The 144,179-nt window shown below is 42.8% G+C and overlaps 1 protein-coding gene and 1 long non-coding RNA gene across 2 annotated transcripts; one reads left to right on the top strand and one right to left on the bottom strand.

Moving 5' to 3' along the window:
* Positions 1-43,078: 43,078 nt before the first annotated feature.
* On the bottom strand, positions 43,079-74,678 carry LOC141107216 (uncharacterized). The gene is made up of 3 exons (XR_012235823.1): positions 73,926-74,678; positions 47,420-47,491; positions 43,079-44,427 (listed from the first exon to the last, which is right to left on the bottom strand). It is a non-coding gene; the product is annotated as an uncharacterized lncRNA (long non-coding RNA).
* On the top strand, positions 69,809-140,361 carry BMP3 (bone morphogenetic protein 3). The gene is made up of 3 exons (XM_073597941.1): positions 69,809-70,469; positions 124,080-124,978; positions 139,846-140,361. Exons 1-3 carry the CDS (start codon positions 70,184-70,186, stop codon positions 140,035-140,037), a joined length of 1,377 nt encoding a protein of 458 aa, XP_073454042.1. The 5' UTR covers positions 69,809-70,183; the 3' UTR covers positions 140,038-140,361.
* The last annotated feature ends 3,818 nt before the right edge of the window (positions 140,362-144,179 follow it).

The following is a 144,179-nucleotide window of genomic DNA, read 5'->3' as shown; positions in this document are numbered from 1 at the left end:
CCTGTAGAAAATTGGTGGTGTTCTTCTGATCCTATTAGTACCACAGGCAGGCAGCTGCAGTATTTACAGTTAATGTAGTGCGTCCTCTGCACAGCGTGCATCTAAAGCTACTTGAAGAAAATTGGTGTCGTTCTTCTGATCCTATTAGTACCGCAGGCAGGCAGCTGAAATATTTGCAGTTCGTGTAGTGCGTTCTCTGCACAGTGTGCACCTAAAGCTACCTGAGGACAATTGCTGTTGTTCTGATCCTATTAATACCACAGGCAGGCAGCTGCAGTATTTACAGTTAGTGTAGTGCGTCCTCTGCACAGTGTGCACCTAAAGCTACCTGAAGACAATTGCTGTTGTTCTGATCCTATTAGTACCACAAGCAAGCATCTGTAGTATTTACAGTTAGTGTAGTGCGTCCTCTGCACAGTGTGCACCTAAAGCTACCTGAAGAAAATTGGTGGTGTTCTTCTGATCCTATTAGTACCACAGGCAGGCAGCTGCAGTATTTACAGTTAGTGTAGTGCGTCCTCTGCACAGTGTGCACCTAAAGCTACCTGAAGAAAATTGGTGGTGTTCTTTTGATCCTATTAGTACCACAGGCAGGCAGCTGCAGTATTTACAGTTAGTGTAGTGTGTCCTCTGCACAGTGTGCACCTAAAGCTACCAGAAGACAATTGCTATTGTTCTGATCCTATTAATACCACAAGCAGGCAGCTGCAGTATTTACAGTTAGTTTAGTGTGTCCTCTGCACAGCGTGCACCTAAAGCTACCTGAAGAAAATTGGTGGTGTTCTTCTGATACTTTTAGTACCACAGGCAGGCAGCTGCATTATTTACAGTTAGTGTACTGTGTTCTCTGCACAGTGTGCACCTAAAGCTACCTAAAGACAATTGCTGTTGTTCTGATCCTATTAGTACCACAGGCAAGAAGCTGGAGTATTTACAGTTAGTGTAGTGTGTCCTCTGCACAGTGTGCACCTAAAGCTACCTGAAGAAAATTGGTGGTGTTCTCCTGATCATATTAGTACCACAGGTAGGCAGCTGCAGTATTTACAATTAGTGCAGTGCGTCCTCTGCACAGTGTGCACCTAAAGCTACCTGAAGACAATTGTTGTTGTTCTGATCCTATTAATACCACAGGCAGGCAGCTGCAGTATTTACAGTTAGTGTAGTGCATCCTCTGCACAGCGTGCACCTAAAGCTACCTGAAGAAAATTGGTGGTGTTCTTCTGATCCTTTTAGTACCACAGGCAGGCAGCTGCATTATTTACAGTTAGTGTACTGTGTTCTCTGCACAGTGTGCACCTAAAGCTACCTGAAAACAATTGCTGTTGTTCTGATCCTATTAGTACCACAGGCAAGAAGCTGTAGTATTTACTGTTAGTGTAGTGCGTCCTCTGCACAGTGTGCACCTAAAGCTACCTGAAGAAAATTGGTGGTGTTCTTCTGATCCTATTAGTACCAAAGGCAGGCAGCTGCAGTATTTACAGTTAGTGTAGTGCGTCCTCTGCACAGTGTGCATCTAAAGCTACCTGAAGACAATTGCTGTTCTTCTGATCCTATTAATACCACAGGCAGGCAGCTGCGGTATTTACAGTTAGTGTAGTGCATCCTCTGCACAGTGTGCACCTAAAGCTACCTGAAGAAAATTGGTGGTGTTCTTCTGATTCTATTAGTACTGCAGGCAGGCAGCTGCAGTATTTACAGTTAGTGTAGTGCATCCTCTGCACAGTGTGCACCTAAAGCTACCTGAAGGCAATTGCTGTTGTTCTGATCTAATTAATGCCACAGGCAAGCAGCTGCAGTATTTACAGTTAGTGTAATGCTTCCTCTGCACAGTGTGCACCTAAAGCTGCCTGAAGACAATTGCTGTTGTTCTGATCCTATTAATACCACAGGCAGGCAGCTGCAGTTTTTACAGTTAGAGTAGTGCGTCCTCTGCACAGTGTGCACCTGAAGTTACCTGAAGAAAATTGGTGGTGTTCTTCTGATCCTATTAGTACCACATACAGGCAGCTGCAGTATTTACAGTTAATATACTGTGTTCTCTGCACAGTGTGCACCTAAAGCTACCTGAAGACAATTTCTGTTGTTCTGATCCTATTAGTACCACAGGCAAGCAGGTGTAGTATTTACAGTTAGTGTAGTGCTTCCTCTGCACAGTGTGCACCTAAAGCTACCTGAAGAAAATTGGTGGTGTTCTTCTGATCCTATTAGTACCACAGGCAGGCAGCTGCAGTATTTACAGTTAGTGTAGTGCGTTCTCTGCACAGTGTGCACCCAAAGCTACCTGAAGACAATTGCTGTTGTTCTGATCCTATTAATACCACAGGCAGGCAGCTGCAGTATTTACAGTTAGTGTAGTGCGTCCTCTGCACTATGTGCACCTGAAGCTATCTGAAGAAAATTGGTGGTGTTCTTCTGATCCTATTAGTACCACAGGCAGGCAGCTGCAGTATTTACAGTTAGTGTAGTGTGTCCTCTACACAGTGTGCACCTAAAGCTACTTGAAGAAAATTGGTGGTGTTCTTCTGATCCTATTAGTACCGCAGGCAGGCAGCTGCAGTATTTACAGTTAGTGTAGTGCGTCCTCTGCACAGTGTTCACCTAAAGCTATCTGAAAACAATTGCTGTTGTTCTGATCCTATTAATACCTCAGGCAGGCAGCTGCAGTATTTACGGTTAGTGTAGTGCGTCCTCTGCACAGTGTGCACCTAAAGCTACCTGAAGAAAATTGGTGGTGTTCTTCTGATCCTTTTAGTACCACAGGCAGGCAGCTGCATTATTTACAGTTACATTTACAGTGTACTGTGTTCTCTGCACAGTGTGCACCTAAAGCTACCTGAAGACAATTGCTGATGTTCTGATCCTATTAGTACCACAGGCAAGCAGCTGTAGTATTTACAGTTAGTGTAGTGCGTCCTCTGCACAGTGTGCACCTAAAGCTACCTGAAGAAAATTGGTGGTGTTCTTCTGATCTTATTAGTACCGCAGGCAGGCAGCTGCAGTATTTACAGTTAGTGTAGTGCATCCTCTACACAGTGTGCACCTAAAGCTACCTGAAGACAATTGCTGTTGTTCTGATCTTATTAATACCACAGGCAAGCAGCTGCAGTATTTACAGTTAGTGTAGTGCTTCCTCTGCACAGTGTGCACCTAAAGCTACCTGAAGACAATTGCTGTTGTTCTGATCCTATTAATACCACAGGCAGGCAGCTGCAGTATTTACAGTTAGTGTAGTGCGTCCTCTGCACAGTGTGCACCTAAAGCTACCTGAAGAAAATTGGTGGTGTTCTTCTGATCCTATTAGTACCACAGGCAGGCAGCTGCAGTATTTACAGTTAGTGTAGTGCGTTCTCTGCACAGTATGCACCTAAAGCTACCTGAAGAAAATTGGTGGTGTTCTTCTGATCCTATTAGTACCACAGGCAGGCAGCTACACTATTTACAGTTAGTGTAGTGCGTCCTCTGCACAGTGTGCACCTAAAGCTATCTGAAGAAAATTGGTGGTGTTCTTCTGATCCTATTAGTACCGCAGGCAGGCAGCTGCAGTATTTACAGTTAGTGTACTGCGTCCTCTGCACAGTGTGCACCTAAAGCTACCTGAAGACAATTGCTGTTGTTCTGATCCTATTAATACTACAGGCAAACATCTGCAGTATTTGCAGTTAGTTTAGTGCGTCCTCTGCACAGTGTGCACCTAAAGCTACCTTAAGACAATTGCTGTTTTTCTGATCCTATTAATACCACAGGCAGGCAGCTGCAGTATTTACAGTTAGTGTAGTGCGTCCTCTGCACAGTGTGCACCTTACGCTACCTGAAGAAAATTGGTGGTGTTCTTCTGATCCTTTTAGTACCGCAATCAGGCAGCTGCATTATTTACAGTCAGTGTACTGTGTTCTCTGCACAGTGTGCACCTAAAGCTACCTGAAGACAATTGCTATTGTTCTGATCCTATTAGTACCTTAGGCAAGCAGCTGTTGTATTTACAGTTAGTGTAGTGCATCCTCTGCACAGTGTGCACCTAAAGCTACCTGAAGAAAATTGGTGGTGTTCCTCTGATCCTATTAGTACCACAGGCAGGCAGCTGCATTATTTGCAGTTAGTGTAGTGTGTCCTCTGCACAGTGTGCACCTAAAGCTACCTGAAGAAAATTGGTGGTGTTCTTCTGATCCTATTAGTATCACAGGCAAGCAGCTGCAGTATTTACAGTTAGTGTGGTGCGTCCTCTGCACAGTGTGCACCTAAAGCTACCTGAAGACAATTGCTGTTGTTCTGGTCCTATTAATACCACAGGCAGGCAGCTGCAGTATTTACAGTTAGTGTAGTGCGTCCTGTGCACAGTGTGCACCTAAAGCTACCTGAAGAAAATTGGTGGTGTTCTTCTGATCCTATTAGTACCACAGGCAGGCAGCTGCAGTATTTACAGTTAGTGTAGTGCATCCTCTGCACAGTGTGCACCTAAAGCTACCTGAAGACAATTGCTGTTGTTCTGATCCTATTAATACCACAGGCAGACAGCTGCAGTATTTGTCATTAGTGTAGTGCGTCCTCTGCACAGTGTGCACCTAAAGCTACCTGAAGACAATTGCTGTTGTTCTGATGCTATTAATACCACAGGCAGGCAGCTACAGTATTTACAGTTAGTGTACTGTGTCCTCTGCACAGTGTGCACCTAAAGCTACCTGAAGAAAATTGGTGGTGTTCTTCTGATCCTATTAGTACCACAGGTAGGCAGCTGCAGTATTTACAGTTAGTGTACTATGTCCTCTGCACAGTGTGCACCTAAAGCTACCTGAAGACAATTGCTGTTGTTCTGATCCTATTAATACCACAGGTAGGCAGCTGCAGTATTTACAGTTAGTGTAGTGCGTCCTCTGCACAGTGTGCACCTAAAGCTACTTGAAGACAATTGCTGTTGTTCTGATCCTATAACAACCACAGGCAGGCAGCTGCAGTATTTACAGTTAGTGTACTGCTTCCTTTGCACAGTGTGCACCTACTGCTACTTGAATACAATTGCTTTTGTTCTGATCCTATTTAATACCACAGGCAAGCAGCTGCAGTTTTTACAGTTCGTGTATTGTGTCCTCTGCACAATGTGCACCTAAAGCTACCTGAGGACAATTGCTGATGTTCTCATACTAATAATACTACAGGCAGGTAGTTGATTCTACTAGCTGCAGTATCAGTATATATATACATCCCAGCTTTGTGCATCTACATCTCACTGCAGGCCATTAGTATGTCTGGAAGCCCAACAAGGAGAGGCAGACAGTCACAAGCCAATAAAAGAGGGCACTGTCTCTAGAGGCAACAGTGCTGGTCGTGGAGATGGTGCATCCTCATCAGCACGTGGCTGTGGGACACACTTGTCCTTTTTTTCGGCAGCTGGCCGCAACATGCTGAACACTTGGTAGAGTGGATCACCAAGCCGTCCTCATCCTCTCTCACTAGGGGCCAGCTTAAGGGCAGCACACCAACTGCATCACACCGCAAAGCTCCGCATGTGCAGGGCGCTGCTGCCTCTGCGCGTTATTCCAAAAGTTCTTTGGTGTGGGCCTTTTTTGAGTGCATCAGATCCCACCGCTGCTATTTGCAACATATGTCTCAAGCGTGTCTCACGTGGCCAAAACATCACCCGCTTGGGCACCACATACTTGACCAGACATATGTCGACCTGCCATGCAGTTTGTTGGCAAGCGTACCTAAAAGACCCACACCAAAGAACATAGCAGATCTCTCCTTGCTCCTCATCAGCTGGGATCTCCAACCCCACTATACCTTCAGTCCTCTCTGAAACCTGCACTGAGAGGAATGAAGGTCTAGAATTAGGTGTGTCACAGCCAAGTACTTGCAGGCAATCTGCTATCGGTACACCAACGTCAGATTGTACCAGGCAAATTTCCCTGCCCCAGCTGCTGCACCCCTGAAAGAAGTTCGCTCCCAGCCATCCACATGCCCAGCGGTTGAATGCTTGCTTGGCTAAATTTCTAGCACTTCAACTGCTGCCTTTTCAGTTGGTAGACTCTGCCCCCTTCTGTGAGTTTGTGGAATGTGCGGTTCCTCAGTGGCAGGTTCCCAAACACCACTTTTTCTCACGGAAGGCAATTCCGGCTCTCTACCGGCAGGTGGAAAGCAATGTCTTGGCCTCGCTGGACAGGGCGGTCAGCGGTAAGGTGCATATTACCGCTGACTCATGGTCCAGCAGGCATGGACAGGGACGTTACCTAACTTTCACTGTGCACTGGGTGATTCTTCTGGCAGCTGGGAAGGATGCAGGACAGGGTGCAGTAGTGTTGGAGGTTGTTCCGCCACCATGCCTCCAAAATTCTACTAGTGGTGATTCTGTCACACCTCTCTCCTCCACCCCCTCCTCTTCTTCCTCCATGGCCTCTTCCTGTGCTGATTTGTCCTCAGAACCAGTGGTGCTCCGTAGGCGTTCAAGGATCTACGCAAGCACGCAGGCAAAAAGATGCCATGCAGTGCTTGAGCTGGTGTGCTTGGGGGACAGGAGCCACACTGGGGCAGAGATTCTGTCAGCTCTGCAGGGGCAGGTTCAGAGGTGGTTGACACCACGCCAGCTTAAGCCAGGTATGGTGGTTTGCGTCAATGGCACCAACCTCCTCTCCACCCTCCGACAGGGATAACTGACCCATGTGCCCTGTTTGGCTCACGTCCTTAACTTGGTAGCGCAGCGGTTCTTGGGCAGGTACCCGGGCTTAAAGGATGTCCTGAGGCAGGCCAGGAAAGTCTGTGTGCATTAACGCAGGTCATATAATGCCAGTGCTCGGCTGGCTGACCTCCAAAAGGAATTTAACTTGCCCAAGAACCGCCTAATCTGTGACATGCCCACCAGGTGGAACTCAACGTTGGCCATGCTGCAGTGGCTGCACACGCAGCAGGCGGCCATCAATGAGTACCTATGCGACTATGGCACCAGGACAGGGTCAGGGAATCTTGTTTTTTTTCCCCACGCCAGTGGGCTATGATCAGGGATGCATGCACTGTCCTATCACCATTTGAGGAGCCCACGAGGACGTGACACTGTCCTTTTTGTCCACCTGTTGTAGCATTGCTGCGTGGAATAATGGACAGGGCACTTGAGGCAGAACAGAGGTAGAACAGAGGGAGGAAGAGGAGGACTTCCTTACCTCTCAAGGCCCCCTTTATACAGCCCCAGACAGTGTTCTTGCGTGCCCGCACAGGAAGAGGATGAGAAAGAGGAGGAGGATTGTGTCAGCATGGAGGTGGAGCCTGGCACTCAGCATCAGCAGCAGTCTTCAAGGGATCATTTACAAACCCATGGACTTGTACGTGGCTGGGAGGAGGTGGCTGCGGATCATGTCGTCCTTAGTGACCCATAGGAGTCTGGACCGAATGCCTCAGCAAACCTACGCAGCATGGCCTCCCTGATCCTGCAAAGCCTGTGGAAGGATCCTCGTATTCATGGTATCAAGGGGAGGAATGATTACTGGCTGGCAACCCTCCTTGATCCATGTTACAAGGGTAAGGTTGCGGACCTTATCTTGCCGTCACAGAGGGAGCAGAGGATGACACATCTTCGGGAGGCCTTGCAGAAAGGTTTGTGCAACGTGTTTCCAGAGCCTGGGAGGTTACAATTTCCTGGTCCTCCTAGACAAAGTGTTGCTGAGGCTTCGGTCAGTCACAGAAGGAGCAGTGGAGAAGGTGGCAGTCTGACCGATGCGTTCAGTTTTTTAGTCCACAGCCCCAAGGTCTGATTCGTTCCAGCAACCATCGCCAGCGTCTGATTCACATGGTGCAGGATTACCTAGGGGCAAGATCAGACTTGGACACCTTTCCCACCGAAAATCCTCTGGGTTACTGGGTCTTGAGGATGGATCACTGGCCAGAGCTTGCACAGTATGCAAATGAGCTACTATCCTGCATCCAGCGTTCTTTCAGAACGCATATTCAGTGCTGCTGGAGGCTTTGTAACCGATCACAGGTTGCGCCTGTCCACCGAATCGGTCGATCGGCTGACCTTCATAAAAATGAATCAGTCTTGGATCACCAGCTACCAAGCACCTGATGCTGATGTAACTGATTGATTTTTTTTTAAAGTGAGATCCCTTTAAGACTGCTATGCTGATGCTGAGTGACTATCCTGTTATGCTGAGTCACAATCCTCTTCCTCCTCAATTTTCATGCTGATAGCTTGTAAGAACATTTTTGGTTCTAGGCACCGCCACCAGTGGCCAAGCCCCAATTTTTCGGCCCCTGTTTAACAGGGGCGTGTAATTACAATTTTTGATGCAATACTTTGCAGCAGGGCTCATTCCTGCACTCCAACTATAGTATCTGTGAGGGTTGCAGTGTTGTGGCACCAGCACCAGTGCCGAAGGCCCAACTTTTCAGCCCCTGTTTAACAGGGGCATATAATTACAATTTTTGATGCAATACTTTGCAGCAGGGCTCATTCCTGCACTCCAACTACAGCATCTGTGAGGGGTTGCAGTGTTGTGGCACCAGTGCCTAAGGCCCAATTTTTTTGCCCCTGTTCAGCAGGGACATGTAATTACAATTCTGGATCTAATATTTCACAGCAGGCCCATTCTTGCGCCCACCAAGAGTAACTGTGAGGGCTTACAGTGTTGTGGCAACACCACCACCACCAAAGGCCCATTTTTTCTGCCCTTGTTCAACAGGTGCATGTAGTTACAATTCTTGATATAATATTTCACAGCAGGGCCCGTTCCAGTGCCCACCAAGAGTAACTGTGAAGAATTACAGTGTTTTGGCACCAGCACCACCACCAAAGGCCCAATTTTTCTACCACTGTTCAACAATGGCATGTAATTACAATTGTTGATCTAATATTTTACAGCACGGCCCATTCCAGCGCCCACCAAGAGTAACTGTGAGGACTTACAGTGATGTGGCACCTGCACCACCACCACCAAAGGCCCAATTTTTCTACCACTGTTCAACAATGGCATGTAATTACAATTCTTGATATAATATTTCACAGCACGGCCCGTTCCTGCGCCCACCAAGAGTAACTGCGAGGGCTTACAGTGTTGTGGCAACACCAACACCTAAGGCCCCAATTTCTGCAGAGTATATAGGGCAGGCCCCTACTTTCAAACATCCAACTTACAGACGACTCCTAGTTGCAAACGGAAGGAGACAACAGGAAGTGAGATGAAATCTACCCCTAGGAAGGGAAATTCTCTCCTGCTTTATCACCAATCCTTGTTTCACTAAAAACCCCAAATTTAAAAAAAACATTTGTCATTGGGACAGAACGTGAGGTGAAATCTTCTGAAGAGGTGCACAGACAGCAAAACAAATGTTACAGGGGTGATAACCCTTCTCTATGTTTTCCAAAAACCTTAAAAATAGATTTTTTGGCTGGAGCTACACTTTAAAAACGTACCAGTTCAAAATTACAAACAGATTCTACTTAACAACAAACCTACAGTCCCTGTCTTGTTTGCACCGCCTGTATACTGCTGTTCAGAGTATATAGGGCCTGGGGTCCCCACGCCTTTCTTTTTTTTACTTTGGGGGCGGGTTTCCCCTTAATATCCATACAAGACCCAAAGGGCCTGGTAATGTACTTGGGGGGGGTACCCATGCTGTTTGTCTCACTGATTTTCATCCATATTGGCGGGACCCGACATTACGTTAAAGCCGCAAGCAGTTTTAAATGACTTTTATTCCTTTAAAAATGTCATTTTGTGCAGGGACTGTTCTAAGCACGGGAAACACGCGCCACTTTACAGGCATACTATAGACACCCCTAGGTATGATATTTAAAGGAATATTTCACTTTTATTTTTTCACTTTGAGCATCATTAAAATAACTACTCCCGAAAAAACGGACGTTTTTAAAATTTGTTTTTGCATTGATACATGTCCTCTCGGGCAGAACCCGGGTCCCAAAACCCTTTTTAGGACAATAACTTCCATATTAGCCTTTAACCGCTTCAGCCCCGGAAGATTTTACCCCCTTCCTGACCAGAGCACTTTTTGCGATTCGGCACTGCGTTGCTTTAACTGACAATTGCGCGGTCGTGCGACGTGGCTCTCAAACAAAATTGACGTCCTTTTTTTCCCACAAATAGAGCTTTCTTTTGGTGGTATTTGATCACCTCTGCGATTTTAATTTTTTGCGCTATAAACAAAATAAGAGCGACAATTTAAAAAAAAACGCATTATTTTTTACATTTTGCTATAATAAATATCCCCCAAAAATATATAAAAAAACATTTTTTTTCCTCAGTTTAGGCCGATCGTATTCTTCTACATATTTTTGGTAAAAAAAAAAATCGCAATAAGCGTTTATTGATTGGTTTGCACAAAAGTTATAGGGTTTACAAAATAGGGGATAGTTTTATGGCATTTTTATTAATAATTTTTTTTTACTAGTAATGGCGGTGATCAGCGATTTTTATTGTGACTGCGACGTTATGGCAGACATGTCGGACATTTTTGACATATTTTTGGGAACATTGTCATTTATATAGCGATCAGTGCGATTAAAAATGCACTGATTACTGTGTAAATGACACTGGCAGTGAAGGGGTTAACCACTAGGGGGCGGGGAGGGGTTAAGTGTGTCCTAGGGGAGTGATTCTAACTTTAGGGGGGATGGGCTAGCAGTGTCACTACGCTGATCACTTCTCCCAATGACAGGGAGCTGTGATCAGTGACACTTGTCACTAGGCAGAACGGGGAGATGCTGTTTATATCAGCATCTCCCCGTTCGTCCTCTCCGTGACGCGATCGCAGGTATCCCCGCGGCGATCGAGTCCGCGGGACCCGCGACCCGACTCACAGAGATCCCGGCGGCGCGCACACAATGGCACGGCGGGGAATTCAAATGGACGTACCTGTAAGTCCAATTGCCCAGCCATGCCATTCTGCCGACGTACATCGGCGTGCGCCAGTCGGGAAGTGGTTAAAATTAGCACTTTTGATTTTGAACGTTCGAGTCCCATAGATTTTATTAGGGTTCTAAAGTTCGCGCAAACTTTTGGTCCATTCACAGGTTCTGGTGCGAACCGAACCGGGGGTGTTCGGCTCATCCCTAATGAGGAGGATGAGGACGGCTTTGTTATCCACTCCACCAACTCTTCTGCATGTTCTTGCTCAATAACACGGGCAGCAGCAGAAAAAAAGGACAAGCATGCCCCACGGCCATCCGCAGAGGATGCACCACGTCCACGACCAGCACTGTTGACTGTAGACACAGAGGCTGCTCTTTTAGTGGTCTGTGAGCGTCTGCCTCTCCTTGGTGGCCTTCTGGACATGATGTATATTTTGTTTTGCAACACCACACTGCATTGTCTTAGATACTATGTACACCACCAGAAGTGCAGTAGAACTCTACACACTGTATTAGATATTGTGTACACCGCCTGCACTGTATTAACAACTGTACTACGGCTGCACTGTATTGTGTGCACCACCAGAAGTGTAGTAGAAACTGTACATATTGTATTAGATACTGTGTACACCGCTTGCACTGTATTAGCAACTGTACTATGGCTGCACTGTATTGTGTACTGTGTACACCACCAGAAGTTTAGTAGAAACTGTACACACTGTATTAGATACTGTGTACACCGCCTGCACTGTATTAACAACTGTACTACGGCTGCACTGTATTGTGTGCACCACCAGAAGTGTAGTAGAAACTGTACATATTGTATTAGATACTGTGTACACCGCTTGCACTGTATTAGCAACTGTACTATGGCTGCACTGTATTGTGTACTGTGTACACCACCAGAAGTTTAGTAGAAACTGTACACACTGTATTAGATACTGTGTACACCGCCTGCACTGTATTAACAACTGTACTACGGCTGCACTGTATTGTGTGCACCACCAGAAGTGTAGTAGAAACTGTACATATTGTATTAGATACTGTGTACACCGCTTGCACTGTATTAGCAACTGTACTATGGCTGCACTGTATTGTGTACTGTGTACACCACCAGAAGTTTAGTAGAAACTGTACACACTGTATTAGATACTGGGTACATCACCTGCACTGTATTAGCAACTGTACTATGGCTGCACTGTATTGTGTACTGTGTAAACCACCAGAAGTGTAGTAGAAACTGTACACACTGTATTAGATACTGTATACACCGCCTGCACTGTATTAGCAACTGTACTACAGCTGCAATGTATTGTGTACTGTGTACACCACCAGAAGTGTAGTAGAAACTGTACACACTGTATTAGATACTGTGTACACCGCCTGCACTGTATTAGAAACTGTACAACGGCTGCACTGTATTTTATACTGTGTACACCACCAGAAGTGTAGTAGAAACTGTACACACTGTATTAGATACTGCGTACACCGCCTACACTGTATTAGCAACTGTACTATGGCTGCACTGCATTGTGTACTGTGTACACCACCAGAAGTTTAGTAGAAACTGTACACACTGTATTAGATACTGTGTACACCACCTGCACTGTATTAGCAACTGTACTACGGCTGCACTGTATTGTGTACTGTGTACACCATCAGAAGTGCAGTAGAAACTGTACACACTGTATTAGACACTGTGTACACCGTCTGCACTGTATTAGAAACTGTACAATGGCTGCACTGTATTTTATACTGTGTACACCACCAGAAGTGTAGTAGAAACTGTATCCACTGTATTAGATACTGTGTACACCACCTGCACTTTAATAGCAACTGTACTAGAGCTGCACTGTATTGTGTACTGTGTACACCACCAGAAGTGTAGGAGAAACTGTACACACTGTATTAGATACTGTGTGAACCACCTGCACTATATTAGCAACTGTACAACGGCTGCACTGTATTTTAAACTGTGTACACCACCAGAAGTGTAGTAGACACTGTACACACTTTATTACATAGTTACATAGTAGGTGAGGTTGAAAAAAGACACACGTCCATCAAGTTCAAACCATGTGTGTGATTGTAACGAGCCCCTTGCTCGCTCTGTTCCACTCTCCCGACACTTCTCTGCTGCTATAGAATCAGACTGCAGATCGCAAGATCTGATTACTCGGTCATCCAATGCTCCGGGATTAGAACTACAGCTATGTGCCGTTCTAACCCAGTTGTGATAGCTCAGAACAAACACCAGGCAGGCTGTATGTAAGTTCAACCAGGAATCTCCTTTATTCAAAAATACAGGCTCTTTTATACACTAACAGTGGAGGTGCATACCTCCGGCTCATATTACTCTAACAATACACCTGTAACCTAATTAACCTAATTAACATGGGCTAATTAACTAATCCCTTTAGACAGCCTAGATGACTCAGACATGACCTTTAGGCCAGACTGGCCATCTTGTAGCTTAGAACCCCCAATCAACATTATCACAATAGCAGAGTTAATTAAACACAAACAACAATGGGGATCTAATGACTCTTAGATCCCATACTAGAGACTTATTTACAATACACATTTTAGCAGACAACAGACAGGTAGCTGGAATTGATGACATTAGTATTTAACAGTAGGAGTCCCAACGGTATGAATCAGTCGCTATTCCAATATGGCAAATCCAGGGTCCCCAGAGTCTGTGTGTCCTGGGGGACCAGGACCCGAATCCACAGTAACACCACCTCAAGGGTCCCCAGGCATACAGCTCACAAAGAGCACCGTTCCCCCAAATGCCAGGGCCCACGATCGATCGGCAAGAGGCTAGCATACAGTCCCCTCCAAAAGTCTCTCTCCCGGCTAGGTCTGTCACAGTGATTATATGTCAGTATTACATGGTATATTACTGTATGTTGCAGTCGTTCAGGTGCTTATCTAATAGTTTCTTGAAACTATCGATGCTCCCCACTGAGACCACCGCCTGTGGAAGGGAATTCCACATGCTTGCCACTCTTACAGTAAAGAACCCTCTACATAGTTTAAGGTTAAACCTCTTTTTTTCTAATTTTAATGAGTGGCCACGAGTCTTGTTAAACTCCCTTCTGCGAAAAAGTTTTATCCCTATTGTGGGGTCACCAGTATGGTATTTGTATATTGAAATCATATCCCCTCTCAAGCGTCTCTTCTCCAGAGAGAATAAGTTCAGTGCTCACAACCTTTTCTCATAACTAATATCCTTCAGACCCTTTATTAGCTTTGTTGCCCTTCTTTGTACTCGCTCCATTTCCAGTACATCCTTCCTGAGGACTGGTGCCCAGAACTGGACAGCATACTCTAGGTGCAGCAAGACCAGAGTCTTGTAGAGCGGGAGAATTATCGTTTTATCTCTGGAGTTGATCCCCTTTTTAGTGCATGCCAATATTCTGTTTGCTTTGTTACGTGCAGCTTGGCATTGCATGCCATTGCTGATCCTATCATCTACTAGGACCCCCCAGGTCCTTTTCCATCCTAGACTCCCCCAGAGGTTCTCCCCCCAGTGTATAGATTGCATTCATATTTTTGCCACCCAAATGCATTATTTTACATTTTTCTACATCATTTGAGATATAGTTGCCCACCCCATTAGATACTGTGTACACCGCCTGAAGAGTATTAGAAACAGTACACCATGGAATGCATTGCAGGTATAGGCTACACTGGATGCAGAGTATATATATATATATATATATATATATATATATATATATATATATATATATATATATATTTATACAAGACTGTATATTGCACTGTAGATATAGGGTACACTGGATGCAGAGTGTATATATATATATATATGAATACACTGCCTGAAGTGTATTAGAAACAGTACACCATGGAATGTATTGTAGATATAGGCTACACTGGATGATGCAGAGTATATATATATATATATATATATATATATATATATATATATATATATATTAATACACTGCTTGCACTGACTGAATATAGAGTAAAGAGTTTATGCTAAATGCAGACTATATATATATATCTATATATAGATATATATATATAGACAGGGCTTTTTTTCTCAAACAATAGGTGCTGGAACTTAACCACGGCCCCACAAAACCCCTCCCCCTACACACACCCTCCAAATCACATCAAATAGTGGGTGTGTTCAGTCAAATTTCACGAAAACAGTAGGAGGGTCTTAAAGGGGCATTAAATACCAGGACTGCATTACATACAGAGTGCAGAGCTGTCACTTGTAAACACAGAAACCAGACTTCTGTGATTACAAGTGATTGTAGTGAGCAGGCACCAAAGGGTCTGAGCCAGAGGTGGTGGAACTGAGTTCCACCAAGTTCCCCCTAAAAAAAAAAGCCCTGTATATATATCTATATCTATATCTATAGATATAGATATAGATATATATACTAGTCTGACTGTATATATATCAAATACACTGCCACTAACTGAATAACCTGCCTGCTTAATCTAAATCAAGCTATCTCTCTGTCCACACCAACAACACTACACACGGCCGCCGTATAAGCATCCTTATATAGTGTGGGGTGTGGACTTAGTCCCCCTGAGCCATGATTGGCCAAAGGTACCCTGCCTTTGGCCAATTATGGCTCTCTTAGCAGAGGGCGCTGTGATTGGCCAAAGCATGCAGGTCAGGTGCATGCTTTGGCCAATCATTATACGGCAATGCATTGCGATCTCGCAGTGCATTGTGGGGCGTTCCGTGGCGCTCGAATTTGCCGTGAATGCCCCATAATGTTCGCTCTTCGGCAAATGGGCGAACACCCGATGTTCGAGTCAAACGTATGTTCGACCTGAACATCAAGCTCTTCCCTAGTGCTGATGTTTTACTTTCAGTACATGAAAGTAAATAAATACGGTGGACTGTCATTTCTGATCTTTTTTTAAAATGATCAGTTACCCAACTGCCACTAACCTGGAGCAAGCAGAAAGATGCTAAAGTTAGAATAATTTGCATATATATTTCATATATAATGTTTAGGAAATCAATTGCTAATACACTAATAATCTCTTGACAGATATGTTCAGAATTTAAAACCACTGAAATAATGACATATCTAGAGTATACTGCATTTTGAGCAAGTGACTGAAAAGCCTGATTGTTTAAGTTGAAGTCTAGACTACTCTTATCTATTAACAACACAGACTGCTTGTTAGAAGGGTGATAAAAGGCCTGACCAGCCCCCATTTAAATGGCTTAGCTTTGTGTTGAATTTATGATTGTCTTTGTTAGTCAGTCCCAAAAATTACTTTATGCATGATGCACAGATGTATCATGGTTGATAAGCATCTGCAAATTGGAGGAAACTATAGCAAAATAAGTATGTGAACAGAGACCTCACCCATAATAACTATGCAAGTCCTTATGGCACTCATAGTACATGGTTCACATCTGTGTTTTGCAGATAACCAGCACATCCACATCTTAAAGATAACAGAACAAAAATATGTAGAATGTGGGACTTTAGAGGTACACCCAAGGTATGAAAAACACTATTGAATAAAATTATGTAAATATTTATTGAAGGCAATTTAAAAAGACAAAGAAAAGTGAAAACAGTTTACATTCACAGTCAAAGGTGAACATCCATTACCAAATATTGACAAATGAAGGAAAAAACTGTAATAACATAGATCTAAACGTAGCCACGTCCACAAATTTCAACATGTTTCGCCAGAAAGACTTCATCAGGAAAATGGACGAGGATATTTGATTATTCAATAACAATACACATGATATGAACAACCTTAGATGTATAAAAAAGAAACAAAAAATAAATAATTAAATAGGAAATATTTGAAATGACACATAGCATTTGTATGTATACATATTAGTAGCTCTATAGCTTACACAACCATGACTCCATCATCCTTCAAGACAAAAGAAGGAGAGGAAAAAAAACAAAAAAAACACTCAACACCAATCCCAACCCAATCCCAACCCTGTCCCAACCTTGCACCCACCACCTCCAAAATCCCCAAACACCACCCCTACGTCAACTCCATACCTCAATATGAGTTCTGGGGATACCGCAGGTGTCAGGGAAGAGGGGAGGAGGGGAGGGGGAACCCTCAAAGTTCACTGCCTCTACAGTCCAAAGAAGTAGCCAGATCACCCGTAGGGAGGGATGTATATTATTGTAGTTAATAAGCCATCCAAGAAAGAAAAATGATAACGATATCTGCGATATATATCATAGATAATGAAAAACATATATTGAGGATAAGAGGGGCATAAGTGCACAGTACCATCCAGTCAATGGACCATACTCACTGTTATCCAGTAAAAACAATCAAATATTTATATTGGGAGCTCATGCGGACAAAAGGCACAATACCAAGTATAAAGATGCATCAATACGAAAATCCAAAAAGGACACAGCTAATTCATGGTTTCTGAAACGATATATGTATATATACGCATGCATCAATATCTTATATGAAAAATATATATATGTAGTGTGTCTCTGAGTCCTTAAGAGCGTTTGCTCACCTTAAAGATATCACACTGCTGTGTAAGGATCTATATCATATTCCTACTGGTGCAGCTGGGAAGGAACCCAAAGGCAAAAAACATCAAGAGATAGTCCGCTCCTGTGCTCCAAACAGAGCAGGGAGATGGCTAGTGATAATCTAAGAAAAGGAAAAAAGAAGAAAACAGGCACCCAAGGCAGTGCCTAATTCCAAGTTGGATACACCGCAAAATACTGAACCAGCTATCAATCGTTGTAGGTTTACCTAGTGCCGACGTCCTCCCCATGGTGCCAAAATGCAGCGCATAACGTCACGCCGCACCGGCGCCAAGCGGATGCAAAGGGGAGGTCCAAGATCCAAGGACTGAATGAACGGAAACCGGATACCAGAACCCGGAGGCAGATAGTGCTTCCGGTGGCCAAAAACAGCGCCATGACCCACATTGGGGACAGTGCTGGATCAAAAGGATGGAAAAACTTGGACGAATGGTAAATAGTGGCACATGGTCACAGTTGAACCGGAGCGCCATGGAACAAAAGGATACCTCAAGGAGGGCGTGCAGCGGGGTGGCACCAACCCAAGGGGGGAGTTAACCAACACCACTCCACACCCTTGGGCGTCTATACGGGGATCTAATGGCACTGGACCGGAGAAGTGGCAAATGAGGCAAACATATTGTTTATATCTGTATATAGATGATTATAAAGATGTATAAAATATCACAACTAACTCAGTGTACATTACTTTCCCTATTCTAAATCAAAGTTCTAAATAACAAAAGGCAACCTTAGGCAGAACAACCCACCAAAAACTGATCATGGTATAATATGCACCTAAAGGTCACATAATGTTCAAAGGTGATGAGTAGGGATGAGCTTCGTGTTCGAGTCGAACCCATGTTCGACTCGAACATCGTCTGTTCGCCCGTTCGCCGAATTGCGAACAATATGGGCCGTCCGCGCCAAATTCGTGTGGCGCGTCATGGCCCATAATTCACTGCGGCATCGCAGTGCATTGCTGGCTGATGATTGGCCAAGCATGCACTATGACCCGCATGCTTGGCCAATCACAGCGCCGTCTGAACAGAGAGCCGTAATTGGCCAAAGCCAAGGAGGCTTTGGCCAATTATGGCTCAGGGGATTTAGCACACGCCCCACACTATATAAGGCCGCCTGCACGGTGGCCCTGTGTAGTGTGTGTTCCGGCGTTCATAGATAGAGAGAGAGAGAGACAGACAGTGTCATTTGATTTGAGTTAGATAGATTAGGCAGAACAGTCAGTCAGTTAGCTGCACTTACAGTGTATTGTGTATATATATGCATCCCAGGTGTTGCATATATATATATATATATATATACTGTATTCAGTTTAGCTAGATCCGTTCCTGTTATCTTCTTACTGACAGGCAGGCTTGTCTTGTTACAGTATTTACAGCTACCTGAAAAAAATTGCTGGTGTTCTTTTGATCCTATTAGTACCACAGTCAGGCAGCTACACTATTTACAGTTAGTGCAGTGCGTCCTGCTCACAGTGTTCAGCTAAACCTACAAGTTAGTGGGGTGCATCCTGCTCACAGTGTTCAGCTAAACCTACAAGTTAGTGGGGTGCGTCCTGCTCACAGTGTTCAGCTAAACCTACAAGTTAGTGCGGTGCGTCCTGCTCACAGTGTTCAGCCAAACCTACACAAGTTAGTGCGGTGCGTCCTGCTCAAAGTGTTCAGCTAAAACTACAAGTTAGTGCGGTGCGTCCACCTCACAGTGTTCAGCTAAACCTAGAAGTTAGTGCGGTGCGTCCTGCTCACAGTGTTCAGCTAAAACTACAAGTTAGTGCTGTGCGTCCTCCTCACAGTGTTCAGCTAAACCTACAAGTTAGCGTAGTGAGACCTCTGCACAGTGTTCATCTAAAGCTACAAGTTAGTGCAGTGCGTCCTGCTCACAGTGTTCAGCTAGATCCGTTCCTGTTATCTTCTTACTGACAGGCAGGCTTGTCTTGTTACAGTATTTACAGCTACCTGAAGAAAATTGCTGGTGTTCTTTTGATCCTATTAGTACCACAGTCAGGCAGCTAGACTATTTACAGTTAGTGCAGTGCGTCCTGCTCACAGTGTTCAGATAAAACTACAAGTTAGTGTGGTGCGCCCACCTCACAGTGTTCAGCTAAACCTAGAAGTTAGTGCGGTGCGTCCTGCTCACAGTGTTCAGCTAAAACTACAAGTTAGTGCTGTGCGTCCTGCTCACAGTGTTCAGCTAAACCTACAAGTTAGTGTAGTGAGACCTCTGCACAGTGTTTATCTAAAGCTACAAGTTAGTGCAGTGCGTCCTGCTCACAGTGTTCAGCTAGATCCATTCCTGTTATCTTCTTACTGACAGGCAGGCTTGTCTTGTTACAGTATTTACAGCTACCTGAAGAAAATTGCTGGTGTTCTTTTGATCCTATTAGTACCACAGTCAGGCAGCTAGACTCTTTACAGTTAATGCAGTGCGTCCTGCTCACAGTGTTCAGCTAAAACTACAAGTTAGTGGGGTACGTCCACCTCACAGTGTTCAGCTAAACCTAGAAGTTAGTGCGGTGCGTCCTGCTCACAGTGTTCAGCTAAAACTACAAGTTAGTGCTGTGCGTCCTGCTCACAGTGTTCAGCTAAACCTACAAGTTAGTGTAGTGAGACCTCTGCACAGTGTTCATCTAAAGCTACAAGTTAGTGCAGTGCGTCCTGCTCACAGTGTTCAGCTAGATCCATTCCTGTTATCTTCTTACTGACAGGCAGGCTTGTCTTGTTACAGTATTTACAGCTACCTGAAGAAAATTGCTGGTGTTCTTTTGATCCTATTAGTACCACAGTCAGGCAGCTAGACTATTTACAGTTAGTGCAGTGCATCCTGCTCACAGTGTTCAGCTAAACCTACAAGTTAGTGTGGTGCGTCCACCTCACAGTGTTCAGCTAAACCTACAAGTTAGTGCGGTGCGTCCTGCTCACAGTGTACAGCTAAAACTACAAGTTAGTGCTGTGCGTCCTGCTCACAGTGTTCAGCTAAAACTACAAGTTAGTGTGGTGCATCCACCTCACAGTGTTCAGCTAAAACTACAAGTTAGTGCGGTGCGTCCACCTCACAGTGTTCAGCTAAACCTACAAGTTAGTGCAGTGCGTCCTGCTCACAGTATTCAGCTAAAACTACAAGTTAGTGTGGTGCGTCCTCCTCACACTGTCCAGCTAAACCTAAAAGTTATTATTTTGCGAGCTCTGCACAGTGTTTAGCTAAAGCTACCTGTAGAAGGTTGGTGGTGTTTTCCTGATCCTATCACTACCGCAGGCAGCTAAAAAAGCTACAAGTTAGTTTTTTGCGAGCTCTGCACAGTGTTCAGCTAAAGCTACCTGTAGAAGGTTGGTGGTGTTCTCATACTACAGGCAGGCAGTTGATTTTGCTAGCTGCAGTATCAGTACATATATATATATATATATATATATATATATATATATATATATATATATATCCCAGCTTAGTGCAGCTACAGGCCATTAGTATGTCTGGAAGGCATAGGAAGGAGAGGCAGACAGTCACAAGCCAATAAGAGAGGGCAAGCAGGCTCTGTGTCTAGTGCTGGTCGTGGAGACGGTGCATCCTCATCAGCACGTGGCCGTGGGACACGCTTGGCCTTTTTTCGGCAGCTGGCCGTGTTGAGCCGCAACATGCGGAAGATTTGGTCGAGTGGATGACCAAGCCGTCCTCATCCTCCTCATCCTCTCTCACCCATGCCCAGGGTACTTTGTCTGGCAAAGCAGCGGCCTCTTCCCTTGGCTCAATGTCATCAGTGACTCCTTCCCTAGCCCCACCATGTCCTCTTGAGGAGTCCCTCGAACTGTTTGACCACAGTGTTGGGTACATGCTCCAGGAGGATGCCCAGCGTTTGGAAGGCTCTGATGATGATACTGAGCTCGATGAAGGCAGTAACGTGAGCATGGACAGAGGGGGTGCCCAAGAAGGACAGCAATCTGGCAGTCATGCTCCCCCTGCTGCAGCATACTGCCAGGTTTGTTCCAGTGATGAGGAGGGAGGGGATGATGAGGTCACTGACTCAACGTAGGTGCCTGATAGGAGAGAGGAGGAGGAGGAGGCGGCACATCACCAACGAGGCAGGATGCCCTCCAGGGGCCAGCCTAAGGGCAGCACCTTGACTGCACAACACTCCAAAGCTCCACATGTGCAGGGCGCTGCAGTCCCTGCGCGTTATTCAAAAAGTTCTTTGGTGTGGGCCTTTTTTGAGACGAGTGCATCAGATCGCACCGCTGCTATTTGCAACATATGTCTCAAGCGTATCTCGCGTGGCCAAAACATCTCCCGCTTGGGTACCACATGCTTGACCAGACATATGTTGACCTGCCATGCAGTTCGTTGGCAAACGTATCTAAAAGACCCACACCAAAGAACAAAGAGGACCTCTCCTTGCTCCTCATCAGCTGAGATCTCCAACCCCACTATACCTTCAGTCCTCTGAGACCTGCACTGAGAGGAATGAAGGTGTAGAATTAGGTGTGTCACAGCCAAGTACTTGTGGGCAATCTGCTTTTGGTACACCGACGTCAGATTGTACCAGGCAAATTTCCCTGCCCCAGCTGCTGCACCGCCGAAAGAAGTTTGCTCCCAGCCATCCACATGCCCAGCGGTTGAATGCTAGCTTGGCAAAATTGCTAGCACTTCAACTGCTGCCTTTTCAGTTGGTAGACTCTGCCCCCTTCCGTGAGTTTGTGGAATGTGCGGTTCCTCAGTGGCAGGTACCCAAACGCCACTTTTTCTCACGGAAGGCGATTCCGGCTCTCTACCGGCATGTGGAAGGCAATGTCCATGCCTCGCTGGACAGGGCGGTCAGCGGTAAGGTGCATATTACCGCTGACTCATGGTCCAGCAGGCATGGACAGGGACGTTACCTAAGTTTCACGGCGCATTGGGTGACTCTGCTGGCAGCTGGGAAGGATGCAGGACAAGGTGCAGTAGTGTTGGAGGTTCAAAATGCTAATGATTGTGACACACCTCTCTCCTCCACCCCCTCCACTTCTTCTTCCTCCATGGCCTCTTCCTGTGCTTTGTCCTCGGAACCAGCGGTGCTCCGTAGCCGTTCAAGGGGCTACGCAAGTACGCAGGCCAAAAGATGCCATGCGGTGCTTGAGCTGGTGTGCTTGGGGGACAGGAGCCACACTGGGGCAGAGGTTCTGTCAGCTCTGCAGGGGCAGGTTCAGAGGTGGTTGATGCCACGCCAACTTAAGGCAGGAATGGTGGTTTGTGACAATGGCACCAACCTCCTCTCTGCCTGCCGACAGGGACAAATGACCCATGTGCCCTGTTTGGCTCACGTCCTTAACTTGGTGGTGCAGCGGTTCTTGGGCAGGTACCCGGGCTTACAGAATGTCCTGAGGCAGGCCAGGAAAGTCTGTGTGCATTTCCGCCGGTCATATAATGCCAGTGCTCGGCTGACGGACCTCCAAAAGGAGTTTAACCTGCCCAAGAACCGCCTAATCTGTGACATGCCCACCAGGTGGAACTCAACGTCGGCCATGCTGCAGTGGCTGCACACGCAGCAGAGGGCCATCAATGAGTACCTGTGCGACTATGGCACCAGGACAGGGTCAGGGGAGCTTGTTTTTTTTTCCCCACGCCAGTGGGCCATGATCAGGGATGCATGCACTGTCCTGTCACCTGCCTGGCACTCAGCATCAGCAACAGTCTTTAAGGGATCAGTCCCAAGAAACACATGGACTTGTACGTGGCTGGGAGGAGGTGGCTGCGGACCATGTCGTCCTTAGTGACCCAGAGGACTCTGGACCGAATGCCTCAGCAAACCTACGCTGCATGGCCTCCCTGATCCTGCAAAGCCTGCGTAAGGATCCTCATATTCGTGGTATCAAGGAGAAGGACCAATACTGGCTGGCAACCCTCCTTGATCCACGCTACAAGGGTAAGGTTGAGGACCTTATCTTGCCATCGCAGAGGGAGCAGAGGATGAAACATCTTCGGGAGGCCTTGCAGAAAGGTCTGTGCAACACGTTTCCAGAGACTGGGAGGTTACAAACTCCTGTTTCTGGACAACATGTTGCTGAGGCTTCGGTCAGTCAAAGAAGGAGCGGTGGAGAAGGTGGCCGTCTGACCGATGCGTTCAGACAATTTTTTGGTCCGCAGCCCCAAGGTATGATCGGTTCCAGCAACCATCGCCAGCGTCTGTTTTACATGGTGCAGGAATACCTAGGGGCAAGATCTGACTTGGACACCTTTCCCACCGAAAATCCTCTGGGTTACTGGGTCTTGAGGATGGATCACCGGCCAGAGCTTGCACAGTATGCAATTGAGCTACTGGCTTGTCCTGCATCTAGCGTTCTTTCGGAATGCACATTCAGTGCTGCTGGAGGCTTTGTAACCGATCACAGGGTGCTTCTGTCCACCGACTCGGTCGATCGACTGACCTTCATAAAAATGAATCAGTCTTGGATCACCACCAGCTACCAAGCACCTGATGCTGATGTAACCGAATAATTTTTTTTTTGAAATCTCAGATCCCTTCAAAGACTGCCTATGCTGATGCTGAGTGACTATCCCTGAGTAATTATCCTCTTCCTCCTCAATCATCACGCTGATAGCTTGTAAGAACATTTTTGGTTCTGGGCACCACCACCAGTGCCTAAGGCCCAATTTTTCAGCCCCTGTTTAACAGGAGCGTGTAATTACAATTTTTGATGCAATACTTTGCAGCAGGGCTCGTTTCTGCGTTACAACTAGAGTATCTGTGAGGGGTTGCAGTGTTGTGGCACCAGCACCAGTGCCTAAGGCCCAATTTTTCAGCCCCTGTTTAACAGGGGCATGTAAATAGAATTTTTGATGCAATACTTTGCAGCAGGGCTCGTTTCTGCGTTCCAACTAGAGTATCTGTAAGAGGTTGCAGTGTTGTGGCACCAGCACCAGTGCCTAAGGCCCAATTTTTCAGCCCCGGTTCAACAGGGGCATGTAATTACAATTCTTGATCTAATATTTCACAGCAGGGCCCATTTCTGTACCCACCAAGAGCGAGTGAGGACTTACAGTGTTGTGGCACCACCACCACCAAAGGCCCAATTTTTCTGCCCTTGTTCAACAGGGGCATGTAATTACAATTCTTGATCTAATATTTCACAGCAGGGCCCTGTGAGGGCTTACAGTGTTGTGGCCACAACAACACCTAAGGCCCAAATTTCTGCTGAGTATATAGGGCAGGCCCCTACTTTCAAACATCTAACTTACAAACGACTCCTACTTGCAAACGGAAGGAGACAACAGGAAGTGAGTTGAAATCTACCCCTAGGAAGGGAAATTCTCTCCTGTAAGAGTTAATATGGGAAAAACATTTCTCCTTTCCACTGATGCTTTCCAATCCTTGTTAAACAAAAAAACCCAAATTTTCAAAAAACATTTGTCATTGGGACAAAAAGTGAGGTGAAATCTTCTGAAGAGGAGGAAAGACAGCAAAACAAATTTCACAGGGGTGATAACCCTTCCCTGTGTTTTCCAAAAAGCTTAAAAAAGATTTTTTGGCTGGAGCTAAACACGTTAAAAATGTACCCGTTAAAAATTACAAACAGATTCTACTTAACAACAAACCTACAGTCCCTGTCTTGTTTGCACCGCCTGTATACTGGTGTTCAGAGTATATAGGGCCTGGTGGCCCCAAACCTTTCCTTATTTTAATTTGGGTGCGGGGTTCCCCTTAATATCCATACAAGACCCAAAGGGCCTGGTAATGGTCTGGGGGATACCCATGCCGTTTGTCTCACTGATTTTCATCCATATTGCCAGGACCCGACATTACATTAAACCCACAAGCAGTTTTAAATGAGATTTTTTCCTTTAAAAATGACATTTTGTGCAGGGACTGTTCTAAACACGGGAAACATGCGCCACTTTACAGGCATACTATAGACACACCCCAGGTACGATATTTAAAGGAATATTTCACTTTTTTTTTTTTTTTTTTACTTTAAGCATCATTAAAATCACTGCTCCCGAAAAAACGGCCGTTTTTAAAAGTTTTTTTTGCATCGATACAAGTCCCCTGGGGTAGGACCCGGGTCCCCAAACCCTTTTTAGGACAATACCATGCAAATTAGCCTTTAAAATGAGCACTTTTTATTTCAAACGTTCAAGTCCCATAGACGTCAATAGGGTTCTAGCGTTCGTGCAAATTTTCGGTCCGTTCGCAGGTTCTGGTGCGAACCAAACCGAGGGGTGTTCGGCTCATCCCTAGTGATGAGTAACTCAAAAATGAAAGGATATAATCATCTTTATAATCATCTATATACAGATATAAACAATATGTGGAACATTGCAAATTAAATATTGTGATGCATAGTCATGACCACATCTAAGTCCCTTTTTTTTTTTTCCCTCCTTTTGTTCCCTCATTTGCTACTTCCCCAGTCCAGTGCCATTAGATCCCCGTATGGACACCCAAGGGTGTGGAGTGGTGTTGGTTAACTCCCCCCTTGGGTTGGTGCCACCCCGCTGCACGCCCGCCTTGAGGTATCCTTTTGTTCCATGGCGCTCCAGTTCAACTGTGACCATGTGCCACTATTTACCACTATTTACCATCCGTCCAAGTTTTTCCATCCTTTTGGTCCAGCACTGTCCCCAATGTGGGTCATGGCGCTGTTTTTGGCCACCGGAAGCACTATCTGCCTCCGGGTTCTGGTATCCGGTTTCCGGTCATTCATTCCTTGGATCTTGGACCTCCCCTCTGCGTCCGCTTGGCGCCGGTGCGGCATGACGTCATGCGCTGCATTTTGGCGCCATGGGGAGGGATATTTAAACCCCATACACTCGATGCCTTCGTTGGCAGCTTGGGAGCTCATGTTGAACACGGACGTCGGCACTAGGTAAACCTACAATGATTGATAGCTGGTTCAGTATTTTGCGGTGTATCCAACTTGGAATTAAGCACTGCCTTGGGTGCCTGTTTTCTTCTTTTTTCCTTTTCTTAGATTATCACTAGCCATCTCCCTGCTCTGTTTGGAGCACAGGAGCGGACTATCTCTTGATGTTTTTTGCCTTTGGGTTCCTTCCCAGCTGCACCAGTAGGAATATGATATAGCTCCTTACACAGCAGTGTGATATCTTTAAGGTGAGCAAACGCTCTTAAGGACTCAGAGACACACTACATATATATATTTTTCATATAAGATATTGATGCATGCGTATATACACATATATCGTTTCAGAAACCATGAATTTTTGGATTTTCCTATTGATGCATCTTTATACTTGGTATTGTGCCTTTTGTCCGCATGAGCTCCCAATATAAATACAGTGGGGCAAAAAATATTTAGTCAGCCACCAATTGTGCAAGTTCTCCCACTTAAAAAGATGAGAGGCCTGTAATTGTATCATTGGTATACCTCAACTATGAGAGACAAAATGTGGAAACAAATCCAGACAATCACATTGTCTGATTTTTGAAAGAAATTATTTGCAAATTATGGTGAAAAATAAGTATTTGGTCACCTACAAACAAGCAAGATTTCTGGCTCTCACAGACCTGTATCTTCTTCTTTAAGAGGCTCCTCTGTCCTCCACTCATTACCTGTATTAATGGCACCTGTTTGAACTTGTTATCAGTATAAAAGACACCTGTCCACAACCTCAAACAGTCACACTCCAAACTCCACTATGGTGAAGACCAAAGAGCTGTTGAAGGACACCAGAAACAAAATTTGTAGACCTGCACCAGGCTGGGAAGACTGAATCTTCAATAGACAAGCAGCTTGGTGTCAAGAAATCAACTGTAGGAGCAATAATTAGAAAATGGAAGACATACAAGACCACTGATAATCTCCCTCGATCTGGGGCTCCACGCAAGATCTCCCCCCGTGGGGTCAAAATGATCACAAGAACGCTGAGCAAAAATCCCAGAACCACACGGGGGGACCTAGTGAATGACCTACAGAGAGCTGGGACCAACGTAACAAAGGCTACCATCAGTAACACACTACGCTACCAGGGACTCAGATCCTGCAGTGCCAGATGTGTCCCCCTGCTTAAGCCAGTACATGTCCGTGCAAGTTTGAGTTTTGCTAGAGAGCATTTGGATGATCCAGAAGAGGATTGGGAGAATGTCATATGGTCAGATGAAACCAAAGTAGAAATGTTTGGTAGAAACAAAACTCATCGTGTTTGGAGGAGGGGAATGCTGAGTTGCAACCAAAGAACACCATACCTACTGTGAAGCATGGGGGTGGCAACATCATGCTTTGGGGCTGTTTCTCTGCAAAGGGAACAGGACGACTGATCTGTGTACATGAAAGAATGAATGGGGCCATGTATCGTGAGATTTTATGTGCAAACCTCCTCCCATCAGCAAGGGCATTGAAGATGAAACGTGGCTGGGTCTTTCAGCATGACAATGATCCCAAACACACCGCCCGGGCAATGAAGGAGTGGCTTTGTAAGAAGCATTTCAAGGTTCTGGAGTGGCCTAGCCAGTCTCCAGATCTCAACCCCATAGAAAACCTTTGGAAGGAGTTCAAAGTCCGTGTTGCCCAGCAACAGCCCCAAAACATCACTGCTCTAGAGGAGATCTGAATGGAGGAATGGGCCAACATACCAGCAACAGTGTGTGACAACCTTGTGAAGACTTACTGAAAACGTTTGACCTCTGTCATTGCCAACAAAGGATATATAACAAAGTATTGAGATGAACTTTTGATATTGACCAAATATTTATTTTCCACCATAATTTTCAAATAAATTCTTTCAAAAATCAGACAATGTAATTGTCAGGATTTTTTTCCACATTTTGTCTCTCATAGTTGAGGTATACAGATAATGACAATTACAGGCCTCTCTCATCTTTTTAAGTGGGAGAACTTGCACAATTGGTGGCTGACTAAATACTTTTTTGCCCCACTGTATTTGATTGTTTTTACTGGATAACGGTGAGTATGGTCCAGTGATTGGATGGTGCTGTGCACTTATGTCCCTCTTATCCTCAATATATGTTTTTCATTATCTATGATATATATTGCAGATATCGTTATAATTTTTCTTTCTTGGATGGCCTATTAACTACAATAATATACATCCCTCCCTACGGGTGATCTGGCTACTTCTTTGGACTGTAGAGGCAGTGAACTTTGAGGGTTCCCCCTCCCCTCCTCCCCTCCTCCCCTCTTCCCTGACACCTGTGGTCTCCCCGGAACTCATATTGAGGTATGGAGTTGACGTAGGGGTGGAGTTTGGGGATTTTGGAGGTGGTGGGTGCAAGGTTGGGATAGGGTTGGGATTGGGTTGGGATTGGTGTTGGGTGTTTTTTTTTTTTTTTTCTCTCCTTCTTTTGTCTTGACGGATGATGGAGTCATGGTTGTGTAAGCTATAGAGCTACTAATATGTATAAATACAAATGCTATGTGTCATTTCAAATATTTCCTATTTAATTATTTATTTTTTGTTTCTTTTTTATACATCCAAGGTTGATCATATCATGTGTATTGTTATTGAATAATCAAATATCCTCGTCCATTTTCCTGATGAAGCCTTCCTGGCGAAACATGTTGAAATTTGTGGACGTGGCTACGTTTAGATCTATGTGATTACAGTTTTTTCCTTCATTTGTCAATATTTGGTAATGGATGTTCACCTTTGACTGTGAATGTAAACTGTTTTCACTTTTATTTGTCTTTTTAAATTGCCTTCAATAAATATTTACATAATTTTATTCAATAGAGTTTTTCATACATTGGGTGTACCTCTAAAGTCCCACATTCTACATATTTTTGTTCTATTATCTTTCAGGGATGTTGGTACAAAAAACTTTCTAGTGCTTTTTGAAAACTGATCTCTACCCGTTCCGCTTGTCATCTTAAAGATAACGTTTAGGAATAATTTTTTTTTCAAAGTTACATTTAGGGATGCATATCCCATGCCTGACTGATGTCTCTATAAGCTGCAAATTTCTGTAGCAGTCACCACTTCTGTAGTGATAGCAGCACTCTTTCGGATCTGGCACAGTTGCCGTTCAGAGAAAGCCTTGTATTTTTTCAGTGAATATGTGGCGTTCTTTGATTGGATGAGGTGGAGAGGCAGGATGGTGATGTCACAGCCTCCATCACATCCAATGAGAGAATGCCTTGTATTAATTGAAAAAATATAAGACGTTCTGTGATCGGTGGCAATGCCAAGGAAGCAATCCCCTGTGATTACTATGCAGAAGGGCAGCCACACAGCATTGGACATTAAAGACCACTGTTATCTAGACATGTGCAATGCTGTCAGAGAGTCCCCCTGGGCAGACGCGCTGCTGGTGTGCGTCGCGGTGCGTTGGGGCGCGTCGGCGCGCGCGTGTTCCCGTGCGTGCCCCCTGCGGGTGCCGGCGTGCGGGCGCATGCGTGTGTGCGGGGGCACGCGCCGGCGCATGTCGGCGTGCACGCGCGCCCGGCGTTTGGCGCCAATCTGCCTATTTAGGCTGTCTGCACAGGGGGCTCGGTGCTGTCCGATCTTCAGCTCCCTGTATCCCTGCACCTGCTTCCTGTTTTGAACCTGACCTCCTGACCACCGGCCTGTCTTTGATTCTCCTTGCTTGCTGCCTGCCACTGATCCTGGACTGTCCTAACTACGAATCTGCCTGCTCCTCTGTACCTCGTTGCCCGCCTGTTGCCGACCTCTGCCAGTGACCCGACCTGCTTGCTCCACTCCTGCTCTGCACCTGCTGCCTGTGCTTCAGTTGACTGGTGATCTCAATAACCACCTTTACCGGGATCTTCCTGCAGCTAACCCGCCAGGCTCTCATACCATTCTGTGCTCCCGTGCCTCCTGTCCATACTACCAGGGGCCGGGAACCAGATACGGCCTCCCCCTGCTACATCGGGCCAGGGGCGGATCCAGGGGGGGGGCAACGGGACAATTGCTCCCCCCGAGAAAATAATGAGCGGGTGAGCCGGCGGGTGACTGAGCGAGGCGAGCAGGCAGGTGTTGTCAGGAAGCCGCTCCCCTTCTGAATATGTGACTGAAGGAACGTTGTGTCGCGGCCATTTTGGCACTCCCGCACTCGTCCACAGTAAGCCTAGTGTTATAAGTCGGCAAGCGGACATCTTTATACACCCACCAGAGTCTTGCTTTTCACAGTTTTTTTTAACAGTAAATTCAGCTTATTTAGTGAATTATAAGTTAAACTTATATTTCACTAAATAAGCTGAGTTTACTGTTAAAAATAACTGTGAAAAGTAAGACTCCGGTGGGTGTATAAAGATGTCAGCTTGCCCGACTTCTAACTCTAGGCTTACTGCTGACAAGTGGGGGTGTACCAAGATGGCTGCAATGCAACATCACTTTGGTTGAATATTCTGATGAGTAGCGGCTTTCTGATATCATCTCTCACCCTGCATCGCCATCACCACAGCTCAGCTTCTGACAGAACACCACCATCGCTGTGCAGGCGGGGGCAGCAGAGAGATTACATTATCCCTCACTGCCCGCCCTGACTCTGGGACACAGCCACTGGCAAGTGACAATCCGCATCTTGTGGCAGGCGACATTGGCAAGTGACAATCCGCATCTTGTGGCAGGCGACATTGACAAGTGACAATCCGCACGCATCTTGTGGCAGGCAATATTGGCAAGTGACAAATCTCATCTGGTGTCAGGGGGTGTGGCAAGTGACAATCCGCATTTGGTGGCAGCCGACAGTGGCAAGTGACACGTTGCATCTGGTGGCAGGCGACGGTAGCAAGTGACACGCTCAGGGCTCCCACTGATTCTGCATTATGGTGAGTTGAACTATTTAATTTTATATTACAATGTAATAATAGAAATAATGCGCTTCAATCATCCTGACACCATATCAACCATGGCGCTGTGATGATTGAAGCGCCAACACCAGCCATTGCCCCGACAAATTGCCCGCAAATTTTTCTGGCAGTGCCCCTCCCGAGACTAAGCTCTGGATCCGCCCCTGCATCGGGCTCACCTGTCTGGTACGTGGAAGTCTGACAAATGCATTTCGTAACTAATCCAAATTTGGGCGAATTTTGCATCTTTCGGACATTCGGATGCATCCGAATGTCCGAATAAAAAAATAACGAATTTCAACTAATACAAAAGTAATTATAGCGAATATAATGAATGAATTTGACATGATTCGGTAATTGGTTAAAGATCTAATGAAGCAAAAGGTCAGCTCAAAGTAAATCTTAGAGTCCAGCTGATTAATTTTGTGCTGGAGGTTGGATTACTAGCAAAGTGAATTCCTGAGAACTGAGTGAGAAGGGTGTTACCCACTCTTGCCACTGCCACACTATTTGCCAAGTAAAACAACTCCTTTATTTCTTGATTTCCTGTGGCAGAGGCAGGCAAAATATCCGACCAGGGCGTTGCGGCGATGGGAGTTGTAGCACGCGGTAGGCTGGCTGCACTGCTCTCCTCAGAGTGACTGACTCAACCCCCCGGGAGCAGGGAGCTAGAGCATGCAGCCGCGGACTACAACTCCCATAAGCAACAGCAGCGGCCGTCTCACGTGACGTCACCTGACAGACTGACAGTCATGATTCAACAGGCAGAAACTCGGACAGCCGCGGTGCCGGCCGGCGGCCATTGTTTTGGTTATACAAACAGACAGTACAGTACTTAACTTGGGGGGCACACCTCAGGTCCCACCCTGGTGACGCCATTGAGCACTGGCACAATGCGGCAGCGAAACTTTGTGACATATGAATGATCAGGGCTCAAAATTTTAAGTCCTAAGCTACTAGCCAGGCCCCAAGGGTTATTCGCCACCAGTTGCCCCGCCCAACCCCTACCATGCCCCACCCATAATCCCACCCCTAATCCCACCCATAAACACGTGTCCCCAATGCAGCCTGTGTCCCCAATGCAGCCTGTGTCTCCATTGCAGCCTGTGTCCCCATTGCAGCTATGTTTCCCCAATGCAGCTATGTGTCACCAGTGCAACCTGTGTCCGCCAGTGTAGCCTGTGTCACCAATGCAACCTTTGCCCGCCAGTGCAGCTTGTGCCCTCCAGTGCAGCCTGTGTCCGCCAGTGCAGCCTGTGTCCCCATTGCAGCCTGTGTCCCCAATGCAGCTATGTGTCTCCAATGCAGCTATGTATCCCCAGTGCAGCCTGTGCCCGCCAGTGCAGCCTGTGTCTGCCTGTGCAGCCTGTGTCACCAATGCAACCTGTGCCCGCCAGTGCAGCCTGTGTCACCAGTGCAGCATGTGTCCGCCAGTGCAGCCTGTATCCGCCAGTGCAGCCTGTGTCCGCCAGTGCAGCCTGTGTCACCAGTGCAGCCTATGTCCGCCAGTACAGCCTGTGTCACCAATGCAATCTGTGCCCGCCAGTGCAGCCTGTGTCCGCCAATGCAACCTGTGTCACCAATGCAGCCTGTGCCCGCTAGTGCAGCCATGTGTCCCCAATGCAGCCATGTGTCCCCTTTGCAGCCATGTGCCTCCATTGCAGCCTGTGTCCTCAATGCAGCCTGTGTCACCAATGCAACCTGTGCCCGCCAGTGCAGCCTGTGTCCGCCAATGCAGCCTGTGTCACCAATGCAGCCTGTGCCCGCTAGTGCAGCCATGTGTCCCCATTGCAGCCATGTGTCCCCATTGCAGCCTGTGTCCCCATTACAGCTATGTGTCCCCAATGCAGCTATGTGTCCCCAGTGCAGCCTGTGTCCACCAGTGCAGCATGTGCCTGCCAATGCAACCTGTGCCCGCCAGTGCAGCCTGTGTCACCAATGCAGCCTGTGCCCGCCAGTGCAGCCTGTGTCCGCCAATGCAACCTGTGTCACCAATGCAGCCTGTGTCCGCCAGTGCAGGCTGTGTCCCCAATGCAACTCTGTGTCCCCATTGCAGCCATGTGTCCCCAATGCAGCTCTGTGTCCCCATTGCAGCCATGTTCCCCCAATGCAGCCCTGTGTCCCCAATGCAGCTCTGTGTCCCCAATGCAGCTCTGTGTCCCCAATGCAGCTCTGTGTCCCCATTGCAGCTTTGTGTCCCCAATGCAGCCATGTGTCCCCAATGCAGCCATGTGTCCCCAATGCAACTCTGTGTCCCCAATGCAGCCTACCTGTGTAGGGGAATGGAGAGGTGATCCGCCGCCTGGTTGATCAGAGCGCCGGGAACATAACAGCTTTCATTTCAATAGCTGTGTGTTCCCCGCTGCGCGCCATTGTATACAGCCCCTCCCCCTTATCCGGGCACTTTGATAGACAGATCACCCATCTAATCCTGGGACAGGTGATCTGTCTATCAAAGTGCCCAGACAAGGGGGAGGGGCTGTATATGACGGCGCGCGGCGGGGAACACACAGCTATTGAAATGAAAGCTGTTATGTTCCCCAGTGCCCTAATCAACCAGGCGGCAGCGGCTCTCCCTTCCCCTACGATTGCTCCGACAAACACAGGCTACTGGCGGTGCTCGCCCCCCCCCCCCCCCGCCCCCAGGCAGCCCACACTCTTTTTTGAGGGCTGTGAATGATGCTTGGCTGGGGCCGCTGGGCAGGTGGGGCCCCCAGGCAAGTGGGGCCCCCGGCAATTGCTCATGCGAAAAAACGACCCTGGATATAACACATTAATTTGACATGATTCGGTAATTCGTTAAAGATTTAATGAAACAAAAGGTCAACTCAAAGTAAATCTTACAGTCCAATCAGCTGATTAGTTCTGTGCTGGAGGTTGGATTACTGGCAAAGTGCATTCCCGAGAACTGAGTGAGAAGGGTGTTGTATTGTATTTGAGCAGAGGAGAAGCGATATTGTCATTGTGTGTGTTAATAGATTCAATAAACAAACGACTTTCCAAACTACAAATCATTATCACAAATCAATATACATACATAAATATCGAATTTCAACTAATAAGAAGAAATTATAGCGAATATAACAAATGAATTCGACATGATTCGAGGTTCAGTATAACCAATATTGAGACTCTACAGAAATAACGAATTATCCAAAAATGAATTAACGTAACATAATGAATATAACAGAACAAAATTATGTATTTTTACGAATTAAAATGAAATGAAACTAAACAAAATTTTCCATTGTGCACAAATCTACTGTTATCACTGTACTATTGGCAGCTACTACAGTGATTTACAGCTTACACAGTCATTAGTCAGGTATGAGATATACATGCGTACATTGGTCCAAACTAGAGAGATATGGTAGGGCTGTAACTGGCTGAATCCGCAGCTAGGAACCTAAGCCCTGAGCACCCCCAAGAGAACAGGAAGGACTAAGTGCAAAATGGAAGGGGAAGGGTGAGAGCTACAAGGAATGGAAAGAGTGTGGTTAGTGAGCTGGGCATTTGGTGGAACCCTGTAGGCACCAGGAAGCTTAGAAATGTAGGTCAGAGTAGAACAGCACCTGATAAAGCTGGACAGGACTTCGGAAAAGGAAGAAAGATCAGCAGAGACAAGTGCTTTAGCATCCTGAACCCGAAGAGCAGATGCCACCAGATCAATATGCAACCAAAAGATAAAAAGGACAAAAGACTGTCTTCATATGGGCACTAGACTTCTCTGAATCTGAAAAAGTGCACTAAGCTCTTGCAACTTTTCAGTGGCTGATAGAGTGAATGCTGGGCACTAAGAACGTGATAGATGTACTGGTGTTTTTCATTCAATCTGGGCTTATTCATTTTTCACATGAAGGTACAAAGAACAAAAACCATATAATACTGGAAAGAGGCACAATGCATGGTTTCTTTACATTGGTATGAAACAGCAAAATCTGAAAAAATGTTAACAGTGTGCATCAAGGGAGAGTTAAAGACGTCTGTTATCAGTTAAAATGTAGGGAGTATTCCTGTTAAACTTTATCCAGTGCAGAGCCAGAGTTAAATAATAAACATGAGGATTGGGGATTCGGAAACAAGTTACAACAGTAGGCTGAGGCTGGCCGTTGGGGTGATGAGATTGAGTACCTAAGAGCAAGAGAGGGTTATAACCCATGTCGGATTTTTTTTCACCATCTGGGTCCCATTGGGGAGATTTTCCTTTACTTCCTGTCCCATGGCAGGGGTATTCCTTGGGGACCCCCAGGTCATCAGAAATAGTGTCCTCATTGGAAGATTCCCCCTCTATCACTTTTATGAGGACAACCCAAAATTTGGGATTTTCTTTTAACTTCACTTTCAATGATAACGTAAACAGGACAAATAGAGAGAGTGAATCTCTTTAACGGGGGAACAGATAGCAATAAAAGCTGACAAGAATTCTAATTCCTCTTCACTCTGTCCAAAACTAAAAAAACGTTTTGCCTTTAGTCATACTTTCAGCTTAAAGCATCAATCAGGGGTTAGAAATGGGGAACCTGATGCTCTGTCTCAAAGGTCACACAACACTGAAGCTTTAATAGAATAATGGACTCAATTAACACCAGAAGGGATGTAAACCTTGTGTAAAGGAGTCAAGTATTAAGCCCATGGAATGACAGAGGCCAAGGCCATCAGGGTTACTGCCATAGGAGTCTCCAAGTCGCAATCTTGTTCAAGTAAGGGATGGAGGCCTGCCCCTCCTTAGCAAGAAAGACCTAAGGAAAGATCAATCAGAAGATCCCCTCTGTTGTCTGACTCTAAAAGCTCTAGGAAGTGGTTGGCCATAGCTTCTACTGACTGAACCCCTAAGGTACCCAAGTTGATTTATAGATAGTTGAATCTGCTGCAACTCTTCGATGGACTGATTTACAGGACTCCTGCTGATGATTCTGAGAAAAAGCGTCAGCTGTCTCTTCCTGAAAAGCACAGCAATAAAGTGCGATCAGCCCTACATAATGAACACAGTCATCCCAAATTACTTACACAAGAAAGCCAACAGTCGGCTGATGAAATGTAAACAAACTTCTGGCTGTTATAGCTGGAGAGAGTTTGTGTACATCTCAACACTGCTGACAACTTATGACATACTCATTGCAGGCAGTGAGAGGGTTAAAGGGACCACCACCGACACACTTTGTAGTCTGTATAGATTTACACACTGGCTAGTGATTAGTTAGGATCTGCTTGACTGTATCTAGGCCCAATGGATAGTTACATCCTTCCTGTTACATATCGGGGAAATTTGTTGCATTATTTGTTGTTTACTGCTATCTGCAGCATTGCTCTCCACTCACCCAGTGCACATCAAGCAAGGCCTTTCACTGGTGGTAAAGAGAACAAAAAACAGCCCTATTCCCCTTGCTTTATTATTGTTTGCTGTTATTGAACTGCTGCATTTGCTATTGTGAATTCTGTTTACCACCTCTTTACTTTCAGGGTGTATTTCTGTTTATCGTTATTAGCATATTGAGGTGTTGTCAGGTTTAGTAATGGGGCGGGTCATCACTGGAATTGGTAGCAGAGTCCATAATTTACCAACACCTCCTACAGGGATAGTGCTACATGGGCAATCATGACAACAGATGAGAAAAGTGAAAGAGGGGGAGAGAATCCAAAAGAGGAAGGGAAGGCATAGCTCCCAACTGTCCCTGATTTTGAGGGACTGTCCCTCATTTGAAACAAAGTTCCTCTGTCCCCCATTCCTCCTCATGTGTCCCTCGTGTTGGTCTGTTCTATATATTTGTATATAAAGAGCACTTTTTATCTTTTAAAAAGTGTTTCCCAGTGCTAAACCTTTCATCCAACTTCTAAATTGCTGCATTTGTACATTTCACAAGTCAAAATAAAGGAAAAGTAGTGGTTAAAATAAGCACTTGTGGATATAACTAATCATTTTTTTTGCATATTTCTCCTTTAAGGGGGCGTGACAGGGTGTGTGTCCTATGCATACATACTTTTGCTAATAGGTGTTCTCGTTACCATTTCAAACAGTTTAGAGGTATGGGAAGGACAGGGATAGACAGGGAGAAAGTGAGGGGGGAGGGAGATGGGGAAGAGAGATAATGTGAGAAAGAGCACAATAGGGCACAATCTAGCTCCCTCATCACCTCCTCCCATATCCGCCTCCAGGACTTCTCCCGAGCCTCGCCCATCCTCTGGAATTCCCTACCCCAATCTGTCAGACTGTCTCCAACTTTATCCACTTTTAGGCGATCCCTGAAAACTTTCCTCTTCAGAGAAGCCTATCCTGCCTCCATCTAACAACTGCACTATTTTCTCCATTAGCTCATCCCCCACAGCTATTACCCTTTTGTATCACTTGACCCTCCCTCCTAGATTGTAAGCTCTAACGAGCAGGGCCCTCTGATTCCTCCTGTATTGAATTGTATTGTACTTGTACTGTCTGCCCTAATGTTGTAAAGCGCTGCGTAAACTGTCGGCGCTATATAAATCCTGTATAATAATATAATAATAATAATAGGGAGCGGCAAATAGTCAAAGAGTAAGGGAGAGAGGGGGGGAGAGGGAGAGAGATAGCATGCAAAGAAAGGGGGAGAGGAAGTGTTATATTAGGTACTCTGGGCCTAGCACAGTGAGGGAACCATTTTTTTTTTTGGGTATGTACTAACATTTTGTATGACATTGAGAGCCTTAAAGCATAGACAAAACAGTTTGAAATTGGCATGTGAAGAACAGGTAGTAAAGATACCCAACCACTCTGCACATTTATACCATGCTAACACTCTCAGCGGCAGAGCATACCTGTTTTCTAAGTCCTGGGCAGGTCTGACCTAGGGCAACGAGTGTATGATAGCAAACCTTGCTTCTCCTGCCAGGCAGAGGTCAAATGTGGCAGCAGGAAAGGAGGCTACAAAGAGGTCTGGCTGAGGCCAAAACAGGACTTGGGAGGCTAAGCAACTGTAGCACAGCTCCCTACTCCTCACAATGAGGCTACATCCATGCACTCTTGGCTACCACTAGAAATATGTCCACATGCATTGTAAGTAACATGCTGACACAATAATAAACCACAGACATTATAAGTACCATACTCGCACAAGCAGAAATATTGGGAAAAATGAAGATCAATGCTGATAAATCTAGGGTTATCCTAATATTGAAGGAATTTGTGGTGGTATTTGACATATTACCTGATGTGACCGTGATGTAACATGTAGGGCATTAGCGGAGGCAGAAGTGGACCGCAAGTGACATATGTGATAGCGCATCCTGGTACCCTTATGTGATTTTACAGCAGTTTTTATAAAGCAGTTACTAGTAATTTACTATTATCTCCAACTACAATATTATGGGACTTTCATGGTGCCACAGCAAACAACTTTTCTTTAAAAACAAGAAGTTTTATTTCACATGTATTAAAATTACAGTTAAATAATATTTTACAGATAGTTTACAGATAGTTTACAATTTCATCTTCCATATACAGCAAGATTTTGTGGGGTTGATTGTCCCTTCCATACAGGCTACACTGTTGTTTCCTCTACATGTTTTGCAGACCACGACATGGCAAAATTTAATAAGCTGTATATAAACAATACATATATCAGATGAGCAAGTAATCACACAAAGCATTATATAATCCTTCCCAAACAAAGTGTCCTTACGACGCCATGCTTACCCACATCCTTATCTAGCAAAAAGCACTTATTCATGATGGCTGACACTACTGTTTAGAACTACCCTATTGTAAGGGAGATCAACTACTGAGAACTGTAGGCTGGGCGGATTTGGCATTCCTATTTTGCTCTTCTTTTTAATAGATATTACTAGTGTAGCATCCCCTAGCGTTGCTAGAGTAGGATATTTTGTGTTAGTGTAGGTACATTTTCAGGCTTGGCTGGCAGCCAAGCCAGTGTGTTTTTCTGGTCGGGTGAGTGACTCAGGTAGGCTGGATGACTCAACACCAGCTTCTCCGGTGAACTCCTCCCTGCTTGCTGGAAACTTGGAGAAGGTTCCTGAAGCAGATAGGAGGAGTCCAGGAGGAGCTAGCTGGAATGTTCTGAGGGCCCTGTCCAATCCCTAACAGAAGGGTTGGCAGGGGACAGCCCCCCTCAGGTCAGAGGACTGAGAGGAATGCCTGAAGGGACTGGGTGCAAGCAGTCCGGGATGGATGCAGAGTCAGTCTGGGAGAACTGTGGAGAAGTAGGCAGGAAGGCTAGTGAAAGGGGCAGCTGCAGCCAGGTGGGCTGGCAGTACCTGAAGAGGTGGTACTGGGAGCAGTAGCCACAGGAGAAGGACAGCTAGCACCAAAGACCTCTATTTTTTCTACACCAAAAGGAGCCTGCGGTCCTTATCTGCAAAGGTCATTCACAAGGAACTAACTGAGTTGTGTTAGATCCACTCATCAGTGCAAGCTGGTCCTGGGAGTTATAGTTCTACAAGCAAGTCTGTGCTGGAGGTAGAAAAATATAAGTGTGTATATACCGGATATATATAGGTTGTGTCCCTGAAGAGTTTCTGCTGATCAAATGGGCATCCCATACTAACTCTTCCCCATCCAAGATAGATGGTGCACATGTCGCGGGCCAGTCCAGAGACTGTTAATCAAGATGGAGTAGTGATGAGTATTACCAGGGAGGCGGACTTTTTAGGCTAAGAACCAGTGGAGAAGATATAGCAGTATAAAAAAATATACATTTATTGAAAAATACAATATCTAAAAAACAATGACAATTGTAACATATAGCATCTAAGATTATTGTGCAGTGAGCCCTTGTATGTCTACGCGTTTCACCGTTAGGCTTCCTCAGGACACGGCCAAGGTTCACGGATGAGACAGAGAAGGAAATATGTCTCTCTATCTTAAATTGGAATGCAAAATTATGCAAGTCACGGTAGCATGAGAAAGTTCAATCAGCAGTAAGAAAGTATATTAGATATAGCTAAATATCTCAGCAGGGGCATGTAAACAATATTCCTAATTAAGGGAGCAGCCATTAGAGGGAGGAGGGCCAACACCGGATTCACCACTTAGATCCTGGATTTAGTATCAGCAATGCTGAAGGCTCAATACAATCCCATCGCTGCATATTCAGGATACAAATAATCCAGCGTGCCCCTGGGAGACAGCAATACACTGCACACATGTGCAGTGTATTGCTGTCCTCTTTTGTTTTGTGTTAATCAAGATGGCAGACAACAGTGTCAGTGTATGCATGGAACAGTATGTGGTAATGAAGTTTCTTGTGACCGAAGACATAAAACCCACGGATATCTACAGAAGACTTCAAGCACAGTACAGTGATGAGACGCTCAGCCGCAGTAAGACATTAGAATGGTTTAAATGTTTCAAAGATGGACGTACGTTCGTCAGTGATGATTCTGGCTGTGGTGGTTCCCAGCCCACAGCAGTCATTCCTGTAAACATTCAGCACATGGAACGCCTGTGTCTAGGTAATCGGTGCATAACCTGTCATGAAATTGCAAGTGTTTTCTGGGACAAACGTGGCATTGTTCATGTGGTTTTTCTACCCTGTGTTGCCTCTATCAACAGTGAACACTGTCATGTCCTGAGTGATGTGCATACACGTCTATGGGAAAAACAGCCTGGTTTGATCACTTAGGACTTCCTGTTTCTCCTGGACAACGCACAAGCTCATACTGCTCACTGCACTACATGCACATTACAGCAACTTGGCTGGGAGGTATTGCTACATCCTCCTTACAGCCCAGACCTCTCTCTGAGTGATTTCCACCCGTTTGGACCCCTAAAAGAGTTCCTCAGGGGTCAGCATTTCAGCACTGATGACAAAGTGTAGCAGGCTGTCCTAGGATGGTTCAGGTGTACTGACAAATCTTCAGGCATCAGTTAAACTCTGGGATAAGTGTATAAATGTAGCAGGGGAGTATGTTGAAAAATAAATGCAGTTTCCACTCCCTGAAATTTGTTCTTTTATTATATGAACTCAAAAGTCACGTTTTGACTTGGACGCCCCTCGTATATGTTTGGGATTACATCACTATTGTAAATGATATTATTATTATATTTATATATTTGCATGGTGTTTTATATTGTTTATGATAGTTTTGGTTGTATCTCATAACACATTTTTTCACTTAAAAGCGGCCGCTCCAAATGATGTCCCAGTGACGAAACGTGTAGGGTGGGGCTAACAGCGTCATTGCATCACTTCCAGGTTTTCGGGCAGTGGAGCACAGATCTTCCCAGCTTCCTGATTTTAACTTTTTTGCTTTGTAATTTTCTACTAAATGTGAGTACCCATCAACTATGTGAATAAATACTTGGATGTTTTTACGGTAATACACTATGGAGCTTCTCTCTTCTCTACATGCAGGCAATAAAAGAAGCTAGTTGCAAGGAGACCACTTACACCGTAGACACAGAAGCACTTTACAGACACAGGACAAGAGGCTTTCCTATTCCGCATGCTACTCTGTGGCTTATACTGTGAAAGTGAAATACCTCCTTGTGGGGTGAATAATTGCAGTGAGTGCGTTTCCTATGGGGCACCTTTTCTAAGAAGCACAGAATAATTTAAAGGAACACGTTGTCACTTTATTTTGGACTTTTTAATACACCAGTACCTAAGGACTTTATATGCATGTTGAGTCCAGTATCACAGCATTATTATACACTGGTTACATTGTGTAAGTTTGCACAGGAATATACCTTCTTATATTTTATACTTTACTTTCTTTTATTATTCTTATTTGTTTGAATGCACATGTTGGTTTTGATTTTGTTTTTATGAGCATTTATCACAGATAGCGGTCCTCTGATTAGGAGACCTATACACATCACCACACAGCAGCACATAACAAGTGCGGTTAATAATTAATATTTTTTTGCTTTTTTGTGTTTTTGCACGTTTTTTCTGACATCTAATACTGCCAATTGTTTGCACTTTTGCACAGCTTATGCACTATTCTGCACATATTAAAGGAATCTCTCTAGCATATAAGAACAGCGTAATTTCTATCCCTCTCTTCCCATATTATTCTAGCTTTACCCTAGGGTGAATTTATTGATAGAGGCTGCAGTTCTTTACATACACTTTGCATTTTCTGCCATAAGCACGGGAGTCTACACTATATTAATAGTTGTATCTTTGATCTTATAAACTACGAGATAACGGTGTTGTGGTAACTTGCCCCAAAAAAAAAAAAACGTAATAATAGAAAAAAAAAGCCTTTGAAAATTTGTTTGCAATAACTCCATCAGTATCACCAGCAAAGCAGCTTCATTATTATCCCATTAAAGAAGAAGAGAATGTGCCCTGCATTTGAAGATTTCATAATTTGCCACGTCACGAATGTTAATTCTTGATTACAAACGCTAGTTTACAAGACCGACCGCTTCTGCTTCTGAGCATGCGTGACTGTACTTTGGACTTTTGTCTGACGGACTTGTGTACACACGCTTGGAAAATCCGACAACACACATTTGTTGGCGGAAAATTTGAAGACATGCTAGCCAATATTTGTTGGCGGAAAGTCCGACAACAATTGTCTGATGGAGCATACACACGGTCTGATTTTCCGCCAACAGCCTGACATTGAACATTTCCCCTTGGAAAATTTGATCGTGTGTACGGGGCTTAAGTGTTGCTGCTCAAGACTCTCCCAGAGATATGTGTGAGAAGAGGAACCTGGAAACAGTGCTGAAGCAGAAGACACTAAGGCTGCATTCACATCTAAATGCTGCTTTTTTGTGTGTTTATTGCGCATTTTGTTACAGCATTTTCATGCGTTTTGGAGCTGTGGTGTTTTTGTATTAGCCAGTTGAAAAAATAATGAGAAAATATACAGTATCTCACAAAAGTGAGTACACCCCTCACATTTTTGTTAATATTTTATTATATCTTTTCTTGTGACAACACTGAAGAAATGACACTTTGCTACAAATGTAAAGTAGTGAGTGTACAGCTTGTATAACAGTGTAAATTTGCTGTCCCCTCAAAATAACTCAACGCACAGCCATTAATGTCTAAACTGCTGGCAACAAAAGTGAATACACCCCTAAGTGAAAATGTCCAAATTGGGCCCAATTAGCAATTTTCCCTCCCCGATGTCATGTGACTTGTTAGCGTGACAAGGTCTCAGGTGTGAATGGGGAGCAGGGGTGTTAAATTTGGTATCGTTCTCACTCTCATACTGGTCACTAGGGATGGGCGAACAGTTCGGGCCGAACTTTGGTTGTTTGGATGTTCTGCGAACACCGAACAATATGCGGTGTTCGGGGAAAATTCGGAACACTGTTAAAGTCTATGGGACACTAACATGAAAAATCAAAAGTGCTCATTTTAAAGGCTTATATGCAAGTTATTGTCATAAAAAGTGTTTGGGGACCTGGGTCCTGCCCCAGGGGACATGCATCAATGCAAATTTTTTTTTTAAAAACTGACGTTTTTTCGGGAGCAGTGATTTTTTTAATGCTTAAAGTGAAACAATAAAAATGAAATATTCCTTTAAATACCATGCCTGGGGGTGTCTATAGTATGCCTGTAAAGTGGCGCATTTTCCCCGTGTTTGGAACAGTACCACAGCAAAATGACATTTCTAAAGGAGAAATTGTCATTTAAAACTGATCGTGGTAATGATCAAATACCACCAAAAGAAAGCTCTATTTGTGGGGAAAAAAGGACGTCAATTTTGTTTGGGTGCAATGTCGCACGATCGTGCAATTGTCAATTAAAGTAACGCAGTGCCAAATTGCAAAAAGTGCTCTGGTCAGAAAGAGGGTAAAATCTTCCAGGGCTGAAGCAGTTAAAGTGGATTTAAATCCTATTCTTGAAATTTGACCTGAGCACATCTATCTGTAGTGTTTATTTATGTCTCTCTAAAGCTCTGAGTCCCATGTCTTTCTGCTCCTCGATTCTTCTGTTACCAGCATGAAAACTTCTGACAAGCTCTCCAACAACCGAGATAAAACCAGCCTGAAATTTGTGTCGGAATGGTGCATAGAAATAGATTAGCAGACAGCTGGTCTATTCACAGCACAGCTCTACATATTTCTTCCTTCCTCTGCCTATGTGGAGGGGGGGTGTGTGCCTTTCCTCCAATCAGCTGTCACACAGTATATGCCAAAAATCCACACCCAGTGGTGGAACAGGAAGAGAAAATGCTAACATGACATGCACTTTCTAAACAGTCTAGAAAGTTGAAGACAGCAGATATACATGTAAAACTTATGTAGGGAGATTTGTTTCATTTCTCTGTATCACCTGAGGCTGTTCACTTCACTGGGTATAAGAGAGGGTTTTCATCCACTATAAATCTGGAAGTTAATGAGAGGAGTAAAGAGTTCAGTGTTAAAGGCATACAAGGTTCAAGAAAGGATCATTTAAGGCAGTGTTTCTCAACCTGTTTAAGTCAAGGCACCCTTTAAAATTATGCACAAGCTCAAGGCATTCTAAAATGTAAAAAAACAAAACTAATAGTTTTACATAACGCAGCAACATCCACACATGTAGGACACCCAACATTAAAGATGATTTATTCTTTTAAAGCAAATACACTTTGCACGCTGGTACTGGCTATTCCAGAATTTCTATCCCCGTTCAGTTTCTACTCCTCACTCAGCTAATGTGATCCCAGTGCTGATGGAGAGGGGCAGGGGAGAAACAAACTAGGATGCTATGCAGGATCCGATGAACTCCTTTCCAGCCAATTACATCATTGGTTGTTAGGATGCCGGTGGCTAGAAGGTTGTAATGGTGCACATTTAAAACCTGTGGCTTTGTGGAACTAAAAGGCAGACTCCATTCGTCCACTGACTTGTATACAATTTTTGGGCTGTTTTTAGGTCTTTTGCTAAAGCACCCCTGAAGAAACCTGGTTGAAAAAAGCTGACTTAATGAATTGTCCAGGGAGCTGTCCAGCATTCCAGGTGTCTCAGCAAGAAATGACACAGCAAAGGTTCCAGGTTCAAATCCGAGCCCTAACACTTATCTATAATGGGGGCTAATTTACTAAAATTGGAGAGTGCAGCTCTGAATAGAAACCAACCAGCTTCCAGGTTTTATTGTCAAAGCTTAACTGAACAAGCTAAAACTAGAAGCTGATTGGCTACCATGCACAACTGCAGATTTTGCATTCTCCAGTTTTAGTAAATGAACCCCAATATGTATTAGCAAAAAGGTGTCTAGAAAGCTTTCATGTGACAATACTCCCGCAGCAAGGAAGACAGAAATTATTTGATGTTACAAGACATAAGTAGAACATTTTTCTCCAGAAATTTTTTTAAACAATTAATTTTGTAAGGTTTCAATAATATGTGTGCATTAAAAGTATTCTCCTTTACACTATACCTATTTAATGTCAATAAATTACGTAGTAATCCTCCCTTTGCCCTGCTTACTTCTTTAGTTGCGGTTCTGGCCTGACAATGCTTTACAGCTACTATTAAATTGATCCCGCTAGTGTTGTCAGGACCTATAAACTATACCTCTCACTTTGAATACAAAAGCTCTATACATCTGGAATGCTATTGTACATGTGACGAATTTGTCACATTGAACTCCCTTCTGTGTTGATATCAGCGATCTCTACCCGTAAAAGGACCAGGATGGAGGATTAGCATTCACGTGACCGCAAATAAACAGTAAAAAAAAAAGGTATTTAAATGGCAATCTATTATTTATTAACATCAGAAAGTTGCAAACTATTGCTATGGGTATTTTTGGTCAGCTGATTAGAAGTTGACTTTTCTAGCTATTTTAACACCTGTATGCAAACCTGATTGATGAGAACAGGGGGGTTGTACAAATGTTCACATTTCCTCTCATATTCTTGGATGATTTTGACACGTTCCATGGTGATATATTTAACTACTTTGTGTCCAAGGCAATTTTGAAATTTTTACCACATATGGTAAACCAGCATTTTATTTTATTGTATCTCAAAACAATTACCGTATTTATCAGCTTATAACATGCACAGGCGTATAACCTTAATTTTAAGAGGGAAGTTTCAGGAAAAAAAAAATAAATTTTCAATAAAGAACTTTGAAGCAAAATAAGGGTAGCTCAGAACTTTTTTTTTTAATTAATCAAATGCAGCCTCACAAGTGCCCATCAATACAGCCCCACCAGTGCCCATCAATACAGCCTCACCAGTGCCCATCAATGCAGCTTCACCAGTGCCCATTAATGCAGTCTATCAGTGCCCATCAATGCAGCCTCACCAGTGGCCATCAGCACAGCCTCACCAGTGCCCATCAGCACAGCCTCAACAATGCCCATGAATGGAGCCTAAACAGTGCCTATCAGCGCAGCCTCGCCAGTATCCATGATAGCAGCCTCACCAGTGTCCATGAATGCAGCCTGATCAGTGCCCATCAGCATGAGGATTTAAGAGAGGAGAGCCGCCGAATTACACAGAGCGGTGATCTCTCTCTTACTGGCCACTGTCATATGAGGACCGGCTCCTATGATAGATGTCACAAGTCCCGGCATTGGACCAGTGTGCTATCTATCATAGGAGCCAGGAGGCGGGACTTCGTATGACAGTGGCCGGTAAGTGGGAGATCCCCGCTCTGTGTAATCCGGCGACGCTCGCCCCCTTCCCCTCAGGCCCTGGGCGCCTCCCCTCTGCCTCAGATCGCGGTGCTTGGGCATGGTGCACCCTATGCACCCGTCCAGGATCGGCCCTGCCCGGCGCCCTCCCCCAATTGGCTTTAAAAAAAATATATATCAGCGTATAACACGCACACATTATTTGCACTCTTCTTTCAGGGGGAAAAAGTGTGTGTTATACGCCAATAAATACGGTATATAATTTCTGCAATCAGAGGTCCTATGGAATGAAATTGTGCCAGTTGCACACCATGCACAATACATGCTCTTGCGGTGCAATCGTTCAACATTTAGGGATTAAAAGAGGTGGTGAGGAGGCGATAAAAATAAGACAGATTCTATCTTTGGCAACATAGCATTTTTAGTATGTTACTTGCCCTATGCTCCTACATAGGGGACACAAGATGATTTCTCATTTGGTCTAAAATTGCCCTTTATTATATTTTGGCATTAATAAGTATTTTATTTTCTCTACTAGTTCAGATGCAACTAATTCTTCCCCTCAGTTGAAGCATGACAAATGGTAATTATCACTACCTTGAAGTAGCAGGTGTTTAATTGTAAAAACAACTTATATTTAAAAAATGAATCATTAATATGCATAGTACTTGCTGCAATCTAATTTTATCTACATGGATCACGAATGACTGCGCCAGTTCTTTTATATTTATTGGATGCCCCAAGGGTGCCCACCTGTTTCTTGTTACTGAATGCGCCAAGTTTTGCTTTGGAGCTTGTCTTCCTATTGAAACCTTTCATTAGTCTCTGTGGGCAAGAATAAAAATATTGTAAAAAATAGTGCATTGGACAGGAAAATTTAAACTTTCAATATCTGACAGACTTCATATACAGCTATATAAAAGTTTCTATATTGTGAACTTGGGAAGTCGGTTAACGAACTGCCCCTTTATAAAATCATACTAATGCATTGCAGAGGTCATGCACAAATAATATGAAAAATTCCAATTTCAACAATATCTAAGTTTTTTCCTATGTGTGCAATAACCTGTCCTTGTAGTAAATCCTAAATGAATGATATCTAGTTTGCTAAAGCAATGTGTATCATAAACAACTGCTGTGTTTGTAATAAAAAGAGGAAAAGAAACATTTTACCAAGTGCTGCAGGACCAGATTAAGGGCCTGCGTTGGTGGGCTTTTGTTCACGTAAGACAGGTTTTGCATCCCAATTCAAGTCTATGGGTATGCAAACCCCACTTTGACACAGGACAAAGGCAAGTCAGAAGGAAGTCAACTGCAGGTCAAATGCACCTGTCAATTAATTTTTAATTTATATCAGAAGCATTTCAAACTGATGTCAAGCTGATGCCATCAGCACAAGCCTAAATCCAGTCAATGCAGACCTTCAGTAAAGAAATGTAAAGGCAAATAAATGTCAAGTTTAACATTTTCAACCAAAAGTGGTGAGACCACCACCAAAGGATTATGATGTACTCACCAGATCCACGGACCTCAAAACTACCACAAGGTCAAGAAGCTTTTGTAAAACCAATGCTTCATTCCCCTAGGAATTTCAGCAACAGTTGATGTGATCCAGGGATATCCTCATGACAACTTCATAAACGGGACTACCCCAAATTAAATTAAATGCATCAAACCTAGCACCAGGTATGCTGGGGAATTCATAAAGGGTGTCTGAGACACTCTTTAGAATCCTGTCTGGGTGCAGCACCGAAAGTATTGGTGCCTGCACCTGATTTATGTACCTTTCAGAGACAGGTACATAAATCTGTTGTTGCCCACACTGAGGTTGGAGCATCCACATTGGACACTCCTCCTCAGTACACATACTCCCCAGCTGCTGTGCCTGTCACACTGACAGGCTGAAGTTATACTTTAAACCAGTTTGTTTAGGGGTTCCATGAGCGGTGAGCAATAGCAAACTGATTTCCCTCTGACGCTGACCACCAGTGTATCAGAGAGCAGTTTTCCACCAACCACCAAGAGGTCACTTATACACTGACCACAATGTGTACTGCCTTATACACATAAGTAAGCAATACTCAAAGCAGCGCTCCAATCAAATAAATGAAGTATGACCAGCATTCACATGTAAAAACATATGACCAATCAGTAGTGTGTCGATAGGTGATGAGACAGTTCAATTGATAGGTAAAGGATTCTACTTAAAGTGTAAGTAAACCTTCCTATCGTTTTTAGCCAAGGAAGCTGCCATCTTTGCCTCTGTTTAATCTACAACTGCCATGATGCTGCACTTGTGATCAGTTATGACACCAGCCATTGGATGGTTTGACAGTTTGGTTGAGAGCACAACCAATGGGAGTGTTACATTTCCAACATGTCCCAGAAATGAAACTATTTTATGGACGGGTTTACTTATGCTTTAATGATGATTGATAGGCATATAACATCCACCAGAGTCCACAACACGTGAAACACACTCCCCTAGGGGTTTACACTCACCAAAGGGATGTAATTCAAAAGCCTTGAACACACCAGGTGTCTCCCGTTTGGTCCGGTTTAGTCATGTAAAAAAAGGCTCCACATAGCGTGATAATGTTTTAAAAGTTTATTCAAGACGACCACCCCTTAAAACCACACTTACACAAAATAAATTGTAACAGGCATTTGGTTGAATAATCAATCTGTGTGTTATCACCAATCAGTATGGAATGCCATATGCCATCCACCACATCCACAGAACATGCTCTCTGTTGAAGTTGTGATGATGAAACTCATCAGTGCATTACCTTACGACGACCGGAAGTGATGTGTGCATGTCACTACCAGGAAGGAACAGCCAGATACTTTCAACGCAGTGGATTTGGTGGATGGCAGATGGCATTCCATACTGATTGGTGATAACACACAGTTTGATTATTCAAACAAATGCCTGTTACAATTTATGTTGTGTAATGCCCCGTACACGCGGTCGGACTTTCCGACGGAAAATGTGCGATCGGAGCTTGTTGTCGGAAATTCCGACCCTGTGCGGTCTCCATCGGATGTTTTCCATCGGATTTTCCGACACACAAAGTTTGAGAGCAGGCTATAAAATTTTCCGACAACAAAATCCGTTGTTTGAAATTCCGATCGTGTGTACACAAATCCGACACACAAAGTGCCACGCATGCTCCGAATATATAAAGAGAGGAAAGCTATTGGCTACTGCCCCGTTTATAGTCACGACGTACGTGTTTTACGTCACCGCGTTTAGAACGATTGGATTTTCCGACAACTTTGTGTGACCGTGTGTATGCAAGACAAGTTTGAGCCAACATCCGTCGGAAAAAATCCATGGCTTTTGTTGTCGGAATGTCCGATCAAGGTCCGACCGTGTGTATGGGGCATAAGTGTGGTTTTAAGGGGGTGGTCATCTTGAATAAACTTTTAAAACAGGATTAGGCTATGTGGAGCCTTTTTTACATGACTAAACCACCCAGGGCGATGAGCTGTTTGAGATAACTGGACCAAAGGGGAGACACCTGGTGTGTTCAAGGCTTTTGAATTACATCCCTTTGGTGAGTGTAAACCCCTAGGGGAGTGTGTTTCACATGGTGCAGACTCTGGAAAATGGTATATGCCTATCAATTATTAAATAGAATCCTTCACCTATCAATTGAACTGTCTCATCACCTATCAACATACTGCCGATTTCTCATATGTTTTTACATGTGAATGCTGGTCATACTTCATTTATTTGATTGGAGCGCTGCTTTGAGTATTGGAACTTTGTCTATATGGACTAAGGACTTTTTTTTCTTACATGTATATTTCAGTTTTATTTAGTGCGTGCTTTTATGTACATAGACTTGTGTCATATACATCATATACATTATATATATATGTGTTCTATATATATATGTGTAGCGCTTACCCCCGAAGGAGCGGCTGAATATTTGCTATATCTATAACTCACGTTTACTACTCAACCCTCGCAGCCCATAGATTTAAAAGTCACAGTCCTTAATGCTTTTTCTTAATGCTTTATTCATCAACATAAACTGGGATGGGAGAAGGACTTCCTTTGAGATGCTCTTTTGTTACATTGTCATCTTTTTAATGAATCATACAGGAGAATCTGAGTACAGTTGCAGTCAGTTAAGAGATCATTTTTCAATGCTCTCTTCAATCAGGGATGATGGAAGTAGATTTGATAGAGAATGATTTGATAAAGAGTCACTTTGAATAACTTCTTCATCTGGATAACTTTAAAAGAACAATCCATATCTTTACATGTGTGCTTGCAGCTTCACCGCTACCTCTTTACCACTACTTCCCACAGACATGGTACTTCCAAATTAAGCTAAAGGAGAGCCTATCTTGTATAACTCCTCCCGCTTGACTGATTGCAATCCCGGGGCAATGCTGAACTCAAATTCATAGGCCATTACTGCCCATCTCACTGACTTGTGCACCAACAACCCTCAGTCTCTGGTAGTACCTTTCCCTTGGGCTTTCACTCACGTGATCAATAGTCCATGTGCCACTCATAAACGATCGATCGCCCAGTTTCCTTCCGCTTTGTTGCTACTTCAATTGCAATGATCCTCAGTTCCCTCTATCTCTTTGTGGCCCGTTTTCCTCCCCACAGGGGCGGCCTACGACATTCACGACTACACGCGGCAAGATGCCGTCTGTTCCTCCATGAGGACCGGACCTTCACCCTTCTCGCTAAGGTGAAGCTCCGTTGGCTCCTCGGAGGGGAAACCTCCAATTTCCCCTCCAGGAACCAGGCTGGCTCTCTCGCTCCTCAGAGCAGGACTGGACTCAAACTCCCCGGACACCATGTGACCCCCTTTTTATATGAGAGTCCCGGGATTACCAAGCAAATTAATGATTGGCCGAGACCAACACATAAATCACCTGTCACTCAAACATGGAAATCAAACAAAACAGGCCTGCTGCAATACCATCAGCCTGTCTAAATTTACCTGTAACAGAAGCGAACAAAAAAGGTCACCTGCTTAAAAGTAGGTGCCCGCTACATATGTTTTTTTGGGAACTTCATTTTTCCTGAGAGGTGCAATTAGGCCTTTTAGACACTGAGACTATTAATGTGTACTGCCTGTCCTTTTTTTGTACAGTTATTATTAAATTCTTTTTAAGAATATAATTCAAACTATTTATATATGTGGGTGGTAAAATCTGATCTGCTCTGGGTGTCAAATACTATAGGTACGCCATATAACTTATTCTTTTATTTAAAAATTTTTTCAACTTACTGATCATGCTAATGTACCCTGAGCTGTAGGTACAACCATTTTTAGCAGGGGGTCCCCTACAGTTGAAAATTATTTCAAGGGTTCCTCAAGGTTGAGAAAGACTGCTCTAAACAATGGCATTTCTCTAGCTCCTAGAGTTTACAATTTAACCACTTGGCGACTGCCTGCCTGCAATGTACTGCGGGCAAGCGGCCAATTTAGGCAAAGCAACGTACCTGTACATCGCTGCCTACTTCAGAGTTTATAATGCACGCATGCACGCCCCCCCTTGCCCAGCACATCGGGAGCCTGTGAGCAAGTCCCAGACAATAATTTATGGCCAGGACCTGCTGTTTGGCGGTGTACAATCACAGCCCAGAGCTCTGTGTTGATAAACAACACAGAACTCTGTACAGAGGGAGCGATCTGTAATTTTCTCAGCCCTGCAAAGCAGAAATTTCTCACTAAGAGATTTAGTAGAAAAAGCAGCACACTTTACACATAGGTAGGCACACATTTAACCTCTTGATCACCCTAGATGTTAACCCCTTTACAGCCAGTGTCATTGGTACAGTGACAGTGTATAATATTATCATTGATCACTGTATTCATTTCACTAGTGATGTCAGTGGCATTTAGTCAGTTCCCCCCAGCATCAGTCAGTGTCAGATTAACCGCTGTACTTTGGCAGTCCCATTATAACTCGCTGATCACTGCCATTAGTAGTATAAAAAAATTACAAAATATAGTTTATATACCATTGTTTGAAGGCACTATAACTTTCAGTCAAACCACTCAGTATAAACATATTGGGATTTATTTTTGTATCTAAGACATGTACCAGAATATATTTTGGCCAAAATTTATGAAGAAATTGGATTTTATTATTTTTTTTACAGTATAGCAGAAAAACAAATCGTTTTTTTTCAAAATTTTCGTGTTTTTTTCATTTATATTGCAAAAAATAAAAAACCCAGTGGTGATTAAATACTTTCAAAAGAAAGCTCTATTTGTGTGAAAAAACTATATAAATTTCGTTTGAGTACAGCATTGCATTAAAGTAGTGCAGTGCCGAAGAGCAAAAAAATGGCCTGGTCATGAAGCAGTTAAAACCTTCCAGAGCTGAAGTGGATAAACAGAGAACAACTACTGAATACTTCTAAAGAGATACCGGCTCATAAGGGATAAGGGCTCTTGCACAAAGATGTTTGCAGGTGCAAATCTCCTCTAGCATAAAAATCCTGTTTTTCACACAGCCATAGAAGTGAATCACTGAACGTGGCTGTACCCTGCATCTGGCGTTTACCCATGTATAAAAAGAAAAAAACAACAGTGATTTCATATTTTATATTTATTTATTATATATATATATTTTTAAGGTGATCCAGGGTGCGCAGGTTGAAGGGGTGTCTTATATCCCTCTTTTTTTCATCATGTACCCATGAATGTAATGTTGTATTCCCCAAAGACGTTTGGGGATATGTCATGTATACAGTAGATGCGTGGGTAAACAAGAAAGCATGCTTAAGGCTTCTTGCACATGGCCGAAAGAGGGTACAGCATGCATAGAGCATACAGTAAATAGCCAGAGTGAGGGAGCCACAGGTGCTGGGTACATCCTCTACCTGCAATTAATGGCTGTGCTCTGCTAAATGAGGGTTTATGCACGTGCTTGCAAAAATTTACAATTGGGCATTGGCGTACAATCCTAGACCCAAGCGCCAGTGTAAACACTTATAGTAGTGTACATCTATTCATTGCATTGAGAGGCCATACACTGTACCTGTGGCTCCCTTATGTCGGCTATTTATGCTCCATGCATGCTGCACACTCTCTTGCAACCATTTACATGAAGCCAACTAGTCTTAGGTCAGTTTTTCACTTCATGTTTTCAAGTGTTTATTTTTAAACTGATGTTTTATATTTGTTCTTATATTGTTTATATGAAGTTTTTTTTCCTTGTCAAAAGAAGTTTATTGAGTATACAATGTTATAAAGATACATAAAGTAAGTTTACAAGGATCTATAAAGTAAGCTCATTGTTTTACAGTAGGGTTTATATAGGTAAATATCATGAAATTTCAAATATTAAACATTGGGTTCACGTAAACCTAAATTAAAGATATATATCATTTCCTTAGTTACTTTTGTAGGTATTTAAATGATTTATACCTACTATACATATTGTTTACAAGTAGAGTGTATATAGGTCAAATAAATTCTGATAATGAGCTTTAATCGTAAGGTGGAGAAAAGGAAAGAGAAAGAAGAAAAAAGGGTTGAAAGGTAGAGGTATGGTCCACAAGGTTGTCCCGCTCGTCAGTTTATTATTCTTTTTAGTTCTCTTTGAAGCCTTAGAATGGGTGTCTCTGTAAGTCATTTAATCTGTTACCATGGCAACAGGACACAGTCATTGAAGTTTGACAGGAACTGTTGTTTTATCCAAGGATGCCAAAGTTTTTCAAATTTTGGAATTTGATTTTGATCGATGGCTACCATCTTAGCATGGGACATTGTATTATTCATTCTGTGAATTGTTTCTGCTAGTACCAATGTAGGAGATTTCCATGCCTTGGCCACTGTTTGTTTTGCAGCCGTTATTAGTTGGATCATAAGTTTGAATTGAGAGAGTGTTAACCATTCCGGTTTTAGATTAAGTTAAGTTAAATATGGATCTGGTTGTATTATTTTTTTAAATATTTTAGATGCAATCACGAAGACTTCCTTCCAGAAGGTTTGGATTACTGGGCACGTCCACCATATGTGTAAATGTGTGCCTATTTCTGGGCATCCTCGAAAACAAAGAGCTGAGGTATTAGGTGAATATTTTGCCACTCTAGCGGGTACAAGGTACCAGCGAGTTAGGACTTTATAATTTGTCTCCAGTGCTAAGATGTTGGGTGAAGATGACTTAGATGTGAGCCATATGTTAGACCAGTCCGTGTCTTCTAAAGTTCGTCCCAGGTCCTCCTCCCACCTCTGAACGTAAGAGGGTCTATTAAGATTTGCTACTCCATATAATTGATTATAAAGTGATGAAATTGTACCTTTAGCAAATGGATCTTTTGTACAGATTGATTCAAAAATGGATAATTGGGATAATGGTGTATCCCCCTTTAGGAATGGTGTATAGAAATTTTTGATTTGGAGATATCTAAATATCTCAGAGTTTGGTAGATCATATTTTTCTCTAAGCGATGGGAATGAAAGGAATGACTTAGATGCTATGAAGTCATTTAGTGTCTGAATGCCTGATGTTGTCCAAGCTTTAAAAGAATTTGGGTAGATCCATGCCGGATAAAAGTCCGGATTTCTGATAAAAGAAAGGAGAGGATTGTGTGGAGATTGTAACTGATATTTGGTTTTTAGTTTATCCCAGAGAGATAAGAAGTGTTTAGTTATGGGATTATGAATTTTAAAGCGGTCTTTAGGATCAAGCCATAATAAATTTGATATTAATAGAGGGTCATTTTCTGAAGCCTCTATAAATACCCATAATGGGATTTCCTGTTTTGCATGGTATTTGGACAGACTGGCCAAATGTGCTGCTCTGTAGTAGTTAGTAAAATTAGGGTATCCCTGGCCTCCTTTATTTTTGGGAAGATGTAGTGTGTGTATAGGTATACGTGGTTTAGAAGAGCCCCATATAAACGAAGTTGCTCTTTTTTGTACTATTCTCAAAAAATAGGAAGGAATTGGAATAGGGAGGACTCTGAATAGATAAAGCAATTTGGGTAGAATAGTCATTTTGATTGCATTAATCTTCCCTATCCAGGATAAAAGAAGTTGCGACCATTGTTTTATTAGATTTGTGATCTGTCTTAATACAGGAGGATAATTGGTTGAGAATAAGTCAGAATGAGATGCTGTTAAATGAATTCCAAGATATGGGATTGATTTTTCTGCCCATGTGAATGGGAGTGCAGCCCTAGCCGGGATCAATTCCATGTTTGTGAGTGAAATATTAAGCACTAGGCATTTCTTAGGATTAATCATAAGGCCGGATAGGGCTGCAAATCCATCAAGAGCTGGTATTAAGTTAGGACCAGAGACCTGTGGTGATGATAGAAAAAGTAATATATCGTCTGCAAATATACATAATTTGTGTGTAATACCTCCTACTTCAATGCCAGTTATAGTTTGGTTTGTTCTGATGTATTGGGCCATGGGTTCGAGTATAAGGGAAAATAATAAGGGAGATAATGGGCAACCCTGTCGGGTACCTCTTTCGATATTAAAGGCTTCAGATTTGTATCCAGCATATTTTATATAGGCTTTGGGTTTATTATATAATGCTTTGATCCATGTTAAAAAGTGGGGTCCAAAACCCCATTTTTGTAATGAATATTGCATATATTGCCAGGATACTGTGTCAAATGCCCTCTTAATATCGAGAGATAGAAAACATAAAGGGATTTTCCGTTTTTTAGCAATATGTGCCAATAACACTGCTCTGCGTATATTATCGCCTGCCTGTCTATTTGGCATGAAGCCTACTTGATCTCTATGTATTAATTTTCCTATAATGCTATTGAGGCATTTTGCTATTATTTTTGCTAATAATTTAATATCGAGGTTTAACAGAGAGATAGGCCGATAATTCACACAGGAAGTATCATCAGAAAGGGGTTTTGGGATCATACAAACAATTGCCATTAGTGTTTCTTGCCGAAAAGAATGTCCATCTAGAAGTTTGTTAAAAGTTTCAGTGAGAATGGGAGAGAGTATTTCTGAGAATGTTTTATAGTATAAAGCCGAGTAGCCGTCTGGGCCTGGTCTTTTGTTAAGTTTTAGGTCTTTTATGGCGTTAGCAACTTCATCTATAGTTATAGGCTCATCCAAACTGCTTTTTTGATTCTGAGATAACTCAGGTAAGGTTATTTTTGAGAAGAAGGATTCAGCCTCTGTTGGATAAAATTCATTGTTTGTCTTGTATAAAGTTGCGAGATGTGAGTGAAATTTATGGACTATTTTAACTGGATTACAAGTGTAAACATTTTTTGATAATTTCAAACGTATTGGTTTGAAAGATTTGTTAGTTGAATTTAATGCCCGAGCCAAATATGTACCTGGTTTGTTTGTATTCATGTAGAAATTGTGTTTGGAGCGTTTGAGGGATTTATCAACTGACTCAGTGAGAAATAGATCGTATTCCAATCTAGATTTTTCCAGATGAGATTTTGTACTCTGAGATGGATTATCTTGAAATGATATGTAGGCTGCATTAAAATTGAGTTCTAGTTTTTTTGCTAGATTTTTGCGTTCCCGTTTAAATAGTGCCATTTGTCTTTGTATTGTACCACGCAAGACAAGCTTATGAGCTTCCCACAGTGTTATTGGGGAGATGTCTGTTGTATTATTAATTGTTATGTATTCCTTTAAAGCTTGTTCAATGGCCATCTGATGTAGTGGGTGTTTGAGCATTATGTCCGGTAAGTACCACGTTGGGTCATGCGCTTTTGGTATGGCTGAGGCTATAGTAGTGTATACTGCATTATGGTCAGACCACGGAATCGGAATTATATCTGATGCAATAATTTCTGGTATCATTCCGATTGTTAGAAAAATATGATCTATTCTGGTGAAGGTTTGATGAGGGTGCGAGAAATAAGTGAATTTCTTTTTCATTGGGTTACTTTCTCTCCACGAATCTACCAGATTGTATTTGGAAAGAAGTTGAGAAAAAGGTAATCTAGAGGTTATTTTGGATGGTGTAAAAGGTGATTTATCTAGAAATGGGAGGAGGACCTGGTTCGAATCCCCACACATTATCACTGTTCCTATTTTGTGTGTATTAATCACTTGTAATATATGTGAGAGGAATGGTGTAGGTTGTTTGTTAGGAGCATAGTAGGAAATCACCGTGATTGCTGTATCCATTATATAACCCATGAGTATCAGGTATCTACCTTCTGGGTCTTTAATTTCTGATGATAAGGTGAATGGTGTGGATCGGTGAAATGCAATTAGAGTTCCCCTTTGCTTGGTACAGGCAGAAGCCGTGTAAATTTGTTGATAAAAAGGAGAAATATATTTTGGAGTAGAATCTTTGGTGAAGTGTGTTTCTTGGAGGCATACTATGTGAGCCTTCTTGTTATGGAAAGTACGGAAGGCTTTGGTCCTTTTTTGAGGGACATTTATTCCCTGAACATTCAGGGAAAGTATATTCAGTGGTGCCATGGCAATAGATCAAATAGTTTTGACTTACTTTTTGTTATGCAGAGCTGACTGCGCAGATCAACCTGTGTGGACTGAAGAGATGAATAGATAGAAAAGAAACCAGTGAATTCTGGAGTAAAGAGTAAACAAAAAACATATGAGATTAGATGATACATTGTATAAATTATTTTTTGCAAGTAATCACAATTTACCCGTAAAAGAGAATAAATATCTCTCTCAGGGGAATAAGTGCCTTCGTCACACTCCCACATAATATGGTTGGGAGAATGAGGAGGGCTAATGGGGGTACACGGATCTTCCGCTTACAGGAGAGAAGTGCTATGTCAAAAGACATCAAAATGATGTTTCATTAATTGGAGTGCAGAATATAGTTTTTGTTGAAATTATTTATTCCAGGGTGGTTGTATATGGTTATTCTTGCCCTAGGCTAAATAATTCAGTTAGAAAGGTACTGTTAATAACTTTGGTATTGATGAAGATAGTTTGAATTATTTTGGGATTTTAACCCTTTTAGAGTAAACAATTACATATTTTATTCATATGTAACTGTTTAGATATGTTAACTCATAAAATTGAGGTTGTATTGCTTCAGATTAGAATAAACAAAAACATAATTCTAGGAACTAGTTAGGTAATAATATATTTGTTTTAAGAAAAGAAAGAAAAAGCTTCCATTACTTCTGGATTATTGAACATATTTGTCCTAAAAAGTAATAAATCTATTGTTATTACCTGATAATATATAACTGAACAAGAATTTCCTTATTTCACTTATATATTCTAAGGCTATATGAATCAGAAGTAATAAGAAATATAACTGGAATGTAACATGATCCCACACAGTGTGTGACTATCAGAATGCAGTTACATTCAGTTATAAATATAGGTTTTTTATAGAGAACCATCTCTTAGTATAATAAATGAAGAGATATCAGGAATTAGGATGTCAGTCCATTGAATCTTCTTGGTCCATGGATGATGTGGCATAACGGCCTCTTTTGTGAGAATGATGATTCCCATTTTGTTCTGAAATTTTCTGGGTGCTGCCTGAAGGTGAAGATGATGCCATTCTTCTTCGTGTGGGGGTGTTGCTGCTTGTGGGTTCTGTCAGATTTAATTTTAAAAGGGTTTGTTGTAGTTCATCTGCTGATCTGCTTCTGTAAATTGTACCTTGGTAGTTAAATCTGACTGAAAAGGGGAAGCCCCATTGATACATAATGTTGTGGCGTTGCAGTTCCATTAGTTGGGGTTTCATGGATCGTCTTTTAGTAATAGTAAGTTGGGATAGGTCAGCAAAAATTTGATAATTGTGTCCTTGAAAATTAAGTTCCTTTTTTTCTCTTGCAGCAATTAGTATTTGTTCTTTTGTTCTGTAATAATGAAATTTTGTTATTATATCACGTGGGGGTCCATCTTTCTTTTTGGCTGTGAGGGCTCTGTGTACTCTGTCCAGTTCTAAACGTTCAATAGGGATATCTGGCTTTAGTTCTTGTAATAGAGCAGTAATAGTAGATTGCAGGTCTGTCACAGTTTCAGGTATTCCCCTTATGCGCAAGTTTGAACGTCTGGCTCTATTTTCGTAATCTTCGAGCTTAGTTTGAAGTATTAAATTCTCTTTTTTTAATTGTTCCAATTCTGTTATATTTTCTTGGGTTGTAATTTCAATTTCATCCATTTTTATTTCTAAGGCTTCGGTGCGGTTTCCCAGCTCTCTTATTTCTTTGGTTAGGCTTTTTGTTATTTGGTCTGAGGTTTGTTTTAAAGCCTTATGAAGCATCTTTTCAAACTGTAATAATATGACTGGGGATGCTGAGGAGGCTTGTGGAGAAGTTTGTGAGAGGATTTGTTCTGTATCTGACTCAAATGGAGAGTCTTGCTGTGACATTTTCTGTCTGTGAGAGCGCCCTGATGCTGTATCTTGTGAGGTGACTGGAGCTGCTTCAGCTGCAGTGAGTGCCTGTGAGCTCTTTGTGAGGTGATTTTTATTTCTGCCACGGTTTCCTCCCAGTACCATATTTCCTGCCCAAACTTTCACAGTTTGTTCCCTGGGGCAAAAAGGTTCAAATAGATACCTTTTGAGCCTGCAGGCTCCGCTTTGTCCTTCTCTTCTCTCCTCAGCGGTGTGGAGCTCTAACAATGCATGTCTGCTCCGCTAGGCTCCGCCTCCTGCCCCCCATATGAAGTTTTTTTTTTACCAAACAAACAATTACAGTATTACAGGATGCAACGCTTAGGCTTAATGTACATGGGATGCTTTTACAACCTCCTCTAAACGATTTAACTTGACAGATAGTAACCCACATTTAAAATGTCCGTTTTGCCGCGTTTACATGCCACGTTTAGCGGCGTTTAGAATCGCCTTTTTTTCAAAATATCCAAAAATGAAAAATGCCTGAAAATGAAACCCGGCTAAATGTGAGTTACCACGTTTAGCCACGTTTAGAAGCGTTTGGCGCTTGAAATGCCTCTAAACTCAGCGTCTGAACTCATTTTTTTTCCTATCCAAAAAAGGCCTCTAAACTCAACTGCCCAGAAAGGACTATAAACGACCCTGTGTACATGTACTGATAAGATAACATAGAGGAGAGTTCGGGAGCACTTGAAAAAAATGCCCAACTGCTCCTAAACGTCTGTTTAGCAGCAGCAGTGTACATGAGGCCTTACACTGTTTTAACAGAGTATTAGGACCCATTCACACCTGAGCGTTTCATAGAGCCCAGCTCCAAATTGCTCAGTATCCAAGAATTCCATTTATTTCAAAGGTGTTTCTTCACATATGAGTGTTCAGACACCTGTAGCTCAACGCCTGATACTGCAAAAGCTACATGTTCTACATCAGTGATGGCGAAACTTGGCACCCCAGATGTTTTGGAACTACTTTTCCCATGATGCTCCACTACACTGCAGAGTGCCAGAGCACCATGGGAAATGTAGTTGCAAAACATCTGGGGTGCCAAGGTTCGCCATCACTGTTCTACATTATGTCAGAATTTGGTGTTTTTGGCCCCATGGACTTGAATGAGAACTCCTGAATATGGCATTTTTTTAGCCTGTAAGAACCAATCTCCTCCACTAATGCTTTCCATTGGCTTAAACAAAATGCCTGAAGCATGAATACACATACAGTGCCTTGAAAAAGTATTCATACCCCTTGAAATTTTCCAAGTTTTGTCATGTTACAACCAAAAAACGTAAATGTATTTTATTGGTATTTTATGTGATAGACCAACACAAAGTGGCACATAATTGTGAAGTGCAAGGGAAATGATAAATGGTTTTCCAAATTTGTATTCAGCCCCCTTTTCTCTGATACCCCTAACTAAAATCTAGTGGAACCAATTGCCTTCAGAAGTCACCTAATTAATAAATAGAGTCTTCTGTCCTCCCTAGATTCCTTTCATAACCTCACGGGCCTAGGAGTGAACCCTTCTAAATGTTCGGCTTTACCCATTCACCTCCCCCAACCTTTATTGACTACTCTTAAAGATAAATTCAAATTCTCCTGGAATCACGACGCATTGCAATATTTGCGCATATAACTAGCCCCTTCTTTTAAGCAGATATATTCATTAAACTACCCTCAAGCTTTCTCTAATGTTAAACGCCTTTTAAATCAATGGTCCTCATACCATATATCATTCTTATGCCCCGTACACACGGTCGGACTTTGTTCGGACATTCCGACAACAAAATCCTAGGATTTTTTCCGACGGATGTTGGCTCAAACTTGTCTTGCATACACACGGTCACACAAAGTTCTCGGAAAATCCAATCATTCTGAACGCAGTGACGTAAAACACATACGTCCGGACTATAAACGGGGCAGTGGCCAATAGCTTTCATCTCTTTATTTATTCTGAGCATGCATGGCACTTTGTGTGTCGGATTTGTGTACACACGATCGGAATTTCCAACAACGGATTTTGTTGTCGGAAAATTTTATGTCCTGCTCTCAAACTTTGTGTGTCGGAAAATCCGATGGAAAATGTGTGATGGAGCCGACTACACGGTCGGAATTTCCGACAACAAGGTCCTATCACACATTTTCCGTCGGAAAATCCGACCGTGTGTACAGGGCATCAGGGAGAATTCAAGCAGTTAAAATGAATATCCTCCCAAAACTCTTGTTCCTCTTTAGGTCCTTACCTCTGTATGTCTCTCGCTCCACGCTACTAACAATCCAATCGGATCTGCTCAGATTCATATGGCAAAACAAAAAACCTCGACTAGGTCGTTTATTGATGTATAGAGCCCGTGTGAGGGGTGGCTTGGGATGCCCAGATCTAAGGAAATACTTATTCAATTGGCGCAATGGCATACCTCCCGTACTTCTATACCATGGCTGCAATTTGAGCGGATCTCTGTGGCTGCATATTATCTCCCGGGTCTTCTCTGGTCACGCTCAATATCTCCAAAAGACATTACCCCACTTAATAATATAGTAGGCCAATCATTATATATATGGTCCCTCTATTCGAAGAAGTTTAAATGCAAATCTGACCCGCCACTCCTGTATTCCTTTTTGGGAGAACCTTCATTCCCTCCGGCCTTTACCTCAGACACGTCATTCCTCAATTGGTCTGCAAGGGGTTGGGGGAACCTTGAATCTCTGTTGCAGGGCACTTCCTTTTGTTCGTACACACACTTACAGCAAAAATATGCCATGGGACGATTGGATTTTTACCAATACCTGCAAATAAGACACTTCTACTCTGCAACCTTGGTTGGCGGGGTGGAACTGACAAAAACTCAATTTGAATTCCTGTGCGGGGAGGCCTTCAGGGATAGGGGGACTAGCTCCACTCTTTACTGATACCTTAACGACTACAATTCCTCTCCAAAATCTATAGCAATCGAGGCATGGGAGGCAGAGACGGCTCAGGAATTCCTAGTGGAGGACTGGCAAGACATGATTGACAACATGCACAAATGTACACGCTCTATATCCATAAAGGAAACTGTACTCAAACTACATACCCATTGGTACTATACTCCAGATCATCTTCACAAAATATACCCACTGGTTCCTGGCACATGCTTTAGAGGATGGCAGGACAGGGGTACGCTATTGCATACGTTCTGGAGTTGTAAGGCTATAGATCCCATTTGGCAAAAAACAACCTCTCTCATAACACTTCTATCTGGAGTATCGGTTACTTTGACTTATCAAATGTGTTTGTTGTTTGCAGAACTCCCAGCTGTCCCCCCCCCCCCCCAACAGAAATTAGTCCACACTCTTTTTAGCGCTATCCAACGGGCAATAGCAATGAATTGGAAATGCTCCCATGTATCTTGGTCGCAGGTGATTTTACGCATGGAGTCCATTAGGATAATGGAAAGAATACACCATACTCTCCTGGACTCCATTTACATTTTCAACCGCAAATTGAATGTTTGGACGACACTCCTGCTTAGTAACAGACTCGAGGATCCCTCAGTTCCTGCCTCAGATGCTCATTTGAACTAACAGTTGTTAGATTTGATACAATTTACTTGGTAGGTACTTCTAATGCTTATTTTTCTGTGTTCTATATATTGACGAATATAGCATCCTGGTTGAATGATGGCATCTTCCCTACACTCGGGTTGCACACGTATCACAATCACATTTCTTTTAATTTCCCTTATTTTTTTTCTTTCCCAATTAATGGGTTCATTGTGTATTTTGTGGAGATATTTAAAAGGCAACATGTGAGATGTATTGTTAAGCTGTCTTATGCTACCCTGTTACTGTACTTATTCTTCTCACGGTGCTTGTACACCCAGTCTTTATATTATATCTCAATAAAAACGTTTGCAAACAAAATAAATAGAGTCCACCTGTGTGTAATTGAATCTCAGTATAAATACAGCTGTTCTGTGAAGCCCTCAGAGGTTTGTTAGAGAACCTTGGTGAACGAACAGCATTATGAAGGCCAAGAAACACACCAGACAGGTCAGAGATAAAGTTGTGGAGAAGATTAAAGCAGGGTTAGGTTATAAAATAAATCCCAAGCTTTGAACATCTCACAGAGCACTGTTCAATCCATCATGGAAATGGAAAAAGTATGGCACAACTGCAAACCTACCAAGACATGGCCGTCCACCAAAACTGACAGGCTGGGCAAGGAGAGCATTAATCATAGAAGCAACCAATAGGCCCATGGGGTACCTCTAGACAAGTTGCAGAGATCCACTGCTAAGGTGGGAGAATCTGTCCGCAGGACAATTATGGAAGAGTCATTGTTAAAAGAAAGTCATACAGAAGTCCCGTTTGCAGTTTGCGAGAAGCCATGTGGGAGACACAGCAAACACGTGGAAGATTGGGCTCTTGTCAGATGAGACCAAACTTTTACTTTTTGGCCTAAAAGCAAAACGCTATGTGTGGCGGAAAACTAACACTTCAGATCACCCTGAACACACCAAACCCACCGTGAAACATGGTGGTGGCAGCATCCTGTTGTGGGGATGCTTTTCTTCAGCAGGGACAGGGAAGCTGGTGAGAGTTAATGTGACGATGGATGGAGCCAAATACAGGGCAATCTTAGAAGAAAACCTGTTAGAGTCCGCAAAAGATCTAATACTGGGGCAGAGGATCACCCTCCAACAGGACAATGGCCCTAAACATACAGCCAGAGCTACAATTGAATGGTTTAGTTGAAAGCATATTCATGTGTTAGAATAACCCAATCAAAGTCCAGACCTGAATCCAATTGAGAATCTGTGACAAGACTTCAAAATTGCTGTTGACAGACTCTCTCCATCAAAACTGACAGAGCTTGAGCTATTTTGCAAAGAAGAATGGGCAAAAATGTCACTTTCTAGACGTGCAAAGATGGTAGAGACATACCCAAAAAGACTTGCAGCTCTAATTGCAGTGAAAGGTGCTTCTACAAAGTAGGCCCAGACTGGGACAAAAAAATAGGCCTGGGCAGCCCATGCCATGTTAACCAGCCTCTTCCCCACTCTCCATCCTGACTAATGCCCCGCAGCAGCCGGAAGGAGAGGGGGGAACCCAGCAGAGCTGCGGGGGGCAAGGGGGGCCAGGAAAGAGAATGGGGGGCCGGAGAGCACAGGGAGATAGTTGGAGAACACGGAGTAGGCTGGAGAGCACTGGGGGGGCAGAGAGAACGGGGTGAGGTGGAGAGCACAGGGGGGAGGCGGAGAGCATGGGGGGAGAGCACAGGGAAGAAGAGGAGAACATGGGAGAAAACTGAGAACACGGAGTGGGGTGGAGAGCATGGGGGGCCGGACAGCATGGGGGAGGCAGAGAGTGGGGGGCTGGAAAGCACGGGGTACTGGAGAGCACTGGGGGCAAGGAGAGCACTGGGGGGGTCAGAGAGCACAGGGGAGAAGCGGAGAACACGGGGGGAAGCAGAGAACATGGGGTGGGGCAGAGAGCACGGGGTGGCCAAGAGCACGGGGGTGGGCAAAGAGCATGGGGGTAGGTGGAAAACACAGGGGGAGAGGCAGAGAGCACAGGGAGGAGAGACAGAAAGCACTGGGGGGCTGGAGAGCATGAGGGCGGAGAAAACAGGGGGAGGCGGAGAACACTGGGGGGGTGGAGAGCACAGGGGAGAGGCCGAGAACACCGGGGTGGGCAGAGAGCACTGGGGGGTCTGGAGAGCACTGGAGAGGTGGAGAGCACAGGGGGAGAGGTGGAGAGCACTGGGGGCTCAAAAGCACAGGGGAGAGGCAAAGATAACAGGGGGAAGCGGAGAACAGGTGGTGGGGCAGAGAGCACGGGGCGGGCAGAGAGCACTGGGGGGGGCTGGAGAGCACAGTGGGTTGTCAGAGAGCAGTGGGGGGGTTGAAAAGCACTTGGGGGCCAGAGAGCACAGGGGGAAGTGGAAAGCACGGGGGCCGGAGAGCACTGGGGGGGCCAGGGAGCACAGGGGAGCTGGAGAGCACAGGGGGCAGAGAGCACGGGGGGCTGGAAAGCACAGTGGGGTGTCGGAGAGCAGTGGGGGGTTGGAAAGCACTTGGGCGCCAAAGAGCACAGGGGGAGGTGGAAAGTACAGGAGCCGAAGAGCACTGGAGGGGCAGAGAGCACAGGGGGCTGGAGAGCACAGGGGGGGGGGGCGAAAGCATAGGGGAGAGGCAGATAACACAGGGGGAAGCGGAGAACAGGGGATGGGGCAGAGAGTACATGGGGCATAGGGGGGGGGGCTGGAGAGCACAGGGGGCAGAGAGATCAGGGGGCTGGAAAGCACAGGGCGATGTCGGAGAGCACTGGGGGGGCAGAGAGCACAGGGTGGCTGTAGAGTCGGGGGTGGAGAGCACAGGGGGATGTTGGAGAGCACTGGGGGTTCAGAGAGCACTGGGGGTGGGGCTGGAGAGCACTAGAGAGCTGGAGAGCACAGGGGCAGGGGTCAGAGAGTACAGGGGGGCAGAGAGCATAGGGGGATGTTGGAGAGCACTGGGGGGGTCAGAGAGCACTTGGTTTTCAGAGAGCATGGGGGGTTGGAGAACACAGGGGGATGTCAGAGAGCACAGGGGGGTTGGAGAGCACCGGTGGATGTTGGAGAGCACAGGGGGGATTTGGAGAGCACTGGGGGGCTGGAGAGCACGGGGGGCAGAGTGCACAGGGGACAGAGATCACGGGGGCTGGAGAGCACAGGGGGAGGGGATAGAGAGCACAGGGGGCAGAGAGCACAGGGGGATGTTAAAGAGCACTGGGGGGGTCAGAGAGCACTGGGGGAGACAGAGAGCACTAAGAGAGCTGGAGAGCACTTGGTTCTCAGAGAGCACGGGGGGAGCAGAGAGCACGGGGGGCAGAGAGCACAGGGGGATGTTAAAGAGCACTGGGGGGTCAGAGAGCACTGGGAGAGACAGAGAACAAAGGTGGTAACGGGAACTTTATGGAAGGAGACAATCCACCCACATCCCTATATTCATATACAATCGAAAGATTTCCTCTTAAGTGGGATTTTAAAGGGTGGAAGTCTCAAATAATATATCAAAAATATAAGAAATATTTGTTTTTATTATATCAAAAAATTAGTTAAAAATATGACACATATCGTATAAAAAGACAACAATGGTAGCACAATGGTTACTGCAGTATACAATTAATGATGATACAGATATACAAAACAAATCAACAGAACTGCACTTAACCCACAGAACGCTGGTATAGCAAACAGGAGCTAATTGACAGTGCAGGACCGACGCGTTTCGAGGTTTTTGTATTGATTACGACCTCTTCTTCAGGGGCTGGAGGTGAGATGTATATCTATCGTAGAAAAGACAGTATCACATGGCATCCGATTGAAGAGGGGGAAGGGAAAAGGCTGCTCGCCACCGGGGTCCAGACCCAGGCACCAGGGCCGCCACCAACGAGACCAGGACCGTCAGCAGAGCGTGACCGGACACAAAGGGCGTCACGTCCGTCAGCTGAATAGTAGATGATCTAATAGACTATTGGGCGCATGAATACTGAAAGTATCTCTATCCAGACCTCAAAAATAGTTATCCCTCAACAGACACCATATCGGGTATATGTAGGATAAATGTAAGGTGTTGCGGACTATTGATGCAGAGTAGATGGTTGATCACCGTGCTGGCTCAGAGGGAGATGTTGTCTATGACGGCTGTTAGCTGGCAGAGACCACAGTATAGGAGGATAAGTTAGTGGAACGCCTATGTTCTGTGGCTTGGAAAATCCTGGCAGCTGCACACTCGGTCCGGTGTCTCCACCAGTGTGTGTGTGTTACACACCGGTGGAGACAGCCCACGTGCACTCGCAGACCACGTGCACTCGCAGACCACATGCACTCGCAGACCACGTGCACTTGCAGCCTACGTAACACTAAACTGGTACCTATAGGGAGCTTTTGAAGCGTTGCCTATAGAAAATATAGGGTACTGAAATTAGACGCCATTTCACAGGCGCACAAAAATAAGGTTTAGGTTTGGCATGTTGGGTATCTTGTTTACTCATCTTCTATATTTTACCAAAAATGTGGGTAATTTATTGCGTTTGTCTGCCCTAAAATTCACGTTAGTGTGTTTTTTTTTTTTTTTTTATGAAATTTTGCTTTTCCTAGACCTGTGCGGTAATATCATGTGACGTAAAAAAAATTGGAATTACCACTATTTCATTCTCTAGGGTATCTGCTTTCAGAAAATATATTAATATTTGTGGGTTTTGTGTAATCTGATTTTTTTAAACGTGTGCAAAAAAAAAGTCATGCAAAAATGGCTCTGGCAGCGAAAGGGTTAGTAGGACTGCAATTATTGATGACACCCTGCTGTGTGTGGCGACATGCTTCCTTTCTTGTGTGAATAAGACACATAGTGGCTTTCAACAGGCCCCAGGACGACGTCAGGTGTGACGAAACGCCTAGGGCTGAGCGACGTGCTGGCGTCACCGTGTTCCCAGTGACGGTCTGCTATCGAGAGCCGGCCGGCTCGTTTATACTGCAATCTCTTATTGTTTCAACTGTAAGTGCAATACGTTTTTTTATTTCAATAAAGTAACCTAGGATTTTACACAATGGAAGATTTTATGTCTTTTTGGGCATCAATGGGCAACACGTGCCCCTGAAAGTTTACATTCTGTGAAGACGCTGGGATCAACGTGCCATCTCTCAAAAGGCCCGGGCTGGGTATTAAGCCACAAGCGAGTGTGATCTCCTGTAATAGGAGATCATTTGGAGTCGGTAAGCGGCAGTGTGTGCAGAGGTGGAGGTCTTTATCTGTTTTAACCACCGCTCTTGGGTGCATCTTGTGTTGATTTCACGTTTGAAAATTACCTTAAAACAATGGACGTTTGAAAATCACTTTAAAAACAGTGGACGTTTGAAAACCACTTTAAAACAGCAGACTATTTAAAACATGATCTAATTAATGAATCAATCCATTTTTTATTTATGTACGGAGTCACTTTATATATATATATATAATTTAGCATTATTAAGGTTTATTGGTAGTATTCACTCACATGAGAGCATAGCGCAACTTACTATAGAAAGTTGTTTATTTTGTGCGTACCTCACAGGAAGTTGCAGCTTTGCTTTCTAAAAAAACAAACTTATTCATGTTTCATCCGTTCACTTATTCACTTGTTCTTCTTGTTGGATAAGCGCAGTCATTTTAATTTTATTCTATGTAACATGTGTAGCGCAATGTTTTTGCATGCCAGCATTTACGTTCATGTGTGTGAGTGGGGCTTAAAAAATTTGGGGAGTAACATTGTTTTTTGTTTTTTTTTCAATTTTTTTTTCTTTAGTTAACTTTTTATTTCATCGCATAGACTCTATGTGATGAAATAAAAAGTTAATAATTTGTATACGGATGTACTCAATCGTTGTTCATGTGAAAACCTTAATAAGAAACAATGAAATGAAATAAAAAGTTAACTAAAAAAAAAAATTAAAAAGTGTAAAAAAAAACCAAAAAAAACAAAAAACATTACTCCTCAAATTTTAAGTCTGGTTCGTGTATTTTTGGTGACAGGTCCTCTTTGGTGTAAAAGACCCCCGATGTCTCACCTGTCCTGCAATGAATCTTGCAGCTTTGTTGATTAGGACAGGTTCTCTTTAAAATGTGTCCAGCTGCCAACAGGGATAGTTGTAGTAAACAGAAGCTATGGGCTTGCCTGTTGTGATGTTGTACAGAGCTGTGCCAGGTGACAGGTGATGTGTTGTGTAGTAATAGAAGGATAAAGGTTTGGGTGTCCCCTGTGTACAGAGGTGGAGCAGGGAGGAGAGCACACACTCACCCAGCCAGCACCCAGATGTGCACTAGCACTATGCATTGCGCTGGCTGTACGCTGTGCAGGTTGGTCAGAGCGGAGAGCTGTGATTGGCTGCCTGCTGGCTGGGCTCAGCCCCGAGCTGACACAAAACCACGGCCAAGCAGCGCCTCTCACTGCACTCCAAAGTCCTGGCAAGGAAAGCGGAGAGGAGATTTCCACAGAGGAGACTGCACACTACACACTGCACACTACACACTGCTCATCCCCTGCCCTCACACAGGACCACTATGTTCACATAACGACTGCCCACCTGTGACCACCCTCATTACACCTGACTCCCGGACATGTATGGATGCTGAATGAATAAAGTGCTCCATTGTCACTGTAGTGTGTGACACTGTCTACTACCTGGACATGGCTACACGGGGCTCCGCTTGGCTCGTACTGTGCTGGGCATGCAGCAGCTGCTTGTGTCTTGGAGAAGTGTGGAAGGAAGGAGTGCTGGCCCGAAGGAGCCATGCGGGGGCAGCTGAGGCTGTGCTACCTGTGGGGGACACCGTGTCCGAACATATGCTTAGACTCTATGATAAGTACCGAGGAGGAGGAGGAGGAGGAGGAGGGAGAAGGGGCAGAGATAGCTCCCGCCATCAACTCACCCTCAAGGACGGCAACACCGTGCGGAGCTTCAAACCCCTCACTGGTAAGTCTGCCTAGTATACAGTCTGTATTATATACGGGACACTCGGCTCACACTATACAACTTCTACACCTCCACCCTCACATCTCCTATAGACATTTATATCTTCGTATATATCATTATATTCTCATATATATGTCTATTGCTCACTATATATGTCTATCTTCCCGTACATATGTCTATCTTCCCTTATATATGTCTATCTTCCCATATATATGCATATCTTCTCACATATATAGGTCTCTATCTTCCCATATATATGTCTATCTTCCCATATATATGTCTCTCTTCCCATATATATATATATATATATATATATATATATATATATATATATATATATATATATATATATATATATATATATATATCTTCCCATATGTAGGCCTCTATCTTCCCATATATATATGTCTCTCTTCCCATATATATGTCTATCTTCCCATATATATGTCTATCTTCTCACATAGATATGTCTATCTTCCCATATATAGGTCTCTATCTTCCCATATATATGTCTATCTTCCCATATATATGTCTATCTTCTCACATATATATGTCTATCTTCCCATATATATGTCTATCTTCCCATATATAGGTCTCTATCTTCCCATATATATGTCTATCTTCCCATATATATGTCTATCTTCTCACATATATATGTCTATCTTCCCATATATAGGTCTCTATCTTCCCATATATATGTCTATCTTCTCACATATATATGTCTATCTTCCCATATATATGTCTATCTTCCCATATATAGGTCTCTATCTTCCCATATATATGTCTATCTTCCCATATATATGTCTATCTTCTCACATATATATGTCTATCTTCCCATATATATGTCTATCTTCCCATATATAGGTCTCTATCTTCCCATATATATGTATATCTTGTCACATATATATGTCTATCTTCCCATATATATGTCTATCTTCCTATATATATGTATATCTTCTCACATATAGGTCTCTATCTTCCCATATACATTTATATCTCCTCATATATAGGTTTTTGTCTCTTCATATCTACTACTCTCCTCCCATATAAAGGTCACAAGCCCCCCCATATAAATGCATATCTTACCATATATAGGTCTATATCTTCCCATATGTATGTATATTTTTCCCATATATAGGTTTCTATCTCTTCATATATATGGCTCTTGTCCTGTATATAGGTAACTATCTCCCCATATATAGGTTTCTGCCGCTCCATGTATATGACTATATTCCTAAATATAAGTCTCTATTTCTCTCTATATATGGCTCTTTTCCCATATATAGGTCTCCCTGTCCCCCTATATATATGTCTTTTTCTCCTTATTCCCATATATAGGTCCCTCTTCCCATATACGTGCCTCTTCCTATGTATAGGTCTCCCCTCCCCATATATATGTCTCTCTTTCCATGTATAGATCTATTTCTTCCCTGGTATAGGTCTCTCTTTCTCCCCATATATGTCTTTCTCTTACCTTATATAGCCCCCTCTCTCTCTCTCTCTCTCTCTCTCTCTATATATATATATATATATATGCCTCTCCCCATATATGGGTCTCTCTTCTTATATATAGGTCTGTCTTTCCCCATATACCGTATATGTTCATTTTTCAATTTTTCGGTCTCTCTTACTCTCCCCATATATGTGTCTCTCTCTTCCTCTATATAGGTCTCTCTCTTTCCATATATAAGTCAGTCTCTCTCTATATATATCTCTTTACAGCATTCAATATATGTCTTTCTATCTCATTCTCCCTTTCTGTCTTATGTTGCATATTTTTCTGAAAGAATAGTTGACATAGTTGTGCTATAGTAACTATTATTCCCAATGCCTCATAGTTCCTTATTATAACATGAGAATAAGTGAAGTGACATATAAAGCATCCTTACAGGTGTAAGCTTACATCTGTGTTGTGGTACGTGACCTTTTCTAGTGCCCATAGCCGGCTGGAGCTGACCTTGTACTTAAGTGAACTGTACTGAACCTTGTCTGGTGCTGTTTAGTGTAACACCCCTTTGCTATTTCATTACGGATCCTTGTGTGTCTGTAACTAATTTATTGCGTGGCATGACATTATTACAACTGTCAGAATTCCTAAAATGACACTGAGCCAATTTTGGAGGCTCTCAAACATGAGCTGCGTTCTGTTTTCTTGTTGAGTTCTGATGAATAGGCTGCGTAACGGTAAACCTTGTCTAAGGTATGTCCCTGCTGATAGCCAGACAAACCGCTTTCCTCCTGAAGCCTGGACTGTAATGAATTTCATATTTCAAAGGGATTTATTCGATATAAAATGATCATTACATATATAATAAATGGTAGCTTGTAGTGAACTATCATCTGCAGTGCATGTGCAGGCAAGATACTCAAATAAAAAGAAAAACAGTATCACTGGCAGTACAGTGTTTGTTTGTTTACAGGTAACTGTTTTCTGATTGGCGGCTATGTGTTACTGCACACTGCTCTCATTTGTTATAATGGAAAATAGCCCTAAATCCATAGCAAAGGCAGTATGTAGCAGTGGTGGGCACCTGTAACTACGCAAAATGACTCTATTATACTGGGCACAGGTGCCAATAGGGCAATCATAATAAAACTCTTTGGAAGAGATTTACAAAAACTGGAGCACTCATAATCTGGTGCAGGTGTGCATGGTAGCCAATCAGTTTCTAACGCAAGCTTATTCCATTACACTTTTGACAATAACACCTCATTCACACTTGTGCGACTTGTCATACGACTTTTGACATCAAAGTCGCTTGGCAAATCATACTCCATGTTTTCCAATGATAACCATTAATATATGTGTGACTTAAAGTTGTAGCGACTTCAAAGTTGTTCATGCACTACTTTGGTCCGACTTTCATGCAACTTCTGGGCCCTAGACTTCAATGTTAACCATCAAAAATTGCATGAAAGTCGTATCTATATGTTTTACATGCAACAGTGGGTCAGTCTTTGCAGAGGGACAACAAGTCACATCCAAGTCGCACTCATGCAAAGTTGCATCAAAGTTGCACTCCAAAGTTGTGCAACTTTGGAGTCGTGCAAGTGTGAATAGAGCCTTACATTGAAGTCTACCAAAGTTGGACCAAAGTAGTGCATAAACTACTTTAAAGTAGCTACCACTTTAAGTTGCACATATATGAATGGTTGTCATTGAAAAACATGGAGTACGACTTGTCGTGCGACTTTAATGTCCAAAGTCGTATGACAGGTCGCTCAAGTGTAAATAGGGTGTAAATCTCCCCCTTTTATGTTCATAGCGTGATGAGGCAAAATAAATGTATAAATACCAATCCTAAGGTAGTGTAAAAATATCTCCAGTGGAGTGATAAGGACTAAAGCGTTAAATATTACGGATGTAATTGCTGTGGAGATCAGTGTGGGTACCTGTCAGGGTATTGCATTTTGTTGGGGTGTCACAGTCCAGCTTATTTGTCTTTCAATACTCACATTCACAAAATAGCTGGAATACTTGCCAGCATGTGTTCCTTATGGTAACGTTTTAGCGGAGACATCTTGACAGTCTATTTGGGAAAATGTCAGTTCCTTTGCATTCATAGCTTGAGTCAACGGTTTATTTGTTGTTTAATCTCAAAGTCCGTTTCTAATATGAAATCTTTCAAGGAGATCACACTAATACGTCCTTGAGGGGTTAACATGCGTGGCAACCCTGTTGGGGTAGTCTCTTATGGTCTCTTGTTTATTCAGAAGGGAACACTTACAGGGAACAAGACTAGGAGGCATGTTGAAGAAATCCTGCACCACTAAAGAAGCCAGCGGTGCTTGTAAAGTGCTTGCAAGGGTCGAGCGAGCAGGTGCATACCCAGAGGCCATCCAAGTACCCTCTTTAGATACAAGAGCTGAACTGATATTAAACTCGCACTCACATTTCAGCCATCCATTTATCTTTTCACAGTGGAAAAATCTGCAGAGTACGTGTAAAAAGGCTGCGATGAAGCAATGCTGTGCTGTGTTTTGATCACACCTTTGGCAGCGGAGAGAGTGCGGAGTTAATTACACAAATCCATTCTCTGCCAGAGTAAACAGAAGAGAGCTGGAAAGGGCAGCACACGGGTAAAAAAAAAAAAAACACTTTCATTGGCCTCCCATCTTCTTATTGTAATGATACAATGCAGAACATTGATACTTGCATCTGATTTGTGCTTTATCACTGGATTATCTCCATGCTGGGAAGACAGACTTGAGGTTTTAAAGACTTTATAAAGATGCCCTGGTTAATGAGTAAGTTAGACATCTGGGATGCTTACAATGGCTGTCAGATGTTTTGGCAGTCAGAAAAGTGTTAGGGCAGATGAAATCGCCAATGTGTCATGCGAATTAATTTTATCACATACACCTCAGTCTGTGCAATGATTAACTTGGGTTTTGGCTTGCCGGGCTGCGTTTAATCAGTACTTGCAAATTAAATAGTAGCTCTTGCAATTTTCTTCTACAAGGGAGGAGTTTTTGTGGACTATATCTGGGAAATCATTGAATAAATATTATGACCTAAGACTGATGTCTTCTGTATTTTTAAACAATTTTATCAGATTGCTTAGTAGTTGACTTTAGTGTAGTTCATGGGAAAAGAATGCAATAACCTTACATGGCTAATATCAGTTTGCGTTAAGCAATAATATGCCGAGTTTTAAAAGTAATCGGTGGGAAGTGAAGATCTGCATATTTATTCACCCTGGTTTTTCTCATTTGATGTGCATCATATAACATAATGACCCTTATCAACTGTAAAACCAGACATCGACGGTTCAAATCTGCTGACCTGCTGAAACGGCAGAGATTTAAACCATGTATGGGCAGGCAGAATGTACTTAAGTTGATCAAATGATCAACATGGGCACAACCAACATGTCAGACTTTACACGTGCGATTATTGCTAGTGGCTGTCATAGCTGCTAGCAATAATCATGTTCTCCTGGCAGGGATGGCTTCACCCACCAAGAGAACACAATGGCTCCGTGGGAAGGATTGCCCCTTCAACACTGACTGGGGGAATCTGGCGATTTTTCTTCCCTGCAAAAAAAAATTGCTCCATCAATGGCTGGCTAAAGCATTGGATTTTTTAAAGACATGAAAGCAGTATTAAACCTAAAAGCAAACATTTAGACTACTTTCACGCTGAGGCGCTTTACAGGCGTAGTGCTAAAAATAGCCTGTAAAGCGCCTCTCCTGTCTGAGTGCTTTCACACTGGAGTGGTGCACTTGCAGGATGTTAAAAAAAGTCCTGCAAGCTCTGGGGGGCCACAAAAGATATATAATCACCAGGGGGGAGTATTAAACCGGAACGCGGGCCGCACTTTGGACATGCCTGCCTTAGATGAAATAGCTGTCATGAATACCAAACCATTGACACTGATTTAAAGCACATGTGGAAAGTGAACAAAATCCTAAAAACATGGCTTGTTGGCGTTACTTGAGGACTGAGGTGTGAAACCACTGAAGTAGGCAATAGTTAAAATCCCTGGATGAAAGAGGAGAGAGGCACCAAGGAGCCCAATATAGTTTAGTAAGCCGGTTTATTGAAAAATAGTTTAAAAAGTATAATTATGCACTCACATGGGTGAAGTGAAAGAAGGCATGTCACAATGGTTTTAGTCCATAGTGGATGGATGGCCCAAACTGCTGGAGTCATAGGGGGAAGAGCCTCTAGAAGTGCGGGGAGTGAAGCCGCTGGAGAGACTGTGAAGGCGGAGCTGCAGCCGCTGGTCACAGTCACACTGAGAGAGCCAGATCCTCACTAATGGAATCTGCCGTGTAGGGAGGGATGGACAGCCTGGAAGCACCATCGTGAGAGTGTGTATGTGCTCTGGAACGTGTTTCGAAAGAATTACAAACTTCCTCGATGAAGTTAAAATCTTTTCAAATTTTGTTTATTTTTTTGCCATATGTGAGGAGATTTCTATTCTCTTCCTGTCCAGTACACACATAAAAGTGAGAGTTAATTTCTCCAAAGGGAGGGTAATTTGTTCCTGGAGAGTTGTCACTGGAACAAGTGTCCCCATTGTAAGATTTCCCCTCTAAGGCTCATTCACACGTTACGAAAATCAGAAGGGAAAATTCGTAAGATGAGCTGTCTGCGGATTTTCGGATCGTTAGTACGGTGCTTTCCGACAGATGATTTCACTTTTTGTCAGACAAAAGCTGAAAGTGCAGGCTATAAAATTTTTGTTGGATGTGAACTCAACGTCTGATTTTCGGATGGTCAGTACAGAAATCGTCACACAAAAGTCAAAAGTACAAACACGCATTATCAAAATCAAGGAACGACTGGGAAGAGTTTGGTCTTGTAAACTACCGTTTGTAATCTAGAATTAACATTCGTGACGCGGCAATTGATGAAATGTGGAAATGCAGCGCACATTCTCATCTTCTTTAATGGGATAATAATGAAGTTGCTTTGCTGGTGATACTGATGTAGTTATGCCAAATATATTTTAAAAGGCATTTGTTTTGTACGATCTGAAAATCGTGAATCAACGCTCACCAAAATTCTACTAGCACGAAATTAGCAGAAGGAGCCCAAAGGGTGGCGCTTGTGAGATGAACTTCCTCTTTATACTCTCATAGTACGTCACTACGTTCGTGTTTGTCAAACGACAATTTGCGGATAGTTAGTATGCTAGACAAAATCCTGCACACGCCCTTTTGACAAAAATCAGACGCTCGGTCGTCCAACAATCAGACGGTGTGTACGAGGCCTTAGTCTATTCTAGGCACCACAGATAATTCAGAATTTTCCACCACTTTTAGTCCCGTTTTTACTCAAAAATGTTATTCAAAAATAAAAACATATATTTTGGCTTTAGATACACGTTGACATTTTATGTTTTCCTTTAAAAGTGAATGGAAACTGTTAGAACTCTACTGATAGATGAACTTGCACTGTCCTCATTTTTAGTCATTAGATGACCGCTGTGATCAGTTGCGTGGGTGAGTAATTTTTTCCTATTGGGCATGTGTGAGTTAACAATTAAGCAACAGTATTGCAGGTGAAGTTTATCATATATAAACACATATTTGTAAGACAAACAAGGTTGTATCAGTCTGATGGAATTCCCACTCAGTTGGAAGATCACTATTTCTCAAACATAAAAACTTTTTTTTTTTTATTCTTGCTCACAGTTCAACATTTCAACAATTCAACATGCTAACTTAATACAGATAACCTAATAGATAGAAACTGTACATCCATCTTCCAAAGATCATATGATTTACCCCACATTTAACATATACCCTTTTAACCTTCTTCTGGGTGTCTAATTATTAAAAGCATATGTTAGTTATTTTTTTCTAAACACATCATCCTCTTAAATTGGACTGAATGTCTTTGCTGAGATACATACAAAATCAGACGTTGTATATGCAACACCTGCTTTGAATCTTAACTCCCTTATCTACTTGATACTGAATACATTTTCCAGATCTGGGGCTTTCAAACCGAGATCATGTGATTCCTGGGAGGAACCGAATTCTCTAGCCACGCTGGCCTGGGAGATAACCTAGAATTTTTTTTTGCTAGTGCCTAATGTCTGATGTTTCTGTTCCCTTCTTTGCAAAGCCAATATCCAGATACCTGTATTAAACTTTTCCCCCTAATTTCCCAGTGACGGTTTCTGTGATGTGCTTTTGATAACTGAGGCATGCAAAATATGCTGCAATTACATGGAAAATTTTGCAACTCAAGGTGGCCAAAGATGGATCGCAATCTGGACGGTTCAGCAGGGACCAGCCGGATGTCGACCCATGTGTGGCTACTGCTGCTCAACAGAAGTTATTACATTGAATGACTTCTGTTGAAAAGACCTGTTGGAGAAAAGCCGTTCGGTCAGTGGCTGCAGCCAATGACTGCAGCGCTGAACTGTGCATTCTGACAGTTGAGGAGTCCCCCCTGTCAGAATAAAACAGCATTGTGCGGAGGTTTCCCACATCCACCTCAAATGTGCGGATGGGGAATCGATTCAGTTCATTATTAGATTGTAAGCTCTTCTGAGCAGGGCCCTCTTAATCCTCCTGTATCTTATTGTATTATAACTGTATTGTCTCCCTTTTATATTGTAAAGCGCTGCGTAAATTGTTGGCGCTATATAAATCCTGTATAATAATAATAATCCGCCTAAACAAAAAAAAAATAGCAATTATGTCCAGCTTTAGACTTTAACCTCAGTTTACAATGCTAACACACCAAGATAAAGATCTTTATTTTCATGAACATGACAGTCATTTTTAGCTACCAAAGTTGAAAACTTTGTGATAAAGCGCAACTAAACCTATCTGCCGGGTATGATGCCATGTTAGTCTCTCTTTAGATCTTCAGTTATCATGGTGCTGCACATGTAACCAGCTATGACACCAGTCATTGGCTTGAAAGACAGGTTGACAGCTGACATAAGTACACTGGCATAGTTACATAGTTACATGGTTAGTAAGGTTGAATAAAGACACCAGTCTATCCAGTTCAACCTGAGTGAGCACCCACAATTGACCCCATCCCCGCGTCCCATCAAGATGCCCATCCACTATATTATTATTTTTTTATATATATTTAAGGTACCCATGTAGCGCCATCAATCTACACAGCGCTCCTCCACACCCACAACGGTCCCCACCCCCAAGGGGTCTGCAATCCAAGCTTCCCAACTCACCCCCATACACCAGAGCCAATTTTTGGACAGAAGCCAATAAACCTAACAGCATGTCTTTGGACTTTGGAGTGCGATGTGCATTGCATTACATTCAGTGGATCACAGGGAGAAAATATTTGAAACATGAACTTAGAAAAGAGTATTGTTATGACTTCCAGTGTTTTTCTGGAGAGTGGCATTTATCATATTATTTGAAAATCAGTAAGTCTAAGGCCACCATTAAATTTAGATACAGTTTCAATTGATATATCAGTGCAGTTAGCAGGGTTTCCCTTAAAAAAAAACTCTTACTCCCTTCTAACTAGCTATTAGAGTGGTGCTTGTACAGTTTTACCTTTGTTAAGTGGACCTTAATTTTTCACACCCATTTCCATTATTTCACTCTTACCTCAGGCATCTCAGGAGGTTTCAGAGTACTCAGCTCTTCCTGGTTCTTTCAGCCAGCTCCTTGATAATGCGTCGGGGCACAAGTGCTTCATCAGGGGGCCATCTACAAAACCGAAAAGAAATAAGGAAAGGGATGGTGGGCACACCAAATATAGTATTCCTTTATTGAAAAGACATATACAATGCTGTTTGTGTAAGCGACAAGTGTAGTGCCCAGGTCTCTCTTATAGGCACAAGAGGCAGGAGAACTCACAGAGGCAGGGATGGGCCAGTGCTTAAGAAGATAACAAAAAGGGAAAAAATGCCTGGTCCCCATGACAGCATATTATCTTAGCTCATAGAGAAAACTGTGGCTTTTTATCCATTACGCTGCAGGATGACTTAGGTAGAGGTGTTTGCAGTCGTGACCGAGGAGTAAGGTAATTGATGCACAATGCGTATAAACGTAATTTTTTATGCTACGCTTTAAGAAAAGCAATAAAGTGGGCACAGTCCATATTATGGTGTCTAGGTGGTTGAATGTATAGCTCAGGGCTAAGGCAATAATGTATCCAAGCCAGTTATAAGTTACATCAAAATCTAACTCTTCCATTTGCAGAGAATGGAGACTTCCTCTCATTCCCCAGAGAGCAAGCACTTTGTAGGTTATGCTGGTACTGTGGCAACAAATTGCTTACCTGTCCTGGATGAAGATAGGCAATGTACAGTGTTCAGTGTCCCAAATTATGAAATGCACTGCGTCTATGATGTCACATTTTGCTGTGGCGCCTACACAGGAAAGGTGTGTTTCTGTTTGCCAAAGTTTGTATGGGCATTGTAGTCTTGTCTTATATGCTCATTGAAACCTTTCCAATTTCAGCTTAGAGGAGTAATTCCTCACATACCAGTGGATTCAAGTGAATGATGCTTCAGAATTAAAGCCCATCTGAAGTAACAGAAATAGATATTCAGCCAGACAGGCAATGTGCTGACATCCTCTCTTTTCTTAGTCTTACCTCTTATTTCCTGTTACAGTAGTTACACAAGGGTTGATTTACTAAAGGCAAATATACTGTACACTGTAAGTGCCGTTGCATTCTGCAAGGGCATTTCCTCCAAAGCTTAGTAAATGAGGTGAAGCTCGTGGTTTTCTGGGAAGACACACAGAAGGCAACGGGATCGCTCAGCTAGGAGCAGAACACGCCGCGGAATAGGAACAGGCAGATTAGGAAGACTGCCTAGCAACAAGGGTTCAGGTAAGTTTAAGTTTAAGTTTTTTTTTTTTTCAAATGTTTTTTTAAATTTTTTTTTAGGATTTTTGGTGCAATTTTTTTTTCAGGGTGGCCCTCCACTTTAAATACCACCAAAAGAAAGCTCTATTTGTGTGAAAAAAAATAAAAATTTAATTTGGGTACAGTGTAGCATGACCACGCAATTGTCATTCAAAGTGTGACAGCGCTGAAAGCTGAAAATTGTCCTGGACAGGAGGGGGGTTTAAGTGCCCAGTAAGCAAGTGGTTAAAGACAAATTATGTTTCAGAATATAATGAAAGGTGTGATGTAATCAACCGTTTACTCCAACTTGGAAGAGGTCTTATTTACTTTTCTGAATCTAATGTAACAATATTGCCATACAATATGTGCAAATAAGAACTAGTTGAATTTGTTAGACATGTTGGTACTAAGGCAGGCCATAGATGGTGTTATAAGAAAATCGCTTGATTCCCACTTCAACACAGCCAGTGTTGATGGGAGAATCCCTCCCGCGGAGCTCCTGTGTTCTCCCCGTCGGGAGCCATCCCTGCTGGGAAAGCACAATAATTACTGCTAGTGGCTATAGCCACAGACAGTAATCGCATGCTAAGAATCCAACATGCTGGTTGTACCCGAGTCAATCGATGGTTTGACTTGGGTACAATCAGCCTGCCCATAGATGGATTGAATCTCAGCTGGTCCCTGCTGAACCGGCTGTGATTTGATCCATTTATGACCAGTGTAACAATAAAAATGTTGTGGGTTTGCAGGAATTTGTTGCAAGGCTTTCAACTAAATATACATAGCCAAAAATGTTTTGAAGATCACCCTTTGAATCAACCCTGTGTGGTTAAATATGGCTGCTCATTTCAGAGATTTCTGCAATCTGGCCAGGCGCATTCCCTCTCTTCCTCAGCACTACACTTCTGGGTGAATGTGCACGTGGCTGTTACTTATCTATGGCAGCACAGAACAATAGAGTTGGTTGGGCAATAAGCACATTTCCACTTATGCTCTCAAAGAACATGCCATCACTGACAGCTCTGGCCACTGTTTAGGATTGGGAGCTGTTGGAGTGGGCCCCCAATTATGTTATCACTGTGGCAGCCAATCACAGTGATCACATGAACAGGAAGCTTCTGTTACAAGCTTTTGAAGAGCAGGCTCCAGCTGGGATGGGTTAAGACATTTCTAGGTCGACATTAGTTAAAAATGATAAAATTCGGAATGGTTCACAGTAATATAAGGGCTATTTCACACGGGGCGGATCAGTGATGATCCGCCCCGTGAACACCCGCTTGCTCAGCGGGGATCACTCCGCCGATCCCCACTGAGCAGGAAGATGACAGGTCTGTCTCTGCACGCTGTGCAGCGACGGACCTGTCAGAGTGCCACTCTCCCCTATGGGGGATCGGGTGATGACGGACCGTAGAGTCCGTCGTCATCCGATCCGATCCGAAAACGGTTGGAAAAGTAGGATTTTCCTCCGTTACACTTTTCGGATCGGAGCGGGTCAGATGTCAGCGGACATGTCACCGCTGACATCCGACGCTCCATAGAGATACATGTATGTCCGTTTTTCATCCGAAAACGGAAGAATGAAAAACGGACATACGGATCGTCAGTGTGAAAGTGCCCTAACTCTTTTTATGCTTCTCAGTTCTCACTCACTGTCAATCTGATCCAGTAGTGTTAATGAATTCTGAGTCACTTACCTGAAATAAATATGCAGACAAGGAGTTGACATTTTACTGCTTCATGCATTTGTGGAACCACCTTCGAAATGTTCTCTCCCTGTTTGATATTATCATAACTATCTGTAGTAGCAGGTATCATATTTTCAGTGTTCTTCATTTTTCTAACACTGCTTTACTGGAAGCAAAAGTGCAACCAGTGGAAATACCAGGGGCCCTCATAAACCTTTACTACATTACTGAACTCAAATGGAAATGAGGTGAAGTTAATATTCCTCTTCCCTCTGCAAATTAACCTGAAACCTTTGCAAAATAGTTATATTTCTCTGGTTCATCTGTTTTGTTTTAACTAATCTGATTGATGGCTTTATGGATGAAGTTTCCAAAGAACTGCTGAAATTATTCCACCTGTGCTATGGAAACATGAAGCTCATATTAGCATTTGCAGAGCACGGCTGCATTATAAGTATATTTAATGTTAACTGAACTAGACACTGCTATGGGTCATGCTTGCTTTTTTAAATCTACCACGTTATTTTGTATTTCAATATTATATGAAGATAAGATAAATACATATTTGCTAACCTTTGAACCAATAGCTAAAAGCAAGGGGAGGCCCAGCAGAAATTCAGAATATTTATTTGCTGTGACTAAATGTATATCTAAATCCAAAACATGTTTTGTTTTTATTTTGGATAGTGTAAAGAATAGTTAGAATCATTCCATTGGAGAGATTTCCCTCACTTCCTGTAATGTACACACGTCAGGAAGTGAGGAAATCTTTCCCAAGCGAGGTGAACGTCCTCTTACATCTGCCAAGTGCCCCTACTCTGCTGGCTGTGAAAGGACACATTCAGTTAAACAGCTTGGTAAACACCTTCATTATGCGCAGGACTTTCATCATAAACTGCATAGACTGCCCAGTCAAAGAGAAGCAACTTAAGAAGCATCAGAGAAGATGACAGTGGATGGAGTGAATTGTGGGGGACAGTATTAAACTGCTTGAGCAGAACCTGCTGTTGACATCATCGCGTAACCAGAAGTCCTCAGAGAAGCCATATTTTTACCAGCTAAATGTGTTTTTCCTATAAGTGAAATAGTGGAATTTTAAATGTGAGTGCATTACAATTTTTTAATAAAAAATGATTTGATAGTTTTACACTATGTGTGGCATTTGCTCTTATTTCTTGTATGAGTTATGAGGATGGATGGTTGAATACGGAAATTCCAAACACATATGGTTGGTGAAGATCGGAGTTAAACCCAGCCTTTTGTGGACCATATAAGAGAGGATTGCTGCAGAACAACACTGTTAATGTTCTTTTTCACTTCTCTTTAGTTTGAGGGTCATTTCCATTTGGTAAGCCTGCATTTTGCTATCTGGCTTTTACAGCTATCTTCGGATACCTTCATTTCCAACAAATAAAATTCAAAGTACTAACAATAATTTACAAATCCGTCCACAACTCTGCCCCCAGCTACTTCACTAATCTAGTCTCAAAATACCAACCAGGCCGCTTTCTTCGGTCCTCCCATGACCTCCTGCTCTCTAGCTCCCTTGTCACCTCCTCCCATGCCTGCCTCCAGGATTTCTCCAGAGCTTCTCTCATACTTTGGAACTCCCTACACCAATCTGCCCGACTGTCCCCTAATCTATTCATCTTTAGATGATTCCTGAAAACCCTTCTCTTTAAAGAAGCCTATCCTGCTTCTAACTAACACACTGTTTTACTTTCTCCATCAGCTCATCCCCCACAGCTATTACCTTTTGTATCAATTGACCCTCCCTCCTAGATTGTAAGCTCTAGCAAGCAGGGCCCTCTGATTCCTCTTGTACCTGTAATGTCTGCCTTCATTTTGTTAAGTGCTGTGCAAACTGGCGCTATATAAATCTTGTATAATAATAATATTAATAATTCCCAGGACCTTTTTGGTGGATGTGGTTGTACTTTCTTCACTTTTTCTTGGACACTAACAATCTTATCATTTTTGGACTTTAATTGTTTTTTTGCACATTATTGACTGTTTATCACTGTTTTTGAATCTCGATTAGCCACATAATTATTCATTTAAGGTGGTAAATGGATGAAGTTTTGAGGTCACAGGAATTAGTGCAGTTACAACAGTTTTTTGAACTGTCAGCATTGAAGAAGGACAAACAGGAAGGTGAGTCTGCTCTAAAGTGTAAGTATGCTATGCATACTTGTACATTATGGTGGGAGCAGTGAACCTGCAGGTCCACTTTAAGAAACTTCTGTCAATTAAAATAAAAAATAGATACTTGTTGGCAGCTCATGAGTGCCTTGGCTAATTGCAATGTATTAAAAGTTATTTACATTTTATTAAGCACTTAGCAGAAACACCTGCTGGAATGACGGCGGACAGCAGCTCTACTACACATATTGGGACTTCAGTTTTCAAACTGATAGCAAGTGGCATTTGCAAGGATGGCAGCTACAAGCATGGGTGTGTGTATAGCTGAATATTCTGCTATTAATGTTTGTAAAGTGTATAAAGACACCCTTACATGCTGACCACTATATGGTAAATCTTTTCTTTTAGTGCTGTATTCATATACTAGAAGGAGACAGTTGGCAGCATAATGTTAATGAAAGATGGTGATTGTAGACAACATAGATGATAATGGGTGGGGGAAAATCAACTAAAGATGCATTTTGTCAATTTTTTTTTAAATTTTTTTTTAGGTTTGGTGAACATGTATAATTCTTTTCAAGGTTTAGAAACCATGTATATTATGCATACACACCCTAGGGATATTTACTAAAACTGGAGCGTGCAAAATCTGTGCATGGTAGCCAATCAAACAAAAACAAACACTTAAGCTGATTGGTTTGTATGCAGAGCTGAACCAGATTTAGCACTCTCCAGTTTTGGTAAATAAACCCCTATATGACTTTATTAGGCATTTCACTTATATGTCATCCTAACTAAAATCACCGTACAGCTGTTCCCACGCCAAGGGGTTTAATTATAATTTTTGACACAAGATTCAAACAGCTTTTAACCAAGATTCACATGATTTTCAATCTATATTCAATTGGAAAAATGTGTGTATTCTGGGTGAAAATTGTTTTAGAAATCTATTTATAGATGTTTTCAGAGTATGCACAGCATACTTTCCTATTATTGCAGACTCACCTGGCTGTGCCCTGCTCCACGGCTGAAAATCAAAGCTGTCCTTTGCTTTCTCATGCTGCTTTGTCTTCAACCACCATTTTCTCTCAATCTTCTTCCGGGCTCCCGGCACACCTTTTTGGCCATTGGGTAGCCATTGATGATAAAAATCCTGAGAATCCTGAGAATTATGTGTCAATGACCAAACTTTACAGGCAAAGAGTGAATTGTAGAAATGGATATACATGGGATGCACATAATTACCCTGTCCTATCCAGAGACCTGTAAGCATAACTTTTAACTAGGTAATAATAGTACAGTTGGTACTCCTCCACATTGCTAAGTTCTTGATGGGAATAATTTAATAAACATATAAAAGAAACGGCACTTAATATATAAATATATTGAACCCTATTCCAAAATAATGTGCTCAGTGCTAAATTGGCACTATTCTTTGTGCCCGTGAAGAAACACAGTGACAACAAATACACAACCGTTGATCAAATGTCCTTATATTTCAACATGCCATCAGCCCTTCTTTAGCATTTACTGATGTGACACACCAAAATTCTTCCCCATCTGTGGGCACTCTTCAACAACCCAAGTGGCTCAGTGCGGAAGTGCTTACTTACCAGATGACTATGACCTCTTATGCAAAATAAGCAGGTTTTTGGGGTCCTGTACACAGCTAGGCTCCCAAAAAGTCTCACACGTGATAAAAAAAAAAAAAAGTTTGTAATTTTCCCCGAAACTTGTGGCAAAATATAAAATATTCCATGGACTCAACATGCCTATCAGCAAATTATGTGGGGTGTCTACTTTCCAAAAAGGGGTCATTTGGGGGGGTTTTAACTGTCCTGGCATTTTATGCACAACATTAGAAGCTTATGTCACACTTCACCCACTCTTCTAACCACTTGAAGACAAAGCCCTTTCTGACACTTTTTGTTTACATGAAAAAATATATTTTTTTTTGCTAGAAAATGACTTTGAACCCCCAAACATTATATATTTTTTTAAAGCAAAGGCCCTACAGATTAAAATGGTTGGTGTTGCAATTTATTTTTTTTCACACAGTATTTGTGCAGCGATTTTTCAAACGCAATTCTTTTGGAAAAAAAAAACTTTTTTTAATTTTAATGCACTAAAACACACTATATTGCCCAAATGTTTGATGAAATAAAAGAGATGATCTTATCCCGAGTACATGGATACCAAACATGACATGCTTTAAAATTGTGCACAAACGTGCAGCGGCGTCAAACTACATACATGTTTAAAAGCCTTTAAAATCCTTTACAGGTTACCACTTTAGATTTACAGACAAGATCTACTGCTAAAATTACTGCCCTCGATCTGACCTTCACGGTGATACCTCACATACACGGTGCAATTGCTGTTTACATATGGCACCAGACCGACGTTTGCATTCACCTTTGTGCGGGAGCACGGTTGGACAGGGGTATTTTTTTTATTATTATTTCATTTAGCTTTTTTGTTTTAGTTTTAAACTGTTCCTTTCATTTTTTTAAATCATTTTTATTGTTATCTCAGGGAATGTAAATATCCCCTATGCTAGCAATAGGTAGTGACAGGTACTCTTTTTAAAAAAAATTGGGGCCTATTAGACCCTAGATCTCTCCTCTGTCCTCAAAGCATCTGACCACACCAAGATTGGTGTGATAAAATGCTTTCCCAATTTCCCAATGGTGCTGTTTATATAATTTTTTTTAAACCTAAATCATGAAATGCTTGTAGCTTCCGGTTTCTTAGGCCATAGAGATGATTGGAGCCATTCTGGTCTCCGATCAGCTCTGTGGTCAGCTGGCAGAACCACCGGCTGCATTCTCGAGTTCCCTGTTGGGACAGCCGAGCCTGAGAAAACCATGGAAGATGGTGGTGGTGGTGGGGGGGTGTTCCCTCCCACTGCTAAAAGCAGTCTAGAGGCTAATTCGCCGCTAGGATTGCTTTTACATGAAAGCCAACCTTGGAAAGAATGATACCTAAACCTGCAGGCATCATTCTGGTATAACCACTCAAAGTCCAGCAACATACCAGTACGTTGCTGGTCTTTGTTGGGCATATATTGTAACGTTCTTTTTTTCATGCAGCCTGTGATCTGAATGAAAAAAAGAGATTGATTGGTGGGTATATATAGAATACCGCCCTTCATCCACCCACTTCTAATGATGGGCATACATGCACAATTTTTGTTTTAACTGTGGTGGTGAAATCAACTCCTACAGTGATGGAGTCGCTGATTTGTGTACTGTGAGAGCAAACGCTGTTGCTGTCAAGATAAATAAATCAGTGCTGCAGCTCAGTGGCGTACCTGCTAATGGCTGATGGCTAACAATAAAACAAAGTAACATTAAGGTATAACAGTAATGCCGCATAAACACGGTCGGACTTTTCGGCTACAAAAGTCAGACGGACGCCGCCGGACCAAATCCGGCGGACAATCCAACCGTGTGTGGTCTCCATCGGACCGTTTCGGTCGGAAATCCGACGTACATTAGATTTGAAGCCTGCTTCAAATCTTTACGTCGTAACTCCACCGGACTCAGTTCCTGATGGAAAACCCGTTCGTCTGTATGCTGGTCTGACGGACCAGATATGACGGATGGGCAGGGTATTGCATCTCGCACTCGCTGCAATAGGAAAAACAAATTTTCCTATTGATGCGAGTGCGGGGCATCCCAGGCCCTTAGGTCTGGTATGGATTTGTAAGGGGAACCCCCTACGCCGAAAAACCGGCGTGGGGGTCCCCCCAAAATCCATACCAGACCCCGATCCGAGCACGCAGCCCGGCCGGTCAGGAAAGGGGGTGGGGACGAGCGAGCGCCCCACCCCCTGAACCATACCAGGCCGCCTATCCTCAACATGGGGGGGTGCTTTGGGGGAGTGGGGATGCCCTGCCACCACAAAGCACCTTGTCCCCATGTTGATGAGGACAAGGGCCTCTTACCGACAACCCTGGCCATTGGTTGTCGGGGTCTGCGGGCGGGGGGCTTATCGGAATCCGGGAGCCCCCTTTAATAAGAGGGTTCCGCAGATCCCGGCCCCCCACCCTATGTGAATGAGTATGGGGTACATGGTACCCCTACCCATTCACCTAGGGAAAAAGTGTCAATAATAAAACACACTACACAGGTTTTTAAAGTAATTTATTAGACAGCTCCAGGGGGGTCTTCTTCCGGCTTGGGGGGTCTTCTTCCGACTTCGGGGGTCCCTCCGGTTCCTCTTCTCCCGGCGCCCGGTTGGTTCTTCTCCGCTCTCTCTGGCCTCTGTTCCTGGTGTTCCAGTTCTTCTGCCGACTCCTCTGCTATCTTCATGCCGCTCTTTTGCCCTCTGGAATGCTCTCTGAGCAATCCGATAGAGACCCCGCCTCCTTATGCCGTCACAGTCTCTGGGCATGCTGGGACTGGCCCCCGCCCGCAGACCCCGACAACCAACGGCCAGGGTTGTCGGGAAGAGGCACTTGTCCTCATCAACATGGGGACAAGGTGCTTTGTGGTTGGGGGCCCCGCAGGGTGCCCCCCCTCCCCCAAAGCATCCCCCCATGTTGAGGGCATGCGGCCTGGTACGGGGGGGCGCAAGGGGTGGGGGGGCGCTCGCTCGTCCCCAACCCCTTTCCTGACCGGCGGGGCTGCGTGCTTGGATCGGGGTCTGGTATGGATTTTGGGGGGGACCCCCACGCCGGTTTTTCAGCGTAGGGGGTTCCCCTTACAAATCCATACCAGACCTAAGGGCCTGGGATGCCCGCGACGGGGCTTGCAAGGTTTCAATCTCGCCAATAAAAGCGGCGAGATTGACTTCCTTTTCTAGTCCTGTCGTACCCGAGTCACGTTCAAAATGAACGAACTTGTCCGTTTGTGGGAAAGTTCGTTCATTCTGAAAGTCCGGCGGGAAGACTGGATTCTGGAAAGTCCGGTCGTGTGTAGGCAAGTCCGTCCGTTCAGAAAGTCAGGCGGTAGTCCGCCGGAAGTCTGGCGGCAAGTACGTCGGACCTAGCTTCCCAGAAAGTCTGACCGTGTGTATGCGGCATAAGACATACCATACCTGCAAAGCAAATACAATAAAACATAGTAAAAATAAAACATTACAGTTCTAAAATACAGTAACAATAAAGAGAGAACAATAGATATAGAACAATAGAGAACGAACAATAGAGAGTGAATATAAGAGATAGAACAATAGAGAGAGAAGAAAAAAAAACACAACTATTTTTGGCTTTGTTTATTTTTTATTTTTTTGTGTTTTTGTGTGGGTTTTTTTTGCACTTTTATATAAACTGTAAACTGTAAATGTTCCAGATTAGGGTCTCTCAAAATGTGATGGCCATCTCATCTTTCGAGACCCTGTGTAAGTGTGCCCTAGGACTGTGCAAAGCTGTACCCTACGCTAATACGCCACTAGCGTGTGGTAGCGTTCAAAACATTCACCAATGCAAAGGCCAGGTTGGTCAGGACAGGAGGGACAATAAAAGCGGGTGTCATGCCTAAATCTGCGCATTCTACAGACATGACATCTTCTTTGGGGATTTATTTGGGTAGGGGAAGCAGCCGGCACACTGCTTTTGGATTGGGAAGTTGGGCCACAGCACCGTCTGGAAACAGAAGGGCTGTGATCATCTCTTCCTGGAATTTAAGAAAGGATCCAGTTCGTCCTGAAGCTTTGTATAGCATATAAGCATTCAGCAGAGCCTATTGGAATAAATATACAGACACTTTTTTATACCAGCCTCTGGCCTTAGGGGCAATTTGGTACGGCGCCAACAACTGGTCGTTGAGGTCCACCCCTCCCATATTAAGGTTATATTCGTAGACACAGAGGGGTTTCTTCACAACACCAGTCACCATTTGAATTTGGACCGTCGTGTCTGCGTGAAAGGAGGACAGAACGAAAACATTCTTATTATCCCTCCACTTCACAGCGAGCAAATTATTACACTTCAAGAAGGCTCTCTCCCCCAGCCTAAGACGGGAATCTACAAGCCACTGGGGTAAGCCCCAGCGATTAGATCGCATGGTGCCACATGCGCCAATTTCATTATCAAACAAGTGACTAAAAAGTGGCACGCTGGTGTAATAATTGTCCACATACAAATGGTACCCCTTTCCGAATAAGGGTGACACCAAGTCCCACACAATCTTACCAGCGCTCCCTATGTAGTCTGGGCAGTTCTCCAGCTCTACGTAACTATCTCTTCCCTCGTAAACTATATGTACAGCCTGTTGACTTGTCACAGAGCTTATACATCTACCCCATATCTGGCACGCTTGCTGGGAAGATACCGTTTGATAGACAATCGGCCAGAAAACTTAATCAAGGACTCATCAACTTAGACAACTTGATCGGGAGTAAACAAGGCTGTAAACTGCTGGTTGAAGTGGTTTACGAGGGGCCGAATTTTGTAGAGCCGATCGTATTCAGGGTCACCCCAAGGATGACAGAGTTCATTAGTAAACAGTTGCACAAATATTGTGCAGCATAAAAATGTGCAAATACCATATTTTATTCTACAGGTTCTCTGCTATAATGATTTGGGGTTTGTGAGTAATTTTGAGGCCAAAAATGTACTCTTTAAAATGCATGTAAACATTTTTTTAAAATTAGTTTGGCAGTGAAAGGGTTAAAGGAAAATTATACTAGCTTTCTACATATTTATTTATTATGGCCAGGACTAAAAATGTAAATATAGAATGTTCAGTATTATAGAGTTGTAAAGGTTCAGTTTTCTAAAAAACAAACAAACGTGTCACACTTACCTCCGCTGTGCAGTTGGTTTTGTACAGAGCGTCCCCGATCCTCCTCTTCTAAGGTTCCTCAGCGGCACTCCTGGCTCCTCCTCTTCTCGAGTGCTCTGTTGGAGACCGTGCGGGCATGCTCTCGTGTCCTACTTCTGCGTCTATTCACACAGAAAGCAGGACTTGGCCCCGCCCCCAGTGCCCGCAGTCACTGGATTTGATGACAGCAGCGGGAGGCTATGGCTGCGCTGCTATCAATCTATCGAATCAGGACATGAGACACTGGCCAGAGCTGGTATGCTCATTCCCGTCGTGGGAAACACAGGGCTCCGATAAGTATAATGAGGGCTCGGGGGGGGGGGGCTATTGAGTGACAGAAGGTTTTTCACCATAATGCATTCTATGCATTAAGGTGAAAAAACACAAGGGTTTACAACCTCTTTATTACTATGTAGTCTTCTCACCAGCCAGCAGATAAAGCTCTACTCTCCTTTTCACATATTCAGCGTTTTTAACCTCTGCTGCAGCTCCTGTAATTGCCCCACCCCTCCTCTTCACTGATTACCTTCCTTGTCCAAAATTTGCTTCCTCCTGCTTCCCCCGTGTGACCCTCTGCCCACCTGCTGCTGGCTCCCCCCCCCCCTCTCCTCTCCCTTCGACTTTTCCAGATGGAGAGCGGGGTAAGGGGCCAGTAAATATGTTATATTTACTGGCTCCTTACTTTTGCAAATGAACACAATGGGGTTGATTTACTAAAACTGGAGAGCGTAAAATCTGGTGCAGCTCTGCATGATAGTCAATCAGCTTCTAACTTTAGCTTGTTGAATTAAGTTTTGACAAAAAAAAAATGGAAGCTGATTGGATTCTATGCAGAGCTGTACTAGATTGTGCTCTCTCCAGTTTTGTAAATCAACATCACTAAATGATCGGTACTGATCACTCACCGTGTTCATTTATAACAGAAGCATAGTAAGCTGTGTTTGATACTGCTTTAAGTTTGTAAATGAACAGGAGCTTGTGTACATACTGCTCTCTGTTCATTCACTGGCCAGTGCAGCTGAGGCTGCAGAGAAAGGGATGGAAGAATCTATGTCCTCAGTTCCTTTTTCTATATAAATAGTGAGTTCTCAGGGCAGTGGTGTAAGTAGAACCTTCAGGGCCCCAGTGCAATTAACCATGAAGGGCCCCCCTGACCCCCGGCTGGGGCCCTTCCCCCCCGAGCCTGGTGGCATAACACCAAGGCCCAGTCACAAGTGAGACATTTGTGACCCTGGTAGTTTTTTCTTCCTACCATGTATTTAATATTTTACAATATTATTTTTTTTAAATATTTTTTACAATTTTTTAAGAGCCCCGTTGGGGGCTTTGGTGAAATATCAGGGGTCTAAACAGACCTCTGATGTTTCACCTTTGAGACAGAGAAAGGAGATTGAGAACACAGCCTCAGCTGCACAGAATGAATGGACAGGAATAGCTCTGTACAGAGCTGCCCCTTCATTCACAAACTGAAGCATAGTAAATACAGTTTACTATGTTTCAGTTATAAATGGACTGAGTCCATGATCAGTATAGATCACTGACTCTCCATTCAGAAGTGGCTTCATCCTGACAGATACCCTGCAGCAGCCGGCCGGAGAGTGGAGGGGGGAACCCTGCGGAGCTGTGGGGACAAGGGGAGGGGCCAGGAGAGAGCACAGGGGGCCAGGAAAAAGTACAGGGGGGCTGGAGAGCACACAAGGGGGCAGCAGAATGAAGCTGCATAGGAGGAGCGGCGGGGGCGGTTGCATAAAGAAGAACTGATCTTTCCATTTCTCCTCTCTTCTCCCTCCCGCAGGCTTTCAACAGTTGCAGGAGGAAAATGGAGAGACCAGTTTCTCTGTATCGGTGTTTCTCAACATTTTACCACCAACATTTTGCCTCTTCACTGCCTGTCAAATGCCTCTGAAAAGCGGTGCAGGATAGCTTTTCAGAGGAATGGTATTTTCTTGTTGGTATTATGAACCCACCCTAAAAAAATCAGTTCTGATCATAAAGAAAAAAGGGAGTCAGGATTAAAAGTAATGTGTATACATACACATGCATGTAAACCCACATGTACGCACACACATTCACACATATAAACATACACACATGCACACACATAAACGCACACACGCACTGTCAGGAAATGTTCCATACGCTGGTAATATCTGTCATTTGGCGTGCAGTAGTGAGGTCCACCAGCAGGTGTCTCCTGGCAGTTTGGAACTGTCAGGAGAGCTTTTCCCTGCTGATGTTATGTCATCTTTGGGTCGCAGTACTGGCGTCCACTAGCGGATGGATCCTGGCAGTGTGGAGCAGACAATACCTCCTACAATCAGGTGTCACTTGAGGCCAATCACAGGCCTATAAATACCCGGCAAGCACCCACATGTTTGCCTTGGTTTCTTCATTGTGCCCTGACCTGCTAGCTTGTGATCTGATCCTGATTCTGAACCTGTTCCTGTGCCCTGAACCTTGTACCCATGTATCTGATCCTTTCTCCCTATCCCGATCCCTATCCTGTCCCACCTGTTACCTTGCATCCCTGCCTGCAGTCTGATCCATCCATCCTCTCCCTGTCCTGTGTTCCTTACCCCATCTACTGATCTCCCTGTGTATGACCTTGGCCTGGCTTACGTTTATGTCTCTGGAACATCCCCTGTCCATCTGCTGATCTGCTGTGGCCTGGCTATTGTTTATGATTTTGGTATTTCCCATTTATTGTACTTATCTGTCTGTTGTTATTTGTGGGTCTCTGTCTGTGGTTGGTTATTGCACTGTGTCATATTGGAGGTGGTTATACTATATTATTCACTTACTTTAATAAATGATTATATTTTCACTTATATACATTTTGGTGTCCTCTGTCGCAGATCACACGGTTCTGGTCACACTTGTTCATGACACACACACATATAAACACACACGCACAAACATGCAGACACACACCTGCATATACACACATTCACACACACACACATATAAACACATACAGACACACACATGCACACACACACACAAACATGCAGACACACACATGCATACACACACATGCACACACACACACATATAAATAGACACAGACACACACATGCATACAAACATATATAGATAGTCTTTTTAAAAATCAGCAGCAGCAGCACTGTATCTTCAGTTCACTCTCCATGCTGTGTACTGCGCTGTAGGGGGAGGCAGAGAGCACAGCACATACTGTGCAAGACACCTCTCCCTTGCTTTCACTTTCAGTGTAAACACAGTGGGATCAAGCTCCTGCACTGCTGATTTATCCATTGGCTGAGGATTGGGGAGATCGGTCCCATATGCAGCCACACTCTAACAATTCAGGCTTGGGAGGGGGGGTGTGTGTGGCACACAGGCCCCCTGCAGCATGGGGCCCAGTCACAATGGCAACTTCTGTGACCTCTGTATGTCTGCCCCTGCCTCAGGGGTCTGTTTAGAGCCCTCATATTTCAGCAAAGCCCCCCCAACAGAGTTGTGAAAAATAACGAAATAAAACAAAATAAACGAAAAAAAAATAAACGAAATAAAAATGTAGGGTTTATTCACATGGGTTCTCTGGCCCATACAATGTGAATAAGTGGTATGTGCGGTTGGAGCTGCTTGTCACTCTGAGGGGACGCAGGTCCTATTTTGACAGGTGTACAGGTGTGGGGGCTGTATACCTTCATCCATACACCTGTCGGATTAGGACCTGCAGCTGTGGTCGTACAGCTGCTGCATCCACATAGGGTAACATACAGTAGGCTGCCTGCACACAGCACCGACCACATTTAAAAAAAACAAAACACTGATTTACACTGTACAGACCACAGCGCTCATGTGAATGAACCCCAAGACCTTCACACACAGAGCTTTGTTTATTAACTTAATACAGTTTTATCTTTTAGATTTAGCAGGAATGTTGTGCTTGTGATTTCACAGCAGCTCTGCCCATGACTGCCCCACCTAGGGGTAAGCCAGGACAAGGAAGGCCAGGAGACTGTACACTATGAAATTGGCAAGATAATAGTTAGATCCAGACAAGGATCAAGGCAGACAGCTATCAAGAGAGAAGTCCTGGCAAGGATTCTGCAAGCACTATTGGAAGTATAGGCAGAGCTTCTACAGGTGTCATTGAAAGGACTGGCAGAGATACTGGTGGACCTTGCTGTGTAGATAAATATAGCATATTGTGTTATTTTATTATTCATTTTAGACTGGGTGAGGCTGCAGTATCCTATCCAGTATAACAGCAAGCCAGCTAGGTGTAGTACGTTGTGGAATAAGGAAGAAATAAAGGATGTTCACCTAGCAAAGTTATTAAATAAGGCAGAGTTGCGTTTACTTTCAATACCAGATCATTGACAAGGGAAATTTAAAAAAAAAACAAGATTTTTGTTAGCATATTCTACTGTAGTAAATCAACCCCATTGCGTGAACTCTTTTACTTGCTAAAAGATGTGTCATTCTATCCACCTGTTTCCAAATGATATTTAGCTAGACAGGTTCCACAATCCCGCTATGGTTTGCAATCCTTTAAAAACACATGCTTGCCTTACAATATTATCAGACCTGTAGTTGAAATATAGCCCCAGCAGAGTATTAAATATTGAGAATGAATTAATGTCATGTGTGTAATTAATATTGTCAGTTAAGCCATTATTCATTTGTTATTTTAGGCCTGAGGCCACACAATTATTTGTGCAGTCAAAATAAAAAAGGGAACTTTGTAAAACAATTTTTTTTTCAAACCTAACAAGTTAAAGTTCTTTCCTTTTAAAATGCTAGCAAGCCTTGCCCATTGCTCTTGTAGAGTCTAAAATACTTTATGACCATGCCATGTAATTCAGATAAACTAATAAATCCACCTTACTGATTGGGTGCACTGGGGTTTAGCAGCCACTTGCTGGGGCTACACACTGTCATATGATGGACGTCAATGCTCCTGTTTGCATCTAACACCTTTTAAGGACATGTAGACAACTAAAGTCATGTGTAAATTTCCATTTCTATTGGTCAGACTTATTCATCGCCCTGTGCTCCTCTATTGGGTAATACTGGGTTTGCCCATTATAGTAAAGGATCTAAGGCAGACAAAAAGGATAAGAGGCAGGGGAACAACAAAAAAAAATGATTACGTACAACTTAATCTGCCTTTAACTCTGGATCTGATGGTATTGCCAAGCAATTTTCATCAAAGGCAATATCTCTTTATTCATGGTCCAGTGACAGGTTTACTTTTACCACATCTCTTTATTTGAATTATTAACAGTGAGTGAGTGACATTCAGAATATTACTCAAGCCCTCGTTTTGATCACTGATCCTTTAAATAACAGAACTAAAGTGCTTCCCCACTTATATGAGAAAATATTTCTGTTTCTATGTATGATATATGTAACTATTTCACAGCTTATGTGATTTAGTGGTAGAGGGAAAAAGGAGAACATGGAGCAATGAAGAATGGCACTGACATAGGCCAGCTTATGGAAGGCAAGGTATATACTGGCTGAATAGGCTTCAAATTACAGACAACATCCACTCGTGTATTTGTAAACCATTTCAGCATGTCTTCTTAATATGTATAATGCCGCGTACACACGAGCGGACTTTCCGGCAAACTTTACCGGCGTACCAGAGTCCGTCGGACAATTCGATCGTGTGTGGGCTCCAGCTGACTTTTTTTTCTAAAAAGTTTGCCGGACTTAGATTTGAAACATGTTTCAAATCTATCCGACAGACTCGAGTCCGGTCGAAAAGTCCGCTCGTCTGTATGCTAGTTCGACAGACAAAAAGCCACGCTAGGGCAGCTATTGGCTACTGGCTATGAACTTCCTTGTTTTAGTCCGGTCGTACGTCATCACGTACGAATTCGTCGGACTTTGGTTGATTGTGTGTAGGCAAGTCCGTTCATTCAAAAAGTCAGTTGTAAAGTCCGTCGAAAAGTCCGCCGGGCAAAGTCTGCCGTAAAGTCCGGTCGTGCGTACGCGGCATTAGGTGCTACTGTTTTTACATTGGGAGGAAAGTGGGCACAGCTTTGAGCCTAAACATGAACTAGCTTTAGTGTACATTTGGAATTGCGTGTGGACACTTCAGTTATGGTGGCATCAGAGATAGAGTTGATGGAGCTGAGACAAGAGTCACCTAAGCCATTTTACATTATAATATGGTGTCAGTGGTGGTCTGTAATATTATCTCCAACATTATCTTGTTCAGTGTATAAGTTTCAACATTTTAAAGCTGAATTCCAATCGGCTTACAAAGAATGGCATTTGGGGACCCTTCCATCCTTATATTTAGTATCTAATGCCCATTTAGAGAAAGTAATAGAGAGGAATACTTATGTTATTGTTTAGTTCTACATTAAATAGTAAAAGGTCTAGGTAGATCCTAGTCCTTTTGAACTTGATCTTGTTAATAATTTGTTGGGATTCTGTGCAAATTACCTGCCTTGATGGGGGGAGGCCTTTAATCCCCTAACGCTTACCTATCCCCGTAAACTGGTATTTAATTTTATGTCTGTGTATACCTGTTAGGACAGAATTATGTAGGCCGCCATTGCTTTCCTTCTTCTTTCAGAATGTCAGATCCCTGGTTGCCATGCTTATGCTTTGGCTTCAACACTTTCTAAGTCTCTGACCAGAAATAGATGATAATGATATTGAAGAGATTTCCCTTTACTTCCTGCCCTGTAGGTAAAGAAATTGGAGAGGAAATGTCCTACCCATTCTGTAGAAATGCTGATTCATAGGGCATGTGAAACGAGATGTTCAATCCGTGCTTTTAAAAAAAAAGCCACATGTTTATTGACTTGACATACGCAAAGCGGTCAAAGATGTAAAAATCTATGTGAGCAGAAAGTTGGCCACTTAGAATGATAAACAAATACACAGACTACCAGTAAAGGCCCATGCTTTGTATAATATGTGCCCAATGATGTGCCAACTGCTTTTTTTTACTTTATTTAAATGTCAGTAAATTACATTTCATTTATTTTTATTCGGTAATACAACAATAAAGACAAAAGAACATATCAATTGTTGCAACAGCCAGAGCCCTGGCACATGCTTGCAGAAGCAGCAAATACAAGGATATATCCCATGTACTAGAACAGCAAAACACTTAAATAGGTTCAATATATTACTGTTCAGTGAGCTAAAGAAATAACCATGGGATATTGGTATACACCTCATGAGGGGAGTAATTAAACTGGGTTACACCTCTCACTGATAATTCATTTATTTTTATCACCACAGCACATTGCCCTGCGGTGTAGTATGCAACAATGTGTTGTGTGGTAGAGAAATGCACCCTGTCCTCATTTTTTTTCAGTGCACACCAACACATCTCATTGGTGTGAACTGAACTCATAGGACAAAGGGCGAATTGCCTTGTCTACTCATTGCAACTGTATTTTACAAACGTGCCCGACACGTATGGTGTGAATGGGCCCTACAGCTGGCACATTGGCACCTCAAGCTCAGAGTGTAAAAAAAAAGCTTGAAAAATCAAGATAAATTACATTCATATAACTGTTTTTTCATTATTAGCAATATCTATATAAGCTATTAAACTATTCTACACAACTGAATATAAATCTCTTGTGCTGGATGTTTTCATTTTTATATCTTTCATAATTTGAAAAGTAACACCAAAAGTATTGTGCTATTTATTAGGAGTCCGTAAAAATGATCCATGAATACATTACTAGTGAACATCATGCATGCATGGAAATCCTGTGACAATACTGTCATCACCAGGACTTTCCTGGCAATGGATGCAGTTCACCACTAATATATTCACTGGCATGTCAGAATCTATTCCATAAAATATGCAGTGATTGTACCTGCGTTGACAGTTTGGAAGTTCCTATTGGATCTGGAGAATGAATTAGAACTAAAAGTTTTAACAATATAAAAATCTTTTAAGACCTTTTATTTTTTGCACACCAATAAAAAAATTTCTAGGTGAATTTGGCAACCCCTAATGAAAACAGAGTATTGGTCATCTAATGGTGACATAAAACTTAACGTTCAAGTGTACCTGTGGTATCTTTGTGGCTGGGAAATGTATGTGTCATTTTGTATCGAGCAGAGTACCTTGAGAGCCCTGACACTCTGCGCATTCTCAGACAAATTTCAACCACATCTCAGAAGCTTGAGCTCTGGCTAAAAGTGTTACTTTACCCAGGATCCTGCATTCACTATATCTGGTCTTCCACAGTACACAGAACATGGAAATGCAATAGTTTTAGTAAATATAAACTGCTAAATACCTTTTCTCATCAGCAGTATATAGCAGTCTTGTGACTTCTATCAGTGTCTGGCCGAGAGCTAGTTAAAAAGCTTGTAGGAGTAGTTTTCATTCTCCTCTGACTGTCCTATGAGGCTGCATGACCCCCAACCCTCTGTTTGGCCAGTGCTGATTGGCCCTGTGCTGATCACATGCTCCCAAAAAAGAAAAAAAACTCTAGCAATACACACTAAACTGAGTATGTGCAGCGTGATTCCTAGGGCTCTGTACTCAGCAGATGGATTGGGGACAGTAAAAGAAGGGGAGGCTCAAAGAAGACAATATCAAACAGCCTTTTCACACAATGCGGAGCATTAACCCCTTAGGTTCCACAGTGAGTATAACAAGCATGCTCTACTGCATATACTTTTGTGGGTTTAGCTACACTTTATCTTTTCAGATCTCGTGAACCTTATTATCGGCTGATAAACTATGATATGCAGTATCACTTATATCTAGCAGGATTGCAGACGTGATATGGAATGGGTGAGAGCTCTGGTTAGAATTTTTGTTCTATAAAGTGCCCAAGTTTCAAAGCTCCAGAAACAAACAGCTAGAAAGTTAAAATGTATTAGTTTGTTCAGAGTTCTATATAGTCTTTCTGGGGTGACATCTGAGGTCTTTAGGGGTTCCGTGGTATCCTGGTAGAGAAAGGCATTAAGATGAGACCGAACTCCCATTCCTTCACCAAATTTTACATCAGCACTTCAGAAGCTCGATCAGGACAGTGAACTGCAGTCAGGAAAGTGAAAGCAGTGAAAGGGTTTTCTTGTGTACCCAGCAGTGCAAGTTCAGGTACAGTACTGCAGATTTAAAAAAGACTGTGTGACTGTTATATGTGTGTGTTTATATGTGTGTGTGTGTGTATATGTATGAATGTATGTACATTACTGTTAATCCTGACCCCCTAATCCGGTACGATCAGAACTGCTTTTTTAGGGCTCATCCATAATAGCAGCAACAACTTCTGCTCCTCTGAAAAGTACTCCATGCTTGGATTGCTTTTCAGAGGCATTTGACAGGTGCTGTAGCGGTAGTATATCAGCATGTCAATGCTTGTTTTAACTCCTTAATTGCAGCATCACTGTGTAGCAGTCACGTGCAATGCATGCGGTTGAGGGGTGGTTGCAATACAGCCCCATTCACCTTGGGGTATACTTCCTGTCATGACCACATGATGTGTATGACTCCGGACGGTGCCTGTGCAGCTAAAGGGGAGCAGTTGGGGTATGGTAAAAACATCTCAACCACTTGCCCCCCCCCCCCCCACTTTACCTCACATGTTGTGAATGAGCCCTTGGTTCACAACTGTGCAGCTGTGTGTAGGGCAGCCCATTAGTTTCAACTATTAGGCTGCTCTACTCCCAGAAACACAGGGAAAGAAGTCCCTGACCCTTAAGATAGCACCACATTGAAAATGCGCTGCATTTGTGTAGCGGTGCCATAAAGAACTAATGGCACCCCTAAGCGTCTGCTAATAAACAGCATTTTTGTCTGAGTTTCAGTAACGCATGCAATTTTGCACACCTTTGTCGACACGCAGTAATTTAGACCAAGCCTTAGCCTGGGGTGCCTTGAGAATGAAAATACTTTTCAAGGGTGCCAGGACTGGAAAAGTTTGAGAAACTGCCCTATACCTTGCACCCTTGTCCAGCATCTTATGTTATCTCCAAAGTAATGGTTTAGCCTTGCATTCAGAAAGTCCTGCAGGCACAGAAGACAGGAAACCAATTCTTAGATGTGATGGCTGTATTAATCTTCTTTTTTAGAAAAAGACAAAGAAAAAAACTGATGCATCCACCACATCTAATGATTGGTAAGCTGCAATATATTACATTTTGGGTTTAATACTGCTTTAAGTTCTTCAGTCTCTGTGATTGGCTTACTATTCCCCCATCAAATTACAAGCATCCACTGCATTAACCTCCCTGGCGGTATGATTCTTTCTGATTTTAGGTGCTGAAAGCGGTACAATTATTTTGCATGGAAATTTGGCGTTTTATATTGTAGGCCTGTAATTCTTAACAATAACACACTTAAATCTGTCCAAACAAGAGTCTAGTAGATATCCCGGATATGATAAAGTTTGAAACACAAAAACATAAATTATAATATAATAAAAAAAAAATAATAATTAAAAAAAATAAAAATAAATAGTAATAAAATAAATTTCCACACGATTCACTATCGCTCAATTCTGCAAGTGTTCTAATTTACTATCGCTGTTTTCTAGCTGGTCTAAAGCCATTTTTGACGTAAAGGAACACTTTTTGGTTGCTATGGACAATCTCCAGTTTCCAGGCAGAAAGAACAGTATATGCAATATAAAACTGCATGCAGGGCATGGGCCAGAGCACTGGGGACAAATGGGATGTGAAATGATTTCATACAGTACTGTAATCTGTAAGATTACAGTACTGTATGTGTTATGCTTTTTACATTTTTTTGAATTTGCCGCCAGGCTCCGCCCCCGTGCGTCGCGACGCTCGCAGGGAACGGAGCCTGGCACAGAGAGGCTTCGGAACAGGACACAGCCCGCGGACACTGCGGGGGACATCGCAGGATCCCGGGGACAAGGTAAGTAAGGAGGCACCAGGATCCTGCGATGCAATCCCGAGTGTGGCTCTGGGTTACCGCTAATGGTCCTGAATTTTAACCCCGAGCCACACTCGGGAATACCGCCAGGGAGGCTACGCATTTTCCTAAGGGCGGTAACCCATAACAAGCAATATGCTTCAATCTACACTCAGAGGGCCTGATTGTTGACTTAAAGTGTTACTAAACCCAGGACCCTGCATTCACTATATCTGGTCTCCTACAATGCACAAAACATGAAAATGCAATTATTTTTATAAATATAAACTGCTAAATACCTTTTCTCATCAGCAGTATATAACAGTCTTGTGACTTCTATCAGTGTCCGGCCGAGCACTAGTTAAAGCTTGTAGGAGGAGATATCATTCTCCTCTGACTGTTCTATGAGGCTCCATGACCCCTGACTCTCTGTCTGAACAGTGCTGATTGGCCCTGTGCTGATCACATGCATCCTCGCAAAATAAACTCTCTAGAAATACACACCAAACTGAGCATGTGCAGAGTGCCCCAAGGCTCTGTATTATCAGGAGATGGATTGGGGACAGTGGAAGAAGGGGAGGGTCAGGATTAAACAGCCTTTTTACACAATGCGCAGGATTAACCCCTTAGGTTCCACAGTCAGTATAACAAACATGCTTTACTGCATATACAGACACATTTTTACTGTTGTGGCTTTAATAACACTTTAAATTAACATTTAATTTCTCTAGGTAAAACAAAGCCTAAACAAAAGCAGTTGAATTGTGCTGCTAAAAAAAGTAATGCTTGCTATACAACTGATGAAAAATACTTCTCATGTAAAATATTTTCATAAATATGCACATTTGTTTTGTTTGAGCATTCCCGTTCGTGGCAGTGGAGGAAGGAATGGGTCTAGCAGAGATACATCTTCTGCTTATAAGGGTAAACAGTATTTGTAAACCAAATAAATTTACATTCAAGCAAAGTTCATCTCATGTTTATTTGTATTTTGGGGTAATTGAGTTAATATTTCTGTAAGTGAATGGGGAAATCTTTAGAGAGAGAGAGAGCTGCACCAGATTTTGCCCTCTCCAGTTTTAGTAAATCACCCCTACAGTGTCAATCAGCCTAGATGTCTGAACACATCTTGTGGCAGAAAAGAAGTATTGCGGAGGTCAACTTCAGACTAAAGATTAGTATAGCAGCAAGGGATTTCTTTTTATTTTAAAACGTTCATCTTTAGAGAAAATCTGTAAGGTGAACTTACACTGGACCCACTCCCGCGGTACCTGAGTCCCACAATCGCCTGCTGTGAGAGATCGAGTCACCATTTTACCAATCCAGGGATTTGAAATCCCTGTGGCTTTCTCCCCTCTTCTCCAGCGATGACAGGATGGGCTAGGCGGGTTCTGGTTGGTCGGCGCTGTCCGCGTGACAATGCCAACCAATTAGAATTCCTCCTGCACGTACCTTCACAAGGTACGTTTAGGAGATTAAGCAGCAGGGTTTTCAAATCCCTGGACCGGTAAAGTGGCGACTCGATCTCTCACAGCGGGTGATTGCTAGACTCAGGTACCACGGGAACGGGGGGGGGGGGCTTTGGGGGGTGGGGAGAGGGTCAGTCCAGTGTAAGTTCACCTTACAGATTTTCTGTAAAGGCGAACATACCCTTAAAAGCATTTGTTAACCCCCCCAAAAAATGAATCCTGCTTTTTTAAAGCATGCTATATGACACAATGCTTGTCCTGTGTCATTTGGCCCCCTATAACACCTAAAAACCTGACTGATCCTGCCAGTTTCTCCCCACTCCTCTGTAAACCGACCACGGTGTATCATGGCTGCTGAGACCAGACATCGTGGTCAGTTTTCGTGCCTCTGTCATCAGCAGCCTGCTATCTGCTCTCCTCTCTTCTCCTGTGTCATCCTCCCCCCTTCTCTCTCTGTCTGTGTGAGCTGCCCCTCCCCCCTTTCTGCTGCTCTCATAACACTAACCTGTATACACCATCAGCACTGCCTCTTATTGCAGTGTCTCCCTCTGTGAATGATTTATAAATATAAATGCTACTGAGAACAGGCAGCTCTCTCCTCCTCTCCTCCTCCCCTCCTCCCCTCCAGACTGACATCAGCAGAGGAATCTCAGCCCCATACACTGTATCTCTGAGTAGGAAAGGAGAAAGCTGGCCAGTCATGTGATCGCAATCTCGGCAGTGAAATTAGGTATTTACAGCATTTATTTTTATAAATCACACACAGAGGGGGATACTACAATAGGAGGCAGTGCTGATGGTATATACAGGTTAGAGTGGCTTAACAACCACTTTAACTATTCTCTTGCCAGGGGGCCTATAATATTCCTTTAGCTCATTCAGTATGATTATTTGACTAATCTTACCCATTTTGGCATGTTCCTCTATTGCAGATGTTGCACATGTAACTATGTGAAACATCGCCCAGATCATGAAAACGTGATCTCCTCACAAATAATTCACCCTGACAGTCAGTGAGTCTGCAAATCTTTAAAGGCAAATCTAAGCCAGACATGCTCTATTTCCTGAACCCATTTCCTTTTAAGATCCTCTTTTAACTTGGTAAAAACATCACAGGACAAAGAGTGATAATAGGAGAGTGATTATTAGGGAATTGTTAGAGGAGTGGCTCATTCTTTGTTGTTCCAAGCACCTTTGTTGTCAGATTTTAGACAACTGTTTAATATGTGCAGTTTTTCTACAAACGTAGCACTTAATTTTAATATACAATCAATAAATGTAAGGTTGGATTTTTTTTCTGCTCTAAGAATGAGAATATATTAATTAAAGTATAACTAAAGACATGTGGGAGAGTCAGCACAGGGCCAATCAGCATTGTCCAGAGAGAGGGTCAGGGGTTGCACCCTGATAGGTCAGCCAGTGCAGTATGAAAACTCCTCCTACACGCTTTAACCAGGCACTGATAGAAGTCACAAGACTGCTATATACTGCTGATGAGAAAAAACGGAAAATTGTATACTCACCTTTCCGTAATTTTCCTTTCCTGTCGCATCTCATGGCAGCATACACCTATGGGTTGTGGCTCCGCCCCCGCAACCTGATAGGACCGCGTAGCTATTAAAGTCTGAGAGAGCCCCTGCCCCAGCATTCTCCGTGTATATATACCTCACCTCAGATGGGTGGGCATTTGTATGCTGCCATGAGATGCGACAGGAAAGGAAAATTACGGAAAGGTGAGTATACAATTTTCCGTTTTCCTGTCGCATCATGGCAGCATACACCTATGGGGAATAACTCGCAAACTGGGTGGGTATGAGCAAAAGATAAGTTTTTTTATTTAGAAGGTATTGAGGAGTTAGCCTGAATAATTGCTCTCCCAAATTCTACCGTGGACAATCTAGCGGAGTCCACTTTATAATGAGAGATAAAAGTGGTTTTTGAAGACCAAGTGGCTGCTTTGCAGATGGTTTCGGCTGATACCCTGCAGTAGGCCGCCCAGGAGGTCGCCATTGCCCTTGTGGAGTGTGCCCTTAAGCCCTCAGGTACTCGTGCATTGTTAGATGCGTAAGCTCTCTTAATGATCTTCACCAACCATGCTGTGATGGTGCGAGAGGTTGCTGCTTGTCCTCTTCTAAACCCATGAGGAATGACCAGTAGGTCCTCTGTCTTCCTTAAATTGCTGGTTGCCTGGAGGTAGGCCTGGATATTCGACTTTATGTCAAGCGGATGTGGATCACCCTGTTCTGTGGATAGGGTGGGGAGACATAGTTCTTGGTTAAAGTGGAAAGATGATGACACTTTCGGGATGAAGCGATCCAATGGTTTTAAGACTACTTTGTCAGGATAGAACATCAAGTATGGTTCCTTAGACTGTAAGGCCTGAATTTCCGATACCCTTTTAGCTGATGTAATTGCTATTAGGAAAGTGACTTTGAGAGTTAGGTCCCACAGGGAAACATTCTCTAACGGAAAAAATGGCTCATGGGATAAGGCTTCCAACACTACTGAAAGATCCCATGTCGGGAAGGAAGGTTTCCTAGGTGGTCTCAGCTTTAGGCAAGCCTTCTGAAATTGGATGATGAGAGGTTCTTGAGCCCATTTCACTCCTGTCATAGCGGATAGGGCTGATACATGTACCTTCAGGGTACTAGACCTAAGACCTTTATCTAGACCTAACTGGAGAAACTCGAGGATCTGAGGAACTGATGGAGATGCCGGGTTCCAGGATTGCTGTTGTGCGACTAAGAGAAAACTCTCCCAGACCCTTTTATAGGTTTTATTGGTCGTGGATTTTCTGGCCTGGAGGAGAGTGTCTATCACTTTCTGGGAGCAACCTTGGACTAAGAACCTAGTCCTTTCAATCTCCATGCTGTTAGATGCAGCCTCTCCGGAAATGGGTGAAGGAGTTGCCCCTGCGATAGTATATCCGCTGTCATTGGGAGTGTCAGTGGTTCTGCTGTGCTCAATTGGAGGAGCGTCGTAAACCATGGTCGTCTCGGCCAAAATGGGAGGACTGCTAGCACTGTGGCTTTCGACCTCTTGAGTCTGAGTAAGAATCTCGGAATGAGTGGTGTTGGCGGAAATATGTACCCCAAACGGAAGTTCCAGTCGTGTTGTAGGCAATCCGTGCCTTCTGCCGATGGGAAAGGAATTCTGGCTAGATATCTCTGGCATTTCGTGTTGACCGGTGTTGCCGCCAGGTCTATATCCGGTATCCCCCAGGTCTGGGTTATGAGGGTAAAGGCTTGGTGACTTAAGGCCCACTCGTTGTTTGATACAAAGGTCCGACTTAGAGAGTCGGCTAGTTGATTTTGGACTCCTGGGACATACGCTGCCGTTAATCCCGACAGGTTCAGCTGTGCCCACTCGAAGACTGGACAGACTTCCCGCATCATGGAGCGACTCCTGGTGCCCCCCTGCCTGTTGATATAGGCAACTGCCACTCTGTTGTCCAATTTTAGCAGGACCTCTTTCCCCCTGAGGAGGGGGCTGAAGGCTAACAGAGCTTGGAAAGCTGCTTTCATCTCCAATATATTTGAAACCACGTTCTGTGTTCTGAATGTCCAAAGGCCCTGGACTGCGTGATGGCGGTAGTGTGCCCCCCAGCCCTTCAGGCTGGCGTCTGAAGTGATTATTTCCTGAGGAAGAGGGACTATATGCCTGCATCTCTTCAGATTGTTCAATCTGGTCCACCACCAGAGTGATTGTTTTATTTCTTTCTGGACTATGATCGGCTGAGACAATGATACCCCGTTCCATTGTTTTAACAATGATGCTTGCAGAGGTCTGGTGTTCCATTGGGCCCATTGTACCATTGGGATGGTTGCTGAGAATGACCCCAGTATGCTGAGGTACTCCCGGGCTGGTAGTGTGGTAGAGGCTAATAACTTTCTTGCCTTCTGAATGAGGCTGGGAATTTTTTCCTGCGGAAGTTCCACCGTATTGAGACGGGTGTCTAGTTCCGCCCCCAGGAATATCATTCTCTGAGTGGGCTGCAGATTGCTTTTCCCCCAGTTTATGATCCAGCCGAAGTTTTGTAGGGTGGTAATCAGAATGGATCGATGCAGTAGAAGGGAATCCTGATTGTCTGCTAGCAAAAGGATGTCGTCCAGGTAATGATGGACCCTCAATCCTTGTTCTCTTAGTAAGGCTATTACTGGCAGTAAGATTTTTGTGAATGTCCTTGGAGCGGTGGAGATCCCGAACGGGAGGCTTCGGAATTGAAAATGATGTAGACCTACCGCAAAGCGGAGAAATTTTTGGAATGAGATGTGAATGGGGACGTGCAGATAGGCGTCTTGTAAATCGACGGAAAGCATCCAATCCCCGATATTCATGGCCCGAAGAATTGACTGGAGGCTCTCCATTTTGAATGTCTCGACTAAGATTGAGCGATTGAGATTCTTTAGATCTAAGACAGGGCGTAGATCCCCCGATTTCTTCTTCACTAGAAACAACGGGGAGTAGAATCCCGTTGACCTTTGGGATATTGGAACTTCCACTATGGCTTCCTTTTGTAACAGGTCTTGGACGTACTTTGTCAGTAGCATCCTTTTTTCCCGAGATGCAGGTAGTCTGGTTACAGAGAATTGGTCTCTTGGAGCCCGTGTCTTGAATTTCCATTTGTGGCCGAACTGGACAGTGTCTATCGTCCATGGGTCCTTTATTGTATCCGCCCAGACCTGCTTGAAACTCATGAGTCTGGCCCCCACTAAAGCTGGTTGGGCGGACGCACCTTCAAAAAGACTTTTGTTCCCCTGACGCAGGGGTCTTAGACTTTTGGAGCTTGAGGAATGATGACTGGGGATTCTTCCAGTTCCTCCTATACTCTTTTCCGGGCCTGTAGGATCTTGCCTCTCTGTATTTATCTGGCAGATTTCTTCTAGAAACCGGTGGTCTCTGCTGCCTTGGCCTCCTATCTGAAGGGATGAGTCCCGATTTTCCCCCCGTGACTTTAGAAATAGCCACGTCCAGTTTTTCTCCAAAAAGGTTTACGCCATCAAAGGGTATTTTGCACCAACTGGATTTTGAGGAGGGATCTGCCGACCAGGGTTTTAACCAGAGCGCCCTTCTGGCCATTACTGAGCTTAACATTGCTCTTGAAGTGGTTTTAATTATATCCACAGAGGCTTCTGCGACAAAGTCGCCTGCAAGACTAAGTTCTTGGAGTGCTGAGATAACTTTCTCCTGCTCTATTCCTTCCGATACTAGCTTCTCGGCCATCGTGGACCAGCTTGAGATAGCCTTACCGACGGCAGCCAATGCTATTGCTGGCCTGCAAGCGCCACCTGCCGAGAGGTAGGTTCTCTTAAGATCCAGATCGATCTTTCTATCCAGGACGTCTTTGAATGTGACTGCATCCTCTATTGGAAGTGTTACGTGCCTGGCGAGGCGCATTAGGGAGGAGTCGACCACTGGAGGAGATATTAGTGGGTTGACGTTAGGCTCTTTAAGTGGATAGAGTTTTGATAATCTGTTGCTGAGGCCAGTTTTTTTCTCTGGCTTTTGCCACTCATCCTTAATTAGATCCTCAAGTTCCTCAATGAACGGGAAGTTCTCTGGGTCTTTTTTAAGATTTGGAAAGTATTTCCTCACTTTTTGAGGAGTTTCTTTTTCTTCCACCCAGTCGATCGCCTCTTTTACTGACTTCACGAATGGGTCGATCAATGAGAAGTCGAAGCCGGTGGATGCCTCTAGATCATCAGTGTCAGAGAGAGGGTCTGACGTCTTTGATGATGATGGGGCAGTGGATGAGGTACTTTGTATAGGTCTGCTGGCTTCTGGCTCTGCGACTTGTGGTGATGGATCAATTGGTTCTCTTGCCTCTGTTTCTCTGTCCTTAGTTGCCTCAATGAAGCATGTGCGACAGGCCAGTTTGTCTGGAAGTGCTGTAGCACCGCAAATCCAGCAGGAGTTCCCGGGTGGACGGGAAGGCTGGGTGACAGGAGATTTCCTGCGCGCAGGGGATTTTTTGTGGTGGGAGCGACTATGCCTTGATCTTGATCGGCTTCTCCTGCGACTTGATCTGCTCCTCCTGCGACTTGAGCGGCTTCTGCGACTTGAGCGACTTCTGCCGCGCTCTGAGCGACTCTGCCTGTGGCTTGAGCGGCTCCTTCTTGAAGGCTCCCCTCGTCTTGAATGTGACGATCTGGAAGACCTGGTGGGGCTGTTCAATTTAAACAGCATTAGTGAGGGCTCTCTTTTTCCTTCTCTTCATACTTACCCATCATCCCCTCTTACCTAGTAGGCTGGCGATGGTCTACCTGGGCAACGGTCTCCATGAAAGGTGATGAATCAACCTATAATTATATAGGTGGCTTAGCATGCATGGGATAGCAGATAGTAAACAAGCAAAGAAAAAACCATCATAGATCTTACCTGGGCGTGGAAATAGCAAGAGAGAGACAGGGTAGAACAGCTGGGTAGAGTAGCAAAAGAAATCTGGTCAAAATTCCCCCTTACAGGCTCAGGAGAGAAGAGACAAGAAAATGCTGACATTACAGCATTTTTAAACTTGCCGCCGTCTCGGGGTGATGACGTCACGCTCGAGCATGCTCAGATGCGCTCTGAGGCCTCCGACGCCATTTTGGAAGCTGGAAAGTGGGATGTCCTGACAAGCTGGAGCTATGGAGACAGACAGGAGGGGAGTTACCCACAGGTGCACAGAAAGGAGCTGGAGACCGCTGCGATCCATAAACCTGTTTAAGGTTTGTAATGTATTGTAACATACCCCTGAGACCATCAGAGTGGGGTTCCTTCCATTGAGCTCATTTAGAGGCTGTACAGGATAGGACTTCCACCCAGGAGAGGCTAGAACCTGGCTGGGGCAAATGTTTTAGGTAAGGGATGCATGTTTTCGGTCCTTGACAGGTGAGGAAAAAAAGGAGAATGCTGGGGCAGGGGCTCTCTCAGACTTTAATAGCTACGCGGTCCTATCAGGTTGCGGGGGCGGAGCCACAACCCATAGGTGTATGCTGCCATGATGCGACAGGAAAGTATTTTGCAGTTTATATTTACTAAACTGATTGCATTTCCATGTTCTGTGTACTGTGGGAGACAAGATATAGTGAATGCAGGATCCTGGATTTAGTAACATTTTAAGAAGAACCACCCACTTTATTTGTCATATTTACCATTATCATTGAAAGTAAAAAAAATTACCCAAATTTTGGGTTGTCCCCAGAAAAGTAATAGTTCTTGTGACATGGGGGTCCCCAAGGAATTCCCTTGATTTCCAGAGATTTCCTTTTACTTCCTGTTTGTCTATGAGACAGGAAATTAAGGGAAATCTCCCCAATTGGGCAAGATGGTGAAAACAAATCTGACAGGGGTTATAACCCTCTCTTACTCTATCCAAAATGAAAAAAAACATGTTTTGCCTATAGTTATACTTTAACTACTTCCCGACCGGCGCACGCCGATGTACGTTGGTAGAATGGCACAGCTGGGCAAATGGGCGTACCTGTAAGTCCCATTTGAGTTCGACGCTATAACTTTTGCGCAAACCAATCAATAATTGCTTATTGCGATTTTTTTTTACCAAAAATATGTAGAAGAATATGTATCGGCCTAAACTGAGGAAAAAAAAAATTTTTTTAATTATTTTTTTGGGATATTTATTATAGCAAAAAATAAAAACTGCAGAGGTGATGAAATACCACCAAAAGAAAGCTCTATTTGTGGGAAAAAAAGGATGTCAATTTTGTTTGGGAGCCACGTCGCACGACCGCGCAGTTATCAGTTAAAGTGATGCAGTGCCGAATCGCAAAAAGTGCTCTGGTCAGGAAGGGGGTAAATTCTTCCGGGGCTGAAGTGGTTAAATATTACTAATCTAATGCAAGCAATGTACCTAGCATATCTGTCATCTTTGGCTAATCTTTATTATTATTTTTCAGTAACAATCAATAAATCCCTCAAAGGGATCAAGAAGAAAAATGCTGGAGCCATGGCCTATAAATTGGGTGTCACTTTAGAGTGTATGGCTTGTAGTTTGGGAGGAAAATACTCGATTACCACATCATTGAAGCCATTGGAAGCAATAATAAACCCCAGTGTACGTAAACTCCTCTTCATTTGTGGTCACTGATTTGGTTTGGGCTAAGTTTAGATCTTTTTGTCCTCTTTGTGACTATACAACCAAAACCTGCAGCAACTTTCCATTTCAACTTGAGTGATGTTTAACTGCACCATACAAACATAGATGGGATTGGTCATTTTCCTGTAGGCAAACCTGATGGTTTGTTCTCAAAGCTGGTTAGCAGGAAAGGAAATCATTGTGTGTTCCTACACTTGAGCATAATGGATATCAGTGTGGCATTGACCCCTAAACAACCAGTTTTACAGGCTTTGCTTGTTTGGTTTACTTGCAGTTTTGGCTCAGTTTGCAGAATACAACTGACTATACATAGGAACAGGGCTTTTTTTCAGCTAAAACGTGGAAGTACGCAGTTCCATGAACCTATTGCACTGAATGTATGTAATGGCAAGGGGTCCAGAGGTGTGCTGGGAGGTCTATTGATGCTAGTTGCTGGTGTATCTATTGTCACGGGGGGAGATTTATTGTTCAGGGAGGGGTCTATTGTTCCTGGGAGGGTCTGGCGGCTGAAGGGTCTATTAATGCTGGCTGCAGGGAGATCTATTGTTGCTGATGGGGATCTATTGTTTCCAAGGTGGATCTATTGTTGCTGGGGGTATTTTGTCGCAGGAGGTTTAATGTTGCTGGGGATACTATTGTTGCTGGCTGTGGGGTATCTAGTTTATTGATTTCCTTGTTACAATTAACACATTCCATACAAATTAGTTAGCACTACAAAATCTTACTTGATTCAATTTTCTCTAAAGGGGGCAGTACAGGCAGTCCCCGAGTTACGAACATCCGGGTTATGAATGAATACTTATGAACAGAGAGAGACAACAGGGAGGGAAGTTAGAGGAAATCTACCCCTAGGAAGGGAAATTCACTCCTGTAATGCTATGTACACGCGATTGGATTTTCCGACAACAAATGTTCGATGGAAGCTTGTTGTCGGAAATTCCGACCGTGTGTAGGCTCCATCAGACATTTTTTGTCAGAATTTCCGACAACCAAAATTTAAGACCTGGTTCTCAAAGTTTCCGACAACAAAATCCATTGTTGGAAATTCAGACGCACAAAATTCCACACATGCTCGGAATCAAGCAGAAGAGCCGCACTGGCTATTGAACTTTATTTTTTTCGTGTCGTCGTACGTGTTGTTCGTCACCGCATTCTTGGCGCTCGGAATTAATGGCAACGTTTGTGCGACTGTGTGTATGCAAGACAAGCTTGAGCCAACATCCATCGGAAAAAAATCCCAGTATTACATGGTCGGAATGTCCAATCGTGTGTATGCGGCATAACAGTTATCATGAGAAAAAGGTGTCTCCACTGATGCTTTATCACCAATCCTTGTTTCCCCAACAACCCAAAATGTTTTAAATCCAATTGTCACAGGGCCAGAAAGTGAGGTGAAATCTTCTGAACAGGGGCACAGACAGCAAAACTAACATGACAGTGATGTTAACCCTTCCCTATGCTATCCAAAAATATGTAAAAATTATTTTTTTTGGCTGGAGTTACACTTAACAAATGTAGCTGTTCCAACTTACAAACAGATTCAACTTAAGAACAAACCAAGAGACCCTATCTTTTTTGTAAACTGGGGACTGCCTGTACTGGGAGGTGGGTAGAAGGTGGAACCAAGGGACGTGCTCAGAGGTGGTAGGGGCAAGGACAAATGGGGGAATCTGAAGTGGGGAATACCTGCACCCATTCTCTGAGAGAAAAAAAAGTCCTGCATACAATGATTTTCAAAAACTAGGATAAAATTTAGAGTGATAAATAAATAATTGACTCCAAATCTACCAATGTGGCAGGGCTAATGTTTTTCGATTGGCTACTCATCCAGCCACCATATTGGGGGTAAAGTACACAGTTCTCAGCTAACACTGTCACATGGGGAAGGGACTTTACATAGGGCGTGCTCTGGTTTCTCGCAGCCTCCTAATAAAGCTGTGGGAGAGGGAAGGAGAAGCTGGTGGGCCAGCAGGAAAGTGAACCTGTTGCTTTGCATACAGACCTTGAATGGCAACTATCCATACATGCATAATCTGCATAACGATTTTGTTTGAAAAGATGGTCATACGAACATGTGTATTTAAGTATTAAGTATTTGTTGCTGTAATGTGAAGAAAAAAAAAAAAAAAAGGCATAATTAACCACAAACACTAAAAGATTTCACGTGTGGCAATTAATAATATGGTTTAGGAATCAGTGGCATACTATGTGAGTGACATGAAAATTGCCAGCTGTCTTACATAAATTGGTTGGACAAATTTTAAAAAATACACAAGGTAATACACAACACAGTGGGGTTGATTTACTAAAGGCAACCTACAACTGCAGTTGCCCCAAAGTTTAGTAAATGAGGTGAAGCTCTGTTGACTGCCATCATCCAATGATGTGCAAACAAAAATGCTGTTTTTTTTTTTCCTTGCATGTGTTTAGGTATTTTTTTGCAAAGTAAAGCAATTACTAAGCAATGACAATGACAGTTTTAATAACAGGCTCCTGCGCTTCTGGCATTCCTGTGGAGCTGGAACTAACGATGAACATAGACAGGCATATTCTATACTGGCAATGAATTCCGATCTCAGTTCCACAAGTTTTTGTAGCAGTCTTACACTTGATCACGCTAATTTCCTGACATACTAGAACATTTCTGCAGAAGTTGTTCGTCATTCAGCTTGGACTAATAACTCGAATATATTTATGGTCAAACTGGTCTTTGAAATCGTTCCATGCATCAAAAACTTGGTGAATTCTTATAGCTGCTTCGCGTCCTACTTTCAGATGATAAGAAGGTTTGACTGGTGTAACGCTGGTTAATCCTATAATCTAATGTAATGATTTTTATGTTTCTCTGCAGTGCTTTAGAATACAGCGCCACCTACTGGCTACTATTATATTTTTGCTACATTTTGAAGTCTTATTTGCGTAATTTAATTATTGACCAACGAGTCACTGTAAATTGCTTTTGTAACTGTAATGTTTACCAATATATTCTTATTTTTATAACATAATAGATGCTTTAAAATGATATGCATGAAAAAATGTTTACCTTATATTATAAACATGGAATATACTTTCTTTCTTTCTTTCTTTCTTTCTTTCTTTCTTTCTTTCTTTCTTTCTTTCTTTCTTTCTTTCTTTCTTTCTTTCTTTCTTTCTTTCTTTCTATAACTTCAGGATTATTTGGAAGGTTGAAGCAAAATATACAGTTAGAGTTAAATTTCAGTCTATAGTATATTTTATTAAAAGTCTTTCTTCTTTACTGTATTCAGTTTTTTTGACCTTGATACATATTGAACAATTATTCATAAATATTAACACATATCATAAGCAATTTGCATCGGTTTGTTATCATATAGTTACATAGTTCTGTTAAAAAAGTTCATCTCAAAGGAGAAAATAAAAGGATTAAAAACATGCATCCTCAGAACCCTAAACCTGCAGTTGATCTAAAGCAGGCATCTCCAAACTGCAGCCTGCGGGCCAAATATGGCCCACTTGAACTCTGATGTAAGAATGGATTCTTGTAGAGACTGTCATGTAAGGGGGCTCTGATGGGGAATCTGATATAAGAGGGAACTCTGATGGACTCAAGATTATTTGGAGTTTCTTTGCTTTGTTTTACTAAAGGATTTTTTCTGTTGTTCTAAATCAGGGGTAGGCAACCTTAAAGAGGTTGTAAATCCTTGACGTTTTTTTTTTTTTCATCTTAATGCATTCAATGCATTAAGGTGAAAAACCTCCTGTGCTGCAGCAGCGCCCCCGAGCCCCCCTTATACTTATCTGAGCCCCGTAATTCCCACAATGGGAACGAGCACACCAGCTTCGGCCGGTGTCTCATGTCCTGATTGGATAGATTGAAAGCAGCGCAGCCATTGGCTCCCGCTGGTGTCAATCAAATCCAATGATGCGGGTGCCGGGAGCGGAGCCGTTTCCTGCTGTCTGTATCTATGGACGCAGCAGCAGGACACGGGTGCGCGCCCACTTGGTTGTCCCATCGGAGAGCTCTTCTCCAGCAAGACACTCGAGAAGAGAAGGAGCCAGGAGCACTGCGGAGGGACCCCAGAAGAGGAGGATCAGGGCCACTCTGTGCATATCCAACTGCACAGCGGAGGTAAGTATGACATGTTTGTTTGTTTTGTTTTTTTTTAAACAGATCCTTTACAACCCCTTTACTGAGGTTGCGATCTACCTGAACAACATTGGTGAAGTTAAAGATCACCGGGCACAGTGTCACCTCCTCACACCTGATTTAAACCTCCAATTGCTGTACTGCCATGTCACAATCGGATGCATTGCATGGTAATCATGTGTTTAAATCAGGTGGTTCACCAAACCCGCAGGATATAATAGAAGTCTTTGGCTATGCACAGCAAACACGCAGGTACACTGCCCTGCACCCGTGGTGTGGGTAAACAGCAGCACATCAGTGTGAAAGCAGCCGTATACTATTATGTCCAATGTATTGATTCACACTGACCTGAAGATCTCTTCTTTCTGCTGTGGGCACTACTCTGGAGACCGCTAGTCGGGATAAGAGATGGAGTGCAGTTGGTATCACTCTGCATGAGACAGGAGACAGCAATACAAAGGAGGCAACCTACTCCCTACTACAGCTCCAACTTTACAAGTAGTCCCTCTGCATTGCACTCTGTTTCATGCTCTAGGATGGTGGGTCAGCAAGCCCAGACCGCGATTACCAGTCACCTGTCCGCGATCTACTGGTAGATCGCGATCTACAGGTTGCTGACCTCCGTTCTAAATCACATAATGCTGCTTAAATAAATGTGATTCATTCATTTATAAAGCTGATCGTTTTTGTGTGTGATTATTCAATGTGGCCCTTGTTTTGAAGAGGAAGGTAAAAAAGTGTGGTCCAATTTTTCTAACAGGGATTAATATTTCATTACTAATCTCCTTTCCATATGTGGAGATTAAATCTCTTTTCATCTTTTGTCATTATTTATATATCTCAGTGCTGCTGTTTTCATCTAGCCTCTTTGCAGCAACTTCCTGTCTACATGCACTCGCTCCAGTATCAGCTGCACAGGATGCTTTAAAACGTAGCACCCAAAGTGCTAAAAAGAAAGCACAGTCCACTATCAGTGGGTACATATTTATTATTAGTGTAGTGTGTGCCTTGATGCCTTTTTTTATATGACTTTTACAATTGGTTACACCTACTATTCAATAACTTAACTAATAGCTAGCATATCAAATATGAAAATTTGAAGATTATCCATTGGAATTGACTGTCCCGTAACAGCAAAGGCTGCACAAAAAAAATTTGGCTGGAGTCTGCCTTTAAGGTAGGCCTTTAAGCAATTTTTTTATATATAAATTCCTGACATGTCACACAATATGCAACAAAAGTATCATTAATAAAGCCCCACCTTTTATTTTTTAAACGCACTCCACAAGCTCCATGCTAGTGGCTTTGCCTAGGCTAAGATGACATTTTCAATGAGGCAGGGGGAAGCATTTCCTCAGTCTTCTCTTCCCCAGTGATCAGACTGCAACAATGTAACTTTATAAGTTACAAGGAGAGGGGCAGAATAGGGCTGATATTTGTCAAACATTTGTGGGCAAAGCCAAGAACTACACAATCTCCAGAATTCACTTAACTACTTCAGCCCCGGAAGGATTTGACCCTTCCTGACCAGGCCATATTTTGCGATATGGCACTGTGTCGCTTTAACTGACAATTGCATGGTCATGGGACATTGTACCCAAACAAAATTTATGTCCTTTTTTCCCCACAAATAGAGCTTTTTCTTTTGATCACCTCTGTGCGGTTTTTATTTTTTGCGCTATAAACAAAAAAAAGAGTGACAATTTTGCAAAAAACACAATATTTTGTAGTTTTTGCTATAATAAATATCCCAATTTTAAAAACAAATATTTTTTTCCCTCAGTTTAGGCCGATATGTATTCTTCCACATATTTTTTGGTAAAAAAAATCACAATAAGCGTATATAGATTGGTTTGCGCTAAAGTTATAGCGTCTACAAAATAGGGGATAGATTTATGGCATTTTTATTACTTTTTTTTTTTACTGGTAATGGTGGCGATCTGTGATTTTTATCAGGACGGCGACATTGTGGCGGACAGATCGGACACTTTTGACACTATTTTGGGACCAGTGACATTTATGCAGCGATCAGAGCTAAAATAGCCATTGATTACTGTATAAATGACACTGGCAGGGAAGGGGTTATCACTAGGGGGCGATCAAGGGGTTAAATGTGTTCCCTGGGTGTGTTCTAACTGTAGGGGGGATGGGACTGACTAGGGGAGGAGAGAGATTGGTGTTTATACTTAGTATGAACACACAATCTCTTTCCTCTCCCCTGAGAGAAACGGGATTTGTGTGTTTACACACACAGATCCCATTTCTCGCTCTGTCATGAGTGATTTCGGGTGCCCGGCAGTCAGTGCATTGGCACTGGGGACGCAGGGCGCCTGCTGTGTCATCTTAAAGGAGCGACGTACAGCTACAGGCGATTTGCCCAGCCGAGCCAACCTGCCGCAGTATAACTGCGGTGACTGGTCGGCTAGTGATTAATCGTGTCATCCCTGAATCAGCGATTTCACAACAATTTACACCTTCATCCATATCAATCGAATGGTCAACACCTGTAATGGCACTAATGGATGGGATTAGAACAGGTTGCTTCCACAGCTTTTACACCATCCCATCCAACACCAATTATGACAAATTCCGTGATGATTGGTTTAAGGTCACTGTAATAGCACTGTATGTCTGTAAAAGCTGGATTATGTTCTTGACACTCATTAGAACTACAAAAATGGCTTGGATAATGTACAAAAGGTCTTCAACATTACAGCACAAGTCAGTTTGAATGTGACTAACTACTGATTGATATACCGTAACCTGGATAGATGAGAAGCTTCACAGACATATCCCTAAGCCAACATCTAAGTCCAGGAATCAAATGCTGACCTTGGATAATGCCTGAATATAGACGGCTTCATCCCTCTGGAGAAAAAGACAGAATAAGGCATTGCCAAGGGAAGAACTGTGATCTCTCTGTAAGGTAATAAATAACTGGAAGTGTTACACTTACAGTATAGATTACTAAGCCCTGGAGGAATCACCCTTTGCAGAGTGCATCTGCACTTGCAAAGTGCACAGTCTATTTGCCTTTAGTAAATTAACCCCTGGGTTTTTACTTGGTCTGAACTAAAGGCACAAACATTTTTATTCAGATATATTCTATAATAGCCAAAAAGAATAGAAATCCACTTTGTGTGTACCTAAAGCTTTTGCAAACATTGTAAAAGTAGTGGTGACATCATCAATGTACTGTGCATAACCTGTGCATAGAAAAGAGCTGAGGGTGGAACTCAACAGACCCACCCACTACAGGCTGCCTACAGACAACTACCTTAAGGGGGTGGATACAAGACCAGTCACCCTGCAAAGTAGAGAGAGCAACAGTGACTGGTCTTAATACAGGAAGCTCATGCACAAAGGCAAATGTTCACACTGGATTACTGCACAAATCTGGAAGAAATACACAAAATACACCAAGATTCAGATAACATGGCTTTTATATTTAGACAATATTTGCTTATCCTGGAGGTCAACTTAAAATTTGGTCTGTTGAATACAGATCATGCAGACTTTAAGAGAGGAGAAAACATTTATACTCACTTAGATGAATGGAACATCAATCCAATGCTGCGTCTGTCCCCCGCCATCTCTGCACTGAGAACGGACCGATCAAAGACCGCTGATCGCTCAGCATTCTGTGAGCAGAGAGCTGTGACTGTCAGTCTCCAGCTCTCTGCTCTGCTCCTCCAGTGCTCACTGTAGTGCTGGGCTATGGAGGGGGCAGGAGGGGGCTGGCTCACTCTCTCAGTGGATAGTGGAGAGGCTGAGCCAGCTGTTGGTTCAGGCTTCTGGTAGCATCCCGACCATATGGCCAGGACCTTTTCAGAGCCTGCACTGGCTCTGTGACATCAGTCAACAGTGGGCTTTAGCCCGTTGTTGACTGAAAACGGATCACAGGAGTGCAGAACGAACTGCACTGTGATCCATAAGAGTAGTATAGCCAAAATAGCTTTGGCTATACTTCTCCTTCAAGTTATTCATTTATAATGCTTATTAGAATATTTCCTCTAAACTGTTACCAAAATGTTGACATCTCTTACAGTATACCATTTCCATGTACCCTTGACAGAAATTGCCAACTGATTTTGGGAGATCCAACTTGGCTCTAGTGTACTGATGATGTAAAAGTCTTTTCTGATATTTGGTGTAGAATGCTTTTACAGCTGACCATTACTTAGCAAACAATTTCACTTTAAAGACTCTTTCACAAATCTCCCTTACTATATCAAAAGGATTACTATCTAATTTAATTTTCTCTTACTAATTAGTTTCAGTTAAAAATTTATGATAGCTCATTTTTCAACTTGTCTAGAGGATGAACACCCAAATAAAACCTATGTATAATTAGATTATAAAAGCCTGGGCACATGGTGTTTCTGAATAAAACAGTAAGCCTGGTTCTCATATACTTTGGTCCGCTTCCAGTCCAGACTAAGCGCATGCTGTACTTTACTTATATTTTCCACAAAGCCCCATTTTATGGCTCTCCAGTGCTGCTTAGCGTGAGAGTCCGTGTCTCTGCCAGTTTCGCCAGTGTGGGCGCAGTTACAGCCCATGAAGGGAGCTTAGCAAAATGGATAAAAAGAAGTATGTTTTCTCTTTGTATTGGAATTGTATCCATGGACTTTTACAGTTAGGGAAAATATCTAATGTGGTGGCTTTCTGAGCAATTGCTTCAAGTAAAATACATTGGATAGAAATTATAAAGGTTATGTTGGTAAATTTACTAATAACGTGCAAGGATTTGCAAAAAAAATTTGTATTTGAAGTGTAACCTTAGGTAGATATAAAAGATCCCTTTAAATCCTATTATATGTTTAGTAAGCATTTTAATAGTATCTCAGTCTGTCAATAGCCTCAGTTCATAAAGGTAACACACGTTTTTCAAAAAAGCGACAGTTATTTTCAGTTCAATGAAATGTAAAATTTACAGTCACATGGCTAAATAAAGATCTTTATTCTCATGTTAAAGTGGATGTGAACTCAATCATTAAAACCTCATTTTATCATATTTAACCTGTTATTGTCATTTCAAAATTCATTTTTAACCTATTTTTTATGATGACGCTTGTTCAGCCATTTCCTGTTATAGGGTGATAATGCTTGTACCTGTCCCCTAAATGTACTGCTTCATTGTCACCCTGTCATATTCACTTGTGTGATAATAGTGAACTCTGCCTATGTAACGAGCATTGAGTAATTTATAAGCACTCGATGTTCGTTACTCAGGCAGGGTTCACTAGTATCACTCTTAAGCCTAGTACACAGAGGCTGAATGTCAGGCGACATCAGCTGGTTCAATGAAAAATGGTCAACATTCGGCCTGTGTGTGTATAGCCATTCAGGCCGGCTTCTGTCGGACGTACATGCTGGAAAACTCCCGATGAGCGCTCTCAGTCAATAGCCGGAGAGTTATGGCGGGGGGGCGCCCCCCCTATCAGAACACAACAGCTCAGCGGGGGAGATCGCTGTACTAAGGTTAGATTGTTAGTACAGCGGCTCCGACCAAAGCTGTCAGTTTTTTTTTCGTTCAAACCATAGTGTGTGCTAGGCTTGCGAATTGCCATGCAACCATTGTGGAATAATTGCATTCAGACAGCTTGTTCACTTAAGCTTTAGCAATAGAGTCCGAAAGCTGATTGTTTACTATGCAGAGCTGCACCCGATTTTGCACTCAGCTTCAGTATTAGTAAATAACTCCCTACGTGCCTGCAAAGATGCTGCATGAGATCAGCAGCATCACAATGCAACAAATTATAAAAAATGTAAAAACTCTTATTTCATAAAATACAAAAAAATGGCAGTTGTTAAAGTGTATGTAATTGCTAAATATTTGTACAGCTTTTTTAAATTGAAAATTAGTGGATATGTGAAATAGAACATATGCATTACTGATTCCATGTTGCACAGGGATATAGCATTGCATACACCTCTCTAAGGCCTCTTTCACACGGACTGTCCGTTCAGGTCCGCCTGTCAGTTTTTTAGGCGGACCTGAACGGACCCTCTATAGACATCTATGGAGCGTCGGATGTCAGTGGTGACATGTCCGCTGACATCCGACCCGATCTGATCCGATCCGAAAAAGTGTAACAGAGGAAAAACCTACTTTTCCATCCATTTTCGGATCGGGTGACGACGGACTCTACGGACCGTCATCACCCGATCCCCCATAGGGGAGAGCGGCAGTCTGACAGGTCCAAGGCTACTTTCACACTGAGGCACTTTGCAGGCGGTATATCGCTAAAAATAGTGCCTGCAAAGCGCCCTGAAAGAGCCGCTCAATTCACTCCAATGTGAAAGCCCGAGGGCTTACACACTGGAGCGGTGCGCTTGCAGGACGGTCAAAAAAGTCCTGCAAGCTGCATCTTTGCAGCGCTATAGGAGCGGTGTATTAACCGCTCCTAAAGCGCCCATTCCCATTGAAAACAATGGGGCAGCGCTGCAAACCCGCCGGCAAAGCGCCGCTGTAGTGGCGCTTTGCGGGCGGTTTTAGCCCTTTTTTGGCCGCTAGCGGGGGTTAAAACAAATACATATAGCGCCGCTTTACCGCCGGCGCACGCCCGCCGCAGTGTGAAAGTAGCCTAAAGGTATCAGCAGTACAGACTAGTGCTACAATATGACAACTAATCACCAGCAGATGGTCGAGAATAGACTGTTGAACCAGAAATAGGAAGAACCTAAGCAGTTCAGAGTGAATAGATATGATTGTAAATGGTAATTCTCTTTTATTCAGTAAAGCTGTTGCCTACCATGATTTCTTCTTAGTAGTTGCACTCCAGCATACTTTCAGTGGTTTTCTTATATGCAATTCTACCTCTTCTTACTGCATTCTGAAGGCCTATCACCTCTATGATAGGACCTAATTTACTAATGTATATGCGTGTATGAGCTTGAAACACAAACAAGCAAAATCTATGATTATTGAACTTATCATTCGTTCTTACGGTGGACAAACGTTTACAAACAAGCATTATTGAATATGTAGTTTTTTTTTCAGATAGGGTGGTTTGAATAAACTCCAGTATCTGAACATACACTCTGTGGAAAAGTGGAACGTCCCCTTTTAGGTGAAGTTACACTTTAAGGTGTATCTAAATGTAAAAGGTCTTCTTTAGTTTTGGAGTGCATGGGATCCATTGTTTTTCTGAAGAGAGGAACAGTGGGTGAGTAAACTAGGAAACTTGTGTATGCTATGGTGATAGACATCCAAGGGACATGTGGCAATCAGGACAAACTTTCCGGGGGGTAAAGGGAACTATTGGTTAGGGGAAGGAAAGATTTCCAGGAACGTGAGTGCAGAGTAGACATTTGGTGCAACTGACAGCTATTAACAGATTATTTAAAGTAAACCTATTGGCCAGCAATAAAGTAGTGACATTTTAAGTGACTTTGGGGTCAGAAGATGAAACTGTAATGACATCTGACATTCCCAGAAGTGTTGAATGCTAAACAGTCCCCTAGAGGTTGAAACACTAAAGTGTTCTTTTGTTGCAGGAACCTTCTTTTTGGATTTCACTACGTTGCTGGAAGTGTCACTTTCTGAATACATAAATACTTTTGTGTTCATAGCCTAGCCACAGGTTCACTTTACGCATAGTAAATATATGCATGTGTAAGTAAACTAATGGAAAACTGAATTGTGTTGCACTCTGAATATTGTTTCAGCCCTCTAAATATTTAGCTAAAAAAGAGGCTAGTAGTGATAAATCTTTCATATATTTAATACATTTTTCTGATTGCATATATACTCAATATACTAGAAACAGCTGTAATTGATCCACTTTTTTTTGTTGTTGAATTTTAGTGGACATATGTGTACCCATATAAAAACTTTATAAACTATCATGGTATTGGAAAACTTTGGGTAGCAATTATATAACTCCACCTGCTTTAAAGATGTTAGCCAAATGGTCATTAGAAAGATACATACGTTTTTGGGGAGGCCAGGGATCTCTTGCCAAAATAACTGAGGTGATTGGGATCCTTTAGCTGTGTCCCAGCATGGACACTTTCAGCTTTATGGTTCAGTGGTAGCTATGCCATATACCATAGACACATTGCATTTTGATGTTGTGTAAAGTTCGACCAAACCATTGTAACTGAATGAGGTTTTGATTAAACAAATTAATTCATATTTTTCTTATTTGTTTTTTTTCCCCCAGGGAACTTTGAAGATATTAATCAGCATATTTTCAATTTAACATCACTAACATCTTCGGAAAATATATTGTCAGCTACATTTCATTATTATCTTGGAGATATTTTAAACATCAGTCAGCGATGTCAACATTCATCATCTTGCTCCAGGCGTGGACACAGAAAACCTGAACTATCCATAGATTTGAAAGTGTCCAGTTTAACATCTCTTGAGAACCAAACAAGAATTTTGGGGAATTTTCTTATAAACATTTCTACAACCTACCGAGACCTTCCATCTTGGCATTGGAAGGATATCACTCAAGTCTTGCGTGAAGCCAAACAACATGGAGAGCCCCTCATTGCAATCAATATGACAGTTGATACTGCAAATAAACGAAGGAAACAGCTACTAGGTCATAAGCCTTATATCCTGGTTTATGCCAACGATTCCGCTATATCTGAGCCAGACACTGTGGTTTCCAACTTACATGGACAACGTGCTAGTATAGTTCATAAAAAACAAAGAAAGGAAGGACTTATTGATCACAGGAGTAGACGGTCAACTGATATTTTGTTGCCGCTCCAAAACAATGAGCTACCAGGAGCTGAGTACCAGTACAATGAAGATGAAGAAAGATGGGTGGAGAAGAAACCTTACAAAACTCTTCAAGTACGGCCAGCCGAAAAGGAGAAGTCAAAGAAAAAGCTAAGGAAAAGTGGACGGCAGAAAGGCCAAACACTACAGTTTGATGAACACACCCTGAAAAAAGCTAGAAGAAAGCAGTGGAATGAGCCACGGAACTGTGCTCGGCGTTATCTTAAAGTAGATTTTGCAGACATCGGCTGGAGTGAATGGATTATTTCTCCCAAATCCTTTGATGCATATTATTGCTCAGGTGCATGCCAGTTCCCAATGCCAAAGGTACTGTAAATATTTTAATAGTATTTTTTACACAGACTTTTATATCAAAATATAGTTTCACACAGTGCTGGTCAGGAACGTGCATCCCTTTTTATGAACTGTACGTCTTTTTATTTCTTAATAAAATAGCCCAGCTGTTTTATTAGGGAGCCCTCTGAAGCTGTAAATAAGTAATATTTTTATATCTGTTCTATAAGTGTAGTTGTTAAAATAGTAAGATTTAAAAACTGAAGGTTTATGTGCAGGAATTTATTGTACGGTATCCAAACATTAATGTCTCACTGTGTATTAAAGCCTGACCCTTTGTCCTCTCAAGGAGGTTCATGTTCCACTTCTTGCTTTGTTATGTCCACATTTCACACTTTTGCTAATAGCAAGCATTCCAGGTTTGTTTTGTCAGGCTTACCCAACAAAATGAAGACAGCAAACTGAAAATTAAAAAAAAACTCTCTGATGTAACTAGCAATATTGTACAAAACTATATTCATACATTCTCCTCTGTCTATAGAAATATTTAGAAGCTAGCCATTCAATATACATGTATTACAAATATTTTTTACAGTTTTTTTTAAGTGATATTAAAAGTTTGCTTCTTTTTGTTTTTAAATAACAAACATGTCATACTTAGCTGCTATGTGTAATGGTTTTGCAAAGATTAGCCCTGATCCTCTTTTTCTTGGGTCCCCCACCGGCACTTCTGGCTCCTCCCCCTTGACCGATACCCCCAATAGCAAGCTACTTGCTCTGGGGGCTCTGATGCGTGCTCGCACTCGAGCACCGCTCTATGCATCTGTAAGACACATAGAGCCGTGGCCAGATACCCCCCTCCACTCTCTGCTCATTGGCTGTGATTGGCAGCAGTGAATGGCTCCCACTGCTGTCTCAGCTAATGAGGAGAGAGAAACCTAGGACAGCTGAAGCTCCCGTGCAGATCAATGGATTGTGGGTTCAGGTGAGTATTGGGGGGGGGGGGGTCTATGGGGGGAGCAGCACACAGAAGTTTTTTACCTTCTTGCATAGAATGAATGAAGGCAAAAAAAAATCAGCCTTTACAACTACTTTAAATATTTCCAGTCCTTCTAATCTTCTTTATAAGAAACATGGAGCTTCCATTGCTGTTTTTTTTTTCTAAAAAAAGCTAGTTGAATGGCTGTCATGCAGACTCTGTTGATTCAAACCTTTGAGCAACTGATCCAAAACAAGAATGTGGGCAGAAGGGTGGATTTACTAAAGACAAAAAGACTGTGCACTTTGCAAGTGCAGTTGTACTCATTTTCCACACAGCTTAGAAAATGTGGAAAAGTTCTGCTGATTTCCATCTTTCAATCATGTACAAGCAAAAAAATAGTTTTTTTCTAACACCTTCCCGTCCGGCTTATAGCAGTTTGACGGCCGGCTGGGTGCTTTACCATCCTGACTGGACATTGTCCTTCTTAACACGCCGCTCATGTGCACCCCGGGGGTGCGTAGCAGGGTCATCGGTGATAAGCTGTGTGCCTTGGACACAGCACATCATGGATCAGAGTAAAGAGCCGATGATGTAGTCTCTTTACCATGTGATCAGCGTTCTCCAATCAGTTATCGGCATTTCCTTTCCTCAGCACTGTCAGTGTCTGAGGAAAGGAAAGCTGATAACGGCTTTACAGTTACAGGGAACATTTACACTGATAATCAGTGCCCTGATAATCAATGCAACCCCATCAGTGCCCATCAGTGCAGCATATCAATGTCCATCAGTGAAGCATATCAGTGCCCATCAGTGCTGTCTTACAGTGCTGCTTATCAGTGCCCATCAGTGCTGCTTATCAGTGCCCATCAGTACCGCCTCATCAGTGCACATCCGTGCAGCCTTATCAGTTCACATCAGTACAGCCTCATCAGTGCCCATCAATGCATCTTTTCAGTGCCCATCAGTGCAGCCTCATCAGTGCACATCAGTGAAAAAGAATAATGACATATTTGCAAAATTGTATAACAGAAATGAAGAAAACTTTTTTTTTCAAAACGTCTTTTTTCATTTGTTTAGCAAAAAATAAAAAACCCAGTGGTGATTAAATACACCAAAAGAAAGCTCTATCTGTCTCAAAAAAATGCTAAAAAATTTCATATGGGTACAGTGTCGCATGACCATGCAATTGTCATTTAAAGTGCGACAACGCTGAAAGCTAAAAATTGGCCTGGGCAGGAAGGGGGTGAAAGTGCCCTGTATTAAAGTGCTTAATTTTCCTTGCACCTGATTGGGTATTTACTTATTTTTTAACAAGCCATAAATAAGATTTAAAATAGACTGCAATTAATTCTTAAATTTAATATCAGAGGTCATTTAGGTTTTTCTCTCAGGTAGCTCAGCTCACACTGCACCCCCCCCCCCATTCCTCCCAGAGCACCTGCTGTGTGTTTACATTAGAGATCGGAAGGCTGAAAGTCTGCCCAGTCCCAGGGAGAAGCTAAACTGTTGAGAGAACAACTACAGTGCTTCTACTGTGAACAAAAGAATGAATTACTTCACAGTGCATGCAGCTACAGATATCAGAGAGGACTTGTTTTAAAGGAAACTCCAGGACTTCAGTCACTTTTTAAAACGTGCCAGCGTTTAATGGGTTAAATCCAGTGTGATGTATTTAATTTACCGTTTAACCACTTGCCGCCCGCCATATAGGAATATGACGTTGACAAAATGGTTGCAATATCCTGACCGGAAATCACATGACGTCACCAGGATATCAAGCCGCTGCGTGTCCCCGGGGGTGCGCATCGCGGCGATCGTTGTTGCGGTGTGTCAGTCTGACACACCACAACTCCAATCTAGGTAAAGAGTCTCTGACAGAGACTCTTTACCATGTGATCAGCCATGTCCAGTCACGGCTGAACACGATGTAAACAGGAAGAGTCGTTGATCGGCTTTTCCTCACTCGCGTCTGACAGACACGAGTAGAGTAGAGCCGATCAGCTGCTCTCCTGACAGGGGGGGGGGGTCTGTGCTGATTGTTTATTAGTGCAGCCCCCCTCGCATGCCCACCCAGGACCACCAGGATGTTGTGAACAAGGCCATCATAGCTGAAACACATTAACATCTGCTGTATATATTCATCATTTATGGAGTTATACAAAATGTTGACTTATTAAAGAGGATGTATGGAGTTGTGGACTGTCTTGTCTTCTACCATACCCACCACTATCCATTCAAAGAAGGCTGTGCATTTTGTGAATCGAATCACATAATACATGGCACTCCATAAATGGGCAAGATCAGAGGAGGCCTTCCTGAAACTCTACAGCTGCAGGATCTGAGACCCTGAGGTTCAGCATAGAAATGTTGGTGTATAGTGATAGCTGTACTCCCATTTCTTCTGTGAGCTGAATAGCTGGTTGTTAAGAATATGTAAATACTTGACTTTCTATAACCAGGGCATAGGTTTACATTAAGCTAGCTTGCAAGGATAACATTTCAGGAAACAGTAACTGGGGGCAGAGGTTTTCCCTCCTGAGCTGACCAATGTAAAGCAAATATGTATAGAGGAAAACACATGTAAAAAAAAATTCTAAGCTAGTACTGCAGCCACCATAACATGCCTACAATCACATTAAAAGCATGCTTTGTATGTGACAGCACTGGGCCAATCTGTATTGTCACAACTATAACCCTGTATAAGCAAATAATCTGTTGACTTGTAGCTTACACAAGGCTTTCCTTTTATTACTGGTGGCTGAATGGAGCGGGTAGGGAAAGGAATTTAAGTGTATGTGCCTGTGGAGGTCTGAATTTAATTTAATCTATTGATTGAGTTAGTACAGATCCACAGATTCAGATTATTTTCAGAAGTGTAGTTGTGATCCAGTATTAAGGTTTTATTTATAGCGTTTTTTTGTTGTTTCAAAAAGAGAAATCAATCCTTATAATTAGGTAACTTGAACCTTCAATAATGTTTTTATAGTTTAACAATTTTTATTGGGTTTTAAAGAAAAAAAATACAAGCATGTGCCTTCTATATGGTATAACAGAGTGTGAATACAGAACTTCATGCAAAGGTATTGCGCAGATACTGAAATGTGCCAAATCAAACATCATTTGTTCAGTTTTGTAGCACCATGTATGGCCATCATTAAAGTGATTTACTCTCACTTTCTGTTGTGCCCATGGATAGTAAAAAGAAACTGACAGGGGTGTTAACACTTCCACAATCCACCCGAAATTAAAACAGTTTTATCTTTACATATACTTAAATGCTAAGAGAGGTACTTTAAATATGCAGAATGAGATGGAATGAAATCAACATTGCAGGTGCTAAGTTAGGAAAAGGAGAGAAGAAGGATCAAAATGTGTGAGCTAAAAAGCCAAGGTGGTGGTAGAGATCTGGAAGTACAGACTGGGGTGGAAAATGAAGTTGTAACTGGTGTTGTCAATCTTTAAACAGACCCTATCAGATGAGAAAAGATAAAGAACACTTTTTGGAGGTATTAAGAGCAAGCACCCAGAGTTGTACAAACATGTAGCAGCCTCCAAATCCTTCCTTTCATGGTCGAGTCTAGGGCTATTCTGGCAGGCAAGGCTTCCGTACATCTTAAAGGTTCCTAAAGTTTCCCAGCCTTTTCTGTCTCCTGCAAATTTCTCCTGGCAGGTGAGGCTGCCCATAGTGAAGAAACAATACGAATATGCTGGGTGAGGCTGAGTGGCAAGAAAGAGTTGGAACTTGTCAGTGTCAGAATGAAATGAAATGAAATTCAGCCATTGCAAGAAGGCTTTGAAAGCTGCCATAAATATGCAGTACTACCCTATGCGATCTGCTGGGAGTATCAGGTAAAAGTTAATGACGCCCCCAAATTAGTTTGCATATCGCAGTGTGATCTGCAAACTCAGACAGGAATTGGATCGCATGGGTGTGAACACCCATGCGATCCCATTCTGCTGCGGACAAAAAAAGGTTCTTTGCAAGTTTGATGCGAATTCAGCTATACGATCTTTATGGCTGAAATTGCATCGCACATAGATCGCATGTGATTTTCACTGCAGTGCGGTGCGAATCACATCCAATCTCTGACATCGCACCAGTGTGAACCAGCCCTTACAGCATTGAGTACAGAGCAGTAAAACAAAAATGGAACATTTTTCAATTGAGTGCAGTAATTTACTCGCATATGCTTGTTTATTCGTCTATAAGCATGTTTATGCGAGTATAAATTAGTATAATACAATACTGGCAATGAAGAAGAATTGTACTCCTCTATTCATTTACGCACCATTACGCACCTATACTTAACATCACTCAGGTCTTTGCACACAGTTTTTGGCCCCTTGCACACGGGTGTCACTAATTCCTGAGTAAACATAAGTAAATTATGCTGCCAGTGTGCAAGGGGCCTCCCGTTTGGTAAGTACCAATACACTAAATGTTTTTTTTATTATTGTTTTTAATATTTTTTATTATACCGGATTTATATAGCGCCAATAGTTTGTGCAGCACTTTACAATATGAGGTCAGACAGTACAGTTACATAACAACTATATAGTAGAGGAATCAGAGGGTCCTGTTTGTTTTTGGGTTTAATACAACTATGTATTAAACCCAAAAACAACCTGTTGGCAGGTTCTATTTAAAGATCAACTGCAGCAATTTTTTTTTTTTTTTTTTTGTGCAAATGTTCAAAAATTAGTCCATGTCGGGTTTTTTGCTGCCTGTGTCCCATTGGTAAGATTTCCCCTCACTTTCACTAATGCCCCATACACACGGTCGGACTTTGTTCGGACATTCCAACAACAAAATCCATGGATTTTTTCCGATGGATGTTGGCTCAAACTTGTCTTGCATACACACGGTCACACAAAGTTGTCGGAAAATCCGATCGTTCTAAACGCGGTGACGTAAAACACGTACGTCGGGACTATAAACGGGGCAGTGGCCAATAGCTTTTATCTCTTTATTTATTCTGAGCATGCGTGGCACTTTGTGCGTCGGATTTGTGTACACACGCTCGGAATTTCCGACAACGGATTTTGTTGTCGGAAAATTTTATATCCTGCTCTCAAACTTTGTGTGTCGGAAAATCCGATGGAAAATGTGTGATGGAGCCCACACACGGTTGGAATTTCCGACAACAAGGTCCTATCACACATTTTCCGTCGGAAAATCCGACCGTGTGTATGGGGCATTAGGGCAGCATATGAGACAAAGTCTGTCCATTGGGTTCACAGAAAGTGATAGAGTTACAGAGAGGAAAGAAAAACCTGACGAAAATTTTAACCCCCCCACCCCACTCGAAAAACTTAAAAATAATTGGCAGGGCTAAGGCTTTAATAAAAATTCTTGGCACTCAAGCAGCGAACTGCAAGAATGCTAAGCTCTTTAAGGCCATAGGTTTCTACATTATTTTCTTCTGTAGTTGTTTGCTTGGGGTGCTATGCAAATCAGAAATTATAGTAGACTAAAAAAAAAAAAAAAATACATACCGTGTATCTGAGGCTATTTAAACCTAATCTGCTTTTATAGGGTGTGCATTTGCATTTAGCAGTGTTTATGTTACTTTGAATAGAACGGTCATTTTATATAAGCCAAGTGAGTTCAGGTCAAAATGGAAGGTTTGTATTGTATTTCTAGCTTTAATGCTTCTTCAATTTAGTTGCGGTGTTTATCTGTGGAATTGAAAGTATGAATTGGCTTTAGCTCTCATTTGTGACATGGGGCTGGGTGGAATTGGATATAGCACATGTTTTCAAAATGAAATATCAAGTTTTACAATTTACAAGCAGGGAAATTCTGGACGTGTTTGTAACATTTTCTGTAAGTTCAAGCGTTTTGGTCCACCTGTATTTTGTTGAATTCCTGGGCCTCTAGCAGATTGGATCTGTGCCTAAAGGTTAATTATAGCTGGTTGACACTGATAGCGTATCGTATTCCTCCTTTGGGTTGAAAAGTTAGTCAAATGGAAAGGTACATTTTTTTTTCTTAGTACAAGAAAAGCTAGGGTGTTTACACGTAAAACAATTGTTTTTATTAACAGCTATATACAATATAGGCTCTTGAGGACTTGTGCCCTACTATTTGTATGAAACACTCAGAAGAGAAAGGTATTGGTAATAAATCAGTGTACTGAATATATTCCTGCATCCCTTTCTATGAGTAATTTCCTTGAAATTAACTCTTTGTTAGTGAGGCGTGTCATTCAGAGCTTCTTTGAAACCAAGAGTAGAACATCACCTATTGTTTTCTTGGAAAACTGCAGTAGACCCAAACTCAGCTAACATCACCTATTGTTTTCTTGGAGGACTGCTGTAGACTCAAACTCAGCTAATGCCACCTAGTGTTTTCTTGGAGAACTGCAGTGGACCCAAACTCATTGTTTTCTTGGAGAACTGCAGTAGACCCAAACTCAGCTAATGCCATCCGTTGTTTTCTTGGAGAAATGCAGTAGACCCAAACTCAGCTAATGTCACCTATTGTTTTCTTGGAAAACTGCAGTAGACCCAAACTCAGCTATTGTCCCCTATTGTTTTCGTGGAGAATTGCAGTAGACCCAAACTCAGCTAATGCCACCCGTGGTTTTCTTGGAGAAATGCAGTAGACCCAAACTCAGCTAATGTATCCTATTGTTTTCTTAGAGGACTGCAGTAGACCCAAACTCAGCTAATGTCACCTATTGTTTTCTTGGAGGACTGCAGTAGACCCAACCTCAGCTAGCATCACCTATTGGTTTTGTGGAGAACTGCAGTGGACCCAAACTCAGCTAACATCGCCTATTGTTTTCTTGGAGAACTGCCATAGACCCAAATTCAGCTAATGTCACCTATTATTTTCTTGGAGAACTGCAGTAGACCCAAACTCAGCTAACATCACCTATTGTTTCCTTGGACACACCAAACTAAACTAATTGTACTCATGACCAGATATTTGCAGCAAGCAAGAACAGCATCAATGAGTGTTAGGCTGTGTATGCTTTAAAATTGAGCTCCATTATTGCAGTTTGATAGAATGGGGAGGAATACAAGTTTATTGCCATTTGTGTCATTATTTGAAAACTTCATCTTACTAGACTGCCCTTGCACCACCTGTCACCATGATAGGAATCAAGAGGGGACATAAAGTTCAGTAACTTAACAGAGGGTTGTGACTTTTCCCAGCTGAATCCTTTTGCAGCATTGTCATCAACTGAACATTAACAGAGATGGGGATTAAAGTTGTAGTGGATCTCATTGATACAGTAATTTTAAACAAATGTAGGAAGGTTTAGTACTTAATAATTGCTGCTCCATTATTTCTAAAAATATAGTACGGAATTAGGCCAGTATATCCATTTATCCACTGGGTCCCACTGATAAGAGCTATCATTTACAATCAGTATGAAGTCATGTTTTGTAGCAGACACCAGGGCAACAGCACTTGGGACTATCAATATAGTTTACAATGATGCCAAAGCCACAAACATTCACTTTAATGTGCATAAGTTCAACAGTATTTAACTTAAAGTGATTGTAAAAGCAAAAACCTTTTTCAATTAAAATAAAAAAGAGGTTTACACTTACCTGCTCAGTGCAATGGTATTGTACAGAGCGGTGGCTTACCTCCTCTTCTGGGGTCCCTCCTGCTCATAGAGATGCGCTCTTGAGTCAGGCTGTGGGCCTCCATAGACACACACAACATGGCTCGGCCCTGCTGTCTCCTCTCAGGATTTGATTGACAGCTGCAGTGGCCAATGGCTACTACTGCTCTATGCAAAGCCTGTGAGACCAGTAAGAGAGGAGAGAAGAGCTACAGTTGGGCATGGCACATCGATAGAGGAGCAAGGGGGTAACAGGCAGTGCAACCGTTTTTTAACTTAATGCAGAGAATGCATTAAGGTAAAAAACCTTTAGTGTTTAGAACCACTTAAAATGTATATAGAATTATGAGTTAATTGGACATTTCACTGAAGAACTTTTCACAATTTGTGTTGTTTATATATTGGATATATTATATAAACAGTACCAATAAAATATATACATGATGAAAGCGCAGTCAGTTTTCTCCACTGTATGATGTTCCGCCACCAAATGCCAACTTAAACTGCACTTAACTAGACTTCCGCAGACCTCATTTCTATAAGGACTTAACAGCACTTGAAATAAGGCTTTTAACCTTCTCCTATCTTTTAAACTGACCAAGCTTCCATTAGGATGTTTCCATCTCTATGCAGGCAATAACTGGACATTTACTACAAGAGTCTGCCTTCATATGTAACAGATGTCTTAGGCATACAAATACAGGCAAGAGGAAAATAATATGAAAATGGGCAACAATGTTTAATCATTTAGATTTTCTTATGGATAAAAAAATGAAAATATAAGCAACTCTGCCTGCTTGGTTTTGTTCCATTAAATACTTTTTTTCAGGGCCTGTGTAATAGGGATTTATAAAACAATTATAGCAAAAGTTGAGTCAAGCGGATTGTCATGCATACTTTTAGAGGGAATGCAGACTTGCTTGCACCGAGCTTGACTATATTTAATTTAGAAATGCATAAAATAAATAGTGTTGGAAGTTGATTTCTAAAAGCAATATCTTGCAAAAATAAATAAATAAAATACATTTAATAACATTAGGCATTATGCATTTAGCTAAGATGGAAAAAAGACAATGAATGACAAATATTTTCTGGAAATCATAAGTCACCTAGGATTTTCAGAACAGGCTAGCACAGACATCATGCATTTTCTTTACTCATTCTTATATGGTCTAACACAATCAGAAATGTGTGTTACCAGCTACAGTGCCTGACTCATGTTTATGATGGTATTCATGTCTTTGGCTGGATCAGCATTTGGCATATCTTCACAGGGTCTTTAGAGACATTAAGTATCAATTAACGGTAAAAGGCTAACATTTAGTCTGAAGCAGAAAAAATGTAGATATTAGCAGAAAGGGAATAGAAAACATGAATTAATCAAATAGGGAGTATTTAGATATAATTTTATAGGGCTCATCATTTTCAAGTTAGTTGTAGAACTATGAGCACAACCAAAAATGACAGTCAATTACCTTTTTTTCTCTGAGTACCCCTGTAATATAGTTGTGTTAACCTTTGATCCGGCCAATAGGTATGTTATTTTTCAACTTAAAGTGGTTGTAAAGGCAGAAGGTCATTCTATGAGTTAAGATAAAAAAAACCTGTGTGCAGCAGCTCCCCCAGTCCCCCCTAATACTTACCTGAACCCACCTCCACCCAGCGACCACCATTGGCTCCCGCTGCTGTCAATCAAAGTCAGTGGGGTTTATTTACTAAAGCTGGAGAGTGCAAAATCAGGCTCACGTCTGCATAGAAACCAATCAGCTTCCAGGTTTTATTGCCAAAGCTTAATTGAGCAAGCTGAGGTTAGAAGCTGATTGGCTACCATGCACAGCTGCACCAGATTCTGTGTGTACCAGCTTTAGTAAATCTACCCCAGTGAGTCAATGAGGAGAGAGAGAGGATGGGGCCTAGCCACGGCTCCATGGACACACAGAGCTGCAGTTGAGCTTGGGTGCCCCATAGCAAGCTGCTTGCTGTGGAGGCACTCAACAGGAGGGAGGGGCCAGGAACACCGAAGAGGGTACTGGGATGAGGAGGATCGGGCCTGCTTTGTGCAAAACCACTGCACAGAGCAGGTATGACATTTTTGTTATTTTGAAACACAAAAAAATGAGACTTTAGTATCACTTTAAAGGTGAACTAATGCCTCGTTTCCACTGAGCGGATCGGTTTGGTTCGGTTCGGTACGGTACGCTATTTTGGGTGTTTCCATTATGAAAGCGGCCCATACAACTGAACCGAACCGTTCCATTCAGGGTCCTGCTTCAGATGTGGGGCCATAGAAAATGGAACGGTTCGGTTAGGGCGGAGCTATGATACATCACACTGATTGGTGGACGTGTGACGCCATGACGGCATTTTTTTAAACCCACGTATGGCCCCTGTCGGTCCGACTTGCAGTGGAAACGCTCGTCTGAATAGGCCGGACCATACTAGGCCTTCCAAACTGTTCCGACCCGAACCGATCCGCTCGGTGGAAACGAGGCATAAAGTCACAATACTTACCTCCTCTTCTATGTCCATGAGAAGTCCCATGCCAGTATCTTCTCCCTGGCTTATTCCGGGTGCTGGTCTGCAGCCATCTTGACTCGCTGCCACATTATGATGTTTGTCATCCTGGCTGGCACACGGGGTCTGTGCCGGCAATGCAAAGTGAGCTGTGCTTGTGCAGCTCGGTGTACATGTCACAGAAGACTGCAGGCAGGCAGGTAGGTTTTATTTTTTGTAGACGTGACATTGTGTGTAATGAGACAAATAGCCTGCTTATTAATAACTATAATTTTGCCTTTAGTTCCATTTAGCAGATCAAGCTGTCCAGCAAAAGTTAGAGGGTTGAGGCAAACCATTTACCATGGACAGGGGTGCTTACAATGGTCAGCTTTTATTCATATAGTTAAATACTTTACCCCAAAAGGATAAAAAGAATGGTTTCTGTAACTGCTTTAAAAGATTGTGGAGGTTTAACTATAATTCGTTTGTCACTTATGTAAAGACTATCAAAATCTATGAATTCATCTAACACTACCCTCTGCACAGGTTGACAATGTTGCTGTCGAAGAATGGCTATGTTGCTCCTTCATAGATACAGTAGTGGAGTGAGTTTAGCTACCCTAAGACAGGAATTGTGTTTCTGGCCACATCACTGGGTAATAATAAAGGGAAAAAAAGCCTAAAAAAGAAAATGAATGCAGCCACCAAATCGGAGGATTGGTAAGCTGCAGTGTATTACATTTTTGTCTTCGTGTTTATATACACTTTTAGGAGACTAATGTCCACTTAAGGCGCAACTAAACCTTCCTATCCTTTTCATCCAAGGAAGTTGCCATCTTAGCCTTTGTTCTGATCTGATCTGCAACGGTCATGGTGCTGCACATGTTGATTGGTTATGACACCAGTCATTTGGAGGCTTCACTCATTTGGTCAGTTTTTATGCATGTTGACATCAGTTTTCATGCACATCAGTTATGTGCCCTATTCACACCAATGTTGATTTCATGTCAGTTTTTTCCTGTGCAGAAAATTGCAAACACATTGCAGATTCCTGCACAGAAAAAATATACATGGTGTGGTGTGAACAGGGCAGATAGAGAACCATTGTTTTTTTTTTTTAACCCTTGCAGAACGTGTGCATAAAAACTGACATCTCTACACCATGGTGTGAACAAGGCCTTACATTGATGGGTTTAGTTCCTCTTCAAACAGTTGTAGTAAAACAAGTTATTTCAACAATCAACATTCTAGATTTCTGATCACATAGGAGATTTCAAATAAAGAAATTGACTAGAGTGTAATCAACAACAAAATGGTAAAATACATTTTGTTTGAGGTATTTTTTAAATAGTCTTCCCACAAAAAAGACAGGGGGAACATGTCAATGCATAAGATACAGCATAAATTTTATAAATACAGACCCAGAAAGTGACAGTCTCATACAATATCAGACAGATATCTAAAAAAAAAGCTTTGTAACCAACTAGGGCAGCACAGTGGCTAAGTGATTAGCACTTTCAGCCTGGCAGCACTAGGGTTGTTTGTTCAAATCCCAACCACGACACTGCCTGCCTTGAGTTTGCATGTTCTCCCTGTGCCTGCATGGATTTCCTCTGTGTACTCCGGTTTCCTCCGTGTACTCCAGTTTCCTCCCACACTCCAATGACATGCTGGTAGGTTAATTGGATTCTGTCTAAATTGGCCCTAGAATGTGTATGAATGTGAGGTAGGCACCTTAGATTGCAAGCTCTTTGAGGGCAGGGACTGATGTGAATGTACAATATATATATGTGTAAAGCACTGCGTAAATTGACAGCACCATATAATTCATTGTATTCATTCCTTCATATTCATTGTAAAATTCCCAAGAAAACAAAGTAACCCAAGGGTTTTGTAAGGGGTAGGTAATGTCTTCTAAGCAAAAACCTGAGCAGTTTGAAGTTTGAGATAAAATAAGCTTGTTATTAAATTTAAAAGCCAAACTATTTTGCAAAGGACATCCATAAACGCAAGGCAGTAATAGAGTCACTGTGCAGGATATCCATGTGGTACATCATTTTCAAATCTAGAGTTCTGACTGCGAAAAAGCCTAATTTAAAGACCATAAAGCTCTGAAAATTAACCATGTACAGTAGATACCAAGTGTAGATTATACAAATGCTTAGTTGGTATAACAGATGTAATTGCTATATTAAATACTGATGTATACATGAAAAGTAGTGTAACTTATGATTTATTCTTCTAGCATGTAGAATTCAACAAGAAAAATACAGAAAATGTATTCAGTAGAAGCATACTAAGGGAACCATTTAAAGCAGAACTAAAGAAATTGTAAAGGCAGAAGGTTTTTTTATCTTAATGCAATCTATGCATTAGGATAAAAAAACCTTCTGTGTGCAGCAGCCTCCTTCAGTCCTCATAATACTTACATGATAACGTCTTTATCCAGTAATGTTGCAAGAGTGTTTAAGCTGCCTGGGACTCCCCTCCTCATTGGCTGAGACAGCAGCACGACGCGATTGGCTCTCAGTGCTGTCAATCAAAATCATTCAGCCAATCAGGAGAGAGAGGGCGTCAGGCGGGGCCGAATCCTGATTCCATGTCTAAATGGACACAGGAAGCTGTGACTCGGCTCGGGTGCCCTCTTTGGGTTGTGATGAAGTGACTCCTGTGCGCTTGCAAGTGCATAATTCAAGCAGCTAAATAGAATGACCCTGGAAGGAAGAAGATAAACGTGCCCGAAACCAGCAAGAGCGCTGACACTGCAGTGCTGGAGGGCTTTGTTTGACGGGTGCGGTGCACACTAGCACATTATTGCATAAACCTCCTCGGGGTCCATTAAAATTAATTACCTGAGTTTAATTCTGCTTAGAGAAACATATCCTAGATTGCTTGGGTCTTAGTGTAGATTGTAGTCATAATGATGAGTGATCATATATATTAGTAATAAGTTGATTGGACTGTGCTATGAATAATTAGAAATCTGTGCATGGAAGATATTTTAGACCTTCACTCCACAGTCTGATAATTATAATAGAACAGAAAATGTGTAATGTCATATTTTCTCTATTTGTCTAGGGGAGAGGGAAAGGGAGATATATTTACTTAGACCCCTTTCACACTGGGGCACTTTGCAGGCGCTACAGCACTAAAATTAGCGCCTGCAAAGCGCCCTGAAAGAGCTGCTGCTGTGTCTCCAATGTGAAAGCCCCGAGGGCTTTCACACTGGAGCGGTGCACTGGCAGGACGGTAAAAAAAATCCTGCTAGCAGCATCTTTGGAGCAGTGAACGAGCGGTGTGTATACCGCTCCTACACCGCTCCTGCCCATTGAAATGAATGGGGCAGCGCAGCTATACCGCCGGCAAAGCGCTGCTGCAGCAGCGCTTTGCGGTGGTTTTATCTCTTTCTCAGCCGCTAGCAGGGGGGTAAAACCCCCCTGCTAGCGGCCTAATACTGCCGCTAAAACGACGGTAAAGAGGTGCTAAAAATAGCGTTGTTTTACTGCCGACACCCGCACCGCCCCAGTGTGAAAGGGGCCTAAAGGCTCAAGGTTTTTTACCTTAATGCCCCCTCTCACTTCTCTTTGGCTTACTGGTTGTGATTGACAGCAGCGGGATAGTGGTTCCTGCTGCTGTCTCAGCCAATAAGGAGGGAGAGACCCTGGAGGGCCGAGACTCTTGTGCACATCGCAGTGAGGCTCAGGGGGAACAGGGGGGGGGGGGGGGCTGCTGCACATAGAAGGGTTTTTACTTTCATGCATAGAAAGGTAAAAGTTAGAAGAAATGCCTGTCTAAGTTATACAAATTCTTAGTATATCATTGCTTTCATTTTTTTTCAGTCATTGAAGCCATCCAACCATGCCACCATCCAGAGCATCGTACGCGCTGTAGGTGTGGTACCCGGCATTCCCGAGCCATGTTGCGTCCCAGAAAAGATGTCGTCTCTCAGCATTCTGTTCTTTGATGAAAACAAGAACGTCGTGCTTAAGGTTTATCCCAACATGACAGTGGAGTCCTGTGCCTGCAGATAACAGTTCAAGCCTTCAAAGCTGTTTGTAGCAAACTTCATATTTGCACTTTCAGTAAAACTGTTTCCGGAAATGTTACAGCCTAACAGAGAGCAATGCAAAAAAAAGGAAAAAGAAAAAAAAAAAACAAAGTATATATTATATAAACACTGGGCAATGGATGTCTGCTGTGTTCAATTCATGCTGGACTTGAGTCAGTGAACTCACAGAAAACTGACACACAGCACACAAGAAGATAAGCTCCTGAATCAAATAAGCTCTAAAGAAAATAGGAGTCTACTTTTTTCAAAGACACATTTATTTTTGTACCGGAAAAAAAAAAGACTAGACATTTGAACAGCTGAGGCTGTAATGTGCCTTCAGACTATCAGCATTCACCTGCCTATGGTGTTCTTTTGCTATATATACAGTCCTTACATTTCTTGCGTCTGTTACACACATCTGTTAGCATTGAATGGACAGGAAGTTAAATATTTGATGCTTGGAAGTACTGAAGGAGTATTGCGTGTTCCTCACCACATCATAGCATGTATAAATAGTCTGAAGACATACATCATGGAAAGTGGTTTGTGACAGCAAGTTTGTGTAACATAATTAGAAGTTTTATTGATTTTTCTGTGTTTTTTTTTTTTAACCAGCACTTTTTAATAGTGTAAACAAAAGGTATAATGGACATGAAAGATTATAAATACAATTGTGTAAAATAAACAATATTTAATTTTGTTATACAGTACCACACAAATAAATCTGCCTGATGCTACTTTACAAGAATATATTGTCATAGGTATGGCGACTGGTTTACCCTAAAGAGGCTGTGAAAATGAATATTAGGTTTGTGATAATTTAGGAAATGGATATCAATCATTGATGATCATTTGTTAAATGTAAAGCAATGATAACTCAAGAAAAAAAAATACTGCAGCAGAAAAATGTTCCTTCTGTTTGTAGAAGGAAAATAATGTGTGAATTCTCATAGTCTTCCAGACTGGCTTTTAATGGATGCACCAACACATGAACAAAGGTTAATCAACCTGTTATTTCAGCTACATCCACATTTTCTGTAACAAGCAGCTGAATTTTTGAGCACAAAAGTGTTTAAAGCAGAATTAAACCCATTGATTTAACGGTTTAATGATAACTGTCATTGTTGGTTGTGCTTTCAACCAAACTGTCAAACCATCAAATGGCTGGGGTCATAACTGATCACATGTGCAGCACCATGGCAGTTGAAGATCAAACAGGGGCTAAGATGGCAACTTCCTTGGCTAAAACAATAGGGGGGTTTAGTTCCGCTTTAAGCCCTATGCTCCCGCATAGTACTATATACTATTAAGTCAATTCTGCTTTTAAATACCAGATCCTCTGCTGTCCAATGGATTTCAAAAAGGGAGTGGGGTTTAGCACACTTGGGGTTTATTCGCAATGTGGACTTGGGCCTTTTGAAGAGTAATGAGTATATTTCAATGTTTTATGCCAGATCAAGTTTGCATTAACCGCTTGCCGACCGCCGCACTAACATTTATGTCGGCAGAATGGCACGGACAGGCAAATGAGCGTACAGGTATGTCCCTTTAAATTTGCCACCGCGTGGTCGTGTGTGCGCCGCCGCGGGTGCGCGCGACCCTGGCGCAAGCTCAGTGAGTGTGATCGTGGGTCCCGCTGACTTGATGTCCGTGGCGATACCCGCGATCATCTCACGGAGAGGAAGAACGGGGAAATGCTGATGTAAACAAGCATTTCCCCATTCTGCCTAGTGACACTGACACTGATCACAGCTCCCTGTGATCGGGAGTGGTGATCAGTGTCATGTCACATGTAGCCCAACCCCCCACAGTTAGAATCACTCCCTAGGACACATTTAACCCCTACAGCGCTCCCTAGTGGTTAACCCCTTCATTGCCAGTCACATTTTCACAGTAATCAGTGCATTTTTTATCTACTGATCACTGTATAAATGTGAATGGTCCCAAAATAGCGCCAAAAGTGTCCGATGTGTCCGCCATAATGTCGCAGTCACGATAAAAAACGCAGATCGCCGCCATTTCTAATTTAAAAAAATAAAAATAAAAATGCCATAAAACTATCCCCTATTTTGTAGATGCTATAACTTTTGCGCAAACCAATCAATAAATGCTTATTGCAATTTTTTTTTTTTTTTACCAAAAATATGTAGAAGAATACGTATCAGCCTAAACTGAGGAAAAAAAATGTTTTTGTATATATTTTTTGGTGATATTATACCAAAAAGTAAAAAATATTGCGTTTTTTCAAAATTGTCGCTCTTTTTTTGTTTATAGCGCAAAAAATAAAAACCGCAGAGGTGATCAAATACCACCAAAAGAAAGGTCTATTTGTGGGAAAAAAAGGACGTCAATTTTGTTTGGGAGCCACGTCGCACGACCATGCAATTGTCAGTTAAAGCAACGCAGTGCCGAATCGCAAAAAACGCTCTGGTCTTTGGGCAGCCAAATGGTCCGGGGCTGAAGTGGTTAAAGTACACCGCCAGGCAGATAACTAAATATAGAGTTAAACCTCTAATGCCGCGTACACACAATCAGACTTTATGGCATACTTGGTCCGACGTACCGGATTTCGTCGGACAATTCAATCGTGTGTGGGCTCCAGCGGACTTTGTTTTCTCAAACATTTGACGGACTTAGATTTGAAACATGTTTCAAATCTGTCCGAGGGACTCGAGTCCGGTCGAAAAGTCCGCTCGTCTGTATGCTATTCCGACGAACAAAAAAACGACGCTAGGGCAGCTATTGGCTACTGGCTATGAACTTTGTTTTAGTCCGGTCGTACGTCATCACGTATGAATCCGTCGGACTTTGGTTGATCGTGTGTAGGCAAGTCCGTTCATTGGGAAAGTCCGCCGGGCAAGTATGCCGTAAAGTCCGGTCGTGTGTACGCGGCATTACATGTTTTAACTGTTCAAAGCTTTGTTATTCTGTGCAGCTAGTCTTGTGATTTATTTTCCATTCTACAGTGACCCAGGAAGATCACTCTGACACTTCATGGTTCAATTTACTGCTTTATTGTATAGTAAACAGGCTACAGACAGGTAATAGCCATGCCCCGTTGACCTGAAAGGATGAGCAAAGTCAAGGGGTCAGTACTTCTTATGCCCCGTACACACGATCGGACATTGATCGGACATTCCAACAACAAAATCCATGGATTTTTTCTGACGGATGTTGGCTCAAACTTGTCTTGCATACACATGGTCACACAAAATTGTCAGAAAATCCGATCATTCTGAACGTGGTGACGTAAAACACGTACGTCGGGACTATAAACGGGGCAGTAGCCAATAGCTTTTGTCTCTTAATTTATTCTGAGCATGTGTGGCACTTTGTGCGTCAGATTTGTGTACACACGATCGGAATTTCGGACAATGGATTTTGTTGTCGAAAAATCAGAAATTGTGTCAGAAATTCCTATGGAAAATGTGTGATGGAGCCTACACACGGTTGGAATTTCCGACAACAAGGTCCTATCACACATTTTCCGTTGGAAAATCCGACCGTCTGTACAGGGCATAAGAAGTAGAATTCCAGGCTAAACCTACCTAGACTTAAAAATGCTCCCTTCCCTCTCCTAACACCTATGATGACTAACCTGTGTAAGAAAGATTTGTATACTTTTTGTATTTGTCACTTGATACAGCTCCCCTGTACTGTGCTGTGCCAGTCAACGGCAGAGGAGAAGAGGGAGCACTGACAGCATTTCGGCCATAGGAGTCTATGGATGAAGTCACCGCTTCCAGGCATTCCCAGCTGTTGTCGAGTGCTCTATTCTCTCCTCCCCAGCTGCAGTTGGCCAACAGAGGGGATCATGTGACCGAACATGAGCAAGCTGAAAATAGGTAATTATATGCATCTTTCTTATATAGGTTAGGCAGCATAGGTGTTAGGAGTTAGGAGGGAGCATTTTTAAGACTAGTTAGGTTTAGCTTGGAATTCTACTTTATAGAATGAAAAGATACTTTCTTATTGCAATGGAACCCCTATTACAGTGGTTAATACCTCCAAAATATTTCTTTGTATTTAATTAAAAATAACATACATGATGCAGTCTGTCATTAGCAATGTAGCGGAACTAATCCCATCAATTCAACTGCTTCCCAAAACAGTTGCATTTAA

Source organism: Aquarana catesbeiana, linkage group LG01 (assembly GCF_042186555.1).
Source record: "Aquarana catesbeiana isolate 2022-GZ linkage group LG01, ASM4218655v1, whole genome shotgun sequence".
Lineage (NCBI taxonomy): Eukaryota > Metazoa > Chordata > Amphibia > Anura > Ranidae > Aquarana > Aquarana catesbeiana.
Note: the sequence above shows the minus strand (reverse complement) of the source record. Positions and strands in the feature narration are given on the sequence as shown.

Excerpts from the sequence above, each read along its gene's own strand:
- BMP3 (XM_073597941.1), top strand. The coding sequence starts at position 70,184 with ATGGCTACACGGGGCTCCGCTTGGCTCGTACTGTGCTGGGCATGCAGC. Across the intron at positions 70,470-124,079 it reads GAGCTTCAAACCCCTCACTG|GGAACTTTGAAGATATTAAT; the intron begins GTAAGTCTGCCT and ends TTTTTCCCCCAG. Across the intron at positions 124,979-139,845 it reads GCCAGTTCCCAATGCCAAAG|TCATTGAAGCCATCCAACCA; the intron begins GTACTGTAAATA and ends ATTTTTTTTCAG.